Source organism: Acipenser ruthenus, unplaced genomic scaffold (genome assembly GCF_902713425.1).
Source record: "Acipenser ruthenus unplaced genomic scaffold, fAciRut3.2 maternal haplotype, whole genome shotgun sequence".
NCBI lineage: Eukaryota > Metazoa > Chordata > Actinopteri > Acipenseriformes > Acipenseridae > Acipenser > Acipenser ruthenus.
Window position 1 is genome coordinate 543,689 of NW_026708811.1, and position 129,317 is coordinate 673,005.

General features: G+C 43.1%; 24 non-coding genes across 24 annotated transcripts; 4 read left to right on the forward strand and 20 right to left on the reverse strand.

Annotated features, from left to right (window-relative positions):
- Window positions 1-1,646: 1,646 nt before the first annotated feature.
- Window positions 1,647-1,753, reverse strand: LOC131736166 (U6 spliceosomal RNA). The gene has a single exon (XR_009327969.1). It is a non-coding gene; the product is annotated as a U6 spliceosomal RNA (small nuclear RNA).
- A 3,562-nt stretch (window positions 1,754-5,315) lies between these two features.
- On the reverse strand, window positions 5,316-5,422 carry LOC131736167 (U6 spliceosomal RNA). Its single transcript, XR_009327970.1, has one exon. It is a non-coding gene; the product is annotated as a U6 spliceosomal RNA (small nuclear RNA).
- A 3,562-nt stretch (window positions 5,423-8,984) lies between these two features.
- LOC131736168 (U6 spliceosomal RNA) lies at window positions 8,985-9,091 on the reverse strand. Its single transcript, XR_009327971.1, has one exon. It is a non-coding gene; the product is annotated as a U6 spliceosomal RNA (small nuclear RNA).
- A 3,562-nt stretch (window positions 9,092-12,653) lies between these two features.
- Window positions 12,654-12,760, reverse strand: LOC131736169 (U6 spliceosomal RNA). Its single transcript, XR_009327972.1, has one exon. It is a non-coding gene; the product is annotated as a U6 spliceosomal RNA (small nuclear RNA).
- A 3,562-nt stretch (window positions 12,761-16,322) lies between these two features.
- On the reverse strand, window positions 16,323-16,429 carry LOC131736170 (U6 spliceosomal RNA). The gene has a single exon (XR_009327973.1). It is a non-coding gene; the product is annotated as a U6 spliceosomal RNA (small nuclear RNA).
- Window positions 16,430-19,992: 3,563 nt separating this feature from the next.
- On the reverse strand, window positions 19,993-20,099 carry LOC131736187 (U6 spliceosomal RNA). The gene has a single exon (XR_009327991.1). It is a non-coding gene; the product is annotated as a U6 spliceosomal RNA (small nuclear RNA).
- Window positions 20,100-23,661: 3,562 nt separating this feature from the next.
- Window positions 23,662-23,768, reverse strand: LOC131736171 (U6 spliceosomal RNA). Its single transcript, XR_009327974.1, has one exon. It is a non-coding gene; the product is annotated as a U6 spliceosomal RNA (small nuclear RNA).
- A 3,519-nt stretch (window positions 23,769-27,287) lies between these two features.
- Window positions 27,288-27,394, reverse strand: LOC131736172 (U6 spliceosomal RNA). The gene has a single exon (XR_009327975.1). It is a non-coding gene; the product is annotated as a U6 spliceosomal RNA (small nuclear RNA).
- Window positions 27,395-30,957: 3,563 nt separating this feature from the next.
- Window positions 30,958-31,064, reverse strand: LOC131736188 (U6 spliceosomal RNA). Its single transcript, XR_009327992.1, has one exon. It is a non-coding gene; the product is annotated as a U6 spliceosomal RNA (small nuclear RNA).
- A 3,563-nt stretch (window positions 31,065-34,627) lies between these two features.
- LOC131736115 (U6 spliceosomal RNA) lies at window positions 34,628-34,734 on the reverse strand. Its single transcript, XR_009327919.1, has one exon. It is a non-coding gene; the product is annotated as a U6 spliceosomal RNA (small nuclear RNA).
- Window positions 34,735-38,296: 3,562 nt separating this feature from the next.
- On the reverse strand, window positions 38,297-38,403 carry LOC131736174 (U6 spliceosomal RNA). Its single transcript, XR_009327977.1, has one exon. It is a non-coding gene; the product is annotated as a U6 spliceosomal RNA (small nuclear RNA).
- Window positions 38,404-41,922: 3,519 nt separating this feature from the next.
- On the reverse strand, window positions 41,923-42,029 carry LOC131736175 (U6 spliceosomal RNA). The gene has a single exon (XR_009327978.1). It is a non-coding gene; the product is annotated as a U6 spliceosomal RNA (small nuclear RNA).
- Window positions 42,030-45,591: 3,562 nt separating this feature from the next.
- Window positions 45,592-45,698, reverse strand: LOC131736176 (U6 spliceosomal RNA). Its single transcript, XR_009327979.1, has one exon. It is a non-coding gene; the product is annotated as a U6 spliceosomal RNA (small nuclear RNA).
- A 3,509-nt stretch (window positions 45,699-49,207) lies between these two features.
- Window positions 49,208-49,314, reverse strand: LOC131736177 (U6 spliceosomal RNA). The gene has a single exon (XR_009327980.1). It is a non-coding gene; the product is annotated as a U6 spliceosomal RNA (small nuclear RNA).
- A 3,508-nt stretch (window positions 49,315-52,822) lies between these two features.
- LOC131736178 (U6 spliceosomal RNA) lies at window positions 52,823-52,929 on the reverse strand. Its single transcript, XR_009327981.1, has one exon. It is a non-coding gene; the product is annotated as a U6 spliceosomal RNA (small nuclear RNA).
- Window positions 52,930-56,491: 3,562 nt separating this feature from the next.
- On the reverse strand, window positions 56,492-56,598 carry LOC131736179 (U6 spliceosomal RNA). Its single transcript, XR_009327982.1, has one exon. It is a non-coding gene; the product is annotated as a U6 spliceosomal RNA (small nuclear RNA).
- A 6,820-nt stretch (window positions 56,599-63,418) lies between these two features.
- On the forward strand, window positions 63,419-63,525 carry LOC131736116 (U6 spliceosomal RNA). Its single transcript, XR_009327920.1, has one exon. It is a non-coding gene; the product is annotated as a U6 spliceosomal RNA (small nuclear RNA).
- A 3,562-nt stretch (window positions 63,526-67,087) lies between these two features.
- On the forward strand, window positions 67,088-67,194 carry LOC131736145 (U6 spliceosomal RNA). The gene has a single exon (XR_009327947.1). It is a non-coding gene; the product is annotated as a U6 spliceosomal RNA (small nuclear RNA).
- Window positions 67,195-70,702: 3,508 nt separating this feature from the next.
- On the forward strand, window positions 70,703-70,809 carry LOC131736180 (U6 spliceosomal RNA). Its single transcript, XR_009327983.1, has one exon. It is a non-coding gene; the product is annotated as a U6 spliceosomal RNA (small nuclear RNA).
- Window positions 70,810-74,317: 3,508 nt separating this feature from the next.
- On the forward strand, window positions 74,318-74,424 carry LOC131736181 (U6 spliceosomal RNA). The gene has a single exon (XR_009327984.1). It is a non-coding gene; the product is annotated as a U6 spliceosomal RNA (small nuclear RNA).
- LOC131736124 (U6 spliceosomal RNA) lies at window positions 74,417-74,520 on the reverse strand. The gene has a single exon (XR_009327926.1). It is a non-coding gene; the product is annotated as a U6 spliceosomal RNA (small nuclear RNA).
- Window positions 74,521-78,089: 3,569 nt separating this feature from the next.
- Window positions 78,090-78,193, reverse strand: LOC131736125 (U6 spliceosomal RNA). Its single transcript, XR_009327927.1, has one exon. It is a non-coding gene; the product is annotated as a U6 spliceosomal RNA (small nuclear RNA).
- Window positions 78,194-81,762: 3,569 nt separating this feature from the next.
- LOC131736126 (U6 spliceosomal RNA) lies at window positions 81,763-81,866 on the reverse strand. The gene has a single exon (XR_009327928.1). It is a non-coding gene; the product is annotated as a U6 spliceosomal RNA (small nuclear RNA).
- A 3,563-nt stretch (window positions 81,867-85,429) lies between these two features.
- LOC131736182 (U6 spliceosomal RNA) lies at window positions 85,430-85,536 on the reverse strand. The gene has a single exon (XR_009327985.1). It is a non-coding gene; the product is annotated as a U6 spliceosomal RNA (small nuclear RNA).
- Window positions 85,537-129,317: the final 43,781 nt, after the last annotated feature.

Below are 129,317 nucleotides of genomic sequence, written 5' to 3' on the forward strand. Positions count from 1 at the left end.
TGGATTAACAACAAGGTACATTATAGTATATTATTACAAACTTAACACAAAAACATAACACTACACCCTTAAAATTCTATAATTCAATGGACATCATAATGTCTAGAGGTCTTGTTGTTCAATAGAAGGAGAAATAAACTGTACCACTTTCCCTTTTAATTAAATCAAATACTGCTTCCAGCTTTTAATCTTCTTATTAATACAGTAAAGTCATGAACAAGCAATAATACTTGTCAGTTTAAATAATATGTTTTCTTATTATAGCAAATACTTAAAACATACTATTAATCTTATGAAATCAAATAATTAGTTTTAGTTTCAAATACCATGCTGTCTAAAAAAAGGTTTTAATCATTTATTTTATTAATTTACAATACCTTTGTGTCTAATTACTAGTCTTTGACCATTATAAACTATAAACAGTGTAAATTATCACTGAACCTTTTTAACTATGAATGTGGCATTTCAAGATAAACTTAATTAATTTACTTCAGTTTAACAGTTGCTGCTAGAATTTATAATATCACTTTATTTCTTTGGTGAATCCCTCTAAGATTTAAATCCAAATACAGGCCAGTATAACTGCATTCAACTCTTATATTTTTTATAATGACTGAACTAGGCTTGACCCTGTTCTTTGTTCATACAAAATCCAGCTGAGACAGGTTTTTTCTTAAGACCTTGGCTGTTCAGTTTTAATGTTCATTTATTTGTGGTAAAGAATCTCTTTCTTATCTTGTTTGTAGGTGTGATTAACGTTCACTTTTAGCCGGAATGGTGCTTTTTTATTCCCAGATTACTAAGTACTTAATTAAAAACATGTGTAGACTGACCTATTTCATGGAGCAAGAGAGCCACCTACTGGCGGTACACGGATACTCCCTCTTTATCCTTCCTTCAAAAAACCTCTAACACTTCATTTTTATGTCAAAGTACATTCCATATGTGAAATCGCCTAGGACATGTCCAGCATATCCATACGTTCCCAGCAGGATTCAGCTTCTGTACCAGGTTTCGCTCTAGTTGTTTCCACAAGAAGTCCCTTGATCCAATGTTTCTCCAGCACAGGTGTGGATTTCCATGGTCTGACTTCATTCCTATAAGATACTTGGACACGTTTAGCTGTACATATTACTTCGATATATTTCCTTTTGTTCACACCGGGTCATTTTGCAAGGTATGCGCTCCATCCAGAATTCTAAAGGAGGTCAAAACTCACTGTGATTCATATTTTTGGGCACTCAATTACTGTTCTTTTCCACATCATCAGTAGCAAACTTAACATAAATGAATCTGAATCAGTTGATGAACCGTGCACTGTAGCTTACTGAGATCCTCCATGCAAAGGAGTCCAATGTTTTACTACATGGAATAACTAGTTCACCGTCACCTGTGACATTACTATACCAGAATCTGAATCATTAATGTAGATTAGGAATAGCAAAGGTCCTAATACTGATCCCTGTGGTACACCACTGGTTACCTCGCTCCATTTTGAGGGTGCTCCTCTAATCAAATTAGGGTTTGGGTTTGGTTTTGGGCTTGGGTTAGGATTGGGGTTCCGGTTCAGCTTCAATGTTTCGGGTTCTACCAGGGGAGTTATTCCAAGGCAGGTACAGTACTATTCCCAACGACAAAAAAAGACCAAAAATGTGGAACGCTTCACGAATTTGCGTGTCATCCTTGCGCAGGGGCCATGCTAATCTTCTCTGTATCGTTCCAATTTTAGTATATGTGCTGCCGTAGCGAACACACGGTGCTTACCTGATACGCGCCTCTATGTACAGCGAGTGGCTAAAGAGCGATTGGTCTTGTGGTGTGTCAAGCATAGTCCAATTGTGTCCAATTGCTCTGCGTATATGCATGGTTGTCCACAATCAACACGCAGAGGGTTACAAACTCTGAGGATATCACGTTTGCAGAAAGCGGCTGAATAAAGAAGTCTGCACATCTGCACCTTCAAACCGGCTGGGAAAGATATGCAAATACTGACATGTTACCTATGACGTTGACCCCTCCGGATTGGCCAGCATACCAAAAGACTTGCAGGTTGACCAGGGTCCCGTTTCGTATCACAGCGCGGAATGCAACTGACACCTCAGAGGAGGGGGCTTAATACTCGGGGCTAGGGTCAGAGTTAGGGTTTAATAATGACACTCAATGATTATTAGGAATACAGAACTACACAGTTCTTGCAATTATACCTTTAGACACGATGTAGTGGTCATCTAGTTTAAAAACAGGTACAAGAAATAACTGATGAAACTACCTCAGCTGGAGGCCATTCTTCCAGGAACAGGAGTGAAGGATGCCAGGTTATACGGTCAGAGGTAATAATAGTAATAATAATAATAATAATAGTTTAAACTCACGTTTAATAAAGAAGTGAGCACAGCTATACATCAGAGAGACAGCTGGGAGATATGCAAATTTAACAAGTTTGCTTACTGTCACAAAATCCGTAGGTTCAGATTTCTGTACGTACTCTGTTCCATTTAGCTCAGTATACACTCTTATCTCAGGGGAGACGTTAGGAGGACAGAGATGTTACTACTCCTTGTGGGGTATTTTTATTACGCTCTTGACCCGCAATATATCCAGATGACTAATATAGCACCCAAGAAATTGACAGACTTATGTATTTAAAGTTTGCAGAAGATGGACCACCTTACCCTGTCTGGGATGAGTGTGGTACTCCATTGTAATTACTTAGGAGTTATATAGGTTTTTCGTCCCATTGGAATACATGGGACGCCTCAATTAAATCCAATCATTAATCTGGTGAGACAGCTCTTATCCCTTTTACAAATAATAGTTTTCAAAAGATCCGGACTAACTTTTCAGAATGAATAGGTGTCATGTACTGAATGAATTCACAACTTCATATTTGTCCAACTCTATGATCTCATTCCTTGTTTTCCTCCGAGCCCCTCCTTTATCTGAAAAGTTAAGTGAACCAAAGTTCCCAGGATCTTGGTTTATAATATAATATAAAAACACTACTGTTTATATGTGCATGCAAAACACTATTTTTATATGTGTTATATATGAGAGATGTTCTTAATATGTGACATCATCTTCTAATTCATTATATTTTGCTAAATTAAAGGCATGTGTTTCTTTTAACCTCATATTGTTTCATCATTTTGTTAATGAGTCAGTTTTAATTCCATATACCATTGTCTAACAGAGGATTTGACAAAAGATTGTCTCGTGCAGTATTTAAGTCAATTAGTTTCACTAAGTTTAAGTGGTAATAGTTTTCATTAGAATTATTTATCCCTTAAAAGATGCACTAACCAGGCTCTGACCTGTATCTGACTTCTAAATATGCTATTCCAAGCAGTTTTCCAGAGTCTCTCGTTTTTTCAAAGCCAAAGTCTGTGCAAACACTTTTTTAGATCTATGACCTATCAATGTCTGTTAAGCCATCGTTTTTGCATATTATTTCAAGATATATTCTTATCTGTGCTAAACCACTAATTCCATAAACCCTAAATTCCAAATCTACAAGACTTGCAGCTTTGCTAGCGTAGAATGCAATAAGACCCCCTCCTTTCTCTACAGCCTGTTCATCGGGATAAGGAGAGAGGCCCCTTTTAGCAATAGAGCAGTTTCAAAGAACCACATTATAAGGACTCCATCTACCATCATTAGACAATAGTATAGTGGATTAACAACAAGGTACATTATAGTATATTATTACAAACTTAACACAAAAACATAACACTACACCCTTAAAATTCTATAATTCAATGGACATCATAATGTCTAGAGGTCTTGTTGTTCAATAGAAGGAGAAATAAACTGTACCACTTTCCCTTTTAATTAAATCAAATACTGCTTCCAGCTTTTAATCTTCTTATTAATACAGTAAAGTCATGAACAAGCAATAATACTTGTCAGTTTAAATAATATGTTTTCTTATTATAGCAAATACTTAAAACATACTATTAATCTTATGAAATCAAATAATTAGTTTTAGTTTCAAATACCATGCTGTCTAAAAAAAGGTTTTAATCATTTATTTTATTAATTTACAATACCTTTGTGTCTAATTACTAGTCTTTGACCATTATAAACTATAAACAGTGTAAATTATCACTGAACCTTTTTAACTATGAATGTGGCATTTCAAGATAAACTTAATTAATTTACTTCAGTTTAACAGTTGCTGCTAGAATTTATAATATCACTTTATTTCTTTGGTGAATCCCTCTAAGATTTAAATCCAAATACAGGCCAGTATAACTGCATTCAACTCTTATATTTTTTATAATGACTGAACTAGGCTTGACCCTGTTCTTTGTTCATACAAAATCCAGCTGAGACAGGTTTTTTCTTAAGACCTTGGCTGTTCAGTTTTAATGTTCATTTATTTGTGGTAAAGAATCTCTTTCTTATCTTGTTTGTAGGTGTGATTAACGTTCACTTTTAGCCGGAATGGTGCTTTTTTATTCCCAGATTACTAAGTACTTAATTAAAAACATGTGTAGACTGACCTATTTCATGGAGCAAGAGAGCCACCTACTGGCGGTACACGGATACTCCCTCTTTATCCTTCCTTCAAAAAACCTCTAACACTTCATTTTTATGTCAAAGTACATTCCATATGTGAAATCGCCTAGGACATGTCCAGCATATCCATACGTTCCCAGCAGGATTCAGCTTCTGTACCAGGTTTCGCTCTAGTTGTTTCCACAAGAAGTCCCTTGATCCAATGTTTCTCCAGCACAGGTGTGGATTTCCATGGTCTGACTTCATTCCTATAAGATACTTGGACACGTTTAGCTGTACATATTACTTCGATATATTTCCTTTTGTTCACACCGGGTCATTTTGCAAGGTATGCGCTCCATCCAGAATTCTAAAGGAGGTCAAAACTCACTGTGATTCATATTTTTGGGCACTCAATTACTGTTCTTTTCCACATCATCAGTAGCAAACTTAACATAAATGAATCTGAATCAGTTGATGAACCGTGCACTGTAGCTTACTGAGATCCTCCATGCAAAGGAGTCCAATGTTTTACTACATGGAATAACTAGTTCACCGTCACCTGTGACATTACTATACCAGAATCTGAATCATTAATGTAGATTAGGAATAGCAAAGGTCCTAATACTGATCCCTGTGGTACACCACTGGTTACCTCGCTCCATTTTGAGGGTGCTCCTCTAATCAAATTAGGGTTTGGGTTTGGTTTTGGGCTTGGGTTAGGATTGGGGTTCCGGTTCAGCTTCAATGTTTCGGGTTCTACCAGGGGAGTTATTCCAAGGCAGGTACAGTACTATTCCCAACGACAAAAAAAGACCAAAAATGTGGAACGCTTCACGAATTTGCGTGTCATCCTTGCGCAGGGGCCATGCTAATCTTCTCTGTATCGTTCCAATTTTAGTATATGTGCTGCCGTAGCGAACACACGGTGCTTACCTGATACGCGCCTCTATGTACAGCGAGTGGCTAAAGAGCGATTGGTCTTGTGGTGTGTCAAGCATAGTCCAATTGTGTCCAATTGCTCTGCGTATATGCATGGTTGTCCACAATCAACACGCAGAGGGTTACAAACTCTGAGGATATCACGTTTGCAGAAAGCGGCTGAATAAAGAAGTCTGCACATCTGCACCTTCAAACCGGCTGGGAAAGATATGCAAATACTGACATGTTACCTATGACGTTGACCCCTCCGGATTGGCCAGCATACCAAAAGACTTGCAGGTTGACCAGGGTCCCGTTTCGTATCACAGCGCGGAATGCAACTGACACCTCAGAGGAGGGGGCTTAATACTCGGGGCTAGGGTCAGAGTTAGGGTTTAATAATGACACTCAATGATTATTAGGAATACAGAACTACACAGTTCTTGCAATTATACCTTTAGACACGATGTAGTGGTCATCTAGTTTAAAAACAGGTACAAGAAATAACTGATGAAACTACCTCAGCTGGAGGCCATTCTTCCAGGAACAGGAGTGAAGGATGCCAGGTTATACGGTCAGAGGTAATAATAGTAATAATAATAATAATAATAGTTTAAACTCACGTTTAATAAAGAAGTGAGCACAGCTATACATCAGAGAGACAGCTGGGAGATATGCAAATTTAACAAGTTTGCTTACTGTCACAAAATCCGTAGGTTCAGATTTCTGTACGTACTCTGTTCCATTTAGCTCAGTATACACTCTTATCTCAGGGGAGACGTTAGGAGGACAGAGATGTTACTACTCCTTGTGGGGTATTTTTATTACGCTCTTGACCCGCAATATATCCAGATGACTAATATAGCACCCAAGAAATTGACAGACTTATGTATTTAAAGTTTGCAGAAGATGGACCACCTTACCCTGTCTGGGATGAGTGTGGTACTCCATTGTAATTACTTAGGAGTTATATAGGTTTTTCGTCCCATTGGAATACATGGGACGCCTCAATTAAATCCAATCATTAATCTGGTGAGACAGCTCTTATCCCTTTTACAAATAATAGTTTTCAAAAGATCCGGACTAACTTTTCAGAATGAATAGGTGTCATGTACTGAATGAATTCACAACTTCATATTTGTCCAACTCTATGATCTCATTCCTTGTTTTCCTCCGAGCCCCTCCTTTATCTGAAAAGTTAAGTGAACCAAAGTTCCCAGGATCTTGGTTTATAATATAATATAAAAACACTACTGTTTATATGTGCATGCAAAACACTATTTTTATATGTGTTATATATGAGAGATGTTCTTAATATGTGACATCATCTTCTAATTCATTATATTTTGCTAAATTAAAGGCATGTGTTTCTTTTAACCTCATATTGTTTCATCATTTTGTTAATGAGTCAGTTTTAATTCCATATACCATTGTCTAACAGAGGATTTGACAAAAGATTGTCTCGTGCAGTATTTAAGTCAATTAGTTTCACTAAGTTTAAGTGGTAATAGTTTTCATTAGAATTATTTATCCCTTAAAAGATGCACTAACCAGGCTCTGACCTGTATCTGACTTCTAAATATGCTATTCCAAGCAGTTTTCCAGAGTCTCTCGTTTTTTCAAAGCCAAAGTCTGTGCAAACACTTTTTTAGATCTATGACCTATCAATGTCTGTTAAGCCATCGTTTTTGCATATTATTTCAAGATATATTCTTATCTGTGCTAAACCACTAATTCCATAAACCCTAAATTCCAAATCTACAAGACTTGCAGCTTTGCTAGCGTAGAATGCAATAAGACCCCCTCCTTTCTCTACAGCCTGTTCATCGGGATAAGGAGAGAGGCCCCTTTTAGCAATAGAGCAGTTTCAAAGAACCACATTATAAGGACTCCATCTACCATCATTAGACAATAGTATAGTGGATTAACAACAAGGTACATTATAGTATATTATTACAAACTTAACACAAAAACATAACACTACACCCTTAAAATTCTATAATTCAATGGACATCATAATGTCTAGAGGTCTTGTTGTTCAATAGAAGGAGAAATAAACTGTACCACTTTCCCTTTTAATTAAATCAAATACTGCTTCCAGCTTTTAATCTTCTTATTAATACAGTAAAGTCATGAACAAGCAATAATACTTGTCAGTTTAAATAATATGTTTTCTTATTATAGCAAATACTTAAAACATACTATTAATCTTATGAAATCAAATAATTAGTTTTAGTTTCAAATACCATGCTGTCTAAAAAAAGGTTTTAATCATTTATTTTATTAATTTACAATACCTTTGTGTCTAATTACTAGTCTTTGACCATTATAAACTATAAACAGTGTAAATTATCACTGAACCTTTTTAACTATGAATGTGGCATTTCAAGATAAACTTAATTAATTTACTTCAGTTTAACAGTTGCTGCTAGAATTTATAATATCACTTTATTTCTTTGGTGAATCCCTCTAAGATTTAAATCCAAATACAGGCCAGTATAACTGCATTCAACTCTTATATTTTTTATAATGACTGAACTAGGCTTGACCCTGTTCTTTGTTCATACAAAATCCAGCTGAGACAGGTTTTTTCTTAAGACCTTGGCTGTTCAGTTTTAATGTTCATTTATTTGTGGTAAAGAATCTCTTTCTTATCTTGTTTGTAGGTGTGATTAACGTTCACTTTTAGCCGGAATGGTGCTTTTTTATTCCCAGATTACTAAGTACTTAATTAAAAACATGTGTAGACTGACCTATTTCATGGAGCAAGAGAGCCACCTACTGGCGGTACACGGATACTCCCTCTTTATCCTTCCTTCAAAAAACCTCTAACACTTCATTTTTATGTCAAAGTACATTCCATATGTGAAATCGCCTAGGACATGTCCAGCATATCCATATGTTCCCAGCAGGATTCAGCTTCTGTACCAGGTTTCGCTCTAGTTGTTTCCACAAGAAGTCCCTTGATCCAATGTTTCTCCAGCACAGGTGTGGATTTCCATGGTCTGACTTCATTCCTATAAGATACTTGGACACGTTTAGCTGTACATATTACTTCGATATATTTCCTTTTGTTCACACCGGGTCATTTTGCAAGGTATGCGCTCCATCCAGAATTCTAAAGGAGGTCAAAACTCACTGTGATTCATATTTTTGGGCACTCAATTACTGTTCTTTTCCACATCATCAGTAGCAAACTTAACATAAATGAATCTGAATCAGTTGATGAACCGTGCACTGTAGCTTACTGAGATCCTCCATGCAAAGGAGTCCAATGTTTTACTACATGGAATAACTAGTTCACCGTCACCTGTGACATTACTATACCAGAATCTGAATCATTAATGTAGATTAGGAATAGCAAAGGTCCTAATACTGATCCCTGTGGTACACCACTGGTTACCTCGCTCCATTTTGAGGGTGCTCCTCTAATCAAATTAGGGTTTGGGTTTGGTTTTGGGCTTGGGTTAGGATTGGGGTTCCGGTTCAGCTTCAATGTTTCGGGTTCTACCAGGGGAGTTATTCCAAGGCAGGTACAGTACTATTCCCAACGACAAAAAAAGACCAAAAATGTGGAACGCTTCACGAATTTGCGTGTCATCCTTGCGCAGGGGCCATGCTAATCTTCTCTGTATCGTTCCAATTTTAGTATATGTGCTGCCGTAGCGAACACACGGTGCTTACCTGATACGCGCCTCTATGTACAGCGAGTGGCTAAAGAGCGATTGGTCTTGTGGTGTGTCAAGCATAGTCCAATTGTGTCCAATTGCTCTGCGTATATGCATGGTTGTCCACAATCAACACGCAGAGGGTTACAAACTCTGAGGATATCACGTTTGCAGAAAGCGGCTGAATAAAGAAGTCTGCACATCTGCACCTTCAAACCGGCTGGGAAAGATATGCAAATACTGACATGTTACCTATGACGTTGACCCCTCCGGATTGGCCAGCATACCAAAAGACTTGCAGGTTGACCAGGGTCCCGTTTCGTATCACAGCGCGGAATGCAACTGACACCTCAGAGGAGGGGGCTTAATACTCGGGGCTAGGGTCAGAGTTAGGGTTTAATAATGACACTCAATGATTATTAGGAATACAGAACTACACAGTTCTTGCAATTATACCTTTAGACACGATGTAGTGGTCATCTAGTTTAAAAACAGGTACAAGAAATAACTGATGAAACTACCTCAGCTGGAGGCCATTCTTCCAGGAACAGGAGTGAAGGATGCCAGGTTATACGGTCAGAGGTAATAATAGTAATAATAATAATAATAATAGTTTAAACTCACGTTTAATAAAGAAGTGAGCACAGCTATACATCAGAGAGACAGCTGGGAGATATGCAAATTTAACAAGTTTGCTTACTGTCACAAAATCCGTAGGTTCAGATTTCTGTACGTACTCTGTTCCATTTAGCTCAGTATACACTCTTATCTCAGGGGAGACGTTAGGAGGACAGAGATGTTACTACTCCTTGTGGGGTATTTTTATTACGCTCTTGACCCGCAATATATCCAGATGACTAATATAGCACCCAAGAAATTGACAGACTTATGTATTTAAAGTTTGCAGAAGATGGACCACCTTACCCTGTCTGGGATGAGTGTGGTACTCCATTGTAATTACTTAGGAGTTATATAGGTTTTTCGTCCCATTGGAATACATGGGACGCCTCAATTAAATCCAATCATTAATCTGGTGAGACAGCTCTTATCCCTTTTACAAATAATAGTTTTCAAAAGATCCGGACTAACTTTTCAGAATGAATAGGTGTCATGTACTGAATGAATTCACAACTTCATATTTGTCCAACTCTATGATCTCATTCCTTGTTTTCCTCCGAGCCCCTCCTTTATCTGAAAAGTTAAGTGAACCAAAGTTCCCAGGATCTTGGTTTATAATATAATATAAAAACACTACTGTTTATATGTGCATGCAAAACACTATTTTTATATGTGTTATATATGAGAGATGTTCTTAATATGTGACATCATCTTCTAATTCATTATATTTTGCTAAATTAAAGGCATGTGTTTCTTTTAACCTCATATTGTTTCATCATTTTGTTAATGAGTCAGTTTTAATTCCATATACCATTGTCTAACAGAGGATTTGACAAAAGATTGTCTCGTGCAGTATTTAAGTCAATTAGTTTCACTAAGTTTAAGTGGTAATAGTTTTCATTAGAATTATTTATCCCTTAAAAGATGCACTAACCAGGCTCTGACCTGTATCTGACTTCTAAATATGCTATTCCAAGCAGTTTTCCAGAGTCTCTCGTTTTTTCAAGGCCAAAGTCTGTGCAAACACTTTTTTAGATCTATGACCTATCAATGTCTGTTAAGCCATCGTTTTTGCATATTATTTCAAGATATATTCTTATCTGTGCTAAACCACTAATTCCATAAACCCTAAATTCCAAATCTACAAGACTTGCAGCTTTGCTAGCGTAGAATGCAATAAGACCCCCTCCTTTCTCTACAGCCTGTTCATCGGGATAAGGAGAGAGGCCCCTTTTAGCAATAGAGCAGTTTCAAAGAACCACATTATAAGGACTCCATCTACCATCATTAGACAATAGTATAGTGGATTAACAACAAGGTACATTATAGTATATTATTACAAACTTAACACAAAAACATAACACTACACCCTTAAAATTCTATAATTCAATGGACATCATAATGTCTAGAGGTCTTGTTGTTCAATAGAAGGAGAAATAAACTGTACCACTTTCCCTTTTAATTAAATCAAATACTGCTTCCAGCTTTTAATCTTCTTATTAATACAGTAAAGTCATGAACAAGCAATAATACTTGTCAGTTTAAATAATATGTTTTCTTATTATAGCAAATACTTAAAACATACTATTAATCTTATGAAATCAAATAATTAGTTTTAGTTTCAAATACCATGCTGTCTAAAAAAAGGTTTTAATCATTTATTTTATTAATTTACAATACCTTTGTGTCTAATTACTAGTCTTTGACCATTATAAACTATAAACAGTGTAAATTATCACTGAACCTTTTTAACTATGAATGTGGCATTTCAAGATAAACTTAATTAATTTACTTCAGTTTAACAGTTGCTGCTAGAATTTATAATATCACTTTATTTCTTTGGTGAATCCCTCTAAGATTTAAATCCAAATACAGGCCAGTATAACTGCATTCAACTCTTATATTTTTTATAATGACTGAACTAGGCTTGACCCTGTTCTTTGTTCATACAAAATCCAGCTGAGACAGGTTTTTTCTTAAGACCTTGGCTGTTCAGTTTTAATGTTCATTTATTTGTGGTAAAGAATCTCTTTCTTATCTTGTTTGTAGGTGTGATTAACGTTCACTTTTAGCCGGAATGGTGCTTTTTTATTCCCAGATTACTAAGTACTTAATTAAAAACATGTGTAGACTGACCTATTTCATGGAGCAAGAGAGCCACCTACTGGCGGTACACGGATACTCCCTCTTTATCCTTCCTTCAAAAAACCTCTAACACTTCATTTTTATGTCAAAGTACATTCCATATGTGAAATCGCCTAGGACATGTCCAGCATATCCATACGTTCCCAGCAGGATTCAGCTTCTGTACCAGGTTTCGCTCTAGTTGTTTCCACAAGAAGTCCCTTGATCCAATGTTTCTCCAGCACAGGTGTGGATTTCCATGGTCTGACTTCATTCCTATAAGATACTTGGACACGTTTAGCTGTACATATTACTTCGATATATTTCCTTTTGTTCACACCGGGTCATTTTGCAAGGTATGCGCTCCATCCAGAATTCTAAAGGAGGTCAAAACTCACTGTGATTCATATTTTTGGGCACTCAATTACTGTTCTTTTCCACATCATCAGTAGCAAACTTAACATAAATGAATCTGAATCAGTTGATGAACCGTGCACTGTAGCTTACTGAGATCCTCCATGCAAAGGAGTCCAATGTTTTACTACATGGAATAACTAGTTCACCGTCACCTGTGACATTACTATACCAGAATCTGAATCATTAATGTAGATTAGGAATAGCAAAGGTCCTAATACTGATCCCTGTGGTACACCACTGGTTACCTCGCTCCATTTTGAGGGTGCTCCTCTAATCAAATTAGGGTTTGGGTTTGGTTTTGGGCTTGGGTTAGGATTGGGGTTCCGGTTCAGCTTCAATGTTTCGGGTTCTACCAGGGGAGTTATTCCAAGGCAGGTACAGTACTATTCCCAACGACAAAAAAAGACCAAAAATGTGGAACGCTTCACGAATTTGCGTGTCATCCTTGCGCAGGGGCCATGCTAATCTTCTCTGTATCGTTCCAATTTTAGTATATGTGCTGCCGTAGCGAACACACGGTGCTTACCTGATACGCGCCTCTATGTACAGCGAGTGGCTAAAGAGCGATTGGTCTTGTGGTGTGTCAAGCATAGTCCAATTGTGTCCAATTGCTCTGCGTATATGCATGGTTGTCCACAATCAACACGCAGAGGGTTACAAACTCTGAGGATATCACGTTTGCAGAAAGCGGCTGAATAAAGAAGTCTGCACATCTGCACCTTCAAACCGGCTGGGAAAGATATGCAAATACTGACATGTTACCTATGACGTTGACCCCTCCGGATTGGCCAGCATACCAAAAGACTTGCAGGTTGACCAGGGTCCCGTTTCGTATCACAGCGCGGAATGCAACTGACACCTCAGAGGAGGGGGCTTAATACTCGGGGCTAGGGTCAGAGTTAGGGTTTAATAATGACACTCAATGATTATTAGGAATACAGAACTACACAGTTCTTGCAATTATACCTTTAGACACGATGTAGTGGTCATCTAGTTTAAAAACAGGTACAAGAAATAACTGATGAAACTACCTCAGCTGGAGGCCATTCTTCCAGGAACAGGAGTGAAGGATGCCAGGTTATACGGTCAGAGGTAATAATAGTAATAATAATAATAATAATAGTTTAAACTCACGTTTAATAAAGAAGTGAGCACAGCTATACATCAGAGAGACAGCTGGGAGATATGCAAATTTAACAAGTTTGCTTACTGTCACAAAATCCGTAGGTTCAGATTTCTGTACGTACTCTGTTCCATTTAGCTCAGTATACACTCTTATCTCAGGGGAGACGTTAGGAGGACAGAGATGTTACTACTCCTTGTGGGGTATTTTTATTACGCTCTTGACCCGCAATATATCCAGATGACTAATATAGCACCCAAGAAATTGACAGACTTATGTATTTAAAGTTTGCAGAAGATGGACCACCTTACCCTGTCTGGGATGAGTGTGGTACTCCATTGTAATTACTTAGGAGTTATATAGGTTTTTCGTCCCATTGGAATACATGGGACGCCTCAATTAAATCCAATCATTAATCTGGTGAGACAGCTCTTATCCCTTTTACAAATAATAGTTTTCAAAAGATCCGGACTAACTTTTCAGAATGAATAGGTGTCATGTACTGAATGAATTCACAACTTCATATTTGTCCAACTCTATGATCTCATTCCTTGTTTTCCTCCGAGCCCCTCCTTTATCTGAAAAGTTAAGTGAACCAAAGTTCCCAGGATCTTGGTTTATAATATAATATAAAAACACTACTGTTTATATGTGCATGCAAAACACTATTTTTATATGTGTTATATATGAGAGATGTTCTTAATATGTGACATCATCTTCTAATTCATTATATTTTGCTAAATTAAAGGCATGTGTTTCTTTTAACCTCATATTGTTTCATCATTTTGTTAATGAGTCAGTTTTAATTCCATATACCATTGTCTAACAGAGGATTTGACAAAAGATTGTCTCGTGCAGTATTTAAGTCAATTAGTTTCACTAAGTTTAAGTGGTAATAGTTTTCATTAGAATTATTTATCCCTTAAAAGATGCACTAACCAGGCTCTGACCTGTATCTGACTTCTAAATATGCTATTCCAAGCAGTTTTCCAGAGTCTCTCGTTTTTTCAAGGCCAAAGTCTGTGCAAACACTTTTTTAGATCTATGACCTATCAATGTCTGTTAAGCCATCGTTTTTGCATATTATTTCAAGATATATTCTTATCTGTGCTAAACCACTAATTCCATAAACCCTAAATTCCAAATCTACAAGACTTGCAGCTTTGCTAGCGTAGAATGCAATAAGACCCCCTCCTTTCTCTACAGCCTGTTCATCGGGATAAGGAGAGAGGCCCCTTTTAGCAATAGAGCAGTTTCAAAGAACCACATTATAAGGACTCCATCTACCATCATTAGACAATAGTATAGTGGATTAACAACAAGGTACATTATAGTATATTATTACAAACTTAACACAAAAACATAACACTACACCCTTAAAATTCTATAATTCAATGGACATCATAATGTCTAGAGGTCTTGTTGTTCAATAGAAGGAGAAATAAACTGTACCACTTTCCCTTTTAATTAAATCAAATACTGCTTCCAGCTTTTAATCTTCTTATTAATACAGTAAAGTCATGAACAAGCAATAATACTTGTCAGTTTAAATAATATGTTTTCTTATTATAGCAAATACTTAAAACATACTATTAATCTTATGAAATCAAATAATTAGTTTTAGTTTCAAATACCATGCTGTCTAAAAAAAGGTTTTAATCATTTATTTTATTAATTTACAATACCTTTGTGTCTAATTACTAGTCTTTGACCATTATAAACTATAAACAGTGTAAATTATCACTGAACCTTTTTAACTATGAATGTGGCATTTCAAGATAAACTTAATTAATTTACTTCAGTTTAACAGTTGCTGCTAGAATTTATAATATCACTTTATTTCTTTGGTGAATCCCTCTAAGATTTAAATCCAAATACAGGCCAGTATAACTGCATTCAACTCTTATATTTTTTATAATGACTGAACTAGGCTTGACCCTGTTCTTTGTTCATACAAAATCCAGCTGAGACAGGTTTTTTCTTAAGACCTTGGCTGTTCAGTTTTAATGTTCATTTATTTGTGGTAAAGAATCTCTTTCTTATCTTGTTTGTAGGTGTGATTAACGTTCACTTTTAGCCGGAATGGTGCTTTTTTATTCCCAGATTACTAAGTACTTAATTAAAAACATGTGTAGACTGACCTATTTCATGGAGCAAGAGAGCCACCTACTGGCGGTACACGGATACTCCCTCTTTATCCTTCCTTCAAAAAACCTCTAACACTTCATTTTTATGTCAAAGTACATTCCATATGTGAAATCGCCTAGGACATGTCCAGCATATCCATACGTTCCCAGCAGGATTCAGCTTCTGTACCAGGTTTCGCTCTAGTTGTTTCCACAAGAAGTCCCTTGATCCAATGTTTCTCCAGCACAGGTGTGGATTTCCATGGTCTGACTTCATTCCTATAAGATACTTGGACACGTTTAGCTGTACATATTACTTCGATATATTTCCTTTTGTTCACACCGGGTCATTTTGCAAGGTATGCGCTCCATCCAGAATTCTAAAGGAGGTCAAAACTCACTGTGATTCATATTTTTGGGCACTCAATTACTGTTCTTTTCCACATCATCAGTAGCAAACTTAACATAAATGAATCTGAATCAGTTGATGAACCGTGCACTGTAGCTTACTGAGATCCTCCATGCAAAGGAGTCCAATGTTTTACTACATGGAATAACTAGTTCACCGTCACCTGTGACATTACTATATCAGAATCTGAATCATTAATGTAGATTAGGAATAGCAAAGGTCCTAATACTGATCCCTGTGGTACACCACTGGTTACCTCGCTCCATTTTGAGGGTGCTCCTCTAATCAAATTAGGGTTTGGGTTTGGTTTTGGGCTTGGGTTAGGATTGGGGTTCCGGTTCAGCTTCAATGTTTCGGGTTCTACCAGGGGAGTTATTCCAAGGCAGGTACAGTACTATTCCCAACGACAAAAAAAGACCAAAAATGTGGAACGCTTCACGAATTTGCGTGTCATCCTTGCGCAGGGGCCATGCTAATCTTCTCTGTATCGTTCCAATTTTAGTATATGTGCTGCCGTAGCGAACACACGGTGCTTACCTGATACGCGCCTCTATGTACAGCGAGTGGCTAAAGAGCGATTGGTCTTGTGGTGTGTCAAGCATAGTCCAATTGTGTCCAATTGCTCTGCGTATATGCATGGTTGTCCACAATCAACACGCAGAGGGTTACAAACTCTGAGGATATCACGTTTGCAGAAAGCGGCTGAATAAAGAAGTCTGCACATCTGCACCTTCAAACCGGCTGGGAAAGATATGCAAATACTGACATGTTACCTATGACGTTGACCCCTCCGGATTGGCCAGCATACCAAAAGACTTGCAGGTTGACCAGGGTCCCGTTTCGTATCACAGCGCGGAATGCAACTGACACCTCAGAGGAGGGGGCTTAATACTCGGGGCTAGGGTCAGAGTTAGGGTTTAATAATGACACTCAATGATTATTAGGAATACAGAACTACACAGTTCTTGCAATTATACCTTTAGACACGATGTAGTGGTCATCTAGTTTAAAAACAGGTACAAGAAATAACTGATGAAACTACCTCAGCTGGAGGCCATTCTTCCAGGAACAGGAGTGAAGGATGCCAGGTTATACGGTCAGAGGTAATAATAGTAATAATAATAATAATAATAGTTTAAACTCACGTTTAATAAAGAAGTGAGCACAGCTATACATCAGAGAGACAGCTGGGAGATATGCAAATTTAACAAGTTTGCTTACTGTCACAAAATCCGTAGGTTCAGATTTCTGTACGTACTCTGTTCCATTTAGCTCAGTATACACTCTTATCTCAGGGGAGACGTTAGGAGGACAGAGATGTTACTACTCCTTGTGGGGTATTTTTATTACGCTCTTGACCCGCAATATATCCAGATGACTAATATAGCACCCAAGAAATTGACAGACTTATGTATTTAAAGTTTGCAGAAGATGGACCACCTTACCCTGTCTGGGATGAGTGTGGTACTCCATTGTAATTACTTAGGAGTTATATAGGTTTTTCGTCCCATTGGAATACATGGGACGCCTCAATTAAATCCAATCATTAATCTGGTGAGACAGCTCTTATCCCTTTTACAAATAATAGTTTTCAAAAGATCCGGACTAACTTTTCAGAATGAATAGGTGTCATGTACTGAATGAATTCACAACTTCATATTTGTCCAACTCTATGATCTCATTCCTTGTTTTCCTCCGAGCCCCTCCTTTATCTGAAAAGTTAAGTGAACCAAAGTTCCCAGGATCTTGGTTTATAATATAATATAAAAACACTACTGTTTATATGTGCATGCAAAACACTATTTTTATATGTGTTATATATGAGAGATGTTCTTAATATGTGACATCATCTTCTAATTCATTATATTTTGCTAAATTAAAGGCATGTGTTTCTTTTAACCTCATATTGTTTCATCATTTTGTTAATGAGTCAGTTTTAATTCCATATACCATTGTCTAACAGAGGATTTGACAAAAGATTGTCTCGTGCAGTATTTAAGTCAATTAGTTTCACTAAGTTTAAGTGGTAATAGTTTTCATTTGAATTATTTATCCCTTAAAAGATGCACTAACCAGGCTCTGACCTGTATCTGACTTCTAAATATGCTATTCCAAGCAGTTTTCCAGAGTCTCTTGTTTTTTCAAGGCCAAAGTCTGTGCAAACACTTTTTTAGATCTATGACCTATCAATGTCTGTTAAGCCATCGTTTTTGCATATTATTTCAAGATATATTCTTATCTGTGCTAAACCACTAATTCCATAAACCCTAAATTCCAAATCTACAAGACTTGCAGCTTTGCTAGCGTAGAATGCAATAAGACCCCCTCCTTTCTCTACAGCCTGTTCATCGGGATAAGGAGAGAGGCCCCTTTTAGCAATAGAGCAGTTTCAAAGAACCACATTATAAGGACTCCATCTACCATCATTAGACAATAGTATAGTGGATTAACAACAAGGTACATTATAGTATATTATTACAAACTTAACACAAAAACATAACACTACACCCTTAAAATTCTATAATTCAATGGACATCATAATGTCTAGAGGTCTTGTTGTTCAATAGAAGGAGAAATAAACTGTACCACTTTCCCTTTTAATTAAATCAAATACTGCTTCCAGCTTTTAATCTTCTTATTAATACAGTAAAGTCATGAACAAGCAATAATACTTGTCAGTTTAAATAATATGTTTTCTTATTATAGCAAATACTTAAAACATACTATTAATCTTATGAAATCAAATAATTAGTTTTAGTTTCAAATACCATGCTGTCTAAAAAAAGGTTTTAATCATTTATTTTATTAATTTACAATACCTTTGTGTCTAATTACTAGTCTTTGACCATTATAAACTATAAACAGTGTAAATTATCACTGAACCTTTTTAACTATGAATGTGGCATTTCAAGATAAACTTAATTAATTTACTTCAGTTTAACAGTTGCTGCTAGAATTTATAATATCACTTTATTTCTTTGGTGAATCCCTCTAAGATTTAAATCCAAATACAGGCCAGTATAACTGCATTCAACTCTTATATTTTTTATAATGACTGAACTAGGCTTGACCCTGTTCTTTGTTCATACAAAATCCAGCTGAGACAGAATTTTTCTTAAGACCTTGGCTGTTCAGTTTTAATGTTCATTTATTTGTGGTAAAGAATCTCTTTCTTATCTTGTTTGTAGGTGTGATTAACGTTCACTTTTAGCCAGAATGGTGCTTTTTTATTCCCAGATTACTAAGTACTTAATTAAAAACATGTGTAGACTGACCTATTTCATGGAGCAAGAGAGCCACCTACTGGCGGTACACGGATACTCCCTCTTTATCCTTCCTTCAAAAAACCTCTAACACTTCATTTTTATGTCAAAGTACATTCCATATGTGAAATCGCCTAGGACATGTCCAGCATATCCATACGTTCCCAGCAGGATTCAGCTTCTGTACCAGGTTTCGCTCTAGTTGTTTCCACAAGAAGTCCCTTGATCCAATGTTTCTCCAGCACAGGTGTGGATTTCCATGGTCTGACTTCATTCCTATAAGATACTTGGACACGTTTAGCTGTACATATTACTTCGATATATTTCCTTTTGTTCACACCGGGTCATTTTGCAAGGTATGCGCTCCATCCAGAATTCTAAAGGAGGTCAAAACTCACTGTGATTCATATTTTTGGGCACTCAATTACTGTTCTTTTCCACATCATCAGTAGCAAACTTAACATAAATGAATCTGAATCAGTTGATGAACCGTGCACTGTAGCTTACTGAGATCCTCCATGCAAAGGAGTCCAATGTTTTACTACATGGAATAACTAGTTCACCGTCACCTGTGACATTACTATACCAGAATCTGAATCATTAATGTAGATTAGGAATAGCAGAGGTCCTAATACTGATCCCTGTGGTACACCACTGGTTACCTCGCTCCATTTTGAGGGTGCTCCTCTAATCAAATTAGGGTTTGGGTTTGGTTTTGGGCTTGGGTTAGGATTGGGGTTCCGGTTCAGCTTCAATGTTTCGGGTTCTACCAGGGGAGTTATTCCAAGGCAGGTACAGTACTATTCCCAACGACAAAAAAATGACCAAAAATGTGGAACGCTTCACGAATTTGCATGTCATCCTTGCGCAGGGGCCATGCTAATCTTCTCTGTATCGTTCCAATTTTAGTATATGTGCTGCCGTAGCGAACACACGGTGCTTACCTGATACGCGCCTCTATGTACAGCGAGTGGCTAAAGAGCGATTGGTCTTGTGGTGTGTCAAGCATAGTCCAATTGTGTCCAATTGCTCTGCGTATATGCATGGTTGTCCACAATCAACACGCAGAGGGTTACAAACTCTGAGGATATCACGTTTGCAGAAAGCGGCTGAATAAAGAAGTCTGCACATCTGCACCTTCAAACCGGCTGGGAAAGATATGCAAATACTGACATGTTACCTATGACGTTGACCCCTCCGGATTGGCCAGCATACCAAAAGACTTGCAGGTTGACCAGGGTCCCGTTTCGTATCACAGCGCGGAATGCAACTGACACCTCAGAGGAGGGGGCTTAATACTCGGGGCTAGGGTCAGAGTTAGGGTTTAATAATGACACTCAATGATTATTAGGAATACAGAACTACACAGTTCTTGCAATTATACCTTTAGACACGATGTAGTGGTCATCTAGTTTAAAAACAGGTACAAGAAATAACTGATGAAACTACCTCAGCTGGAGGCCATTCTTCCAGGAACAGGAGTGAAGGATGCCAGGTTATACGGTCAGAGGTAATAATAGTAATAATAATAATAATAATAGTTTAAACTCACGTTTAATAAAGAAGTGAGCACAGCTATACATCAGAGAGACAGCTGGGAGATATGCAAATTTAACAAGTTTGCTTACTGTCACAAAATCCGTAGGTTCAGATTTCTGTACGTACTCTGTTCCATTTAGCTCAGTATACACTCTTATCTCAGGGGAGACGTTAGGAGGACAGAGATGTTACTACTCCTTGTGGGGTATTTTTATTACGCTCTTGACCCGCAATATATCCAGATGACTAATATAGCACCCAAGAAATTGACAGACTTATGTATTTAAAGTTTGCAGAAGATGGACCACCTTACCCTGTCTGGGATGAGTGTGGTACTCCATTGTAATTACTTAGGAGTTATATAGGTTTTTCGTCCCATTGGAATACATGGGACGCCTCAATTAAATCCAATCATTAATCTGGTGAGACAGCTCTTATCCCTTTTACAAATAATAGTTTTCAAAAGATCCGGACTAACTTTTCAGAATGAATAGGTGTCATGTACTGAATGAATTCACAACTTCATATTTGTCCAACTCTATGATCTCATTCCTTGTTTTCCTCCGAGCCCCTCCTTTATCTGAAAAGTTAAGTGAACCAAAGTTCCCAGGATCTTGGTTTATAATATAATATAAAAACACTACTGTTTATATGTGCATGCAAAACACTATTTTTATATGTGTTATATATGAGAGATGTTCTTAATATGTGACATCATCTTCTAATTCATTATATTTTGCTAAATTAAAGGCATGTGTTTCTTTTAACCTCATATTGTTTCATCATTTTGTTAATGAGTCAGTTTTAATTCCATATACCATTGTCTAACAGAGGATTTGACAAAAGATTGTCTCGTGCAGTATTTAAGTCAATTAGTTTCACTAAGTTTAAGTGGTAATAGTTTTCATTTGAATTATTTATCCCTTAAAAGATGCACTAACCAGGCTCTGACCTGTATCTGACTTCTAAATATGCTATTCCAAGCAGTTTTCCAGAGTCTCTTGTTTTTTCAAGGCCAAAGTCTGTGCAAACACTTTTTTAGATCTATGACCTATCAATGTCTGTTAAGCCATCATTTTTGCATATTATTTCAAGATATATTCTTATCTGTGCTAAACCACTAATTCCATAAACCCTAAATTCCAAATCTACAAGACTTGCAGCTTTGCTAGCGTAGAATGCAATAAGACCCCCTCCTTTCTCTACAGCCTGTTCATCGGGATAAGGAGAGAGGCCCCTTTTAGCAATAGAGCAGTTTCAAAGAACCACATTATAAGGACTCCATCTACCATCATTAGACAATAGTATAGTGGATTAACAACAAGGTACATTATAGTATATTATTACAAACTTAACACAAAAACATAACACAACACCCTTAAAATTCTATAATTCAATGGACATCATAATGTCTAGAGGTCTTGTTGTTCAATAGAAGGAGAAATAAACTGTACCACTTTCCCTTTTAATTAAATCAAATACTGCTTCCAGCTTTTAATCTTCTTATTAATACAGTAAAGTCATGAACAAGCAATAATACTTGTCAGTTTAAATAATATGTTTTCTTATTATAGCAAATACTTAAAACATACTATTAATCTTATGAAATCAAATAATTAGTTTTAGTTTCAAATACCATGCTGTCTAAAAAAAGGTTTTAATCATTTATTTTATTAATTTACAATACCTTTGTGTCTAATTACTAGTCTTTGACCATTATAAACTATAAACAGTGTAAATTATCACTGAACCTTTTTAACTATGAATGTGGCATTTCAAGATAAACTTAATTAATTTACTTCAGTTTAACAGTTGCTGCTAGAATTTATAATATCACTTTATTTCTTTGGTGAATCCCTCTAAGATTTAAATCCAAATACAGGCCAGTATAACTGCATTCAACTCTTATATTTTTTATAATGACTGAACTAGGCTTGACCCTGTTCTTTGTTCATACAAAATCCAGCTGAGACAGGTTTTTTCTTAAGACCTTGGCTGTTCAGTTTTAATGTTCATTTATTTGTGGTAAAGAATCTCTTTCTTATCTTGTTTGTAGGTGTGATTAACGTTCACTTTTAGCCGGAATGGTGCTTTTTTATTCCCAGATTACTAAGTACTTAATTAAAAACATGTGTAGACTGACCTATTTCATGGAGCAAGAGAGCCACCTACTGGCGGTACACGGATACTCCCTCTTTATCCTTCCTTCAAAAAACCTCTAACACTTCATTTTTATGTCAAAGTACATTCCATATGTGAAATCGCCTAGGACATGTCCAGCATATCCATACGTTCCCAGCAGGATTCAGCTTCTGTACCAGGTTTCGCTCTAGTTGTTTCCACAAGAAGTCCCTTGATCCAATGTTTCTCCAGCACAGGTGTGGATTTCCATGGTCTGACTTCATTCCTATAAGATACTTGGACACGTTTAGCTGTACATATTACTTCGATATATTTCCTTTTGTTCACACCGGGTCATTTTGCAAGGTATGCGCTCCATCCAGAATTCTAAAGGAGGTCAAAACTCACTGTGATTCATATTTTTGGGCACTCAATTACTGTTCTTTTCCACATCATCAGTAGCAAACTTAACATAAATGAATCTGAATCAGTTGATGAACCGTGCACTGTAGCTTACTGAGATCCTCCATGCAAAGGAGTCCAATGTTTTACTACATGGAATAACTAGTTCATCGTCACCTGTGACATTACTATACCAGAATCTGAATCATTAATGTAGATTAGGAATAGCAAAGGTCCTAATACTGATCCCTGTGGTACACCACTGGTTACCTCGCTCCATTTTGAGGGTGCTCCTCTAATCAAATTAGGGTTTGGGTTTGGTTTTGGGCTTGGGTTAGGATTGGGGTTCCGGTTCAGCTTCAATGTTTCGGGTTCTACCAGGGGAGTTATTCCAAGGCAGGTACAGTACTATTCCCAACGACAAAAAAAGACCAAAAATGTGGAACGCTTCACGAATTTGCGTGTCATCCTTGCGCAGGGGCCATGCTAATCTTCTCTGTATCGTTCCAATTTTAGTATATGTGCTGCCGTAGCGAACACACGGTGCTTACCTGATACGCGCCTCTATGTACAGCGAGTGGCTAAAGAGCGATTGGTCTTGTGGTGTGTCAAGCATAGTCCAATTGTGTCCAATTGCTCTGCGTATATGCATGGTTGTCCACAATCAACACGCAGAGGGTTACAAACTCTGAGGATATCACGTTTGCAGAAAGCGGCTGAATAAAGAAGTCTGCACATCTGCACCTTCAAACCGGCTGGGAAAGATATGCAAATACTGACATGTTACCTATGACGTTGACCCCTCCGGATTGGCCAGCATACCAAAAGACTTGCAGGTTGACCAGGGTCCCGTTTCGTATCACAGCGCGGAATGCAACTGACACCTCAGAGGAGGGGGCTTAACCCTTTGCGGTCCATTTATTAATCGCGCGTCAGGCACGCCAGGAATAATTAATTTTCACACGCGCAGTTAATTTTATACGCGCTGTTTAAAAGTATTTTTTTTCACAGTCAAACGGGTTTAAATGGCTCTGCATATCAACAAAGCACACACTAGGCATCTCCAGCCCCGCCCCAGCCTTTTGTTTGCTATAGCGTTCAGCTGTGTAAGAAATAAATAATAATAATAATAATAGTCGTACATACCGATCGATCATCTCCAGATCACTCGTTTTATCACCAAACTCCTCAATAATGCGATCAAAGTCATTATTTTATTACTATAACATCTGAAAAAAGCTCTGCAAATGTCCATGATAGTCTCAGTGCGCTGACGCACTTAGCCAGCTTGTTTATTATGGACGCCCATTATCTGATACCTGATACCATGTATGACTATTCATGAAATACGCCTTTTTTTTTTTTTTTTTTTTTTCCGACTTGTCTCGGCTCCTGTCGCTACCACTCGGCAATTGAATGGTTTTCTCGGCTTTTTCCGGAGAAAAAACGACTAAACACCCGTTTATTGCGTTGCTATAATGATGTCGGACCCAGTCCGACAAAGGACCTGTGAGGAATAATTGCAATGTCGGACCCAGTCCGACAATGGACCGCAAAGGGTTAATACTCGGGGCTAGGGTCAGAGTTAGGTGAATAGGTGTCATGTACTGAATGAATTCACAACTTCATATTTGTCCAACTCTATGATCTCATTCCTTGTTTTCCTCCGAGCCCCTCCTTTATCTGAAAAGTTAAGTGAACCAAAGTTCCCAGGATCTTGGTTTATAATATAATATAAAAACACTACTGTTTATATGTGCATGCAAAACACTATTTTTATATGTGTTATATATGAGAGATGTTCTTAATATGTGACATCATCTTCTAATTCATTATATTTTGCTAAATTAAAGGCATGTGTTTCTTTTAACCTCATATTGTTTCATCATTTTGTTAATGAGTCAGTTTTAATTCCATATACCATTGTCTAACAGAGGATTTGACAAAAGATTGTCTCGTGCAGTATTTAAGTCAATTAGTTTCACTAAGTTTAAGTGGTAATAGTTTTCATTAGAATTATTTATCCCTTAAAAGATGCACTAACCAGGCTCTGACCTGTATCTGACTTCTAAATATGCTATTCCAAGCAGTTTTCCAGAGTCTCTCGTTTTTTCAAGGCCAAAGTCTGTGCAAACACTTTTTTAGATCTATGACCTATCAATGTCTGTTAAGCCATCGTTTTTGCATATTATTTCAAGATATATTCTTATCTGTGCTAAACCACTAATTCCATAAACCCTAAATTCCAAATCTACAAGACTTGCAGCTTTGCTAGCGTAGAATGCAATAAGACCCCCTCCTTTCTCTACAGCCTGTTCATCGGGATAAGGAGAGAGGCCCCTTTTAGCAATAGAGCAGTTTCAAAGAACCACATTATAAGGACTCCATCTACCATCATTAGACAATAGTATAGTGGATTAACAACAAGGTACATTATAGTATATTATTACAAACTTAACACAAAAACATAACACTACACCCTTAAAATTCTATAATTCAATGGACATCATAATGTCTAGAGGTCTTGTTGTTCAATAGAAGGAGAAATAAACTGTACCACTTTCCCTTTTAATTAAATCAAATACTGCTTCCAGCTTTTAATCTTCTTATTAATACAGTAAAGTCATGAACAAGCAATAATACTTGTCAGTTTAAATAATATGTTTTCTTATTATAGCAAATACTTAAAACATACTATTAATCTTATGAAATCAAATAATTAGTTTTAGTTTCAAATACCATGCTGTCTAAAAAAAGGTTTTAATCATTTATTTTATTAATTTACAATACCTTTGTGTCTAATTACTAGTCTTTGACCATTATAAACTATAAACAGTGTAAATTATCACTGAACCTTTTTAACTATGAATGTGGCATTTCAAGATAAACTTAATTAATTTACTTCAGTTTAACAGTTGCTGCTAGAATTTATAATATCACTTTATTTCTTTGGTGAATCCCTCTAAGATTTAAATCCAAATACAGGCCAGTATAACTGCATTCAACTCTTATATTTTTTATAATGACTGAACTAGGCTTGACCCTGTTCTTTGTTCATACAAAATCCAGCTGAGACAGGTTTTTTCTTAAGACCTTGGCTGTTCAGTTTTAATGTTCATTTATTTGTGGTAAAGAATCTCTTTCTTATCTTGTTTGTAGGTGTGATTAACGTTCACTTTTAGCCGGAATGGTGCTTTTTTATTCCCAGATTACTAAGTACTTAATTAAAAACATGTGTAGACTGACCTATTTCATGGAGCAAGAGAGCCACCTACTGGCGGTACACGGATACTCCCTCTTTATCCTTCCTTCAAAAAACCTCTAACACTTCATTTTTATGTCAAAGTACATTCCATATGTGAAATCGCCTAGGACATGTCCAGCATATCCATACGTTCCCAGCAGGATTCAGCTTCTGTACCAGGTTTCGCTCTAGTTGTTTCCACAAGAAGTCCCTTGATCCAATGTTTCTCCAGCACAGGTGTGGATTTCCATGGTCTGACTTCATTCCTATAAGATACTTGGACACGTTTAGCTGTACATATTACTTCGATATATTTCCTTTTGTTCACACCGGGTCATTTTGCAAGGTATGCGCTCCATCCAGAATTCTAAAGGAGGTCAAAACTCACTGTGATTCATATTTTTGGGCACTCAATTACTGTTCTTTTCCACATCATCAGTAGCAAACTTAACATAAATGAATCTGAATCAGTTGATGAACCGTGCACTGTAGCTTACTGAGATCCTCCATGCAAAGGAGTCCAATGTTTTACTACATGGAATAACTAGTTCACCGTCACCTGTGACATTACTATATCAGAATCTGAATCATTAATGTAGATTAGGAATAGCAAAGGTCCTAATACTGATCCCTGTGGTACACCACTGGTTACCTCGCTCCATTTTGAGGGTGCTCCTCTAATCAAATTAGGGTTTGGGTTTGGTTTTGGGCTTGGGTTAGGATTGGGGTTCCGGTTCAGCTTCAATGTTTCGGGTTCTACCAGGGGAGTTATTCCAAGGCAGGTACAGTACTATTCCCAACGACAAAAAAAGACCAAAAATGTGGAACGCTTCACGAATTTGCGTGTCATCCTTGCGCAGGGGCCATGCTAATCTTCTCTGTATCGTTCCAATTTTAGTATATGTGCTGCCGTAGCGAACACACGGTGCTTACCTGATACGCGCCTCTATGTACAGCGAGTGGCTAAAGAGCGATTGGTCTTGTGGTGTGTCAAGCATAGTCCAATTGTGTCCAATTGCTCTGCGTATATGCATGGTTGTCCACAATCAACACGCAGAGGGTTACAAACTCTGAGGATATCACGTTTGCAGAAAGCGGCTGAATAAAGAAGTCTGCACATCTGCACCTTCAAACCGGCTGGGAAAGATATGCAAATACTGACATGTTACCTATGACGTTGACCCCTCCGGATTGGCCAGCATACCAAAAGACTTGCAGGTTGACCAGGGTCCCGTTTCGTATCACAGCGCGGAATGCAACTGACACCTCAGAGGAGGGGGCTTAATACTCGGGGCTAGGGTCAGAGTTAGGGTTTAATAATGACACTCAATGATTATTAGGAATACAGAACTACACAGTTCTTGCAATTATACCTTTAGACACGATGTAGTGGTCATCTAGTTTAAAAACAGGTACAAGAAATAACTGATGAAACTACCTCAGCTGGAGGCCATTCTTCCAGGAACAGGAGTGAAGGATGCCAGGTTATACGGTCAGAGGTAATAATAGTAATAATAATAATAATAATAGTTTAAACTCACGTTTAATAAAGAAGTGAGCACAGCTATACATCAGAGAGACAGCTGGGAGATATGCAAATTTAACAAGTTTGCTTACTGTCACAAAATCCGTAGGTTCAGATTTCTGTACGTACTCTGTTCCATTTAGCTCAGTATACACTCTTATCTCAGGGGAGACGTTAGGAGGACAGAGATGTTACTACTCCTTGTGGGGTATTTTTATTACGCTCTTGACCCGCAATATATCCAGATGACTAATATAGCACCCAAGAAATTGACAGACTTATGTATTTAAAGTTTGCAGAAGATGGACCACCTTACCCTGTCTGGGATGAGTGTGGTACTCCATTGTAATTACTTAGGAGTTATATAGGTTTTTCGTCCCATTGGAATACATGGGACGCCTCAATTAAATCCAATCATTAATCTGGTGAGACAGCTCTTATCCCTTTTACAAATAATAGTTTTCAAAAGATCCGGACTAACTTTTCAGAATGAATAGGTGTCATGTACTGAATGAATTCACAACTTCATATTTGTCCAACTCTATGATCTCATTCCTTGTTTTCCTCCGAGCCCCTCCTTTATCTGAAAAGTTAAGTGAACCAAAGTTCCCAGGATCTTGGTTTATAATATAATATAAAAACACTACTGTTTATATGTGCATGCAAAACACTATTTTTATATGTGTTATATATGAGAGATGTTCTTAATATGTGACATCATCTTCTAATTCATTATATTTTGCTAAATTAAAGGCATGTGTTTCTTTTAACCTCATATTGTTTCATCATTTTGTTAATGAGTCAGTTTTAATTCCATATACCATTGTCTAACAGAGGATTTGACAAAAGATTGTCTCGTGCAGTATTTAAGTCAATTAGTTTCACTAAGTTTAAGTGGTAATAGTTTTCATTAGAATTATTTATCCCTTAAAAGATGCACTAACCAGGCTCTGACCTGTATCTGACTTCTAAATATGCTATTCCAAGCAGTTTTCCAGAGTCTCTTGTTTTTTCAAGGCCAAAGTCTGTGCAAACACTTTTTTAGATCTATGACCTATCAATGTCTGTTAAGCCATCGTTTTTGCATATTATTTCAAGATATATTCTTATCTGTGCTAAACCACTAATTCCATAAACCCTAAATTCCAAATCTACAAGACTTGCAGCTTTGCTAGCGTAGAATGCAATAAGACCCCCTCCTTTCTCTACAGCCTGTTCATCGGGATAAGGAGAGAGGCCCCTTTTAGCAATAGAGCAGTTTCAAAGAACCACATTATAAGGACTCCATCTACCATCATTAGACAATAGTATAGTGGATTAACAACAAGGTACATTATAGTATATTATTACAAACTTAACACAAAAACATAACACAACACCCTTAAAATTCTATAATTCAATGGACATCATAATGTCTAGAGGTCTTGTTGTTCAATAGAAGGAGAAATAAACTGTACCACTTTCCCTTTTAATTAAATCAAATACTGCTTCCAGCTTTTAATCTTCTTATTAATACAGTAAAGTCATGAACAAGCAATAATACTTGTCAGTTTAAATAATATGTTTTCTTATTATAGCAAATACTTAAAACATACTATTAATCTTATGAAATCAAATAATTAGTTTTAGTTTCAAATACCATGCTGTCTAAAAAAAGGTTTTAATCATTTATTTTATTAATTTACAATACCTTTGTGTCTAATTACTAGTCTTTGACCATTATAAACTATAAACAGTGTAAATTATCACTGAACCTTTTTAACTATGAATGTGGCATTTCAAGATAAACTTAATTAATTTACTTCAGTTTAACAGTTGCTGCTAGAATTTATAATATCACTTTATTTCTTTGGTGAATCCCTCTAAGATTTAAATCCAAATACAGGCCAGTATAACTGCATTCAACTCTTATATTTTTTATAATGACTGAACTAGGCTTGACCCTGTTCTTTGTTCATACAAAATCCAGCTGAGACAGAATTTTTCTTAAGACCTTGGCTGTTCAGTTTTAATGTTCATTTATTTGTGGTAAAGAATCTCTTTCTTATCTTGTTTGTAGGTGTGATTAACGTTCACTTTTAGCCGGAATGGTGCTTTTTTATTCCCAGATTACTAAGTACTTAATTAAAAACATGTGTAGACTGACCTATTTCATGGAGCAAGAGAGCCACCTACTGGCGGTACACGGATACTCCCTCTTTATCCTTCCTTCAAAAAACCTCTAACACTTCATTTTTATGTCAAAGTACATTCCATATGTGAAATCGCCTAGGACATGTCCAGCATATCCATACGTTCCCAGCAGGATTCAGCTTCTGTACCAGGTTTCGCTCTAGTTGTTTCCACAAGAAGTCCCTTGATCCAATGTTTCTCCAGCACAGGTGTGGATTTCCATGGTCTGACTTCATTCCTATAAGATACTTGGACACGTTTAGCTGTACATATTACTTCGATATATTTCCTTTTGTTCACACCGGGTCATTTTGCAAGGTATGCGCTCCATCCAGAATTCTAAAGGAGGTCAAAACTCACTGTGATTCATATTTTTGGGCACTCAATTACTGTTCTTTTCCACATCATCAGTAGCAAACTTAACATAAATGAATCTGAATCAGTTGATGAACCGTGCACTGTAGCTTACTGAGATCCTCCATGCAAAGGAGTCCAATGTTTTACTACATGGAATAACTAGTTCACCGTCACCTGTGACATTACTATACCAGAATCTGAATCATTAATGTAGATTAGGAATAGCAGAGGTCCTAATACTGATCCCTGTGGTACACCACTGGTTACCTCGCTCCATTTTGAGGGTGCTCCTCTAATCAAATTAGGGTTTGGGTTTGGTTTTGGGCTTGGGTTAGGATTGGGGTTCCGGTTCAGCTTCAATGTTTCGGGTTCTACCAGGGGAGTTATTCCAAGGCAGGTACAGTACTATTCCCAACGACAAAAAAATGACCAAAAATGTGGAACGCTTCACGAATTTGCATGTCATCCTTGCGCAGGGGCCATGCTAATCTTCTCTGTATCGTTCCAATTTTAGTATATGTGCTGCCGTAGCGAACACACGGTGCTTACCTGATACGCGCCTCTATGTACAGCGAGTGGCTAAAGAGCGATTGGTCTTGTGGTGTGTCAAGCATAGTCCAATTGTGTCCAATTGCTCTGCGTATATGCATGGTTGTCCACAATCAACACGCAGAGGGTTACAAACTCTGAGGATATCACGTTTGCAGAAAGCGGCTGAATAAAGAAGTCTGCACATCTGCACCTTCAAACCGGCTGGGAAAGATATGCAAATACTGACATGTTACCTATGACGTTGACCCCTCCGGATTGGCCAGCATACCAAAAGACTTGCAGGTTGACCAGGGTCCCGTTTCGTATCACAGCGCGGAATGCAACTGACACCTCAGAGGAGGGGGCTTAATACTCGGGGCTAGGGTCAGAGTTAGGGTTTAATAATGACACTCAATGATTATTAGGAATACAGAACTACACAGTTCTTGCAATTATACCTTTAGACACGATGTAGTGGTCATCTAGTTTAAAAACAGGTACAAGAAATAACTGATGAAACTACCTCAGCTGGAGGCCATTCTTCCAGGAACAGGAGTGAAGGATGCCAGGTTATACGGTCAGAGGTAATAATAGTAATAATAATAATAATAATAGTTTAAACTCACGTTTAATAAAGAAGTGAGCACAGCTATACATCAGAGAGACAGCTGGGAGATATGCAAATTTAACAAGTTTGCTTACTGTCACAAAATCCGTAGGTTCAGATTTCTGTACGTACTCTGTTCCATTTAGCTCAGTATACACTCTTATCTCAGGGGAGACGTTAGGAGGACAGAGATGTTACTACTCCTTGTGGGGTATTTTTATTATGCTCTTGACCCGCAATATATCCAGATGACTAATATAGCACCCAAGAAATTGACAGACTTATGTATTTAAAGTTTGCAGAAGATGGACCACCTTACCCTGTCTGGGATGAGTGTGGTACTCCATTGTAATTACTTAGGAGTTATATAGGTTTTTCGTCCCATTGGAATACATGGGACGCCTCAATTAAATCCAATCATTAATCTGGTGAGACAGCTCTTATCCCTTTTACAAATAATAGTTTTCAAAAGATCCGGACTAACTTTTCAGAATGAATAGGTGTCATGTACTGAATGAATTCACAACTTCATATTTGTCCAACTCTATGATCTCATTCCTTGTTTTCCTCCGAGCCCCTCCTTTATCTGAAAAGTTAAGTGAACCAAAGTTCCCAGGATCTTGGTTTATAATATAATATAAAAACACTACTGTTTATATGTGCATGCAAAACACTATTTTTATATGTGTTATATATGAGAGATGTTCTTAATATGTGACATCATCTTCTAATTCATTATATTTTGCTAAATTAAAGGCATGTGTTTCTTTTAACCTCATATTGTTTCATCATTTTGTTAATGAGTCAGTTTTAATTCCATATACCATTGTCTAACAGAGGATTTGACAAAAGATTGTCTCGTGCAGTATTTAAGTCAATTAGTTTCACTAAGTTTAAGTGGTAATAGTTTTCATTAGAATTATTTATCCCTTAAAAGATGCACTAACCAGGCTCTGACCTGTATCTGACTTCTAAATATGCTATTCCAAGCAGTTTTCCAGAGTCTCTTGTTTTTTCAAGGCCAAAGTCTGTGCAAACACTTTTTTAGATCTATGACCTATCAATGTCTGTTAAGCCATCGTTTTTGCATATTATTTCAAGATATATTCTTATCTGTGCTAAACCACTAATTCCATAAACCCTAAATTCCAAATCTACAAGACTTGCAGCTTTGCTAGCGTAGAATGCAATAAGACCCCCTCCTTTCTCTACAGCCTGTTCATCGGGATAAGGAGAGAGGCCCCTTTTAGCAATAGAGCAGTTTCAAAGAACCACATTATAAGGACTCCATCTACCATCATTAGACAATAGTATAGTGGATTAACAACAAGGTACATTATAGTATATTATTACAAACTTAACACAAAAACATAACACAACACCCTTAAAATTCTATAATTCAATGGACATCATAATGTCTAGAGGTCTTGTTGTTCAATAGAAGGAGAAATAAACTGTACCACTTTCCCTTTTAATTAAATCAAATACTGCTTCCAGCTTTTAATCTTCTTATTAATACAGTAAAGTCATGAACAAGCAATAATACTTGTCAGTTTAAATAATATGTTTTCTTATTATAGCAAATACTTAAAACATACTATTAATCTTATGAAATCAAATAATTAGTTTTAGTTTCAAATACCATGCTGTCTAAAAAAAGGTTTTAATCATTTATTTTATTAATTTACAATACCTTTGTGTCTAATTACTAGTCTTTGACCATTATAAACTATAAACAGTGTAAATTATCACTGAACCTTTTTAACTATGAATGTGGCATTTCAAGATAAACTTAATTAATTTACTTCAGTTTAACAGTTGCTGCTAGAATTTATAATATCACTTTATTTCTTTGGTGAATCCCTCTAAGATTTAAATCCAAATACAGGCCAGTATAACTGCATTCAACTCTTATATTTTTTATAATGACTGAACTAGGCTTGACCCTGTTCTTTGTTCATACAAAATCCAGCTGAGACAGAATTTTTCTTAAGACCTTGGCTGTTCAGTTTTAATGTTCATTTATTTGTGGTAAAGAATCTCTTTCTTATCTTGTTTGTAGGTGTGATTAACGTTCACTTTTAGCCGGAATGGTGCTTTTTTATTCCCAGATTACTAAGTACTTAATTAAAAACATGTGTAGACTGACCTATTTCATGGAGCAAGAGAGCCACCTACTGGCGGTACACGGATACTCCCTCTTTATCCTTCCTTCAAAAAACCTCTAACACTTCATTTTTATGTCAAAGTACATTCCATATGTGAAATCGCCTAGGACATGTCCAGCATATCCATACGTTCCCAGCAGGATTCAGCTTCTGTACCAGGTTTCGCTCTAGTTGTTTCCACAAGAAGTCCCTTGATCCAATGTTTCTCCAGCACAGGTGTGGATTTCCATGGTCTGACTTCATTCCTATAAGATACTTGGACACGTTTAGCTGTACATATTACTTCGATATATTTCCTTTTGTTCACACCGGGTCATTTTGCAAGGTATGCGCTCCATCCAGAATTCTAAAGGAGGTCAAAACTCACTGTGATTCATATTTTTGGGCACTCAATTACTGTTCTTTTCCACATCATCAGTAGCAAACTTAACATAAATGAATCTGAATCAGTTGATGAACCGTGCACTGTAGCTTACTGAGATCCTCCATGCAAAGGAGTCCAATGTTTTACTACATGGAATAACTAGTTCACCGTCACCTGTGACATTACTATACCAGAATCTGAATCATTAATGTAGATTAGGAATAGCAGAGGTCCTAATACTGATCCCTGTGGTACACCACTGGTTACCTCGCTCCATTTTGAGGGTGCTCCTCTAATCAAATTAGGGTTTGGGTTTGGTTTTGGGCTTGGGTTAGGATTGGGGTTCCGGTTCAGCTTCAATGTTTCGGGTTCTACCAGGGGAGTTATTCCAAGGCAGGTACAGTACTATTCCCAACGACAAAAAAATGACCAAAAATGTGGAACGCTTCACGAATTTGCATGTCATCCTTGCGCAGGGGCCATGCTAATCTTCTCTGTATCGTTCCAATTTTAGTATATGTGCTGCCGTAGCGAACACACGGTGCTTACCTGATACGCGCCTCTATGTACAGCGAGTGGCTAAAGAGCGATTGGTCTTGTGGTGTGTCAAGCATAGTCCAATTGTGTCCAATTGCTCTGCGTATATGCATGGTTGTCCACAATCAACACGCAGAGGGTTACAAACTCTGAGGATATCACGTTTGCAGAAAGCGGCTGAATAAAGAAGTCTGCACATCTGCACCTTCAAACCGGCTGGGAAAGATATGCAAATACTGACATGTTACCTATGACGTTGACCCCTCCGGATTGGCCAGCATACCAAAAGACTTGCAGGTTGACCAGGGTCCCGTTTCGTATCACAGCGCGGAATGCAACTGACACCTCAGAGGAGGGGGCTTAATACTCGGGGCTAGGGTCAGAGTTAGGGTTTAATAATGACACTCAATGATTATTAGGAATACAGAACTACACAGTTCTTGCAATTATACCTTTAGACACGATGTAGTGGTCATCTAGTTTAAAAACAGGTACAAGAAATAACTGATGAAACTACCTCAGCTGGAGGCCATTCTTCCAGGAACAGGAGTGAAGGATGCCAGGTTATACGGTCAGAGGTAATAATAGTAATAATAATAATAATAATAGTTTAAACTCACGTTTAATAAAGAAGTGAGCACAGCTATACATCAGAGAGACAGCTGGGAGATATGCAAATTTAACAAGTTTGCTTACTGTCACAAAATCCGTAGGTTCAGATTTCTGTACGTACTCTGTTCCATTTAGCTCAGTATACACTCTTATCTCAGGGGAGACGTTAGGAGGACAGAGATGTTACTACTCCTTGTGGGGTATTTTTATTACGCTCTTGACCCGCAATATATCCAGATGACTAATATAGCACCCAAGAAATTGACAGACTTATGTATTTAAAGTTTGCAGAAGATGGACCACCTTACCCTGTCTGGGATGAGTGTGGTACTCCATTGTAATTACTTAGGAGTTATATAGGTTTTTCGTCCCATTGGAATACATGGGACGCCTCAATTAAATCCAATCATTAATCTGGTGAGACAGCTCTTATCCCTTTTACAAATAATAGTTTTCAAAAGATCCGGACTAACTTTTCAGAATGAATAGGTGTCATGTACTGAATGAATTCACAACTTCATATTTGTCCAACTCTATGATCTCATTCCTTGTTTTCCTCCGAGCCCCTCCTTTATCTGAAAAGTTAAGTGAACCAAAGTTCCCAGGATCTTGGTTTATAATATAATATAAAAACACTACTGTTTATATGTGCATGCAAAACACTATTTTTATATGTGTTATATATGAGAGATGTTCTTAATATGTGACATCATCTTCTAATTCATTATATTTTGCTAAATTAAAGGCATGTGTTTCTTTTAACCTCATATTGTTTCATCATTTTGTTAATGAGTCAGTTTTAATTCCATATACCATTGTCTAACAGAGGATTTGACAAAAGATTGTCTCGTGCAGTATTTAAGTCAATTAGTTTCACTAAGTTTAAGTGGTAATAGTTTTCATTTGAATTATTTATCCCTTAAAAGATGCACTAACCAGGCTCTGACCTGTATCTGACTTCTAAATATGCTATTCCAAGCAGTTTTCCAGAGTCTCTTGTTTTTTCAAGGCCAAAGTCTGTGCAAACACTTTTTTAGATCTATGACCTATCAATGTCTGTTAAGCCATCATTTTTGCATATTATTTCAAGATATATTCTTATCTGTGCTAAACCACTAATTCCATAAACCCTAAATTCCAAATCTACAAGACTTGCAGCTTTGCTAGCGTAGAATGCAATAAGACCCCCTCCTTTCTCTACAGCCTGTTCATCGGGATAAGGAGAGAGGCCCCTTTTAGCAATAGAGCAGTTTCAAAGAACCACATTATAAGGACTCCATCTACCATCATTAGACAATAGTATAGTGGATTAACAACAAGGTACATTATAGTATATTATTACAAACTTAACACAAAAACATAACACAACACCCTTAAAATTCTATAATTCAATGGACATCATAATGTCTAGAGGTCTTGTTGTTCAATAGAAGGAGAAATAAACTGTACCACTTTCCCTTTTAATTAAATCAAATACTGCTTCCAGCTTTTAATCTTCTTATTAATACAGTAAAGTCATGAACAAGCAATAATACTTGTCAGTTTAAATAATATGTTTTCTTATTATAGCAAATACTTAAAACATACTATTAATCTTATGAAATCAAATAATTAGTTTTAGTTTCAAATACCATGCTGTCTAAAAAAAGGTTTTAATCATTTATTTTATTAATTTACAATACCTTTGTGTCTAATTACTAGTCTTTGACCATTATAAACTATAAACAGTGTAAATTATCACTGAACCTTTTTAACTATGAATGTGGCATTTCAAGATAAACTTAATTAATTTACTTCAGTTTAACAGTTGCTGCTAGAATTTATAATATCACTTTATTTCTTTGGTGAATCCCTCTAAGATTTAAATCCAAATACAGGCCAGTATAACTGCATTCAACTCTTATATTTTTTATAATGACTGAACTAGGCTTGACCCTGTTCTTTGTTCATACAAAATCCAGCTGAGACAGGTTTTTTCTTAAGACCTTGGCTGTTCAGTTTTAATGTTCATTTATTTGTGGTAAAGAATCTCTTTCTTATCTTGTTTGTAGGTGTGATTAACGTTCACTTTTAGCCGGAATGGTGCTTTTTTATTCCCAGATTACTAAGTACTTAATTAAAAACATGTGTAGACTGACCTATTTCATGGAGCAAGAGAGCCACCTACTGGCGGTACACGGATACTCCCTCTTTATCCTTCCTTCAAAAAACCTCTAACACTTCATTTTTATGTCAAAGTACATTCCATATGTGAAATCGCCTAGGACATGTCCAGCATATCCATACGTTCCCAGCAGGATTCAGCTTCTGTACCAGGTTTCGCTCTAGTTGTTTCCACAAGAAGTCCCTTGATCCAATGTTTCTCCAGCACAGGTGTGGATTTCCATGGTCTGACTTCATTCCTATAAGATACTTGGACACGTTTAGCTGTACATATTACTTCGATATATTTCCTTTTGTTCACACCGGGTCATTTTGCAAGGTATGCGCTCCATCCAGAATTCTAAAGGAGGTCAAAACTCACTGTGATTCATATTTTTGGGCACTCAATTACTGTTCTTTTCCACATCATCAGTAGCAAACTTAACATAAATGAATCTGAATCAGTTGATGAACCGTGCACTGTAGCTTACTGAGATCCTCCATGCAAAGGAGTCCAATGTTTTACTACATGGAATAACTAGTTCATCGTCACCTGTGACATTACTATACCAGAATCTGAATCATTAATGTAGATTAGGAATAGCAAAGGTCCTAATACTGATCCCTGTGGTACACCACTGGTTACCTCGCTCCATTTTGAGGGTGCTCCTCTAATCAAATTAGGGTTTGGGTTTGGTTTTGGGCTTGGGTTAGGATTGGGGTTCCGGTTCAGCTTCAATGTTTCGGGTTCTACCAGGGGAGTTATTCCAAGGCAGGTACAGTACTATTCCCAACGACAAAAAAAGACCAAAAATGTGGAACGCTTCACGAATTTGCGTGTCATCCTTGCGCAGGGGCCATGCTAATCTTCTCTGTATCGTTCCAATTTTAGTATATGTGCTGCCGTAGCGAACACACGGTGCTTACCTGATACGCGCCTCTATGTACAGCGAGTGGCTAAAGAGCGATTGGTCTTGTGGTGTGTCAAGCATAGTCCAATTGTGTCCAATTGCTCTGCGTATATGCATGGTTGTCCACAATCAACACGCAGAGGGTTACAAACTCTGAGGATATCACGTTTGCAGAAAGCGGCTGAATAAAGAAGTCTGCACATCTGCACCTTCAAACCGGCTGGGAAAGATATGCAAATACTGACATGTTACCTATGACGTTGACCCCTCCGGATTGGCCAGCATACCAAAAGACTTGCAGGTTGACCAGGGTCCCGTTTCGTATCACAGCGCGGAATGCAACTGACACCTCAGAGGAGGGGGCTTAACCCTTTGCGGTCCATTTATTAATCGCGCGTCAGGCACGCCAGGAATAATTAATTTTCACACGCGCAGTTAATTTTATACGCGCTGTTTAAAAGTATTTTTTTTCACAGTCAAACGGGTTTAAATGGCTCTGCATATCAACAAAGCACACACTAGGCATCTCCAGCCCCGCCCCAGCCTTTTGTTTGCTATAGCGTTCAGCTGTGTAAGAAATAAATAATAATAATAATAATAGTCGTACATACCGATCGATCATCTCCAGATCACTCGTTTTATCACCAAACTCCTCAATAATGCGATCAAAGTCATTATTTTATTACTATAACATCTGAAAAAAGCTCTGCAAATGTCCATGATAGTCTCAGTGCGCTGACGCACTTAGCCAGCTTGTTTATTATGGACGCCCATTATCTGATACCTGATACCATGTATGACTATTCATGAAATACGCCTTTTTTTTTTTTTTTTTTTTTTCCGACTTGTCTCGGCTCCTGTCGCTACCACTCGGCAATTGAATGGTTTTCTCGGCTTTTTCCGGAGAAAAAACGACTAAACACCCGTTTATTGCGTTGCTATAATGATGTCGGACCCAGTCCGACAAAGGACCTGTGAGGAATAATTGCAATGTCGGACCCAGTCCGACAATGGACCGCAAAGGGTTAATACTCGGGGCTAGGGTCAGAGTTAGGTGAATAGGTGTCATGTACTGAATGAATTCACAACTTCATATTTGTCCAACTCTATGATCTCATTCCTTGTTTTCCTCCGAGCCCCTCCTTTATCTGAAAAGTTAAGTGAACCAAAGTTCCCAGGATCTTGGTTTATAATATAATATAAAAACACTACTGTTTATATGTGCATGCAAAACACTATTTTTATATGTGTTATATATGAGAGATGTTCTTAATATGTGACATCATCTTCTAATTCATTATATTTTGCTAAATTAAAGGCATGTGTTTCTTTTAACCTCATATTGTTTCATCATTTTGTTAATGAGTCAGTTTTAATTCCATATACCATTGTCTAACAGAGGATTTGACAAAAGATTGTCTCGTGCAGTATTTAAGTCAATTAGTTTCACTAAGTTTAAGTGGTAATAGTTTTCATTAGAATTATTTATCACTTAAAAGATGCACTAACCAGGCTCTGACCTGTATCTGACTTCTAAATATGCTATTCCAAGCAGTTTTCCAGAGTCTCTTGTTTTTTCAAGGCCAAAGTCTGTGCAAACACTTTTTTAGATCTATGACCTATCAATGTCTGTTAAGCCATCGTTTTTGCATATTATTTCAAGATATATTCTTATCTGTGCTAAACCACTAATTCCATAAACCCTAAATTCCAAATCTACAAGACTTGCAGCTTTGCTAGCGTAGAATGCAATAAGACCCCCTCCTTTCTCTACAGCCTGTTCATCGGGATAAGGAGAGAGGCCCCTTTTAGCAATAGAGCAGTTTCAAAGAACCACATTATAAGGACTCCATCTACCATCATTAGACAATAGTATAGTGGATTAACAACAAGGTACATTATAGTATATTATTACAAACTTAACACAAAAACATAACACAACACCCTTAAAATTCTATAATTCAATGGACATCATAATGTCTAGAGGTCTTGTTGTTCAATAGAAGGAGAAATAAACTGTACCACTTTCCCTTTTAATTAAATCAAATACTGCTTCCAGCTTTTAATCTTCTTATTAATACAGTAAAGTCATGAACAAGCAATAATACTTGTCAGTTTAAATAATATGTTTTCTTATTATAGCAAATACTTAAAACATACTATTAATCTTATGAAATCAAATAATTAGTTTTAGTTTCAAATACCATGCTGTCTAAAAAAAGGTTTTAATCATTTATTTTATTAATTTACAATACCTTTGTGTCTAATTACTAGTCTTTGACCATTATAAACTATAAACAGTGTAAATTATCACTGAACCTTTTTAACTATGAATGTGGCATTTCAAGATAAACTTAATTAATTTACTTCAGTTTAACAGTTGCTGCTAGAATTTATAATATCACTTTATTTCTTTGGTGAATCCCTCTAAGATTTAAATCCAAATACAGGCCAGTATAACTGCATTCAACTCTTATATTTTTTATAATGACTGAACTAGGCTTGACCCTGTTCTTTGTTCATACAAAATCCAGCTGAGACAGGTTTTTTCTTAAGACCTTGGCTGTTCAGTTTTAATGTTCATTTATTTGTGGTAAAGAATCTCTTTCTTATCTTGTTTGTAGGTGTGATTAACGTTCACTTTTAGCCGGAATGGTGCTTTTTTATTCCCAGATTACTAAGTACTTAATTAAAAACATGTGTAGACTGACCTATTTCATGGAGCAAGAGAGCCACCTACTGGCGGTACACGGATACTCCCTCTTTATCCTTCCTTCAAAAAACCTCTAACACTTCATTTTTATGTCAAAGTACATTCCATATGTGAAATCGCCTAGGACATGTCCAGCATATCCATACGTTCCCAGCAGGATTCAGCTTCTGTACCAGGTTTCGCTCTAGTTGTTTCCACAAGAAGTCCCTTGATCCAATGTTTCTCCAGCACAGGTGTGGATTTCCATGGTCTGACTTCATTCCTATAAGATACTTGGACACGTTTAGCTGTACATATTACTTCGATATATTTCCTTTTGTTCACACCGGGTCATTTTGCAAGGTATGCGCTCCATCCAGAATTCTAAAGGAGGTCAAAACTCACTGTGATTCATATTTTTGGGCACTCAATTACTGTTCTTTTCCACATCATCAGTAGCAAACTTAACATAAATGAATCTGAATCAGTTGATGAACCGTGCACTGTAGCTTACTGAGATCCTCCATGCAAAGGAGTCCAATGTTTTACTACATGGAATAACTAGTTCACCGTCACCTGTGACATTACTATACCAGAATCTGAATCATTAATGTAGATTAGGAATAGCAAAGGTCCTAATACTGATCCCTGTGGTACACCACTGGTTACCTCGCTCCATTTTGAGGGTGCTCCTCTAATCAAATTAGGGTTTGGGTTTGGTTTTGGGCTTGGGTTAGGATTGGGGTTCCGGTTCAGCTTCAATGTTTCGGGTTCTACCAGGGGAGTTATTCCAAGGCAGGTACAGTACTATTCCCAACGACAAAAAAAGACCAAAAATGTGGAACGCTTCACGAATTTGCGTGTCATCCTTGCGCAGGGGCCATGCTAATCTTCTCTGTATCGTTCCAATTTTAGTATATGTGCTGCCGTAGCGAACACACGGTGCTTACCTGATACGCGCCTCTATGTACAGCGAGTGGCTAAAGAGCAATTGGTCTTGTGGTGTGTCAAGCATAGTCCAATTGTGTCCAATTGCTCTGCGTATATGCATGGTTGTCCACAATCAACACGCAGAGGGTTACAAACTCTGAGGATATCACGTTTGCAGAAAGCGGCTGAATAAAGAAGTCTGCACATCTGCACCTTCAAACCGGCTGGGAAAGATATGCAAATACTGACATGTTACCTATGACGTTGACCCCTCCGGATTGGCCAGCATACCAAAAGACTTGCAGGTTGACCAGGGTCCCGTTTCGTATCACAGCGCGGAATGCAACTGACACCTCAGAGGAGGGGGCTTAATACTCGGGGCTAGGGTCAGAGTTAGGGTTTAATAATGACACTCAATGATTATTAGGAATACAGAACTACACAGTTCTTGCAATTATACCTTTAGACACGATGTAGTGGTCATCTAGTTTAAAAACAGGTACAAGAAATAACTGATGAAACTACCTCAGCTGGAGGCCATTCTTCCAGGAACAGGAGTGAAGGATGCCAGGTTATACGGTCAGAGGTAATAATAGTAATAATAATAATAATAATAGTTTAAACTCACGTTTAATAAAGAAGTGAGCACAGCTATACATCAGAGAGACAGCTGGGAGATATGCAAATTTAACAAGTTTGCTTACTGTCACAAAATCCGTAGGTTCAGATTTCTGTACGTACTCTGTTCCATTTAGCTCAGTATACACTCTTATCTCAGGGGAGACGTTAGGAGGACAGAGATGTTACTACTCCTTGTGGGGTATTTTTATTACGCTCTTGACCCGCAATATATCCAGATGACTAATATAGCACCCAAGAAATTGACAGACTTATGTATTTAAAGTTTGCAGAAGATGGACCACCTTACCCTGTCTGGGATGAGTGTGGTACTCCATTGTAATTACTTAGGAGTTATATAGGTTTTTCGTCCCATTGGAATACATGGGACGCCTCAATTAAATCCAATCATTAATCTGGTGAGACAGCTCTTATCCCTTTTACAAATAATAGTTTTCAAAAGATCCGGACTAACTTTTCAGAATGAATAGGTGTCATGTACTGAATGAATTCACAACTTCATATTTGTCCAACTCTATGATCTCATTCCTTGTTTTCCTCCGAGCCCCTCCTTTATCTGAAAAGTTAAGTGAACCAAAGTTCCCAGGATCTTGGTTTATAATATAATATAAAAACACTACTGTTTATATGTGCATGCAAAACACTATTTTTATATGTGTTATATATGAGAGATGTTCTTAATATGTGACATCATCTTCTAATTCATTATATTTTGCTAAATTAAAGGCATGTGTTTCTTTTAACCTCATATTGTTTCATCATTTTGTTAATGAGTCAGTTTTAATTCCATATACCATTGTCTAACAGAGGATTTGACAAAAGATTGTCTCGTGCAGTATTTAAGTCAATTAGTTTCACTAAGTTTAAGTGGTAATAGTTTTCATTTGAATTATTTATCCCTTAAAAGATGCACTAACCAGGCTCTGACCTGTATCTGACTTCTAAATATGCTATTCCAAGCAGTTTTCCAGAGTCTCTTGTTTTTTCAAGGCCAAAGTCTGTGCAAACACTTTTTTAGATCTATGACCTATCAATGTCTGTTAAGCCATCATTTTTGCATATTATTTCAAGATATATTCTTATCTGTGCTAAACCACTAATTCCATAAACCCTAAATTCCAAATCTACAAGACTTGCAGCTTTGCTAGCGTAGAATGCAATAAGACCCCCTCCTTTCTCTACAGCCTGTTCATCGGGATAAGGAGAGAGGCCCCTTTTAGCAATAGAGCAGTTTCAAAGAACCACATTATAAGGACTCCATCTACCATCATTAGACAATAGTATAGTGGATTAACAACAAGGTACATTATAGTATATTATTACAAACTTAACACAAAAACATAACACAACACCCTTAAAATTCTATAATTCAATGGACATCATAATGTCTAGAGGTCTTGTTGTTCAATAGAAGGAGAAATAAACTGTACCACTTTCCCTTTTAATTAAATCAAATACTGCTTCCAGCTTTTAATCTTCTTATTAATACAGTAAAGTCATGAACAAGCAATAATACTTGTCAGTTTAAATAATATGTTTTCTTATTATAGCAAATACTTAAAACATACTATTAATCTTATGAAATCAAATAATTAGTTTTAGTTTCAAATACCATGCTGTCTAAAAAAAGGTTTTAATCATTTATTTTATTAATTTACAATACCTTTGTGTCTAATTACTAGTCTTTGACCATTATAAACTATAAACAGTGTAAATTATCACTGAACCTTTTTAACTATGAATGTGGCATTTCAAGATAAACTTAATTAATTTACTTCAGTTTAACAGTTGCTGCTAGAATTTATAATATCACTTTATTTATTTGGTGAATCCCTCTAAGATTTAAATCCAAATACAGGCCAGTATAACTGCATTCAACTCTTATATTTTTTATAATGACTGAACTATGCTTGACCCTGTTCTTTGTTCATACAAAATCCAGCTGAGACAGGTTTTTTCTTAAGACCTTGGCTGTTCAGTTTTAATGTTCATTTATTTGTGGTAAAGAATCTCTTTCTTATCTTGTTTGTAGGTGTGATTAACGTTCACTTTTAGCTGGAATGGTGCTTTTTTATTCCCAGATTACTAAGTACTTAATTAAAAACATGTGTAGACTGACCTATTTCATGGAGCAAGAGAGCCACCTACTGGCGGTACACGGATACTCCCTCTTTATCCTTCCTTCAAAAAACCTCTAACACTTCATTTTTATGTCAAAGTACATTCCATATGTGAAATCGCCTAGGACATGTCCAGCATATCCATACGTTCCCAGCAGGATTCAGCTTCTGTACCAGGTTTCGCTCTAGTTGTTTCCACAAGAAGTCCCTTGATCCAATGTTTCTCCAGCACAGGTGTGGATTTCCATGGTCTGACTTCATTCCTATAAGATACTTGGACACGTTTAGCTGTACATATTACTTCGATATATTTCCTTTTGTTCACACCGGGTCATTTTGCAAGGTATGCGCTCCATCCAGAATTCTAAAGGAGGTCAAAACTCACTGTGATTCATATTTTTGGGCACTCAATTACTGTTCTTTTCCACATCATCAGTAGCAAACTTAACATAAATGAATCTGAATCAGTTGATGAACCGTGCACTGTAGCTTACTGAGATCCTCCATGCAAAGGAGTCCAATGTTTTACTACATGGAATAACTAGTTCACCGTCACCTGTGACATTACTATACCAGAATCTGAATCATTAATGTAGATTAGGAATAGCAGAGGTCCTAATACTGATCCCTGTGGTACACCACTGGTTACCTCGCTCCATTTTGAGGGTGCTCCTCTAATCAAATTAGGGTTTGGGTTTGGTTTTGGGCTTGGGTTAGGATTGGGGTTCCGGTTCAGCTTCAATGTTTCGGGTTCTACCAGGGGAGTTATTCCAAGGCAGGTACAGTACTATTCCCAACGACAAAAAAAGACCAAAAATGTGGAACGCTTCACGAATTTGCGTGTCATCCTTGCGCAGGGGCCATGCTAATCTTCTCTGTATCGTTCCAATTTTAGTATATGTGCTGCCGTAGCGAACACACGGTGCTTACCTGATACGCGCCTCTATGTACAGCGAGTGGCTAAAGAGCGATTGGTCTTGTGGTGTGTCAAGCATAGTCCAATTGTGTCCAATTGCTCTGCGTATATGCATGGTTGTCCACAATCAACACGCAGAGGGTTACAAACTCTGAGGATATCACGTTTGTAGAAAGCGGCTGAATAAAGAAGTCTGCACATCTGCACCTTCAAACCGGCTGGGAAAGATATGCAAATACTGACATGTTACCTATGACGTTGACCCCTCCGGATTGGCCAGCATACCAAAAGACTTGCAGGTTGACCAGGGTCCCGTTTCGTATCACAGCGCGGAATGCAACTGACACCTCAGAGGAGGGGGCTTAATACTCGGGGCTAGGGTCAGAGTTAGGGTTTAATAATGACACTCAATGATTATTAGGAATACAGAACTACACAGTTCTTGCAATTATACCTTTAGACACGATGTAGTGGTCATCTAGTTTAAAAACAGGTACAAGAAATAACTGATGAAACTACCTCAGCTGGAGGCCATTCTTCCAGGAACAGGAGTGAAGGATGCCAGGTTATACGGTCAGAGGTAATAATAGTAATAATAATAATAATAATAGTTTAAACTCACGTTTAATAAAGAAGTGAGCACAGCTATACATCAGAGAGACAGCTGGGAGATATGCAAATTTAACAAGTTTGCTTACTGTCACAAAATCCGTAGGTTCAGATTTCTGTACGTACTCTGTTCCATTTAGCTCAGTATACACTCTTATCTCAGGGGAGACGTTAGGAGGACAGAGATGTTACTACTCCTTGTGGGGTATTTTTATTACGCTCTTGACCCGCAATATATCCAGATGACTAATATAGCACCCAAGAAATTGACAGACTTATGTATTTAAAGTTTGCAGAAGATGGACCACCTGGTATTTCGTCCCATTGGAATACATGGGACGCCTCAATTAAATCCAATCATTAATCTGGTGAGACAGCTCTTATCCCTTTTACAAATAATAGTTTTCAAAAGATCCGGACTAACTTTTCAGAATGAATAGGTGTCATGTACTGAATGAATTCACAACTTCATATTTGTCCAACTCTATGATCTCATTCCTTGTTTTCCTCCGAGCCCCTCCTTTATCTGAAAAGTTAAGTGAACCAAAGTTCCCAGGATCTTGGTTTATAATATAATATAAAAACACTACTGTTTATATGTGCATGCAAAACACTATTTTTATATGTGTTATATATGAGAGATGTTCTTAATATGTGACATCATCTTCTAATTCATTATATTTTGCTAAATTAAAGGCATGTGTTTCTTTTAACCTCATATTGTTTCATCATTTTGTTAATGAGTCAGTTTTAATTCCATATACCATTGTCTAACAGAGGATTTGACAAAAGATTGTCTCGTGCAGTATTTAAGTCAATTAGTTTCACTAAGTTTAAGTGGTAATAGTTTTCATTAGAATTATTTATCCCTTAAAAGATGCACTAACCAGGCTCTGACCTGTATCTGACTTCTAAATATGCTATTCCAAGCAGTTTTCCAGAGTCTCTTGTTTTTTCAAGGCCAAAGTCTGTGCAAACACTTTTTTTAGATCTATGACCTATCAATGTCTGTTAAGCCATCGTTTTTGCATATTATTTCAAGATATATTCTTATCTGTGCTAAACCACTAATTCCATAAACCCTAAATTCCAAATCTACAAGACTTGCAGCTTTGCTAGCGTAGAATGCAATAAGACCCCCTCCTTTCTCTACAGCCTGTTCATCGGGATAAGGAGAGAGGCCCCTTTTAGCAATAGAGCAGTTTCAAAGAACCACATTATAAGGACTCCATCTACCATCATTAGACAATAGTATAGTGGATTAACAACAAGGTACATTATAGTATATTATTACAAACTTAACACAAAAACATAACACAACACCCTTAAAATTCTATAATTCAATGGACATCATAATGTCTAGAGGTCTTGTTGTTCAATAGAAGGAGAAATAAACTGTACCACTTTCCCTTTTAATTAAATCAAATACTGCTTCCAGCTTTTAATCTTCTTATTAATACAGTAAAGTCATGAACAAGCAATAATACTTGTCAGTTTAAATAATATGTTTTCTTATTATAGCAAATACTTAAAACATACTATTAATCTTATGAAATCAAATAATTAGTTTTAGTTTCAAATACCATGCTGTCTAAAAAAAGGTTTTAATCATTTATTTTATTAATTTACAATACCTTTGTGTCTAATTACTAGTCTTTGACCATTATAAACTATAAACAGTGTAAATTATCACTGAACCTTTTTAACTATGAATGTGGCATTTCAAGATAAACTTAATTAATTTACTTCAGTTTAACAGTTGCTGCTAGAATTTATAATATCACTTTATTTCTTTGGTGAATCCCTCTAAGATTTAAATCCAAATACAGGCCAGTATAACTGCATTCAACTCTTATATTTTTTATAATGACTGAACTAGGCTTGACCCTGTTCTTTGTTCATACAAAATCCAGCTGAGACAGGTTTTTTCTTAAGACCTTGGCTGTTCAGTTTTAATGTTCATTTATTTGTGGTAAAGAATCTCTTTCTTATCTTGTTTGTAGGTGTGATTAACGTTCACTTTTAGCTGGAATGGTGCTTTTTTATTCCCAGATTACTAAGTACTTAATTAAAAACATGTGTAGACTGACCTATTTCATGGAGCAAGAGAGCCACCTACTGGCGGTACACGGATACTCCCTCTTTATCCTTCCTTCAAAAAACCTCTAACACTTCATTTTTATGTCAAAGTACATTCCATATGTGAAATCGCCTAGGACATGTCCAGCATATCCATACGTTCCCAGCAGGATTCAGCTTCTGTACCAGGTTTCGCTCTAGTTGTTTCCACAAGAAGTCCCTTGATCCAATGTTTCTCCAGCACAGGTGTGGATTTCCATGGTCTGACTTCATTCCTATAAGATACTTGGACACGTTTAGCTGTACATATTACTTCGATATATTTCCTTTTGTTCACACCGGGTCATTTTGCAAGGTATGCGCTCCATCCAGAATTCTAAAGGAGGTCAAAACTCACTGTGATTCATATTTTTGGGCACTCAATTACTGTTCTTTTCCACATCATCAGTAGCAAACTTAACATAAATGAATCTGAATCAGTTGATGAACCGTGCACTGTAGCTTACTGAGATCCTCCATACAAAGGAGTCCAATGTTTTACTACATGGAATAACTAGTTCACCGTCACCTGTGACATTACTATACCAGAATCTGAATCATTAATGTAGATTAGGAATAGCAGAGGTCCTAAAACTGATCCCTGTGGTACACCACTGGTTACCTCGCTCCATTTTGAGGGTGCTCCTCTAATCAAATTAGGGTTTGGGTTTGGTTTTGGGCTTGGGTTAGGATTGGGGTTCCGGTTCAGCTTCAATGTTTCGGGTTCTACCAGGGGAGTTATTCCAAGGCAGGTACAGTACTATTCCCAACGACAAAAAAAGACCAAAAATGTGGAACGCTTCACGAATTTGCGTGTCATCCTTGCGCAGGGGCCATGCTAATCTTCTCTGTATCGTTCCAATTTTAGTATATGTGCTGCCGTAGCGAACACACGGTGCTTACCTGATACGCGCCTCTATGTACAGCGAGTGGCTAAAGAGCGATTGGTCTTGTGGTGTGTCAAGCATAGTCCAATTGTGTCCAATTGCTCTGCGTATATGCATGGTTGTCCACAATCAACACGCAGAGGGTTACAAACTCTGAGGATATCACGTTTGTAGAAAGCGGCTGAATAAAGAAGTCTGCACATCTGCACCTTCAAACCGGCTGGGAAAGATATGCAAATACTGACATGTTACCTATGACGTTGACCCCTCCGGATTGGCCAGCATACCAAAAGACTTGCAGGTTGACCAGGGTCCCGTTTCGTATCACAGCGCGGAATGCAACTGACACCTCAGAGGAGGGGGCTTAATACTCGGGGCTAGGGTCAGAGTTAGGGTTTAATAATGACACTCAATGATTATTAGGAATACAGAACTACACAGTTCTTGCAATTATACCTTTAGACACGATGTAGTGGTCATCTAGTTTAAAAACAGGTACAAGAAATAACTGATGAAACTACCTCCGCTGGAGGCCATTCTTCCAGGAACAGGAGTGAAGGATGCCAGGTTATACGGTCAGAGGTAATAATAGTAATAATAATAATAATAATAGTTTAAACTCACGTTTAATAAAGAAGTGAGCACAGCTATACATCAGAGAGACAGCTGGGAGATATGCAAATTTAACAAGTTTGCTTACTGTCACAAAATCCGTAGGTTCAGATTTCTGTACGTACTCTGTTCCATTTAGCTCAGTATACACTCTTATCTCAGGGGAGACGTTAGGAGGACAGAGATGTTACTACTCCTTGTGGGGTATTTTTATTACGCTCTTGACCCGCAATATATCCAGATGACTAATATAGCACCCAAGAAATTGACAGACTTATGTATTTAAAGTTTGCAGAAGATGGACCACCTGGTATTTCGTCCCATTGGAATACATGGGACGCCTCAATTAAATCCAATCATTAATCTGGTGAGACAGCTCTTATCCCTTTTACAAATAATAGTTTTCAAAAGATCCGGACTAACTTTTCAGAATGAATAGGTGTCATGTACTGAATGAATTCACAACTTCATATTTGTCCAACTCTATGATCTCATTCCTTGTTTTCCTCCGAGCCCCTCCTTTATCTGAAAAGTTAAGTGAACCAAAGTTCCCAGGATCTTGGTTTATAATATAATATAAAAACACTACTGTTTATATGTGCATGCAAAACACTATTTTTATATGTGTTATATATGAGAGATGTTCTTAATATGTGACATCATCTTCTAATTCATTATATTTTGCTAAATTAAAGGCATGTGTTTCTTTTAACCTCATATTGTTTCATCATTTTGTTAATGAGTCAGTTTTAATTCCATATACCATTGTCTAACAGAGGATTTGACAAAAGATTGTCTCGTGCAGTATTTAAGTCAATTAGTTTCACTAAGTTTAAGTGGTAATAGTTTTCATTAGAATTATTTATCCCTTAAAAGATGCACTAACCAGGCTCTGACCTGTATCTGACTTCTAAATATGCTATTCCAAGCAGTTTTCCAGAGTCTCTTGTTTTTTCAAGGCCAAAGTCTGTGCAAACACTTTTTTAGATCTATGACCTATCAATGTCTGTTAAGCCATCATTTTTGCATATTATTTCAAGATATATTCTTATCTGTGCTAAACCACTAATTCCATAAACCCTAAATTCCAAATCTACAAGACTTGCAGCTTTGCTAGCGTAGAATGCAATAAGACCCCCTCCTTTCTCTACAGCCTGTTCATCGGGATAAGGAGAGAGGCCCCTTTTAGCAATAGAGCAGTTTCAAAGAACCACATTATAAGGACTCCATCTACCATCATTAGACAATAGTATAGTGGATTAACAACAAGGTACATTATAGTATATTATTACAAACTTAACACAAAAACATAACACAACACCCTTAAAATTCTATAATTCAATGGACATCATAATGTCTAGAGGTCTTGTTGTTCAATAGAAGGAGAAATAAACTGTACCACTTTCCCTTTTAATTAAATCAAATACTGCTTCCAGCTTTTAATCTTCTTATTAATACAGTAAAGTCATGAACAAGCAATAATACTTGTCAGTTTAAATAATATGTTTTCTTATTATAGCAAATACTTAAAACATACTATTAATCTTATGAAATCAAATAATTAGTTTTAGTTTCAAATACCATGCTGTCTAAAAAAAGGTTTTAATCATTTATTTTATTAATTTACAATACCTTTGTGTCTAATTACTAGTCTTTGACCATTATAAACTATAAACAGTGTAAATTATCACTGAACCTTTTTAACTATGAATGTGGCATTTCAAGATAAACTTAATTAATTTACTTCAGTTTAACAGTTGCTGCTAGAATTTATAATATCACTTTATTTCTTTGGTGAATCCCTCTAAGATTTAAATCCAAATACAGGCCAGTATAACTGCATTCAACTCTTATATTTTTTATAATGACTGAACTAGGCTTGACCCTGTTCTTTGTTCATACAAAATCCAGCTGAGACAGGTTTTTTCTTAAGACCTTGGCTGTTCAGTTTTAATGTTCATTTATTTGTGGTAAAGAATCTCTTTCTTATCTTGTTTGTAGGTGTGATTAACGTTCACTTTTAGCCGGAATGGTGCTTTTTTATTCCCAGATTACTAAGTACTTAATTAAAAACATGTGTAGACTGACCTATTTCATGGAGCAAGAGAGCCACCTACTGGCGGTACACGGATACTCCCTCTTTATCCTTCCTTCAAAAAACCTCTAACACTTCATTTTTATGTCAAAGTACATTCCATATGTGAAATCGCCTAGGACATGTCCAGCATATCCATACGTTCCCAGCAGGATTCAGCTTCTGTACCAGGTTTCGCTCTAGTTGTTTCCACAAGAAGTCCCTTGATCCAATGTTTCTCCAGCACAGGTGTGGATTTCCATGGTCTGACTTCATTCCTATAAGATACTTGGACACGTTTAGCTGTACATATTACTTCGATATATTTCCTTTTGTTCACACCGGGTCATTTTGCAAGGTATGCGCTCCATCCAGAATTCTAAAGGAGGTCAAAACTCACTGTGATTCATATTTTTGGGCACTCAATTACTGTTCTTTTCCACATCATCAGTAGCAAACTTAACATAAATGAATCTGAATCAGTTGATGAACCGTGCACTGTAGCTTACTGAGATCCTCCATGCAAAGGAGTCCAATGTTTTACTACATGGAATAACTAGTTCACCGTCACCTGTGACATTACTATACCAGAATCTGAATCATTAATGTAGATTAGGAATAGCAAAGGTCCTAATACTGATCCCTGTGGTACACCACTGGTTACCTCGCTCCATTTTGAGGGTGCTCCTCTAATCAAATTAGGGTTTGGGTTTGGTTTTGGGCTTGGGTTAGGATTGGGGTTCCGGTTCAGCTTCAATGTTTCGGGTTCTACCAGGGGAGTTATTCCAAGGCAGGTACAGTACTATTCCCAACGACAAAAAATGACCAAAAATGTGGAACGCTTCACGAATTTGCGTGTCATCCTTGCGCAGGGGCCATGCTAATCTTCTCTGTATCGTTCCAATTTTAGTATATGTGCTGCCGTAGCGAACACACGGTGCTTACCTGATACGCGCCTCTATGTACAGCGAGTGGCTAAAGAGCGATTGGTCTTGTGGTGTGTCAAGCATAGTCCAATTGTGTCCAATTGCTCTGCGTATATGCATGGTTGTCCACAATCAACACGCAGAGGGTTACAAACTCTGAGGATATCACGTTTGCAGAAAGCGGCTGAATAAAGAAGTCTGCACATCTGCACCTTCAAACCGGCTGGGAAAGATATGCAAATACTGACATGTTACCTATGACGTTGACCCCTCCGGATTGGCCAGCATACCAAAAGACTTGCAGGTTGACCAGGGTCCCGTTTCGTATCACAGCGCGGAATGCAACTGACACCTCAGAGGGGGGGGCTTAATACTCGGGGCTAGGGTCAGAGTTAGGGTTTAATAATGACACTCAATGATTATTAGGAATACAGAACTACACAGTTCTTGCAATTATACCTTTAGACACGATGTAGTGGTCATCTAGTTTAAAAACAGGTACAAGAAATAACTGATGAAACTACCTCAGCTGGAGGCCATTCTTCCAGGAACAGGAGTGAAGGATGCCAGGTTATACGGTCAGAGGTAATAATAGTAATAATAATAATAATAATAGTTTAAACTCACGTTTAATAAAGAAGTGAGCACAGCTATACATCAGAGAGACAGCTGGGAGATATGCAAATTTAACAAGTTTGCTTACTGTCACAAAATCCGTAGGTTCAGATTTCTGTACGTACTCTGTTCCATTTAGCTCAGTATACACTCTTATCTCAGGGGAGACGTTAGGAGGACAGAGATGTTACTACTCCTTGTGGGGTATTTTTATTACGCTCTTGACCCGCAATATATCCAGATGACTAATATAGCACCCAAGAAATTGACAGACTTATGTATTTAAAGTTTGCAGAAGATGGACCACCTTACCCTGTCTGGGATGAGTGTGGTACTCCATTGTAATTACTTAGGAGTTATATAGGTTTTTCGTCCCATTGGAATACATGGGACGCCTCAATTAAATCCAATCATTAATCTGGTGAGACAGCTCTTATCCCTTTTACAAATAATAGTTTTCAAAAGATCCGGACTAACTTTTCAGAATGAATAGGTGTCATGTACTGAATGAATTCACAACTTCATATTTGTCCAACTCTATGATCTCATTCCTTGTTTTCCTCCGAGCCCCTCCTTTATCTGAAAAGTTAAGTGAACCAAAGTTCCCAGGATCTTGGTTTATAATATAATATAAAAACACTACTGTTTATATGTGCATGCAAAACACTATTTTTATATGTGTTATATATGAGAGATGTTCTTAATATGTGACATCATCTTCTAATTCATTATATTTTGCTAAATTAAAGGCATGTGTTTCTTTTAACCTCATATTGTTTCATCATTTTGTTAATGAGTCAGTTTTAATTCCATATACCATTGTCTAACAGAGGATTTGACAAAAGATTGTCTCGTGCAGTATTTAAGTCAATTAGTTTCACTAAGTTTAAGTGGTAATAGTTTTCATTTGAATTATTTATCCCTTAAAAGATGCACTAACCAGGCTCTGACCTGTATCTGACTTCTAAATATGCTATTCCAAGCAGTTTTCCAGAGTCTCTTGTTTTTTCAAGGCCAAAGTCTGTGCAAACACTTTTTTAGATCTATGACCTATCAATGTCTGTTAAGCCATCATTTTTGCATATTATTTCAAGATATATTCTTATCTGTGCTAAACCACTAATTCCATAAACCCTAAATTCCAAATCTACAAGACTTGCAGCTTTGCTAGCGTAGAATGCAATAAGACCCCCTCCTTTCTCTACAGCCTGTTCATCGGGATAAGGAGAGAGGCCCCTTTTAGCAATAGAGCAGTTTCAAAGAACCACATTATAAGGACTCCATCTACCATCATTAGACAATAGTATAGTGGATTAACAACAAGGTACATTATAGTATATTATTACAAACTTAACACAAAAACATAACACAACACCCTTAAAATTCTATAATTCAATGGACATCATAATGTCTAGAGGTCTTGTTGTTCAATAGAAGGAGAAATAAACTGTACCACTTTCCCTTTTAATTAAATCAAATACTGCTTCCAGCTTTTAATCTTCTTATTAATACAGTAAAGTCATGAACAAGCAATAATACTTGTCAGTTTAAATAATATGTTTTCTTATTATAGCAAATACTTAAAACATACTATTAATCTTATGAAATCAAATAATTAGTTTTAGTTTCAAATACCATGCTGTCTAAAAAAAGGTTTTAATCATTTATTTTATTAATTTACAATACCTTTGTGTCTAATTACTAGTCTTTGACCATTATAAACTATAAACAGTGTAAATTATCACTGAACCTTTTTAACTATGAATGTGGCATTTCAAGATAAACTTAATTAATTTACTTCAGTTTAACAGTTGCTGCTAGAATTTATAATATCACTTTATTTCTTTGGTGAATCCCTCTAAGATTTAAATCCAAATACAGGCCAGTATAACTGCATTCAACTCTTATATTTTTTATAATGACTGAACTAGGCTTGACCCTGTTCTTTGTTCATACAAAATCCAGCTGAGACAGGTTTTTTCTTAAGACCTTGGCTGTTCAGTTTTAATGTTCATTTATTTGTGGTAAAGAATCTCTTTCTTATCTTGTTTGTAGGTGTGATTAACGTTCACTTTTAGCTGGAATGGTGCTTTTTTATTCCCAGATTACTAAGTACTTAATTAAAAACATGTGTAGACTGACCTATTTCATGGAGCAAGAGAGCCACCTACTGGCGGTACACGGATACTCCCTCTTTATCCTTCCTTCAAAAAACCTCTAACACTTCATTTTTATGTCAAAGTACATTCCATATGTGAAATCGCCTAGGACATGTCCAGCATATCCATACGTTCCCAGCAGGATTCAGCTTCTGTACCAGGTTTCGCTCTAGTTGTTTCCACAAGAAGTCCCTTGATCCAATGTTTCTCCAGCACAGGTGTGGATTTCCATGGTCTGACTTCATTCCTATAAGATACTTGGACACGTTTAGCTGTACATATTACTTCGATATATTTCCTTTTGTTCACACCGGGTCATTTTGCAAGGTATGCGCTCCATCCAGAATTCTAAAGGAGGTCAAAACTCACTGTGATTCATATTTTTGGGCACTCAATTACTGTTCTTTTCCACATCATCAGTAGCAAACTTAACATAAATGAATCTGAATCAGTTGATGAACCGTGCACTGTAGCTTACTGAGATCCTCCATGCAAAGGAGTCCAATGTTTTACTACATGGAATAACTAGTTCACCGTCACCTGTGACATTACTATACCAGAATCTGAATCATTAATGTAGATTAGGAATAGCAGAGGTCCTAATACTGATCCCTGTGGTACACCACTGGTTACCTCGCTCCATTTTGAGGGTGCTCCTCTAATCAAATTAGGGTTTGGGTTTGGTTTTGGGCTTGGGTTAGGATTGGGGTTCCGGTTCAGCTTCAATGTTTCGGGTTCTACCAGGGGAGTTATTCCAAGGCAGGTACAGTACTATTCCCAACGACAAAAAAAGACCAAAAATGTGGAACGCTTCACGAATTTGCGTGTCATCCTTGCGCAGGGGCCATGCTAATCTTCTCTGTATCGTTCCAATTTTAGTATATGTGCTGCCGTAGCGAACACACGGTGCTTACCTGATACGCGCCTCTATGTACAGCGAGTGGCTAAAGAGCGATTGGTCTTGTGGTGTGTCAAGCATAGTCCAATTGTGTCCAATTGCTCTGCGTATATGCATGGTTGTCCACAATCAACACGCAGAGGGTTACAAACTCTGAGGATATCACGTTTGCAGAAAGCGGCTGAATAAAGAAGTCTGCACATCTGCACCTTCAAACCGGCTGGGAAAGATATGCAAATACTGACATGTTACCTATGACGTTGACCCCTCCGGATTGGCCAGCATACCAAAAGACTTGCAGGTTGACCAGGGTCCCATTTCGTATCACAGCGCGGAATGCAACTGACACCTCAGAGGAGGGGGCTTAATACTCGGGGCTAGGGTCAGAGTTAGGGTTTAATAATGACACTCAATGATTATTAGGAATACAGAACTACACAGTTCTTGCAATTATACCTTTAGACACGATGTAGTGGTCATCTAGTTTAAAAACAGGTACAAGAAATAACTGATGAAACTACCTCAGCTGGAGGCCATTCTTCCAGGAACAGGAGTGAAGGATGCCAGGTTATACGGTCAGAGGTAATAATAGTAATAATAATAATAATAATAGTTTAAACTCACGTTTAATAAAGAAGTGAGCACAGCTATACATCAGAGAGACAGCTGGGAGATATGCAAATTTAACAAGTTTGCTTACTGTCACAAAATCCGTAGGTTCAGATTTCTGTACGTACTCTGTTCCATTTAGCTCAGTATACACTCTTATCTCAGGGGAGACGTTAGGAGGACAGAGATGTTACTACTCCTTGTGGGGTATTTTTATTACGCTCTTGACCCGCAAGAGCGTAATAAATTGGGCAGCAGTGTGGAGTAGTGGTTAGGGCTCTGGACTCTTGACTGGAGGGTTGTGGGTTCAATCCCCAGTGGGGGACACTGCTGTTGTACCCTTGAGCAAGGTACTTTACCTAGATTGCTCCAGTAAAAACCCAACTGTATAAATGGGTAATTGTATGTAAAAATAATGTGATCTCTGTATAATGTGAAATAATGTATAATGTGATATCTTGTAACAATTGTAAGTCGCCCTGGATAAGGGCGTCTGCTAAGAAATGAATAATAATAAATAATAATAATAATAATATATCCAGATGATTAATATAGCACCCTAGAAATTGACAGACTTATGTATTTAAAGTTTGCAGAAGATGGACCACCTTACCCTGTCTGGGATGAGTGTGGTACTCCATTGTAATTACTTAGGAGTTATATAGGTTTTTCGTCCCATTGGAATACATGGGACGCCTCAATTAAATCCAATCATTAATCTGGTGAGACAGCTCTTATCCCTTTTACAAATAATAGTTTTCAAAAGATCCGGACTAACTTTTCAGAATGAATAGGTGTCATGTACTGAATGAATTCACAACTTCATATTTGTCCAACTCTATGATCTCATTCCTTGTTTTCCTCCGAGCCCCTCCTTTATCTGAAAAGTTAAGTGAACCAAAGTTCCCAGGATCTTGGTTTATAATATAATATAAAAACACTACTGTTTATATGTGCATGCAAAACACTATTTTTATATGTGTTATATATGAGAGATGTTCTTAATATGTGACATCATCTTCTAATTCATTATATTTTGCTAAATTAAAGGCATGTGTTTCTTTTAACCTCATATTGTTTCATCATTTTGTTAATGAGTCAGTTTTAATTCCATATACCATTGTCTAACAGAGGATTTGACAAAAGATTGTCTCGTGCAGTATTTAAGTCAATTAGTTTCACTAAGTTTAAGTGGTAATAGTTTTCATTAGAATTATTTATCCCTTAAAAGATGCACTAACCAGGCTCTGACCTGTATCTGACTTCTAAATATGCTATTCCAAGCAGTTTTCCAGAGTCTCTTGTTTTTTCAAGGCCAAAGTCTGTGCAAACACTTTTTTAGATCTATGACCTATCAATGTCTGTTAAGCCATCGTTTTTGCATATTATTTCAAGATATATTCTTATCTGTGCTAAACCACTAATTCCATAAACCCTAAATTCCAAATCTACAAGACTTGCAGCTTTGCTAGCGTAGAATGCAATAAGACCCCCTCCTTTCTCTACAGCCTGTTCATCGGGATAAGGAGAGAGGCCCCTTTTAGCAATAGAGCAGTTTCAAAGAACTACATTATAAGGACTCCATCTACCATCATTAGACAATAGTATAGTGGATTAACAACAAGGTACATTATAGTATATTATTACAAACTTAACACAAAAACATAACACAACACCCTTAAAATTCTATAATTCAATGGACATCATAATGTCTAGAGGTCTTGTTGTTCAATAGAAGGAGAAATAAACTGTACCACTTTCCCTTTTAATTAAATCAAATACTGCTTCCAGCTTTTAATCTTCTTATTAATACAGTAAAGTCATGAACAAGCAATAATACTTGTCAGTTTAAATAATATGTTTTCTTATTATAGCAAATACTTAAAACATACTATTAATCTTATGAAATCAAATAATTAGTTTTAGTTTCAAATACCATGCTGTCTAAAAAAAGGTTTTAATCATTTATTTTATTAATTTACAATACCTTTGTGTCTAATTACTAGTCTTTGACCATTATAAACTATAAACAGTGTAAATTATCACTGAACCTTTTTAACTATGAATGTGGCATTTCAAGATAAACTTAATTAATTTACTTCAGTTTAACAGTTGCTGCTAGAATTTATAATATCACTTTATTTCTTTGGTGAATCCCTCTAAGATTTAAATCCAAATACAGGCCAGTATAACTGCATTCAACTCTTATATTTTTTATAATGACTGAACTAGGCTTGACCCTGTTCTTTGTTCATACAAAATCCAGCTGAGACAGGTTTTTTCTTAAGACCTTGGCTGTTCAGTTTTAATGTTCATTTATTTGTGGTAAAGAATCTCTTTCTTATCTTGTTTGTAGGTGTGATTAACGTTCACTTTTAGCCGGAATGGTGCTTTTTTATTCCCAGATTACTAAGTACTTAATTAAAAACATGTGTAGACTGACCTATTTCATGGAGCAAGAGAGCCACCTACTGGCGGTACACGGATACTCCCTCTTTATCCTTCCTTCAAAAAACCTCTAACACTTCATTTTTATGTCAAAGTACATTCCATATGTGAAATCTCCTAGGACATGTCCAGCATATCCATACGTTCCCAGCAGGATTCAGCTTCTGTACCAGGTTTCGCAAATTTGTGAAGCGTTCCACATTTTTGGTCTTTTTTTGTCGTTGGGAATAGTACTGTACCTGCCTTGGAATAACTCCCCTGGTAGAACCCGAAACATTGAAGCTGAACTGGAACCCCAATCCTAACCCAAGCCCAAAACCAAAGCCAAACCCTAATTTGATTAGAGGAGCACCCTCAAAATGGAGCGAGGTAACCAGTGGTGTACCACAGGGATCAGTATTAGGACCTTTGCTATTCCTAATCTACATTAATGATTCAGATTCTGGTATAGTAATGTCACAGGTGACGGTGAACTAGTTATTCCATGTAGTAAAACATTGGACTCCTTTGCATGGAGGATCTCAGTAAGCTACAGTGCACGGTTCATCAACTGATTCAGATTCATTTATGTTAAGTTTGCTACTGATGATGTGGAAAAGAACAGTAATTGAGTGCCCAAAAATATGAATCACAGTGAGTTTTGACCTGCTTTAGAATTCTGGATGGAGCGCATACCTTGCAAAATGACCCGGTGTGAACAAAAGGAAATATATCGAAGTAATATGTACAGCTAAACGTGTCCAAGTATCTTATAGGAATGAAGTCAGACCATGGAAATCCACACCTGTGCTGGAGAAACATTGGATCAAGGGACTTCTTGTGGAAACAACTAGAGCGAAACCTGGTACAGAAGCTGAATCCTGCTGGGAACGTATGGATATGCTGGACATGTCCTAGGCGATTTCACATATGGAATGTACTTTGACATAAAAATGAAGTGTTAGAGGTTTTTTGAAGGAAGGATAAAGAGGGAGTATCCGTGTACCGCCAGTAGGTGGCTCTCTTGCTCCATGAAATAGGTCAGTCTACACATGTTTTTAATTAAGTACTTAGTAATCTGGGAATAAAAAAGCACCATTCCGGCTAAAAGTGAACGTTAATCACACCTACAAACAAGATAAGAAAGAGATTCTTTACCACAAATAAATGAACATTAAAACTGAACAGCCAAGGTCTTAAGAAAAAACCTGTCTCAGCTGGATTTTGTATGAACAAAGAACAGGGTCAAGCCTAGTTCAGTCATTATAAAAAATATAAGAGTTGAATGCAGTTATACTGGCCTGTATTTGGATTTAAATCTTAGAGGGATTCACCAAAGAAATAAAGTGATATTATAAATTCTAGCAGCAACTGTTAAACTGAAGTAAATTAATTAAGTTTATCTTGAAATGCCACATTCATAGTTAAAAAGGTTCAGTGATAATTTACACTGTTTATAGTTTATAATGGTCAAAGACTAGTAATTAGACACAAAGGTATTGTAAATTAATAAAATAAATGATTAAAACCTTTTTTTAGACAGCATGGTATTTGAAACTAAAACTAATTATTTGATTTCATAAGATTAATAGTATGTTTTAAGTATTTGCTATAATAAGAAAACATATTATTTAAACTGACAAGTATTATTGCTTGTTCATGACTTTACTGTATTAATAAGAAGATTAAAAGCTGGAAGCAGTATTTGATTTAATTAAAAGGGAAAGTGGTACAGTTTATTTCTCCTTCTATTGAACAACAAGACCTCTAGACATTATGATGTCCATTGAATTATAGAATTTTAAGGGTGTTGTGTTATGTTTTTGTGTTAAGTTTGTAATAATATACTATAATGTACCTTGTTGTTAATCCACTATACTATTGTCTAATGATGGTAGATGGAGTCCTTATAATGTGGTTCTTTGAAACTGCTCTATTGCTAAAAGGGGCCTCTCTCCTTATCCCGATGAACAGGCTGTAGAGAAAGGAGGGGGTCTTATTGCATTCTACGCTAGCAAAGCTGCAAGTCTTGTAGATTTGGAATTTAGGGTTTATGGAATTAGTGGTTTAGCACAGATAAGAATATATCTTGAAATAATATGCAAAAACGATGGCTTAACAGACATTGATAGGTCATAGATCTAAAAAAGTGTTTGCACAGACTTTGGCCTTGAAAAAACAAGAGACTCTGGAAAACTGCTTGGAATAGCATATTTAGAAGTCAGATACAGGTCAGAGCCTGGTTAGTGCATCTTTTAAGGGATAAATAATTCTAATGAAAACTATTACCACTTAAACTTAGTGAAACTAATTGACTTAAATACTGCACGAGACAATCTTTTGTCAAATCCTCTGTTAGACAATGGTATATGGAATTAAAACTGACTCATTAACAAAATGATGAAACAATATGAGGTTAAAAGAAACACATGCCTTTAATTTAGCAAAATATAATGAATTAGAAGATGATGTCACATATTAAGAACATCTCTCATATATAACACATATAAAAATAGTGTTTTGCATGCACATATAAACAGTAGTGTTTTTATATTATATTATAAACCAAGATCCTGGGAACTTTGGTTCACTTAACTTTTCAGATAAAGGAGGGGCTCGGAGGAAAACAAGGAATGAGATCATAGAGTTGGACAAATATGAAGTTGTGAATTCATTCAGTACATGACACCTATTCATTCTGAAAAGTTAGTCCGGATCTTTTGAAAACTATTATTTGTAAAAGGGATAAGAGCTGTCTCACCAGATTAATGATTGGATTTAATTGAGGCGTCCCATGTATTCCAATGGGACGAAAAACCTATATAACTCCTAAGTAATTACAATGGAGTACCACACTCATCCCAGACAGGGTAAGGTGGTCCATCTTCTGCAAACTTTAAATACATAAGTCTGTCAATTTCTTGGGTGCTATATTAGTCATCTGGATATATTGCGGGTCAAGAGCGTAATAAAAATACCCCACAAGGAGTAGTAACATCTCTGTCCTCCTAACGTCTCCCCTGAGATAAGAGTGTATACTGAGCTAAATGGAACAGAGTACGTACAGAAATCTGAACCTACGGATTTTGTGACAGTAAGCAAACTTGTTAAATTTGCATATCTCCCAGCTGTCTCTCTGATGTATAGCTGTGCTCACTTCTTTATTAAACGTGAGTTTAAACTATTATTATTATTATTATTACTATTATTACCTCTGACCGTATAACCTGGCATCCTTCACTCCTGTTCCTGGAAGAATGGCCTCCAGCTGAGGTAGTTTCATCAGTTATTTCTTGTACCTGTTTTTAAACTAGATGACCACTACATCGTTTCTAAAGGTATAATTGCAAGAACTGTGTAGTTCTGTATTCCTAATAATCATTGAGTGTCATTATTAAACCCTAACTCTGACCCTAGCCCCGAGTATTAAGCCCCCTCCTCTGAGGTGTCAGTTGCATTCCGCGCTGTGATACGAAACGGGACCCTGGTCAACCTGCAAGTCTTTTGGTATGCTGGCCAATCCGGAGGGGTCAACGTCATAGGTAACATGTCAGTATTTGCATATCTTTCCCAGCCGGTTTGAAGGTGCAGATGTGCAGACTTCTTTATTCAGCCGCTTTCTGCAAACGTGATATCCTCAGAGTTTGTAACCCTCTGCGTGTTGATTGTGGACAACCATGCATATACGCAGAGCAATTGGACACAATTGGACTATGCTTGACACACCACAAGACCAATCGCTCTTTAGCCACTCGCTGTACATAGAGGCGCGTATCAGGTAAGCACCGTGTGTTCGCTATGGCAGCACATATACTAAAATTGGAATGATACAGAGAAGATTAGCATGGCCCCTGCGCAAGGATGACACGCAAATTCGTGAAGCGTTCCACATTTTTGGTCTTTTTTTGTCGTTGGGAATAGTACTGTACCTGCCTTGGAATAACTCCCCTGGTAGAACCCGAAACATTGAAGCTGAACCGGAACCCCAATCCTAACCCAAGCCCAAAACCAAACCCAAACCCTAATTTGATTAGAGGAGCACCCTCAAAATGGAGCGAGGTAACCAGTGGTGTACCACAGGGATCAGTATTAGGACCTTTGCTATTCCTAATCTACATTAATGATTCAGATTCTGGTATAGTAATGTCACAGGTGACAGTGAACTAGTTATTCCATGTAGTAAAACATTGGACTCCTTTTCATGGAGGATCTCAGTAAGCTACAGTGCACGGTTCATCAACTGATTCAGATTCATTTATGTTAAGTTTGCTACTGATGATGTGGAAAAGAACAGTAATTGAGTGCCCAAAAATATGAATCACAGTGAGTTTTGACCTCCTTTAGAATTCTGGATGGAGCGCATACCTTGCAAAATGACCCGGTGTGAACAAAAGGAAATATATCGAAGTAATATGTACAGCTAAACGTGTCCAAGTATCTTATAGGAATGAAGTCAGACCATGGAAATCCACACCTGTGCTGGAGAAACATTGGATCAAGGGACTTCTTGTGGAAACAACTAGAGCAAAACCTGGTACAGAAGCTGAATCCTGCTGGGAACGTATGGATATGCTGGACATGTCCTAGGCGATTTCACATATGGAATGTACTTTGACATAAAAATGAAGTGTTAGAGGTTTTTTGAAGGAAGGATAAAGAGGGAGTATCCGTGTACCGCCAGTAGGTGGCTCTCTTGCTCCATGAAATAGGTCAGTCTACACATGTTTTTAATTAAGTACTTAGTAATCTGGGAATAAAAAAGCACCATTCCGGCTAAAAGTGAACGTTAATCACACCTACAAACAAGATAAGAAAGAGATTCTTTACCACAAATAAATGAACATTAAAACTGAACAGCCAAGGTCTTAAGAAAAAACCTGTCTCAGCTGGATTTTGTATGAACAAAGAACAGGGTCAAGCCTAGTTCAGTCATTATAAAAAATATAAGAGTTGAATGCAGTTATACTGGCCTGTATTTGGATTTAAATCTTAGAGGGATTCACCAAAGAAATAAAGTGATATTATAAATTCTAGCAGCAACTGTTAAACTGAAGTAAATTAATTAAGTTTATCTTGAAATGCCACATTCATAGTTAAAAAGGTTCAGTGATAATTTACACTGTTTATAGTTTATAATGGTCAAAGACTAGTAATTAGACACAAAGGTATTGTAAATTAATAAAATAAATGATTAAAACCTTTTTTTAGACAGCATGGTATTTGAAACTAAAACTAATTATTTGATTTCATAAGATTAATAGTATGTTTTAAGTATTTGCTATAATAAGAAAACATATTATTTAAACTGACAAGTATTATTGCTTGTTCATGACTTTACTGTATTAATAAGAAGATTAAAAGCTGGAAGCAGTATTTGATTTAATTAAAAGGGAAAGTGGTACAGTTTATTTCTCCTTCTATTGAACAACAAGACCTCTAGACATTATGATGTCCATTGAATTATAGAATTTTAAGGGTGTTGTGTTATGTTTTTGTGTTAAGTTTGTAATAATATACTATAATGTACCTTGTTGTTAATCCACTATACTATTGTCTAATGATGGTAGATGGAGTCCTTATAATGTGGTTCTTTGAAACTGCTCTATTGCTAAAAGGGGCCTCTCTCCTTATCCCGATGAACAGGCTGTAGAGAAAGGAGGGGGTCTTATTGCATTCTACGCTAGCAAAGCTGCAAGTCTTGTAGATTTGGAATTTAGGGTTTATGGAATTAGTGGTTTAGCACAGATAAGAATATATCTTGAAATAATATGCAAAAACGATGGCTTAACAGACATTGATAGGTCATAGATCTAAAAAAGTGTTTGCACAGACTTTGGCCTTGAAAAAACAAGAGACTCTGGAAAACTGCTTGGAATAGCATATTTAGAAGTCAGATACAGGTCAGAGCCTGGTTAGTGCATCTTTTAAGGGATAAATAATTCTAATGAAAACTATTACCACTTAAACTTAGTGAAACTAATTGACTTAAATACTGCACGAGACAATCTTTTGTCAAATCCTCTGTTAGACAATGGTATATGGAATTAAAACTGACTCATTAACAAAATGATGAAACAATATGAGGTTAAAAGAAACACATGCCTTTAATTTAGCAAAATATAATGAATTAGAAGATGATGTCACATATTAAGAACATCTCTCATATATAACACATATAAAAATAGTGTTTTGCATGCACATATAAACAGTAGTGTTTTTATATTATATTATAAACCAAGATCCTGGGAACTTTGGTTCACTTAACTTTTCAGATAAAGGAGGGGCTCGGAGGAAAACAAGGAATGAGATCATAGAGTTGGACAAATATGAAGTTGTGAATTCATTCAGTACATGACACCTATTCATTCTGAAAAGTTTGTCCGGATCTTTTGAAAACTATTATTTGTAAAAGGGATAAGAGCTGTCTCACCAGATTAATGATTGGATTTAATTGAGGCGTCCCATGTATTCCAATGGGACGAAAAACCTATATAACTCCTAAGTAATTACAATGGAGTACCACACTCATCCCAGACAGGGTAAGGTGGTCCATCTTCTGCAAACTTTAAATACATAAGTCTGTCAATTTCTTGGGTGCTATATTAGTCATCTGGATATATTGCGGGTCAAGAGCGTAATAAAAATACCCCACAAGGAGTAGTAACATCTCTGTCCTCCTAACGTCTCCCCTGAGATAAGAGTGTATACTGAGCTAAATGGAACAGAGTACGTACAGAAATCTGAACCTACGGATTTTGTGACAGTAAGCAAACTTGTTAAATTTGCATATCTCCCAGCTGTCTCTCTGATGTATAGCTGTGCTCACTTCTTTATTAAACGTGAGTTTAAACTATTATTATTATTATTATTACTATTATTACCTCTGACCGTATAACCTGGCATCCTTCACTCCTGTTCCTGGAAGAATGGCCTCCAGCTGAGGTAGTTTCATCAGTTATTTCTTGTACCTGTTTTTAAACTAGATGACCACTACATCGTGTCTAAAGGTATAATTGCAAGAACTGTGTAGTTCTGTATTCCTAATAATCATTGAGTGTCATTATTAAACCCTAACTCTGACCCTAGCCCCGAGTATTAAGCCCCCTCCTCTGAGGTGTCAGTTGCATTCCGCGCTGTGATACGAAACGGGACCCTGGTCAACCTGCAAGTCTTTTGGTATGCTGGCCAATCCGGAGGGGTCAACGTCATAGGTAACATGTCAGTATTTGCATATCTTTCCCAGCCGGTTTGAAGGTGCAGATGTGCAGACTTCTTTATTCAGCCGCTTTCTGCAAACGTGATATCCTCAGAGTTTGTAACCCTCTGCGTGTTGATTGTGGACAACCATGCATATACGCAGAGCAATTGGACACAATTGGACTATGCTTGACACACCACAAGACCAATCGCTCTTTAGCCACTCGCTGTACATAGAGGCGCGTATCAGGTAAGCACCGTGTGTTCGCTACGGCAGCACATATACTAAAATTGGAACGATACAGAGAAGATTAGCATGGCCCCTGCGCAAGGATGACACGCAAATTCGTGAAGCGTTCCATATTTTTGGTCTTTTTTTGTCGTTGGGAATAGTACTGTACCTGCCTTGGAATAACTCCCCTGGTAGAACCCGAAACATTGAAGCTGAACCGGAACCCCAATCCTAACCCAAGCCCAAAACCAAACCCAAACCCTAATTTGATTAGAGGAGCACCCTCAAAATGGAGCGAGGTAACCAGTGGTGTACCACAGGGATCAGTATTAGGACCTTTGCTATTCCTAATCTACATTAATGATTCAGATTCTGGTATAGTAATGTCACAGGTGACGGTGAACTAGTTATTCCATGTAGTAAAACATTGGACTCCTTTGCATGGAGGATCTCAGTAAGCTACAGTGCACGGTTCATCAACTGATTCAGATTCATTTATGTTAAGTTTGCTACTGATGATGTGGAAAAGAACAGTAATTGAGTGCCCAAAAATATGAATCACAGTGAGTTTTGACCTCCTTTAGAATTCTGGATGGAGCGCATACCTTGCAAAATGACCCGGTGTGAACAAAAGGAAATATATCGAAGTAATATGTACAGCTAAACGTGTCCAAGTATCTTATAGGAATGAAGTCAGACCATGGAAATCCACACCTGTGCTGGAGAAACATTGGATCAAGGGACTTCTTGTGGAAACAACTAGAGCGAAACCTGGTACAGAAGCTGAATCCTGCTGGGAACGTATGGATATGCTGGACATGTCCTAGGCGATTTCACATATGGAATGTACTTTGACATAAAAATGAAGTGTTAGAGGTTTTTTGAAGGAAGGATAAAGAGGGAGTATCCGTGTACCGCCAGTAGGTGGCTCTCTTGCTCCATGAAATAGGTCAGTCTACACATGTTTTTAATTAAGTACTTAGTAATCTGGGAATAAAAAAGCACCATTCCGGCTAAAAGTGAACGTTAATCACACCTACAAACAAGATAAGAAAGAGATTCTTTACCACAAATAAATGAACATTAAAACTGAACAGCCAAGGTCTTAAGAAAAAACCTGTCTCAGCTGGATTTTGTATGAACAAAGAACAGGGTCAAGCCTAGTTCAGTCATTATAAAAAATATAAGAGTTGAATGCAGTTATACTGGCCTGTATTTGGATTTAAATCTTAGAGGGATTCACCAAAGAAATAAAGTGATATTATAAATTCTAGCAGCAACTGTTAAACTGAAGTAAATTAATTAAGTTTATCTTGAAATGCCACATTCATAGTTAAAAAGGTTCAGTGATAATTTACACTGTTTATAGTTTATAATGGTCAAAGACTAGTAATTAGACACAAAGGTATTGTAAATTAATAAAATAAATGATTAAAACCTTTTTTTAGACAGCATGGTATTTGAAACTAAAACTAATTATTTGATTTCATAAGATTAATAGTATGTTTTAAGTATTTGCTATAATAAGAAAACATATTATTTAAACTGACAAGTATTATTGCTTGTTCATGACTTTACTGTATTAATAAGAAGATTTAAAGCTGGAAGCAGTATTTGATTTAATTAAAAGGGAAAGTGGTACAGTTTATTTCTCCTTCTATTGAACAACAAGACCTCTAGACATTATGATGTCCATTGAATTATAGAATTTTAAGGGTGTTGTGTTATGTTTTTGTGTTAAGTTTGTAATAATATACTATAATGTACCTTGTTGTTAATCCACTATACTATTGTCTAATGATGGTAGATGGAGTCCTTATAATGTGGTTCTTTGAAACTGCTCTATTGCTAAAAGGGGCCTCTCTCCTTATCCCGATGAACAGGCTGTAGAGAAAGGAGGGGGTCTTATTGCATTCTACGCTAGCAAAGCTGCAAGCCTTGTAGATTTGGAATTTAGGGTTTATGGAATTAGTGGTTTAGCACAGATAAGAATATATCTTGAAATAATATGCAAAAATGATGGCTTAACAGACATTGATAGGTCATAGATCTAAAAAAGTGTTTGCACAGACTTTGGCCTTGAAAAAACAAGAGACTCTGGAAAACTGCTTGGAATAGCATATTTAGAAGTCAGATACAGGTCAGAGCCTGGTTAGTGCATCTTTTAAGGGATAAATAATTCTAATGAAAACTATTACCACTTAAACTTAGTGAAACTAATTGACTTAAATACTGCACGAGACAATCTTTTGTCAAATCCTCTGTTAGACAATGGTATATGGAATTAAAACTGACTCATTAACAAAATGATGAAACAATATGAGGTTAAAAGAAACACATGCCTTTAATTTAGCAAAATATAATGAATTAGAAGATGATGTCACATATTAAGAACATCTCTCATATATAACACATATAAAAATAGTGTTTTGCATGCACATATAAACAGTAGTGTTTTTATATTATATTATAAACCAAGATCCTGGGAACTTTGGTTCACTTAACTTTTCAGATAAAGGAGGGGCTCGGAGGAAAACAAGGAATGAGATCATAGAGTTGGACAAATATGAAGTTGTGAATTCATTCAGTACATGACACCTATTCATTCTGAAAAGTTAGTCCGGATCTTTTGAAAACTATTATTTGTAAAAGGGATAAGAGCTGTCTCACCAGATTAATGATTGGATTTAATTGAGGCGTCCCATGTATTCCAATGGGACGAAATACCAGGTGGTCCATCTTCTGCAAACTTTAAATACATAAGTCTGTCAATTTCTTGGGTGCTATATTAGTCATCTGGATATATTGCGGGTCAAGAGCGTAATAAAAATACCCCACAAGGAGTAGTAACATCTCTGTCCTCCTAACGTCTCCCCTGAGATAAGAGTGTATACTGAGCTAAATGGAACAGAGTACGTACAGAAATCTGAACCTACGGATTTTGTGACAGTAAGCAAACTTGTTAAATTTGCATATCTCCCAGCTGTCTCTCTGATGTATAGCTGTGCTCACTTCTTTATTAAACGTGAGTTTAAACTATTATTATTATTATTATTACTATTATTACCTCTGACCGTATAACCTGGCATCCTTCACTCCTGTTCCTGGAAGAATGGCCTCCAGCTGAGGTAGTTTCATCAGTTATTTCTTGTACCTGTTTTTAAACTAGATGACCACTACATCGTGTCTAAAGGTATAATTGCAAGAACTGTGTAGTTCTGTATTCCTAATAATCATTGAGTGTCATTATTAAACCCTAACTCTGACCCTAGCCCCGAGTATTAAGCCCCCTCCTCTGAGGTGTCAGTTGCATTCCGCGCTGTGATACGAAACGGGACCCTGGTCAACCTGCAAGTCTTTTGGTATGCTGGCCAATCCGGAGGGGTCAACGTCATAGGTAACATGTCAGTATTTGCATATCTTTCCCAGCCGGTTTGAAGGTGCAGATGTGCAGACTTCTTTATTCAGCCGCTTTCTACAAACGTGATATCCTCAGAGTTTGTAACCCTCTGCGTGTTGATTGTGGACAACCATGCATATACGCAGAGCAATTGGACACAATTGGACTATGCTTGACACACCACAAGACCAATCGCTCTTTAGCCACTCGCTGTACATAGAGGCGCGTATCAGGTAAGCACCGTGTGTTCGCTACGGCAGCACATATACTAAAATTGGAACGATACAGAGAAGATTAGCATGGCCCCTGCGCAAGGATGACACGCAAATTCGTGAAGCGTTCCACATTTTTGGTCTTTTTTTGTCGTTGGGAATAGTACTGTACCTGCCTTGGAATAACTCCCCTGGTAGAACCCGAAACATTGAAGCTGAACCGGAACCCCAATCCTAACCCAAGCCCAAAACCAAACCCAAACCCTAATTTGATTAGAGGAGCACCCTCAAAATGGAGCGAGGTAACCAGTGGTGTACCACAGGGATCAGTTTTAGGACCTCTGCTATTCCTAATCTACATTAATGATTCAGATTCTGGTATAGTAATGTCACAGGTGACGGTGAACTAGTTATTCCATGTAGTAAAACATTGGACTCCTTTGTATGGAGGATCTCAGTAAGCTACAGTGCACGGTTCATCAACTGATTCAGATTCATTTATGTTAAGTTTGCTACTGATGATGTGGAAAAGAACAGTAATTGAGTGCCCAAAAATATGAATCACAGTGAGTTTTGACCTCCTTTAGAATTCTGGATGGAGCGCATACCTTGCAAAATGACCCGGTGTGAACAAAAGGAAATATATCGAAGTAATATGTACAGCTAAACGTGTCCAAGTATCTTATAGGAATGAAGTCAGACCATGGAAATCCACACCTGTGCTGGAGAAACATTGGATCAAGGGACTTCTTGTGGAAACAACTAGAGCGAAACCTGGTACAGAAGCTGAATCCTGCTGGGAACGTATGGATATGCTGGACATGTCCTAGGCGATTTCACATATGGAATGTACTTTGACATAAAAATGAAGTGTTAGAGGTTTTTTGAAGGAAGGATAAAGAGGGAGTATCCGTGTACCGCCAGTAGGTGGCTCTCTTGCTCCATGAAATAGGTCAGTCTACACATGTTTTTAATTAAGTACTTAGTAATCTGGGAATAAAAAAGCACCATTCCAGCTAAAAGTGAACGTTAATCACACCTACAAACAAGATAAGAAAGAGATTCTTTACCACAAATAAATGAACATTAAAACTGAACAGCCAAGGTCTTAAGAAAAAACCTGTCTCAGCTGGATTTTGTATGAACAAAGAACAGGGTCAAGCCTAGTTCAGTCATTATAAAAAATATAAGAGTTGAATGCAGTTATACTGGCCTGTATTTGGATTTAAATCTTAGAGGGATTCACCAAAGAAATAAAGTGATATTATAAATTCTAGCAGCAACTGTTAAACTGAAGTAAATTAATTAAGTTTATCTTGAAATGCCACATTCATAGTTAAAAAGGTTCAGTGATAATTTACACTGTTTATAGTTTATAATGGTCAAAGACTAGTAATTAGACACAAAGGTATTGTAAATTAATAAAATAAATGATTAAAACCTTTTTTTAGACAGCATGGTATTTGAAACTAAAACTAATTATTTGATTTCATAAGATTAATAGTATGTTTTAAGTATTTGCTATAATAAGAAAACATATTATTTAAACTGACAAGTATTATTGCTTGTTCATGACTTTACTGTATTAATAAGAAGATTAAAAGCTGGAAGCAGTATTTGATTTAATTAAAAGGGAAAGTGGTACAGTTTATTTCTCCTTCTATTGAACAACAAGACCTCTAGACATTATGATGTCCATTGAATTATAGAATTTTAAGGGTGTTGTGTTATGTTTTTGTGTTAAGTTTGTAATAATATACTATAATGTACCTTGTTGTTAATCCACTATACTATTGTCTAATGATGGTAGATGGAGTCCTTATAATGTGGTTCTTTGAAACTGCTCTATTGCTAAAAGGGGCCTCTCTCCTTATCCCGATGAACAGGCTGTAGAGAAAGGAGGGGGTCTTATTGCATTCTACGCTAGCAAAGCTGCAAGTCTTGTAGATTTGGAATTTAGGGTTTATGGAATTAGTGGTTTAGCACAGATAAGAATATATCTTGAAATAATATGCAAAAACGATGGCTTAACAGACATTGATAGGTCATAGATCTAAAAAAGTGTTTGCACAGACTTTGGCCTTGAAAAAACAAGAGACTCTGGAAAACTGCTTGGAATAGCATATTTAGAAGTCAGATACAGGTCAGAGCCTGGTTAGTGCATCTTTTAAGGGATAAATAATTCTAATGAAAACTATTACCACTTAAACTTAGTGAAACTAATTGACTTAAATACTGCACGAGACAATCTTTTGTCAAATCCTCTGTTAGACAATGGTATATGGAATTAAAACTGACTCATTAACAAAATGATGAAACAATATGAGGTTAAAAGAAACACATGCCTTTAATTTAGCAAAATATAATGAATTAGAAGATGATGTCACATATTAAGAACATCTCTCATATATAACACATATAAAAATAGTGTTTTGCATGCACATATAAACAGTAGTGTTTTTATATTATATTATAAACCAAGATCCTGGGAACTTTGGTTCACTTAACTTTTCAGATAAAGGAGGGGCTCGGAGGAAAACAAGGAATGAGATCATAGAGTTGGACAAATATGAAGTTGTGAATTCATTCAGTACATGACACCTATTCATTCTGAAAAGTTAGTCCGGATCTTTTGAAAACTATTATTTGTAAAAGGGATAAGAGCTGTCTCACCAGATTAATGATTGGATTTAATTGAGGCGTCCCATGTATTCCAATGGGACGAAATACCAGGTGGTCCATCTTCTGCAAACTTTAAATACATAAGTCTGTCAATTTCTTGGGTGCTATATTAGTCATCTGGATATATTGCGGGTCAAGAGCGTAATAAAAATACCCCACAAGGAGTAGTAACATCTCTGTCCTCCTAACGTCTCCCCTGAGATAAGAGTGTATACTGAGCTAAATGGAACAGAGTACGTACAGAAATCTGAACCTACGGATTTTGTGACAGTAAGCAAACTTGTTAAATTTGCATATCTCCCAGCTGTCTCTCTGATGTATAGCTGTGCTCACTTCTTTATTAAACGTGAGTTTAAACTATTATTATTATTATTATTACTATTATTACCTCTGACCGTATAACCTGGCATCCTTCACTCCTGTTCCTGGAAGAATGGCCTCCAGCTGAGGTAGTTTCATCAGTTATTTCTTGTACCTGTTTTTAAACTAGATGACCACTACATCGTGTCTAAAGGTATAATTGCAAGAACTGTGTAGTTCTGTATTCCTAATAATCATTGAGTGTCATTATTAAACCCTAACTCTGACCCTAGCCCCGAGTATTAAGCCCCCTCCTCTGAGGTGTCAGTTGCATTCCGCGCTGTGATACGAAACGGGACCCTGGTCAACCTGCAAGTCTTTTGGTATGCTGGCCAATCCGGAGGGGTCAACGTCATAGGTAACATGTCAGTATTTGCATATCTTTCCCAGCCGGTTTGAAGGTGCAGATGTGCAGACTTCTTTATTCAGCCGCTTTCTACAAACGTGATATCCTCAGAGTTTGTAACCCTCTGCGTGTTGATTGTGGACAACCATGCATATACGCAGAGCAATTGGACACAATTGGACTATGCTTGACACACCACAAGACCAATCGCTCTTTAGCCACTCGCTGTACATAGAGGCGCGTATCAGGTAAGCACCGTGTGTTCGCTACGGCAGCACATATACTAAAATTGGAACGATACAGAGAAGATTAGCATGGCCCCTGCGCAAGGATGACACGCAAATTCGTGAAGCGTTCCACATTTTTGGTCTTTTTTTGTCGTTGGGAATAGTAGATTCAGGGGCCATGCTAATCTTCTCTGTATCGTTCCAATTTTAGTATATGTGCTGCCGTAGCGAACACACGGTGCTTACCTGATACGCGCCTCTATGTACAGCGAGTGGCTAAAGAGCGATTGGTCTTGTGGTGTGTCAAGCATAGTCCAATTGTGTCCAATTGCTCTGCGTATATGCATGGTTGTCCACAATCAACACGCAGAGGGTTACAAACTCTGAGGATATCACGTTTGCAGAAAGCGGCTGAATAAAGAAGTCGGCACATCTGCACCTTCAAACCGGCTGGGAAAGATATGCAAATACTGACATGTTACCTATGACGTTGACCCCTCCGGATTGGCCAGCATACCAAAAGACTTGCAGGTTGACCAGGGTCCCGTTTCGTATCACAGCGCGGAATGCAACTGACACCTCAGAGGAGGGGGCTTAATACTCGGGGCTAGGGTCAGAGTTAGGGTTTAATAATGACACTCAATGATTATTAGGAATACAGAACTACACAGTTCTTGCAATTATACCTTTAGACACGATGTAGTGGTCATCTAGTTTAAAAACAGGTACAAGAAATAACTGATGAAACTACCTCAGCTGGAGGCCATTCTTCCAGGAACAGGAGTGAAGGATGCCAGGTTATACGGTCAGAGGTAATAATAGTAATAATAATAATAATAATAGTTTAAACTCACGTTTAATAAAGAAGTGAGCACAGCTATACATCAGAGAGACAGCTGGGAGATATGCAAATTTAACAAGTTTGCTTACTGTCACAAAATCCGTAGGTTCAGATTTCTGTACGTACTCTGTTCCATTTAGCTCAGTATACACTCTTATCTCAGGGGAGACGTTAGGAGGACAGAGATGTTACTACTCCTTGTGGGGTATTTTTATTACGCTCTTGACCCGCAATATATCCAGATGACTAATATAGCACCCAAGAAATTGACAGACTTATGTATTTAAAGTTTGCAGAAGATGGACCACCTGGTATTTCGTCCCATTGGAATACATGGGACGCCTCAATTAAATCCAATCATTAATCTGGTGAGACAGCTCTTATCCCTTTTACAAATAATAGTTTTCAAAAGATCCGGACTAACTTTTCAGAATGAATAGGTGTCATGTACTGAATGAATTCACAACTTCATATTTGTCCAACTCTATGATCTCATTCCTTGTTTTCCTCCGAGCCCCTCCTTTATCTGAAAAGTTAAGTGAACCAAAGTTCCCAGGATCTTGGTTTATAATATAATATAAAAACACTACTGTTTATATGTGCATGCAAAACACTATTTTTATATGTGTTATATATGAGAGATGTTCTTAATATGTGACATCATCTTCTAATTCATTATATTTTGCTAAATTAAAGGCATGTGTTTCTTTTAACCTCATATTGTTTCATCATTTTGTTAATGAGTCAGTTTTAATTCCATATACCATTGTCTAACAGAGGATTTGACAAAAGATTGTCTCGTGCAGTATTTAAGTCAATTAGTTTCACTAAGTTTAAGTGGTAATAGTTTTCATTTGAATTATTTATCCCTTAAAAGATGCACTAACCAGGCTCTGACCTGTATCTGACTTCTAAATATGCTATTCCAAGCAGTTTTCCAGAGTCTCTTGTTTTTTCAAGGCCAAAGTCTGTGCAAACACTTTTTTAGATCTATGACCTATCAATGTCTGTTAAGCCATCATTTTTGCATATTATTTCAAGATATATTCTTATCTGTGCTAAACCACTAATTCCATAAACCCTAAATTCCAAATCTGCAAGACTTGCAGCTTTGCTAGCGTAGAATGCAATAAGACCCCCTCCTTTCTCTACAGCCTGTTCATCGGGATAAGGAGAGAGGCCCCTTTTAGCAATAGAGCAGTTTCAAAGAACCACATTATAAGGACTCCATCTACCATCATTAGACAATAGTATAGTGGATTAACAACAAGGTACATTATAGTATATTATTACAAACTTAACACAAAAACATAACACAACACCCTTAAAATTCTATAATTCAATGGACATCATAATGTCTAGAGGTCTTGTTGTTCAATAGAAGGAGAAATAAACTGTACCACTTTCCCTTTTAATTAAATCAAATACTGCTTCCAGCTTTTAATCTTCTTATTAATACAGTAAAGTCATGAACAAGCAATAATACTTGTCAGTTTAAATAATATGTTTTCTTATTATAGCAAATACTTAAAACATACTATTAATCTTATGAAATCAAATAATTAGTTTTAGTTTCAAATACCATGCTGTCTAAAAAAAGGTTTTAATCATTTATTTTATTAATTTACAATACCTTTGTGTCTAATTACTAGTCTTTGACCATTATAAACTATAAACAGTGTAAATTATCACTGAACCTTTTTAACTATGAATGTGGCATTTCAAGATAAACTTAATTAATTTACTTCAGTTTAACAGTTGCTGCTAGAATTTATAATATCACTTTATTTCTTTGGTGAATCCCTCTAAGATTTAAATCCAAATACAGGCCAGTATAACTGCATTCAACTCTTATATTTTTTATAATGACTGAACTAGGCTTGACCCTGTTCTTTGTTCATACAAAATCCAGCTGAGACAGGTTTTTTCTTAAGACCTTGGCTGTTCAGTTTTAATGTTCATTTATTTGTGGTAAAGAATCTCTTTCTTATCTTGTTTGTAGGTGTGATTAACGTTCACTTTTAGCCGGAATGGTGCTTTTTTATTCCCAGATTACTAAGTACTTAATTAAAAACATGTGTAGACTGACCTATTTCATGGAGCAAGAGAGCCACCTACTGGCGGTACACGGATACTCCCTCTTTATCCTTCCTTCAAAAAACCTCTAACACTTCATTTTTATGTCAAAGTACATTCCATATGTGAAATCGCCTAGGACATGTCCAGCATATCCATACGTTCCCAGCAGGATTCAGCTTCTGTACCAGGTTTCGCTCTAGTTGTTTCCACAAGAAGTCCCTTGATCCAATGTTTCTCCAGCACAGGTGTGGATTTCCATGGTCTGACTTCATTCCTATAAGATACTTGGACACGTTTAGCTGTACATATTACTTCGATATATTTCCTTTTGTTCACACCGGGTCATTTTGCAAGGTATGCGCTCCATCCAGAATTCTAAAGGAGGTCAAAACTCACTGTGATTCATATTTTTGGGCACTCAATTACTGTTCTTTTCCACATCATCAGTAGCAAACTTAACATAAATGAATCTGAATCAGTTGATGAACCGTGCACTGTAGCTTACTGAGATCCTCCATGCAAAGGAGTCCAATGTTTTACTACATGGAATAACTAGTTCACCGTCACCTGTGACATTACTATACCAGAATCTGAATCATTAATGTAGATTAGGAATAGCAGAGGTCCTAATACTGATCCCTGTGGTACACCACTGGTTACCTCGCTCCATTTTGAGGGTGCTCCTCTAATCAAATTAGGGTTTGGGTTTGGTTTTGGGCTTGGGTTAGGATTGGGGTTCCGGTTCAGCTTCAATGTTTCGGGTTCTACCAGGGGAGTTATTCCAAGGCAGGTACAGTACTATTCCCAACGACAAAAAAAGACCATAAATGTGGAACGCTTCACGAATTTGCGCAAGGATGACACGCAAATTCGTGAAGCGTTCCACATTTTTGGTCTTTTTTTGTCGTTGGGAATAGTAGATTCAGGGGCCATGCTAATCTTCTCTGTATCGTTCCAATTTTAGTATATGTGCTGCCGTAGCGAACACACGGTGCTTACCTGATACGCGCCTCTATGTACAGCGAGTGGCTAAAGAGCGATTGGTCTTGTGGTGTGCCAAGCATAGTCCAATTGTGTCCAATTGCTCTGCGTATATGCATGGTTGTCCACAATCAACACGCAGAGGGTTACAAACTCTGAGGATATCACGTTTGCAGAAAGCGGCTGAATAAAGAAGTCGGCACATCTGCACCTTCAAACCGGCTGGGAAAGATATGCAAATACTGACATGTTACCTATGACGTTGACCCCTCCGGATTGGCCAGCATACCAAAAGACTTGCAGGTTGACCAGGGTCCCGTTTCGTATCACAGCGCGGAATGCAACTGACACCTCAGAGGAGGGGGCTTAATACTCGGGGCTAGGGTCAGAGTTAGGGTTTAATAATGACACTCAATGATTATTAGGAATACAGAACTACACAGTTCTTGCAATTATACCTTTAGACACGATGTAGTGGTCATCTAGTTTAAAAACAGGTACAAGAAATAACTGATGAAACTACCTCAGCTGGAGGCCATTCTTCCAGGAACAGGAGTGAAGGATGCCAGGTTATACGGTCAGAGGTAATAATAGTAATAATAATAATAATAATAGTTTAAACTCACGTTTAATAAAGAAGTGAGCACAGCTATACATCAGAGAGACAGCTGGGAGATATGCAAATTTAACAAGTTTGCTTACTGTCACAAAATCCGTAGGTTCAGATTTCTGTACGTACTCTGTTCCATTTAGCTCAGTATACACTCTTATCTCAGGGGAGACGTTAGGAGGACAGAGATGTTACTACTCCTTGTGGGGTATTTTTATTACGCTCTTGACCCGCAATATATCCAGATGACTAATATAGCACCCAAGAAATTGACAGACTTATGTATTTAAAGTTTGCAGAAGATGGACCACCTGGTATTTCGTCCCATTGGAATACATGGGACGCCTCAATTAAATCCAATCATTAATCTGGTGAGACAGCTCTTATCCCTTTTACAAATAATAGTTTTCAAAAGATCCGGACTAACTTTTCAGAATGAATAGGTGTCATGTACTGAATGAATTCACAACTTCATATTTGTCCAACTCTATGATCTCATTCCTTGTTTTCCTCCGAGCCCCTCCTTTATCTGAAAAGTTAAGTGAACCAAAGTTCCCAGGATCTTGGTTTATAATATAATATAAAAACACTACTGTTTATATGTGCATGCAAAACACTATTTTTATATGTGTTATATATGAGAGATGTTCTTAATATGTGACATCATCTTCTAATTCATTATATTTTGCTAAATTAAAGGCATGTGTTTCTTTTAACCTCATATTGTTTCATCATTTTGTTAATGAGTCAGTTTTAATTCCATATACCATTGTCTAACAGAGGATTTGACAAAAGATTGTCTCGTGCAGTATTTAAGTCAATTAGTTTCACTAAGTTTAAGTGGTAATAGTTTTCATTTGAATTATTTATCCCTTAAAAGATGCACTAACCAGGCTCTGACCTGTATCTGACTTCTAAATATGCTATTCCAAGCAGTTTTCCAGAGTCTCTTGTTTTTTCAAGGCCAAAGTCTGTGCAAACACTTTTTTAGATCTATGACCTATCAATGTCTGTTAAGCCATCATTTTTGCATATTATTTCAAGATATATTCTTATCTGTGCTAAACCACTAATTCCATAAACCCTAAATTCCAAATCTGCAAGACTTGCAGCTTTGCTAGCGTAGAATGCAATAAGACCCCCTCCTTTCTCTACAGCCTGTTCATCGGGATAAGGAGAGAGGCCCCTTTTAGCAATAGAGCAGTTTCAAAGAACCACATTATAAGGACTCCATCTACCATCATTAGACAATAGTATAGTGGATTAACAACAAGGTACATTATAGTATATTATTACAAACTTAACACAAAAACATAACACAACACCCTTAAAATTCTATAATTCAATGGACATCATAATGTCTAGAGGTCTTGTTGTTCAATAGAAGGAGAAATAAACTGTACCACTTTCCCTTTTAATTAAATCAAATACTGCTTCCAGCTTTTAATCTTCTTATTAATACAGTAAAGTCATGAACAAGCAATAATACTTGTCAGTTTAAATAATATGTTTTCTTATTATAGCAAATACTTAAAACATACTATTAATCTTATGAAATCAAATAATTAGTTTTAGTTTCAAATACCATGCTGTCTAAAAAAAGGTTTTAATCATTTATTTTATTAATTTACAATACCTTTGTGTCTAATTACTAGTCTTTGACCATTATAAACTATAAACAGTGTAAATTATCACTGAACCTTTTTAACTATGAATGTGGCATTTCAAGATAAACTTAATTAATTTACTTCAGTTTAACAGTTGCTGCTAGAATTTATAATATCACTTTATTTCTTTGGTGAATCCCTCTAAGATTTAAATCCAAATACAGGCCAGTATAACTGCATTCAACTCTTATATTTTTTATAATGACTGAACTAGGCTTGACCCTGTTCTTTGTTCATACAAAATCCAGCTGAGACAGGTTTTTTCTTAAGACCTTGGCTGTTCAGTTTTAATGTTCATTTATTTGTGGTAAAGAATCTCTTTCTTATCTTGTTTGTAGGTGTGATTAACGTTCACTTTTAGCCGGAATGGTGCTTTTTTATTCCCAGATTACTAAGTACTTAATTAAAAACATGTGTAGACTGACCTATTTCATGGAGCAAGAGAGCCACCTACTGGCGGTACACGGATACTCCCTCTTTATCCTTCCTTCAAAAAACCTCTAACACTTCATTTTTATGTCAAAGTACATTCCATATGTGAAATCGCCTAGGACATGTCCAGCATATCCATACGTTCCCAGCAGGATTCAGCTTCTGTACCAGGTTTCGCTCTAGTTGTTTCCACAAGAAGTCCCTTGATCCAATGTTTCTCCAGCACAGGTGTGGATTTCCATGGTCTGACTTCATTCCTATAAGATACTTGGACACGTTTAGCTGTACATATTACTTCGATATATTTCCTTTTGTTCACACCGGGTCATTTTGCAAGGTATGCGCTCCATCCAGAATTCTAAAGGAGGTCAAAACTCACTGTGATTCATATTTTTGGGCACTCAATTACTGTTCTTTTCCACATCATCAGTAGCAAACTTAACATAAATGAATCTGAATCAGTTGATGAACCGTGCACTGTAGCTTACTGAGATCCTCCATGCAAAGGAGTCCAATGTTTTACTACATGGAATAACTAGTTCACCGTCACCTGTGACATTACTATACCAGAATCTGAATCATTAATGTAGATTAGGAATAGCAGAGGTCCTAATACTGATCCCTGTGGTACACCACTGGTTACCTCGCTCCATTTTGAGGGTGCTCCTCTAATCAAATTAGGGTTTGGGTTTGGTTTTGGGCTTGGGTTAGGATTGGGGTTCCGGTTCAGCTTCAATGTTTCGGGTTCTACCAGGGGAGTTATTCCAAGGCAGGTACAGTACTATTCCCAACGACAAAAAAAGACCATAAATGTGGAACGCTTCACGAATTTGCGCAAGGATGACACGGAAATTCGTGAAGCGTTCCACATTTTTGGTCTTTTTTTGTCGTTGGGAATAGTAGATTCAGGGGCCATGCTAATCTTCTCTGTATCGTTCCAATTTTAGTATATGTGCTGCCGTAGCGAACACACGGTGCTTACCTGATACGCGCCTCTATGTACAGCGAGTGGCTAAAGAGCGATTGGTCTTGTGGTGTGCCAAGCATAGTCCAATTGTGTCCAATTGCTCTGCGTATATGCATGGTTGTCCACAATCAACACGCAGAGGGTTACAAACTCTGAGGATATCACGTTTGCAGAAAGCGGCTGAATAAAGAAGTCGGCACATCTGCACCTTCAAACCGGCTGGGAAAGATATGCAAATACTGACATGTTACCTATGACGTTGACCCCTCCGGATTGGCCAGCATACCAAAAGACTTGCAGGTTGACCAGGGTCCCGTTTCGTATCACAGCGCGGAATGCAACTGACACCTCAGAGGAGGGGGCTTAATACTCGGGGCTAGGGTCAGAGTTAGGGTTTAATAATGACACTCAATGATTATTAGGAATACAGAACTACACAGTTCTTGCAATTATACCTTTAGACACGATGTAGTGGTCATCTAGTTTAAAAACAGGTACAAGAAATAACTGATGAAACTACCTCAGCTGGAGGCCATTCTTCCAGGAACAGGAGTGAAGGATGCCAGGTTATACGGTCAGAGGTAATAATAGTAATAATAATAATAATAATAGTTTAAACTCACGTTTAATAAAGAAGTGAGCACAGCTATACATCAGAGAGACAGCTGGGAGATATGCAAATTTAACAAGTTTGCTTACTGTCACAAAATCCGTAGGTTCAGATTTCTGTACGTACTCTGTTCCATTTAGCTCAGTATACACTCTTATCTCAGGGGAGACGTTAGGAGGACAGAGATGTTACTACTCCTTGTGGGGTATTTTTATTACGCTCTTGACCCGCAATATATCCAGATGACTAATATAGCACCCAAGAAATTGACAGACTTATGTATTTAAAGTTTGCAGAAGATGGACCACCTTACCCTGTCTGGGATGAGTGTGGTACTCCATTGTAATTACTTAGGAGTTATATAGGTTTTTCGTCCCATTGGAATACATGGGACGCCTCAATTAAATCCAATCATTAATCTGGTGAGACAGCTCTTATCCCTTTTACAAATAATAGTTTTCAAAAGATCCGGACTAACTTTTCAGAATGAATAGGTGTCATGTACTGAATGAATTCACAACTTCATATTTGTCCAACTCTATGATCTCATTCCTTGTTTTCCTCCGAGCCCCTCCTTTATCTGAAAAGTTAAGTGAACCAAAGTTCCCAGGATCTTGGTTTATAATATAATATAAAAACACTACTGTTTATATGTGCATGCAAAACACTATTTTTATATGTGTTATATATGAGAGATGTTCTTAATATGTGACATCATCTTCTAATTCATTATATTTTGCTAAATTAAAGGCATGTGTTTCTTTTAACCTCATATTGTTTCATCATTTTGTTAATGAGTCAGTTTTAATTCCATATACCATTGTCTAACAGAGGATTTGACAAAAGATTGTCTCGTGCAGTATTTAAGTCAATTAGTTTCACTAAGTTTAAGTGGTAATAGTTTTCATTTGAATTATTTATCCCTTAAAAGATGCACTAACCAGGCTCTGACCTGTATCTGACTTCTAAATATGCTATTCCAAGCAGTTTTCCAGAGTCTCTTGTTTTTTCAAGGCCAAAGTCTGTGCAAACACTTTTTTAGATCTATGACCTATCAATGTCTGTTAAGCCATCGTTTTTGCATATTATTTCAAGATATATTCTTATCTGTGCTAAACCACTAATTCCATAAACCCTAAATTCCAAATCTACAAGACTTGCAGCTTTGCTAGCGTAGAAAGCAATAAGACCCCCTCCTTTCTCTACAGCCTGTTCATCGGGATAAGGAGAGAGGCCCCTTTTAGCAATAGAGCAGTTTCAAAGAACCACATTATAAGGACTCCATCTACCATCATTAGACAATAGTATAGTGGATTAACAACAAGGTACATTATAGTATATTATTACAAACTTAACACAAAAACATAACACAACACCCTTAAAATTCTATAATTCAATGGACATCATAATGTCTAGAGGTCTTGTTGTTCAATAGAAGGAGAAATAAACTGTACCACTTTCCCTTTTAATTAAATCAAATACTGCTTCCAGCTTTTAATCTTCTTATTAATACAGTAAAGTCATGAACAAGCAATAATACTTGTCAGTTTAAATAATATGTTTTCTTATTATAGCAAATACTTAAAACATACTATTAATCTTATGAAATCAAATAATTAGTTTTAGTTTCAAATACCATGCTGTCTAAAAAAAGGTTTTAATCATTTATTTTATTAATTTACAATACCTTTGTGTCTAATTACTAGTCTTTGACCATTATAAACTATAAACAGTGTAAATTATCACTGAACCTTTTTAACTATGAATGTGGCATTTCAAGATAAACTTAATTAATTTACTTCAGTTTAACAGTTGCTGCTAGAATTTATAATATCACTTTATTTCTTTGGTGAATCCCTCTAAGATTTAAATCCAAATACAGGCCAGTATAACTGCATTCAACTCTTATATTTTTTATAATGACTGAACTAGGCTTGACCCTGTTCTTTGTTCATACAAAATCCAGCTGAGACAGGTTTTTTCTTAAGACCTTGGCTGTTCAGTTTTAATGTTCATTTATTTGTGGTAAAGAATCTCTTTCTTATCTTGTTTGTAGGTGTGATTAACGTTCACTTTTAGCCGGAATGGTGCTTTTTTATTCCCAGATTACTAAGTACTTAATTAAAAAACATGTGTAGACTGACCTATTTCATGGAGCAAGAGAGCCACCTACTGGCGGTACACGGATACTCCCTCTTTATCCTTCCTTCAAAAAACCTCTAACACTTCATTTTTATGTCAAAGTACATTCCATATGTGAAATCGCCTAGGACATGTCCAGCATATCCATACGTTCCCAGCAGGATTCAGCTTCTGTACCAGGTTTCGCTCTAGTTGTTTCCACAAGAAGTCCCTTGATCCAATGTTTCTCCAGCACAGGTGTGGATTTCCATGGTCTGACTTCATTCCTATAAGATACTTGGACACGTTTAGCTGTACATATTACTTCGATATATTTCCTTTTGTTCACACCGGGTCATTTTGCAAGGTATGCGCTCCATCCAGAATTCTAAAGGAGGTCAAAACTCACTGTGATTCATATTTTTGGGCACTCAATTAATGTTCTTTTCCACATCATCAGTAGCAAACTTAACATAAATGAATCTGAATCAGTTGATGAACCGTGCACTGTAGCTTACTGAGATCCTCCATGCAAAGGAGTCCAATTTTTTACTACATGGAATAACTAGTTCACCGTCACCTGTGACATTACTATACCAGAATCTGAATCATTAATGTAGATTAGGAATAGCAAAGGTCCTAATACTGATCCCTGTGGTACACCACTGGTTACCTCGCTCCATTTTGAGGGTGCTCCTCTAATCAAATTAGGGTTTGGGTTTGGTTTTGGGCTTGGGTTAGGATTGGGGTTCCGGTTCAGCTTCAATGTTTCGGGTTCTACCAGGGGAGTTATTCCAAGGCAGGTACAGTACTATTCCCAACGACAAAAAAAGACCAAAAATGTGGAACGCTTCACAAATTTGCGTGTCATCCTTGCGCAGGGGCCATGCTAATCTTCTCTGTATCGTTCCAATTTTAGTATATGTGCTGCCGTAGCGAACACACGGTGCTTACCTGATACGCGCCTCTATGTACAGCGAGTGGCTAAAGAGCGATTGGTCTTGTGGTGTGTCAAGCATAGTCCAATTGTGTCCAATTGCTCTGCGTATATGCATGGTTGTCCACAATCAACACGCAGAGGGTTACAAACTCTGAGGATATCACGTTTGCAGAAAGCGGCTGAATAAAGAAGTCGGCACATCTGCACCTTCAAACCGGCTGGGAAAGATATGCAAATACTGACATGTTACCTATGACGTTGACCCCTCCGGATTGGCCAGCATACCAAAAGACTTGCAGGTTGACCAGGGTCCCGTTTCGTATCACAGCGCGGAATGCAACTGACACCTCAGAGGAGGGGGCTTAATACTCGGGGCTAGGGTCAGAGTTAGGGTTTAATAATGACACTCAATGATTATTAGGAATACAGAACTACACAGTTCTTGCAATTATACCTTTAGACACGATGTAGTGGTCATCTAGTTTAAAAACAGGTACAAGAAATAACTGATGAAACTACCTCAGCTGGAGGCCATTCTTCCAGGAACAGGAGTGAAGGATGCCAGGTTATACGGTCAGAGGTAATAATAGTAATAATAATAATAATAATAGTTTAAACTCACGTTTAATAAAGAAGTGAGCACAGCTATACATCAGAGAGACAGCTGGGAGATATGCAAATTTAACAAGTTTGCTTACTGTCACAAAATCCGTAGGTTCAGATTTCTGTACGTACTCTGTTCCATTTAGCTCAGTATACACTCTTATCTCAGGGGAGACGTTAGGAGGACAGAGATGTTACTACTCCTTGTGGGGTATTTTATTACGCTCTTGACCCGCAATATATCCAGATGACTAATATAGCACCCAAGAAATTGACAGACTTATGTATTTAAAGTTTGCAGAAGATGGACCACCTTACCCTGTCTGGGATGAGTGTGGTACTCCATTGTAATTACTTAGGAGTTATATAGGTTTTTCGTCCCATTGGAATACATGGGACGCCTCAATTAAATCCAATCATTAATCTGGTGAGACAGCTCTTATCCCTTTTACAAATAATAGTTTTCAAAAGATCCAGACTAACTTTTCAGAATGAATAGGTGTCATGTACTGAATGATTTCACAACTTCATATTTGTCCAACTCTATGATCTCATTCCTTGTTTTCCTCCGAGCCCCTCCTTTATCTGAAAAGTTAAGTGAACCAAAGTTCCCAGGATCTTGGTTTATAATATAATATAAAAACACTACTGTTTATATGTGCATGCAAAACACTATTTTTATATGTGTTATTGTAACAGGGCGAGCAGCCCTGTATATTGTTTGTTTATTTATTTTTAGATCGGGGTCTCCCCCTCCGCCCCTGTGCAGATTGTTTTGTATTGTTTATTTTTAGTGTATTGTATTTATGTCGGCGAGCGCCGTATGTTTTGTTTTGATTAAATGACGGCGTAGCGCCGTGTTATTGTTTTGTTTATTTTTAAAACGTGTCCTGGCAGAGGCGAGATCGGTGCTCGTCCTCTGCCAGGTGTAATGAAAAATACTCGTGCAGAAGGTGGCCATCTCCCGAATTAATTAAGTGATTAATTTAGTTGCTAATCGGGAGATGGTCACCTGAATATAAAAAGCCTGCAGCTCTCCAGTTCAGGGTGGGTGTTTGGAGTAGAGAGACGGAGAGCGAGAGGATTAAAAACGAAACTAAAGCATAGCATACAGGAACAGTGACAGCGACTGCCCAGCCTGACCTGTATGGTTTATGGTTTATTTATTTTGGATTTTGTGTTCGTGATTTGTTTTTGTTTAACCTTTTATTTTGCTCTGTGAGCAAGTGTTCTTTTGTTTAAATATTTATTTTATTTTTGGATTCATTAAATAAAACGGCGCCCGCGCCACTGCACAATACCTTTTTGTTGTTGTGGTCCCTTCTTCTGCCGTGACGTCAGACCCTCGTCCATTCCTGTCACACGTGGTGTCAGAAGTGGGATGAGCCGCCTTGGCTGCCAGAAGGGGAGGAGCCGCCTTGGCTGCCAGAAGGGGAGGAGCCGCCTTGGCTGCCAGAAGGGGAGGAGCCCCTGCCGCCTTCGCAGCCTGAAGGGGAGGAAGCCCTGCCGCCTTCGCAGCCTGAAGGGGAGGAAGCCCTGCCGCCTTGGCCGCCTGAAGGGGAGGAAGCCCTGCCGCCTTGGCCGCCTGAAGGGGAGGAAGCCCTGCCGCCTTGGCCGCCTGAAGGAGAGGAAGCCCTGCCGCCTTCGCAGCCTGAAGGGGAGGAAGCCCTGCCGCCTTCGCAGCCTGAAGGGGAGGAAGCCCTGCCGCCTTGGCCGCCTGAAGGGGAGGAAGCCCTGCCGCCTTGGCCGCCTGAAGGGGAGGAAGCCCTGCCGCCTTGGCCGCCTGAAGGAGAGGAAGCCCTGCCGCCTTCGCAGCCTGAAGGGGAGGAAGCCCTGCCGCCTTCGCAGCCTGAAGGGGAGGAAGCCCTGCCGCCTTGGCCGCCTGAAGGGGAGGAAGCCCTGCCGCCTTGGCCGCCTGAAGGAGAGGAAGCCCTGCCGCCTTGGCCGCCTGAAGGGGAGGAAGCCCTGCCGCCTTGGCCGCCTGAAGGGGAGGAGCCGCCTTGGCTGCCAGAAGGGGAGGAGCCCCTGCCGCCTTCGCAGCCTGAAGGGGAGGAAGCCCTGCCGCCTTCGCAGCCTGAAGAGGAGGAGCCCCTGCCGCCTTGGCCGCCAGAAGAGGAGGAGCCCCTGCCGCCTTGGCCGCCAGAAGAGGAGGAGCCCCTGCCGCCTTTACTGTCAAGAGGAGAGGAGCAGGAGCTGCCTCTACCTCCACCACCACCACCATTGGGAGAAGTGGAGCTCCTGCTGCCGCCTTCATGGCCAGGGGCTCCCCTCCCGCCGTCGGCATTGCCTTGGGTCGCCTGTGTCTCCCTTGCGTCTCCTAGGGTTGCTGCCGGTCCTGCGTCGCCTCCCGAGGGTCCGCTGCCGTCGCCTGGGGTCGCCAGAGATCCGGCTTCGCCTGGGATAACTACGCTATGGTCGGAGCCCCACGGAGGGGAGCTGCCGGCCATCAAGAAAGGGGGAGAGGTCAGGAGACCAGCTCCCCCAGCCGCACTTTCGCGGCCGAAGGTCATGTGGTCGGAGCCCCACGGAGGGGAGCTGCCGGCCATCAAGAAAGGGGGAGAGGTCAGGAGACCAGCTCCCCCAGCCGCACTTTCGCGGCCGGAGATAATGTGGTCGGAGCCCCACGGAGGGGAACTGCCGGCCATGAAGAAGGGGGGGGAGGTCAGGAGACCAGCTCCCCCAGCCGCACTTTCGCGGCAGGAGTTTGTGTGGCCAGAGCCCCCCGGAGGGGAACTGCTGGCCATGAAGAGGAGGGGGAAGGTCAGGAGACCAGCTTCCCCAGCCGCAATTTCGCGGCAGGACAGAGTGTGGAGGGAGCCCCGGAAGAGGGAGCTGTCGGCCACGAAGAATTGGGGGGTGCTGGAGATTCCACCATGGCCACCCCCCAGAAGTAACTTGCTTCCCCCTCTCCCAGGACATTGAGACTGAGGGGGGAGGTGGCCGTTGGGGCCATGTGTGCTTCGCACAAGGGGGGGGATATGTAACAGGGCGAGCAGCCCTGTATATTGTTTGTTTATTTATTTTTAGATCGGGGTCTCCCCCTCCGCCCCTGTGCAGATTGTTTTGTATTGTTTATTTTTAGTGTATTGTATTTATGTCGGCGAGCGCCGTATGTTTTGTTTTGATTAAATGACGGCGTAGCGCCGTGTTATTGTTTTGTTTATTTTTAAAACGTGTCCTGGCAGAGGCGAGATCGGTGCTCGTCCTCTGCCAGGTGTAATGAAAAATACTCGTGCAGAAGGTGGCCATCTCCCGAATTAATTAAGTGATTAATTTAGTTGCTAATCGGGAGATGGTCACCTGAATATAAAAAGCCTGCAGCTCTCCAGTTCAGGGTGGGTGTTTGGAGTAGAGAGACGGAGAGCGAGAGGATTAAAAACGAAACTAAAGCATAGCATACAGGAACAGTGACAGCGACTGCCCAGCCTGACCTGTATGGTTTATGGTTTATTTATTTTGGATTTTGTGTTCGTGATTTGTTTTTGTTTAACCTTTTATTTTGCTCTGTGAGCAAGTGTTCTTTTGTTTAAATATTTATTTTATTTTTGGATTCATTAAATAAAACGGCGCCCGCGCCACTGCACAATACCTTTTTGTTGTTGTGGTCCCTTCTTCTGCCGTGACGTCAGACCCTCGTCCATTCCTGTCACAGTTATATATGAGAGATGTTCTTAATATGTGACATCATCTTCTAATTCATTATATTTTGCTAAATTAAAGGCATGTGTTTCTTTTAACCTCATATTGTTTCATCATTTTGTTAATGAGTCAGTTTTAATTCCATATACCATTGTCTAACAGAAGATTTGACAAAAGATTGTCTCGTGCAGTATTTAAGTCAATTAGTTTCACTAAGTTTAAGTGGTAATAGTTTTCATTAGAATTATTTATCCCTTAAAAGATGCACTAACCAGGCTCTGACCTGTATCTGACTTCTAAATATGCTATTCCAAGCAGTTTTCCAGAGTCTCTTGTTTTTTCAAGGCCAAAGTCTGTGCAAACACTTTTTTAGATCTATGACCTATCAATGTCTGTTAAGCCATCGTTTTTGCATATTATTTCAAGATATATTCTTATCTGTGCTAAACCACTAATTCCATAAACCCTAAATTCCAAATCTACAAGACTTGCAGCTTTGCTAGCGTAGAATGCAATAAGACCCCCTCCTTTCTCTACAGCCTGTTCATCGGGATAAGGAGAGAGGCCCCTTTTAGCAATAGAGCAGTTTCAAAGAACCACATTATAAGGACTCCATCTACCATCATTAGACAATAGTATAGTGGATTAACAACAAGGTACATTATAGTATATTATTACAAACTTAACACAAAAACATAACACAACACCCTTAAAATTCTATAATTCAATGGACATCATAATGTCTAGAGGTCTTGTTGTTCAATAGAAGGAGAAATAAACTGTACCACTTTCCCTTTTAATTAAATCAAATACTGCTTCCAGCTTTTAATCTTCTTATTAATACAGTAAAGTCATGAACAAGCAATAATACTTGTCAGTTTAAATAATATGTTTTCTTATTATAGCAAATACTTAAAACATACTATTAATCTTATGAAATCAAATAATTAGTTTTAGTTTCAAATACCATGCTGTCTAAAAAAAGGTTTTAATCATTTATTTTATTAATTTACAATACCTTTGTGTCTAATTACTAGTCTTTGACCATTATAAACTATAAACAGTGTAAATTATCACTGAACCTTTTTAACTATGAATGTGGCATTTCAAGATAAACTTAATTAATTTACTTCAGTTTAACAGTTGCTGCTAGAATTTATAATATCACTTTATTTCTTTGGTGAATCCCTCTAAGATTTAAATCCAAATACAGGCCAGTATAACTGCATTCAACTCTTATATTTTTTATAATGACTGAACTAGGCTTGACCCTGTTCTTTGTTCATACAAAATCCAGCTGAGACAGGTTTTTTCTTAAGACCTTGGCTGTTCAGTTTTAATGTTCATTTATTTGTGGTAAAGAATCTCTTTCTTATCTTGTTTGTAGGTGTGATTAACGTTCACTTTTAGCCGGAATGGTGCTTTTTTATTCCCAGATTACTAAGTACTTAATTAAAAAACATGTGTAGACTGACCTATTTCATGGAGCAAGAGAGCCACCTACTGGCGGTACACGGATACTCCCTCTTTATCCTTCCTTCAAAAAACCTCTAACACTTCATTTTTATGTCAAAGTACATTCCATATGTGAAATCGCCTAGGACATGTCCAGCATATCCATACGTTCCCAGCAGGATTCAGCTTCTGTACCAGGTTTCGCTCTAGTTGTTTCCACAAGAAGTCCCTTGATCCAATGTTTCTCCAGCACAGGTGTGGATTTCCATGGTCTGACTTCATTCCTATAAGATACTTGGACACGTTTAGCTGTACATATTACTTCGATATATTTCCTTTTGTTCACACCGGGTCATTTTGCAAGGTATGCGCTCCATCCAGAATTCTAAAGGAGGTCAAAACTCACTGTGATTCATATTTTTGGGCACTCAATTACTGTTCTTTTCCACATCATCAGTAGCAAATTTAACATAAATGAATCTGAATCAGTTGATGAACCGTGCACTGTAGCTTACTGAGATCCTCCATGCAAAGGAGTCCAATGTTTTACTACATGGAATAACTAGTTCACCGTCACCTGTGACATTACTATACCAGAATCTGAATCATTAATGTAGATTAGGAATAGCAAAGGTCCTAATACTGATCCCTGTGGTACACCACTGGTTACCTCGCTCCATTTTGAGGGTGCTCCTCTAATCAAATTAGGGTTTGGGTTTGGTTTTGGGCTTGGGTTAGGATTGGGGTTCCGGTTCAGCTTCAATGTTTCGGGTTAGGGTTAGGGTTAGGGTTAGGGTTAGGGTTAGGGTTTAGGGTTAGGGTCGTTTCCGTGCTAAAGGTCTTGTTTTGTAGCTCGCAGTAATGCCTTTCCAGGCATACCTTGATTCAATTGATACCACCTGTGGTTATTTAAAGATTAAAAAAACTCCCATCGAAACGAACGGGACGTTTTTTCGCCAAATGTAAACGAAACATATTTAAGGTCGTTATTTAGTGTAGCAGTCGAATAAAAACTCTGTCGTTTTGTAGCTTGCAATCATACCTATCAAACGATACCTCGTATGAGGTGGTAGCACCAGGGGTTATTGAAATATTAATTTTAATGTGATTCCCATTGAAACGTATAGGCGTTTTCACCCAAACCGTAAAAACAGACACAATAACACGTGCCATTTAGCGCCGGTGTGGAATTACAACCCAGGAATGGTCTCGTTGTGTAGATGACACCCTTATCTGTATAACAATGCCCTACCTGAAACGATAGCACCTGGCGTTTCGTATTTATAGGGAAAATACGAATTTTGCACCAAACCGCAACTTCAAAAAACCCCATAGGATAACATTGAAATCCACCAAACACAATTGCTTTTTTTGAATAAAAACTCTGTTTTTCAACGGATTGGTCTCAAATTTGGTACACCATTGCTACCTATTACCCTGATACAGGAACTGTTTGAATGGTATCTCTAGCCCTTACTGTTCCAGAGAAATAAAAAAAAAGAAGTGAACTTGCAATTTTCAAGGGGCCTGCAATGCACTTAGAAGTGGCATTGAAGGACAGGGGCAGCGTCGGAACCGAAAGGCCCAGCAACCTGTGCTTTTCAAGCAATTATCTGCATGTCCTACAGGTACTCTGTAGCAATTTTCAGCCACCTACCACATTCGCTGATTCTTTGAGAGCCTGCCAAAATTGTTCCAAATGCCCCATAGGCTTAAAGCAGCGGTCGCCTTGGCTGAAGGGGAAAAAAGCTGAATTTTGCAGGAATCGCTCTAAAAACACTGGGCTCAGTTACAGGCTGTTAGTCTGATACTACAGCCCTTGAAATGGTGTTTCTACCTGCTTGCATGGCTTCAAAACTCTTCCAAATGTACTTTTTCAAGGGGCCTGCAGTGCACTTAGAAGTGGCATTGAAGGACAGGGGCAGCGTCGGAACCAGGCCCAGCAACCTGTGCTTTTCCATCACTTATCTGCATGTCCTACAGGTACTCTGTAGCGATTTTCAGCCACCTACCACATTCGCTGATTCTTTGAGAGCCTGCCAAAATTGGCTTCAAAACTCTTCCAAATGTACTTTTTCAAGTATTTGAATGGTTATCGACTCCACTTCTTAGGGGCTGCTGCCATCTACTGGTGGAAAATATTTATGACACCGGGGAACCCAACGCAAATGCTGTTACTCTTATTTGAATTGCTCAAAAAAATCCGATTTCTGCGGGAATTCTTCTAAAAACACTGCAGGTGTTTTTAGAACTATCGAAAAACGCTCAAACAGGTGATGTACATTGTAATGGACACCAGGTGTGAAAGGGTTAAGGACAGGGGGGCCTCCGCAGTGGCGCTTGTGCAGGTGTTCCCCCGAGCTCGCGGAACTGCAACCCGGCCTCATAACACCCGTGCTCCCGGGGGGAACACGGGACGTGCATTTAATGAATTAATTAATCGCTGTTCCGCCGTGCAGCTCCCCGGGGTCGGGGGGGAAGAGCAAGTGTTCAGCCCGAGCTCATAACACCCGTGCACACGGGGGGGACGTGCATTTAATGAATTAATTAATTAATCGCTGTTCCGCCGTGCAGCTCCCCGGGGGCGGGGGGGGGGGGGACGAGCAAGTGTTCAGCCCGAGCTCATAACACCCGTGCACACGGGGGGGACGTGCAGGTATTTTTTTCCCCCAGCAGACGGGTCCCGGCCTTACACTCGGGCAGCTCCCCGGGGAATGTTAGAGGTCGTCGCCCCCGCTGCTGAGGCGCTAAAGTATCCGACTGCCTGGAGCGCTAAACCGGCTCCGATCGGTCAGTGGGGACCGCGGGGAGTTAGCCGTGAACGGAGCGTCCTGCTGCCTTCCTGCCGAGTTCGAAAATAGCCGAGAGTTAAGCCCCTCCCCGCTGTGTCTTCGGCAGACTTCCGCAACGTCACGTTGGACGGGCCTCTGGTCATGTGAATTGTGACATGACCAGAGTCCCGTCCGTCTTGAAGCGGCGAGATGCTGCCGAAGACACAGCGGGGAGGGGGCTTAACTCTCGGCTATTTTCGCTGGCCTCCGGGGCTGCTTCTAATGGGTCTCCGCAGCGGCGCTTGTGCAGGTGTTCAGCCGAGCTCGCGGAACTCCAGCCCGGCCTCATGACACCCGTGCTCCCGGGGGGGACGGGGGCTTAACTCTCGGCTATTTTCGCTGGCCTCTGGGGCTGCTTCTAACAGGTCTCCGCAGCGGCGCTTGTGCAGGTGTTCAGCAAAGCTCGCGGAACTCCAGCCCGGCCTCATGACACCCGTGCTCCCGGGGGGGACGGGGGCTTAACTCTCGGCTATTATTGCTGGCCTCCGGGGCTGCTTCTAACGGGTCTCCGCAGCGGCGCTTGTGCAGGTGTTCAGCCCGAGCTCGCGGAACTCCAGCCCGGCCTCATGACACCCGTGCTCACGGGGGGGAACGGGGGCTTAACTCTCGGCTATTTTCACTGGCCTCCGGGGCTGCTTCTAACGGGTCTCCGCAGCGGCGCTTGTGCAGGTGTTTAGCCGAGCTCGCGGAACTCTAGCCCGGCCTCATGACACCCGTGCTCCCGGGGGGGACAGGGGCTTAACTCTCGGCTATTTTCGCTGGCCTCAGGGGCTGCTTCTAACGGGTCTCCGCAGCGGCGCTTGTGCAGGTGTTTAGCCGAGCTCGCGGAACTCCAGCCCGGCCTCATGACACCCGTGCTCCCGGGGGGGACGGGGGCTTAACTCTCGGCTATTTTCGCTGGCCTCCGGGGCTGCTTCTAACGGGTCTCCGCAGCGGCGCTTGTGCAGGTGTTCAGCCGAGCTCGCGGAACTCCAGCCCGGCCTCATGACACCCGTGCTCCCGGGGGGGACGGGGGCTTAACTCTCGGCTATTTTCGCTGGCCTCCGGGGCTGCTTCTAACGTGTCTCCGCAGCGGCGCTTGTGCAGGTGTTCAGCCGAGCTCGCGGAACTCCAGCCCGGCCTCATGACACCCGTGCTCCCGGGGGGGACGGGGGTTTAACTCTCGGCTATTTTTGCTGGCCTCCGGGGCTGCTTCTAACGGGTCTCCGCAGCGGCGCTTGTGCAGGTGTTCAGCCGAGCTCGCGGAACTCCAGCCCGGCCTCATGACACCCGTGCTCCCGGGGGGGACGAGCAGGTGTTCAGCCCGAGCTCGCGGAACTGCAGCCCGGCCTCTGCTCCCACTTGCCCGGGCAGGGTTCCACGGCCCCGGGGACAGCTCCAGCCTCCCCGGGCTGGCTCCCACTTGCCCGGGCAGGGTTCCAGGGCCCCGGGGACAGCTCCAGCCTCCCCGGGCTGGCTCCCACTGCCCCAGCTTGAGTTCCAGGGACAGCTCCAGCCTCCCCGGGCTGGCTCCCACTTGCCCGGGCAGGGTTCCACGGCCCCGGGGACAGCTCCAGCCTCCCTGGGCTGGCTCCCACTGCCCCAGCTTGAGTTCCAGGGACAGCTCCAGCCTCCCCGGGCTGGCTCCCACTTGCCCGGGCAGGGTTCCACTGCCCTGGGGACAGCTCCATCCTCCCTGGGCTGGCTCCCACTGCCCCAGCTTGAGTTCCAGGGACAGCTCCAGCCTCCCCGGGCTGGCTCCCACTTGCCCAGGCAGGGTTCCACGGCCCCGGGGACAGCTCCCGTCGCCCCGGACCCATAACGCCCGTGCTCCCGGGGGGAACACGGGACGTGCATTTAATTAATTAATCGCTGTTCCGCCGTGCAGCTCCACCGGGGGGGACGAGCAAGTGTTCAGCCCGAGCTCGCGGAACTGCAACCCGGCCTCAGAACACTCGTGCACCCGGGGGGGGGACGGGGGGACGGGGACGGGGGACGTGCATTTAATTAATTAATTAATGAATGCCCTACCTGAAACGATAGCACCTGGCGTTTCGTATTAATCGCTGTTCACCCGGGACGCAGGGCCCCGGCAAACCGCCGTGCAGCTCCCCGCACTGGGCTTGTGTCCCAGGCATCCATCCCCCTGCCCTGGCCGCATCCATGGCTGGTGAAAAGGATGGAGCGTCCCAAAGCCCAGCATCCGACTGGGATGCAAGTGCAGTCCCACTCCCAAGCTCTCCCACTCTCCAGCTCTCCCACTCTCCATTGCAGGCACGCAGCTCCAGCTGTGGCCCATCAAAAGTGTGACTCGGGGTTTAGGGTTAGGGTTAGGGTTAGGGTTAGGGTTAGGGTTTAGGTTTAGGGTTAGGGTTAGGGTTAGGGTTAGGGTTAGGGTTAGGGTTTAGGGTTAGGGTTAGGGTTAGGGTTAGGGTTTAGGGTTAGGGTTAGGGTTAGGGTTAGGGTTAGGGTTTAGGGTTAGGGTCACACTCGTTTCCGTGCTAAAGGTCTTGTTTTGTAGCTCGCAGTAATACCTTTCCAGGCATACCTTGATCCTGTGGTTATTTAAATATTAATTCAAAAAAATAAAAAAAACCTGAACGGGACGTTTTTTCGCCAAATGTAAACGAAACCTATTTAAGGTCGTTATTTAGTGTCGAATAAAAACTCGAGTGCGGTGTTGTTTTGTAGCTTGCAATCATACCTATCCAACGATACCTCGTATGAGGTGGTAGCTCCAGGGGTTATTGAAATATTAATTTTAATGTGATTCCCATTGAAACGTATAGGCGTTTTCACCAAAAACGTAAGAAACAGACACAATTGAATAAAAACTCTGTTTTTCAACGGATTGGCCTCAAATTTGGTACACAATTGCTACCTACTACCCTGATACAGGAACTGTTTGAATGGTTTCTCTAGCCCTTACTGTTCCAGAGAAATAAAAAAAAAAAAAAAGAAGTGAATTTGCATCTGCCAGTAATCTTTTTATTTTTTTTCTTATCAATCAGTTTTTGCAGGATTCATTACAAGGCCACTGAATCCTGTTAGAGACTAATTCTCTGATACTACAGCCATTTAAATGGAGCTTCTATCTGGTCGCACAGCCGAGAAACACTTAAAAAGGTTCTGATCAAATGTGCTGCAATCTCTCGGTATGAGTCCATCTAAGGCAAGCTTCTGCATTTCAACCAAAAGCCCCATAAACCTGTTCTTCTACATTTATTATCTGCATATAATACAGGTACTCTGTAGCAATTTTCAGCCACCTACCACATTCGCTGATTCTTTGAGAGCCTGCCAAAATTGTTACAAATGCCCCATAGGCTTAAAGCAGCGGTCGCCTTAGTTGAATGGGAAAAAAGCTGAATTTTGTAGGAATCGCTCTAAAAACCCTGGGCTCAGTTACAGGCTGTTAGTCTGATACTACAGCCCTTGGAATGGTGTTTCTACCTGCTTGCATGGCTTCAAAACCCTTCCAAATGTACTTTTTCAAGGGGCCTGCAGTGCACTTAGAAGTGGCATTTAAGGACAGGGGCAGCGTCGGAACCGAAAGGCCCAGCAACCTGTGCTTTTCCACCACTTATCTGCATGTCCTACAGGTACTCTGTAGCAATTTTCAGCCCCCTACCACATTCGCTGATTCTTTGAGAGCCTGCCAAAATTGGCTTAAAAACTCTTCCAAATGTACTTTTTCAAGTATTTGAATGGTTGCCGACTCCAATTCTAGGGGCTGCTGCCATCTACTGGTGGAAAATATTTATGACACCGGGGAAGCAAATGATGTTACTCTTATTTGAATTGCTCAAAAAAATCCGATTTCTGCGGGAATTCTTCTAAAAACACTGCAGGGGACGAGCAAGTGTTCAGCCGAGCTCGCGGAACGATAGCCCGGCCTCATAACACTCGTGCACCCGGGGGGGGGGCGTGCATTTAATGAATTCATTCATCGCTGTAGACCCGGGACGCGGGACCAGGGCTAATCGCCGTGCAGGTCCCCCGGGGGACGAGCAGGTGTTCAGCCGAGCTCGCGGAACTCCAGCCCGGCCTCATGACACCCGTGCTCCCGGGGGGGACGGGGGCTTAACTCTCGGCTATTTTCGCTGGCCTCCGGGGCTGCTTCTAACGGGTCTCCGCAGCGGCGCTTGTGCAGGTGTTCAGCAAAGCTCGCGGAACTCCAGCCCGGCCTCATGACACCCGTGCTCCCGGGGGGGACGGGGGCTTAACTCTCGGCTATTATTGCTGGCCTCCGGGGCTGCTTCTAACGGGTCTCCGCAGCGGCGCTTGTGCAGGTGTTCAGCCCGAGCTCGCGGAACTCCAGCCCGGCCTCATGACACCCGTGCTCACGGGGGGGAACGGGGGCTTAACTCTCGGCTATTTTCACTGGCCTCCGGGGCTGCTTCTAACGGGTCTCCGCAGCGGCGCTTGTGCAGGTGTTCAGCCGAGCTCGCGGAACTCTAGCCCGGCCTCATGACACCCGTGCTCCCGGGGGGGACAGGGGCTTAACTCTCGGCTATTTTCGCTGGCCTCAGGGGCTGCTTCTAACGGGTCTCCGCAGCGGCGCTTGTGCAGGTGTTTAGCCGAGCTCGCTGAACTCCAGCCCGGCCTCATGACACCCGTGCTCCCGGGGGGGACGGGGGCTTAACTCTCGGCTATTTTCGCTGGCCTCCGGGGCTGCTTCTAACGGGTCTCCGCAGCGGCGCTTGTGCAGGTGTTCAGCCGAGCTCGCGGAACTCCAGCCCGGCCTCATGACACCCGTGCTCCCGGGGGGGACGGGGGCTTAACTCTCGGCTATTTTCGCTGGCCTCCGGGGCTGCTTCTAACGTGTCTCCGCAGCGGCGCTTGTGCAGGTGTTCAGCCGAGCTCGCGGAACTCCAGCCCGGCCTCATGACACCCGTGCTCCCGGGGGGGACGGGGGTTTAACTCTCGGCTATTTTTGCTGGCCTCCGGGGCTGCTTCTAACGGGTCTCCGCAGCGGCGCTTGTGCAGGTGTTCAGCCGAGCTCGCGGAACTCCAGCCCGGCCTCATGACACCCGTGCTCCCGGGGGGGACGAGCAGGTGTTCAGCCCGAGCTCGCGGAACTGCAGCCCGGCCTCTGCTCCCACTTGCCCGGGCAGGGTTCCACGGCCCCGGGGACAGCTCCAGCCTCCCCGGGCTGGCTCCCACTTGCCCGGGCAGGGTTCCAGGGCCCCGGGGACAGCTCCAGCCTCCCCGGGCTGGCTCCCACTGCCCCAGCTTGAGTTCCAGGGACAGCTCCAGCCTCCCCGGGCTGGCTCCCACTTGCCCGGGCAGGGTTCCACGGCCCCGGGGACAGCTCCAGCCTCCCTGGGCTGGCTCCCACTGCCCCAGCTTGAGTTCCAGGGACAGCTCCAGCCTCCCCGGGCTGGCTCCCACTTGCCCGGGCAGGGTTCCACTGCCCTGGGGACAGCTCCATCCTCCCTGGGCTGGCTCCCACTGCCCCAGCTTGAGTTCCAGGGACAGCTCCAGCCTCCCCGGGCTGGCTCCCACTTGCCCAGGCAGGGTTCCACGGCCCCGGGGACAGCTCCCGTCGCCCCGGACCCATAACGCCCGTGCTCCCGGGGGGAACACGGGACGTGCATTTAATTAATTAATCGCTGTTCCGCCGTGCAGCTCCACCGGGGGGGACGAGCAAGTGTTCAGCCCGAGCTCGCGGAACTGCAACCCGGCCTCAGAACACTCGTGCACCCGGGGGGGGGACGGGGGGACGGGGACGGGGGACGTGCATTTAATTAATTAATTAATGAATGCCCTACCTGAAACGATAGCACCTGGCGTTTCGTATTAATCGCTGTTCACCCGGGACGCGGGGCCCCGGCGAACCGCCGTGCAGCTCCCCGCACTGGGCTTGTGTCCCAGGCATCCATCCCCCTGCCCTGGCCGCATCCATGGCTGGTGAAAAGGATGGAGCGTCCCAAAGCCCAGCATCCGACTGGGATGCAAGTGCAGTCCCACTCCCAAGCTCTCCCACTCTCCAGCTCTCCCACTCTCCGTTGCAGGCACGCAGCTCCAGCTGTGGCCCATCAAAAGTGTGACTCGGGGTTTAGGGTTAGGGTTAGGGTTAGGGTTAGGGTTAGGGTTAGGGTTTAGGTTTAGGGTTAGGGTTAGGGTTAGGGTTAGGGTTAGGGTTAGGGTTTAGGGTTAGGGTTAGGGTTAGGGTTAGGGTTAGGGTTAGGGTTTAGGGTTAGGGTTAGGGTTAGGGTTAGGGTTAGGGTTTAGGGTTAGGGTCACACTCGTTTCCGTGCTAAAGGTCTTGTTTTGTAGCTCGCAGTAATACCTTTCCAGGCATACCTTGATCCTGTGGTTATTTAAATATTAATTCAAAAAAAAAAAAAAAACCTGAACGGGACGTTTTTTCGCCAAATGTAAACGAAACCTATTTAAGGTCGTTATTTAGTGTCGAATAAAAACTCGAGTGCGGTGTTGTTTTGTAGCTTGCAATCATACCTATCCAACGATACCTCGTATGAGGTGGTAGCTCCAGGGGTTATTGAAATATTAATTTTAATGTGATTCCCATTGAAACGTATAGGCGTTTTCACCAAAAACGTAAGAAACAGACACAATTGAATAAAAACTCTGTTTTTCAACGGATTGGCCTCAAATTTGGTACACAATTGCTACCTACTACCCTGATACAGGAACTGTTTGAATGGTTTCTCTAGCCCTTACTGTTCCAGAGAAATAAAAAAAAAAAAAAAAAAGAAGTGAATTTGCATCTGCCAGTAATCTTTTTATTTTTTTTCTTATCAATCAGTTTTTGCAGGATTCATTACAAGGCCACTGAATCCTGTTAGAGACTAATTCTCTGATACTACAGCCATTTAAATGGAGCTTCTATCTGGTCGCACAGCCGAGAAACACTTAAAAAGGTTCTGATCAAATGTGCTGCAATCTCTCGGTATGAGTCCATCTAAGGCAAGCTTCTGCATTTCAACCAAAAGCCCCATAAACCTGTGCTTCTACATTTATTATCTGCATATAATACAGGTACTCTGTAGCAATTTTCAGCCACCTACCACATTCGCTGATTCTTTGAGAGCCTGCCAAAATTGTTACAAATGCCCCATAGGCTTAAAGCAGCGGTCGCCTTAGTTGAATGGGAAAAAAGCTGAATTTTGTAGGAATCGCTCTAAAAACCCTGGGCTCAGTTACAGGCTGTTAGTCTGATACTACAGCCCTTGGAATGGTGTTTCTACCTGCTTGCATGGCTTCAAAACCCTTCCAAATGTACTTTTTCAAGGGGCCTGCAGTGCACTTAGAAGTGGCATTTAAGGACAGGGGCAGCGTCGGAACCGAAAGGCCCAGCAACCTGTGCTTTTCCACCACTTATCTGCATGTCCTACAGGTACTCTGTAGCAATTTTCAGCCCCCTACCACATTCGCTGATTCTTTGAGAGCCTGCCAAAATTGGCTTAAAAACTCTTCCAAATGTACTTTTTCAAGTATTTGAATGGTTGCCGACTCCAATTCTAGGGGCTGCTGCCATCTACTGGTGGAAAATATTTATGACACCGGGGAAGCAAATGATGTTACTCTTATTTGAATTGCTCAAAAAAATCCGATTTCTGCGGGAATTCTTCTAAAAACACTGCAGGGGACGAGCAAGTGTTCAGCCGAGCTCGCGGAACGATAGCCCGGCCTCATAACACTCGTGCACCCGGGGGGGGGGCGTGCATTTAATGAATTCATTCATCGCTGTAGACCCGGGAAGCGGGACCAGGGCTAATCGCCGTGCAGGTCCCCCGGGGGACGAGCAGGTGTTCAGCCGAGCTCGCGGAACTCCAGCCCGGCCTCATGACACCCGTGCTCCCGGGGGGGACGGGGGCTTAACTCTCGGCTATTTTCGCTGGCCTCCGGGGCTGCTTCTAACGGGTCTCCGCAGCGGCGCTTGTGCAGGTGTTCAGCAAAGCTCGCGGAACTCCAGCCCGGCCTCATGACACCCGTGCTCCCGGGGGGGACGGGGGCTTAACTCTCGGCTATTATTGCTGGCCTCCGGGGCTGCTTCTAACGGGTCTCCGCAGCGGCGCTTGTGCAGGTGTTCAGCCCGAGCTCGCGGAACTCCAGCCCGGCCTCATGACACCCGTGCTCACGGGGGGGAACGGGGGCTTAACTCTCGGCTATTTTCACTGGCCTCTGGGGCTGCTTCTAACGGGTCTCCGCAGCGGCGCTTGTGCAGGTGTTCAGCCGAGCTCGCGGAACTCTAGCCCGGCCTCATGACACCCGTGCTCCCGGGGGGGACAGGGGCTTAACTCTCGGCTATTTTCGCTGGCCTCAGGGGCTGCTTCTAACGGGTCTCCGCAGCGGCGCTTGTGCAGGTGTTTAGCCGAGCTCGCGGAACTCCAGCCCGGCCTCATGACACCCGTGCTCCCGGGGGGGACGGGGGCTTAACTCTCGGCTATTTTCGCTGGCCTCCGGGGCTGCTTCTAACGGGTCTCCGCAGCGGCGCTTGTGCAGGTGTTCAGCCGAGCTCGCGGAACTCCAGCCCGGCCTCATGACACCCGTGCTCCCGGGGGGGACGGGGGCTTAACTCTCGGCTATTTTCGCTGGCCTCCGGGGCTGCTTCTAACGTGTTTCCGCAGCGGCGCTTGTGCAGGTGTTCAGCCGAGCTCGCGGAACTCCAGCCCGGCCTCATGACACCCGTGCTCCCGGGGGGGACGGGGGTTTAACTCTCGGCTATTTTTGCTGGCCTCCGGGGCTGCTTCTAACGGGTCTCCGCAGCGGCGCTTGTGCAGGTGTTCAGCCGAGCTCGCGGAACTCCAGCCCGGCCTCATGACACCCGTGCTCCCGGGGGGGACGAGCAGGTGTTCAGCCCGAGCTCGCGGAACTGCAGCCCGGCCTCTGCTCCCACTTGCCCGGGCAGGGTTCCACGGCCCCGGGGACAGCTCCAGCCTCCCCGGGCTGGCTCCCACTTGCCCGGGCAGGGTTCCAGGGCCCCGGGGACAGCTCCAGCCTCCCCGGGCTGGCTCCCACTGCCCCAGCTTGAGTTCCAGGGACAGCTCCAGCCTCCCCGGGCTGGCTCCCACTTGCCCGGGCAGGGTTCCACGGCCCCGGGGACAGCTCCAGCCTCCCTGGGCTGGCTCCCACTGCCCCAGCTTGAGTTCCAGGGACAGCTCCAGCCTCCCCGGGCTGGCTCCCACTTGCCCGGGCAGGGTTCCACTGCCCTGGGGACAGCTCCATCCTCCCTGGGCTGGCTCCCACTGCCCCAGCTTGAGTTCCAGGGACAGCTCCAGCCTCCCCGGGCTGGCTCCCACTTGCCCAGGCAGGGTTCCACGGCCCCGGGGACAGCTCCCGTCGCCCCGGACCCATAACGCCCGTGCTCCCGGGGGGAACACGGGACGTGCATTTAATTAATTAATCGCTGTTCCGCCGTGCAGCTCCACCGGGGGGGACGAGCAAGTGTTCAGCCCGAGCTCGCGGAACTGCAACCCGGCCTCGGAACACTCGTGCACCCGGGGGGGGGACGGGGGGACGGGGGGACGGGGGACGTGCATTTAATTAATTAATTAATGAATGCCCTACCTGAAACGATAGCACCTGGCGTTTCGTATTAATCGCTGTTCACCCGGGACGCGGTGCCCCGGCGAACCGCCGTGCAGCTCCCCGCACTGGGCTTGTGTCCCAGGCATCCATCCCCCTGCCCTGGCCGCATCCATGGCTGGTGAAAAGGATGGAGCGTCCCAAAGCCCAGCATCCGACTGGGATGCAAGTGCAGTCCCACTCCCAAGCTCTCCCACTCTCCAGCTCTCCCACTCTCCGTTGCAGGCACGCAGCTCCAGCTGTGGCCCATCAAAAGTGTGACTCGGGGTTTAGGGTTAGGGTTAGGGTTAGGGTTAGGGTTAGGGTTTAGGTTTAGGGTTAGGGTTAGGGTTAGGGTTAGGGTTTAGGGTTAGGGTTAGGGTTAGGGTTAGGGTTAGGGTTTAGGGTTAGGGTTAGGGTTAGGGTTAGGGTTAGGGTTTAGGGTTAGGGTCACACTCGTTTCCGTGCTAAAGGTCTTGTTTTGTAGCTCGCAGTAATACCTTTCCAGGCATACCTTGATCCTGTGGTTATTTAAATATTAATTCAAAAAAAAAAAAAAAACCTGAACGGGACGTTTTTTCGCCAAATGTAAACGAAACCTATTTAAGGTCGTTATTTAGTGTCGAATAAAAACTCGAGTGCGGTGTTGTTTTGTAGCTTGCAATCATACCTATCCAACGATACCTCGTATGAGGTGGTAGCTCCAGGGGTTATTGAAATATTAATTTTAATGTGATTCCCATTGAAACGTATAGGCGTTTTCACCAAAAACGTAAGAAACAGACACAATTGAATAAAAACTCTGTTTTTCAACGGATTGGCCTCAAATTTGGTACACAATTGCTACCTACTACCCTGATACAGGAACTGTTTGAATGGTTTCTCTAGCCCTTACTGTTCCAGAGAAATAAAAAAAAAAAAAAAAAAGAAGTGAATTTGCATCTGCCAGTAATCTTTTTATTTTTTTTCTTATCAATCAGTTTTTGCAGGATTCATTACAAGGCCACTGAATCCTGTTAGAGACTAATTCTCTGATACTACAGCCATTTAAATGGAGCTTCTATCTGGTCGCACAGCCGAGAAACACTTAAAAAGGTTCTGATCAAATGTGCTGCAATCTCTCGGTATGAGTCCATCTAAGGCAAGCTTCTGCATTTCAACCAAAAGCCCCATAAACCTGTGCTTCTACATTTATTATCTGCATATAATACAGGTACTCTGTAGCAATTTTCAGCCACCTACCACATTCGCTGATTCTTTGAGAGCCTGCCAAAATTGTTACAAATGCCCCATAGGCTTAAAGCAGCGGTCGCCTTAGTTGAATGGGAAAAAAGCTGAATTTTGTAGGAATCGCTCTAAAAACCCTGGGCTCAGTTACAGGCTGTTAGTCTGATACTACAGCCCTTGGAATGGTGTTTCTACCTGCTTGCATGGCTTCAAAACCCTTCCAAATGTACTTTTTCAAGGGGCCTGCAGTGCACTTAGAAGTGGCATTTAAGGACAGGGGCAGCGTCGGAACCGAAAGGCCCAGCAACCTGTGCTTTTCCACCACTTATCTGCATGTCCTACAGGTACTCTGTAGCAATTTTCAGCCCCCTACCACATTCGCTGATTCTTTGAGAGCCTGCCAAAATTGGCTTAAAAACTCTTCCAAATGTACTTTTTCAAGTATTTGAATGGTTGCCGACTCCAATTCTAGGGGCTGCTGCCATCTACTGGTGGAAAATATTTATGACACCGGGGAAGCAAATGATGTTACTCTTATTTGAATTGCTCAAAAAAATCCGATTTCTGCGGGAATTCTTCTAAAAACACTGCAGGGGACGAGCAAGTGTTCAGCCGAGCTCGCGGAACGATAGCCCGGCCTCATAACACTCGTGCACCCGGGGGGGGGCGTGCATTTAATGAATTCATTCATCGCTGTAGACCCGGGACGCGGGACCAGGGCTAACCGCCGTGCAGGTCCTCCGGGGGACGAGCAGGTGTTCAGCCGAGCTCGCGGAACGATAGCTTGGCCTCATAACACTCGTGCACCCGGGGGGGGGCGTGCATTGAATGAATTCATTCATCGCTGTTCACCCGGGACGCGGGACCAGGGCTAACCGCCGTGCAGGTCCCCCGGGGGACGAGCAGGTGTTCAGCCGAGCTCGCGGAACGATAGCCCGGCCTCATAACACTCGTGCACCCGGGGGGAAGTGCATTTAATGAATTCATTAATCGCTGTTCCGCCGTGCAGCTCCCCGGGGGCGGGGGGGACGAGCAAGTGTTCAGCCCGAGCTCATAACACCCGTGCACACGGGGGGGACGTGCAGGTATTTTTTTCCCCCAGCAGACGGGGGTCCCGGCCTTACACTCGGGCAGCTCCCCGGGAATGTTAGAGGTCGTCGCCCCCGCTGCTGAGGCGCTAAAGTATCCGACTGCCTGGAGCGCTAAACCGGCTCCGATCGGTCAGAGGGGACCGCGGGGAGTTAGCCGTGAATGGAGCGTCCTGCTGCCTTCTCGCCGAGTTCGAAAATAGCCGAGAGTTAAGCCCCTCCCCGCTGTGTCTTCGGCAAACTTCCGCAACGTCAGGTTGGACGGGCCTCTGGTCATGTGATTTATGACATGACCAGAGGCCCGTCCCTCTTGAAGCGGCGAGTGGCTGACGAAGCCACGGCGGGGAGGGGCTTAACTCTCGGCTATTTTCGCTGGCCTCCGGGGCTGCTTCTAATGGGTCTCCGCAGCGGCGCTTGTGCAGGTGTTCAGCCGAGCTCGCGGAACTCCAGCCCGGCCTCATGACACCCGTGCTCCCGGGGGGGACGGGGGCTTAACTCTCGGCTATTTTCGCTGGCCTCCGGGGCTGCTTCTAACGGGTCTCCGCAGCGGCGCTTGTGCAGGTGTTCAGACGAGCTCGCGGAACTCCAGCCCGGCCTCATGACACCCGTGCTCCCGGGGGGGACGGGGGCTTAACTCTCGGCTATTATTGCTGGCCTCCGGGGCTGCTTCTAACGGGTCTCCGCAGCGGCGCTTGTGCAGGTGTTCAGCCCGAGCTCGCGGAACTCCAGCCCGGCCTCATGACACCGTGCTCACGGGGGAGACGGGGGCTTAACTCTCGGCTATTTTCACTGGCTTCCGGGGCTGCTTCTAACGGGTCTCCGCAGCGGCGCTTGTGCAGGTGTTCAGCTGAGCTCGCGGAACTCCAGCCCGGCCTCATGACACCCGTGCTCCCGGGGGGGACAGGGGCTTAACTCTCGGCTATTTTCGCTGGCCTCAGGGGCTGCTTCTAACGGGTCTCCGCAGCGGCGCTTGTGCAGGTGTTTAGCCGAGCTCGCGGAACTCCAGCCCGGCCTCATGACACCCGTGCTCCCGGGGGGGACGGGGGCTTAACTCTCGGCTATTTTCGCTGGCCTCCGGGGCTGCTTCTAACGGGTCTCCGCAGCGGCGCTTGTGCAGGTGTTCAGCCGAGCTCGCGGAACTCCAGCCCGGCCTCATGACACCCGTGCTCCCGGGGGGGACGGGGGCTTAACTCTCGGCTATTTTCGCTGGCCTCCGGGGCTGCTTCTAACGTGTCTCCGCAGCGGCGCTTGTGCAGGTGTTCAGCCGAGCTCGCGGAACTCCAGCCCGGCCTCATGACACCCGTGCTCCCGGGGGGGACGGGGGTTTAACTCTCGGCTATTTTTGCTGGCCTCCGGGGCTGCTTCTAACGGGTCTCCGCAGCGGCGCTTGTGCAGGTGTTCAGCCGAGCTCGCGGAACTCCAGCCCGGCCTCATGACACCCGTGCTCACGGGGGGGACGGGGGCTTAACTCTCGGCTATTTTCGCTGGCCTCCGGGGCTGCTTCTAACGGGTCTCCGCAGCGGCGCTTGTGCAGGTGTTCAGCCCGAGCTCGCGGAACTCCAGCCCGGCCTCATGACACCCGTGCTCACGGGGGGGAAGGGGGCTTAACTCTCGGCTATTTTCGCTGGCCTCCGGGGCTGCTTCTAACGGGTCTCCGCAGCGGCGCTTGTGCAGGTGTTCAGCCCGAGCTCGCGGAACTCCAGCCCGGCCTCATGACACCCGTGCTCACGGGGGGGACGGGGGCTTAACTCTCGGCTATTTTCGCTGGCCTCAGGGGCTGCTTCTAACGGGTCTCCGCAGCGGCGCTTGTGCAGGTGTTCAGCCGAGCTCGCGGAACTCCAGCCTGGCCTCATGACACCCGTGCTCCCGGGGAGGACGAGCAAGTGTTCAGCCCGAGCTCGCGGAACTGCAGCCCGGCCTCTGCTCCCACTTGCCCGGGCAGGGCTCCCCGACCCCGGGGACAGCTCCAGCCTCCCTGGGCTGGCTCCCACTTGCCCGGGCAGAGTTCCAGGGCCCCGGGGACAGCTCCAGCCTCCCCGGGCTGGCTCCCACTTGCCCGGACAGGGTTCCACGGCCCCGGGGACAGCTCCAGCCTCCCTGGGCTGGCTCCCACTGCCCCAGCTTGAGTTCCAGGGACAGCTCCAGCCTCCCCGGGCTGGCTCCCACTTGCCCGGGCAGGGTTCCACTGCCCCGGGGACAGCTCCATCCTCCCTGGGCTGGCTCCCACTGCCCCAGCTTGAGTTCCAGGGACAGCTCCAGCCTCCCCGGGCTGGCTCCCACTTGCCCGGGCAGGGTTCCACGGCCCCGGGGACAGCTCCCATCGCCCCGGTCCCATAACGCCCGTGCTCCCGGGGGGAACACGGGACGTGCATTTAATTAATTAATCGCTGTTCCGCCGTGCAGCTCCACCGGGGGGGACGAGCAAGTGTTCAGCCCGAGCTCGCGGAACTGCAACCCGGCCTCAGAACACTCGTGCACCCGGGGGGGGACGGGGGGACGGGGGACGTGCATTTAATTAATTAATTAATGAATGCCCTACCTGAAACGATAGCACCTGGCGTTTCGTATTAATCGCTGTTCACCCGGGACGCGGGGCCCCGGCGAACCGCCGTGCAGCTCCCCGCACTGGGCTTGTGTCCCAGGCATCCATCCCCCTGCCCTGGCCGCATCCATGGCTGGTGAAAAGGATGGAGCGTCCCAAAGCCCAGCATCCGACTGGGATGCAAGTGCAGTCCCACTCCCAAGCTCTCCCACTCTCCAGCTCTCCCACTCTTTGTTGCAGGCACGCAGCTCCAGCTGTGGCCCATCAAAAGTGTGACTCTGGGTTAGGGTTAGGGTTAGGGTTAGGGTTAGGGTTAGGGTTAGGGTTAGGGTTAGGTTGAGGTAGGAACTTTGTTTCCCTGAGAACTCCACACTTGGTTGGTTTTTCAGGGAAAGAAAGATGCACTGGCCATCTGGCTCTTTTTGGATTTCTTTCTTTGTTTTTTTTGTTTTGGAGCTCCTTTTCTAGTGTAGGTCTATCGTGGAGATTCTAATGTTCAGGCCTAGCGGGAAAGTTGTTTGTAGTTTGTTGATCCAGTCTTTTTCTCTCCATTTCCTTTCTCCGATTGTCCAGTTCTGGTTCCTCTCCAGCCCTGTAATTTTTAGAGATTCCAAGTTGTGTTGTAGAAAGTGTGCTACTAGAGGTGTTTGTGATTCTTTTTTGTGTTTGATATTATAGATGTGTTGTGTTAGTCTTACTCGGATAGTGTTGCCTGTTTCTCCAATGTAAATGGTTTTGCATGTATCGCATTGTATTGCGTAGATGCAGTTCCTGCTGTTTTGTGTAAAGGTTTGTGGAATGTTGTATGTGATGCCTGTGGATTGGCTCCGGAGGGAGGAAAGTTGCTTGAAGTGTCGTGATGCTTTTGTTGGTTTGCGATTAAGTGAAGGCAGTTTACTGGACACTAAATAGTTGGTCAAGTTTTTGTTTTTTCTGTAGGCTGAGATGATCTTGTGTCCTGTAAGAAGGTTGGTGTCTTGTAATTTGTTGGTTAGGTTTTGTTTTAGCTGTGAATTAGCTGCCACACTAAAATGTGAGTAGGTAATTATGAGTGGAATAATCTTTTTGTTGTCTCTAGGCTTTTGTTCTAAGAAGGTTTTCCTTATTCCTCTGAGGAAGGAACGGGAGTACCCCCTTTGTCTGAGTGCTGTGAATAAAACTTTGGTAGCTGCCTGGAAGTCAGTATGTTGTGTGCAAATTCTGTGGAATCTGAGTAGTTGTGATTTTATTAAACCTCTAAACGTGTGTTTAGGGTGATAGCTGGTTTTGTGTAGTAGAGTGTGTGTGTCAGTTTCTTTAAAATATACTTTTGTGTCTAGTTGGTGTGTTTGTGAAAAATGTGGTCCTTTGTAAGTGGTGGTGTCTAAAAAGTTTACTTTGCTGTTATGTGTGGTGTATTTTACCTTGATGGACTGGTGGTGTGTGTTAAGTAACGAGATGAAATGTGTAAATTCCTCCATGCTATGTGTCCAAGTGCCCCAAATGTCATCTAGGTACCTGAAATAGTGAGTTGGTCTGTGTGGGCATCTGGGGAGGATTGTTTCTTCCCAATCGGCCATGTAGATGTTAGCATATGATGGAGCAAAGCGTTTCCCCATCGCTGTTCCTTTGGTTTGGAGGTAGAATTGGTTGTCAAATTCAAAGTCGTTTTTCCTTAAGCTGATTTCCAGGAGTTTGATCAGTTCCTCGTCTGGTCTGGTTGGATCCGGATTTAGATTTAGACATTTCCTGATAGCTGCAATGCCTGCGTTGGTCTCTATGTTTGTGTACAAGCTGTCTATATCTATTGTGAAGAGAAAAGCTGTTTCTGGTAGTTTGAGTGTTTTAATTTTGTCTATGAAGTCATATGTGTCTTTAAGGTAGCTAGTGTGTTTGGTGGATAGGGGGTTTAAAAAGTGGTCTATGTATTCTGCAATTCTATATGATTCACTGTTGCAATCCGATACTATCGGTCTGCCTGGTGGTATGGTGTGTGGGATAGTCCATGTGTCTGGTGATTTGTGTATTTTTGGTAGCATGTAAAAAATGCGTGCTCTGGGTGTGTCTGCCCCCTTGAGATAGTGTGCCTGTTTTCTACTAATTATTTTGTGGTCTGTTAGTGTTTGTATTATTGTGTTAATTTCCTGAGCAGAATCAAGATAAATTGGTGCGTCTAATTTCCTGTAGTGTTCTTGATTATTTAGTTGTCTGTTGGCTTCAAAGATGTAGTCTTCTCTATCCATTATTACTATTGAACTTCCCTTGTCTGCTGGTTTGAAAATGATGTCGGTATGTTTTTGTAATTCCTTAAGTGCAATCCTTTCTGGTGCTGTTAGGTTGTCTTCTGTTCTGTAGTTACCTGGGTTCAGGCTGTGTATTGTTTTTAGATCTTCAAGAATAATCTCTGTGATTTCCTGTGGAACTTGGTTGTTATTTGGTTCCCAGTTGGATTTGGGTAGGAAGGGTATGTGATTTGAGTCTCCTTCCTCTTCAAAGAAGGTTGCGATTTTTAGCCTCCTATGGTAGTCTTGTGTTTCTGCTCGCAGTGTCTGCTTCTGTTTTGCTTCAGTTTGCGGTGTGGGTATGAAGGAGAGGCCTTTGCTCAAAAGGCTGTTTTGACTCTCTGTTGGTGTGAAGTATTTACATAGATTGACTATGTTGGATGCCCCCTCCCTGGAGATATTTGGGCTTGTGGGGTCTCCTAGTTTAAATGCTGGCACCAGTGCTGGAGCATATCTTTGGCTGTGTTGGTTGTCCAGTGGATGTTGTCTCCGCCAGCTTGAAATTTCTCAGTTGGTAATAGCGGTATGTGTGGTAGGTTGGCTGAGATGAATCCGTTTAGTTCTTCCAAGTTTCGTTGGGCCTGCATGTCTAGTGCTCGTGAGAAGTTCACCAGTGGCACTTTGATTTCTGCAGTTGGGAAGGTTGTCTTTGCTGACCTGTACATCCTTTGTAGGTTTTTGATAGCTGTCTCTTTGACTTTCTGGTCCTTGTTGTTGATTCCGAATGATAGGATCACTTTGGTCACTCCTCTATCTGTTTTGGCTTTGTCCAGAAGGTTGGCTGCATGTAGGAATTTTGCTCCGGGGTAGCTTTCAATCTGTATTTGGCTCTGGGTGTGGTCCGGGATTCTGTGGAGATTGGAGTCCCCAATGATGAGAATGTTCTTGTTAGTTTGCAGGCTCCAGTCTATGTTCTTTTTGTCCGTGTTGATGTGTCTGTGAACCTGGTAGGTTCTCCTGGGCAGTGTTGCTGGACTGTTGCTGAGTCGTCGGTTCTCTGGTAGTCTCTGGGTCGGGGTGTGGTGTGGGTTAGGGTTAGAGGTGGGGGTGCAGCGGGGGTAGGGGTTGGGGATGGACGTGCGGTTAGGGTTGCGGTTAGATTTGGGGTTAGGGTTAGGGTTAGGTTTAGGATTAGGGTTAGGGTTAGGGTTAGGGTTAGGGTTGGGGTTGGGGTTAGGGTCGGGGTTAGGGTTAGGGTTAGGGTTAGGGTTAGGGTTAGGGTTAGGGTTAGGGTTAGGGTTAGAGTCAGGGTTAGGGTTAGGGTTAGGGTTGGGAGGAGGAGTCTGGTTGGAGTCGGAGGTTGGTTCAGAGGGTCCAGTAGGTGTGTTGAGCTGGGCAGCATATGTAAGGGCTTTGACGTTCAGCCAGTCTTCATCTGTTTCTGTTGGTTGGTCTAAGGTGCTCCTCTGTCTGGTGTTGTTGTTTGGTTGCGATTGGTTGGTTGAGATCCTGGTTATGTCCTCTGAAATGTAGGTGGCCACATTGCTGGTGTGTGGTTTGTTGGGCCTCTTGGGTAGAGGTCTCTGGGGCAGAGGTTCATTGTCTGCCAGCACTGCGAAGGAGTTGTTGCTAAGGCTCGGCTGGGGTTGCTGGGTTGCTTGCAGTGGCTCCAGATTTTCTTGTGCTATTAGAAAGGCTGTCTGGAAGGTTGTCTGCTTGATCTTCTTCCTAAAATTCCTGTAGGCCCAAGTTTTTGCCTTCTGAAATGGTTCCTGCCAGTTCCTGGTTGGTATTTTGTGCAGGTCTGTTTGTATTCTGGAGAGTGTATCTTCGTAATGTATTTGCAGGATTTGAAGATTTGTGTGCATCCAATTTTTAGCATTGGCTGCTAAGAGTTCTGCCGTGGCTGGAGTTGGCAGGGCTGGTTTGATGTAGAATTGTAAGTGGTTAGGGTTAGGGTTAGGGTTAGGGTTAGGGTTAGGGTTAGGGTTAGGGTTAGGGTTAGGGTTAGGGTTAGGGTCACACTCGTTTCCGTGCTAAAGGTCTTGTTTTGTAGCTCGCAGTAATACCTTTACAGGCATACCTTGATTCAATTGATACCACCTGTGGTTATTTAAATATTTTTCGCCAAATGTAAACGAAACCTATTTAAGGTCGTTATTTAGTGTAGCAGTCGAATAAAAACTCGAGTGCGGTGTTGTTTTGTAGCTTGCAATCATACCTATCCAACGATACCTCGTATGAGGTGGTAGCTCCAGGGGTTATTGAAATATTAATTTTAATGTGATTCCCATTGAAACGTATAGGCGTTTTCACCAGAAAACGTAAAAAACAGAAACGGAAAAAAGCTGAATTTTGTAGGAATCGCTCTAAAAACCCTGGGCTCAGTTACAGGCTGTTAGTCTGATACTACAGCCCTTGGAATGGTGTTTCTACCTGCTTGCATGGCTTCAAAATCCTTCCAAATGTACTTTTTCAAGGGGCCTGCAGTGCACTTAGAAGTGGCATTTAAGGACAGGGGCAGCGTCGGAACCGAAAGGCCCAGCAACCTGTGCTTTTCCACCACTTATCTGCATGTCCTACAGGTACTCTGTAGCAATTTTCAGCCACCTACCACATTCGCTGATTCTTTGAGAGCCTGCCAAAATTGTTACAAATGACCCATAGGCTTAAAGCAGCGGTCGCCTTAGTTGAATGGGAAAAAAGCTGAATTTTGTAGGAATCGCTCTAAAAACCCTGGGCTCAGTTACAGGCTGTTAGTCTGATACTACAGCCCTTGGAATGGTGTTTCTACCTGCTTGCATGGCTTCAAAATCCTTCCAAATGTACTTTTTCAAGGGGCCTGCAGTGCACTTAGAAGTGGCATTTAAGGACAGGGGCAGCGTCGGAACCGAAAGGCCCAGCAACCTGTGCTTTTCCACCACTTATCTGCATGTCCTACAGGTACTCTGTAGCAATTTTCAGCCCCCTACCACATTCGCTGATTCTTTGAGAGCCTGCCAAAATTGGCTTAAAAACTCATTAAAATGTACTTTTTCAAGAATTTGAATGGTTGCCGACTCCAATTCTAGGGGCTGCTGCCATCTACTGGTGGAAAATATTTATGACACCGGGGATGCAAATGCTGTTACTCTTATTTGAATTGCTCAAAAAAATCCGATTTCTGCGGGAATTCTTGTAAAAACACTGCAGGGGACGAGCAAGTGTTCAGCCCGAGCTCGCGGATCTCCAGCCGGGACCCATAACACTCGTGCACCCGGGGGGGAAAGTGCATTGAATGAATTCATTCATCGCTGTTCACACGGGACGCGGGACCAGGGCTAACCGCCGTGCAGGTCCCCCGGGGGACGCCGCAAGTGTTCAGCCGAGCTCGGGGAACGATAGCCCGGCTTCATAACACTCGTGCACCCGGGGGGGAAAGTGCATTGAATGAATTCATTCATCGCTGTTCACACGGGACGCGGGACCAGGGCTAACCGCCGTGCAGGTCCCCCGGGGGACGCCGCAAGTGTTCAGCCGAGCTCGGGGAACGATAGCCCGGCTTCATAACACTCGTGCACCCGGGGGGGGGGCGTGCATTGAATGAATTCATTCATCGCTGTTCACACGGGACGCGGGACCAGGGCTAACCGCCGTGCAGGTCCCCCGGGGGACGCCGCAAGTGTTCAGCCGAGCTCGCGGATCTCCAGCCGGGACCCATAACACTCGTGCACCCGGGGGGAAAGTGCATTTAATGAATTCATTCATCGCTGTTCCGCCGTGCAGCTCCCCGGGGGCGGGGGGGACGAGCAAGTGTTCAGCCCGAGCTCATAACACCCGTGCACACGGGGGGGACGTGCAGGTATTTTTTTCCCCCAGCAGACGGGGGTCCCGGCCTTACACTCGGGCAGCTCCCCGGGGAATGTTAGAGGTCGTCGCCCCCGCTGCTGAGGCGCTAAAGTATCCGACTGCCTGGAGCGCTAAACCGGCTCCGATCGGTCAGAGGGGACCGCGGGGAGTTAGCCGTGAATAGAGCGTCCTGCTGCCTTCTCGCCGAGTCCGAAAATAGCCGAGAGTTAAGCCTCTCCCCGCTGTGTCTTCGGCAAACTTCCGCAACGTCAGGTTGGGCGGGCCTCTGGTCATGTGATTTATGACATGACATGACCAGAGGCCCGTCCCTCTTGAAGCGGCGAGTGGCTGACGAAGCCACGGCGGGGAGGGGCTTAACTCTCGGCTATTTTCGCTGGCCTTCGGGGCTGCTTCTAACGGGTCTCCGCAGCGGCGCTTGTGCAGGTGTTCAGCCGAGCTCGCGGATCTCCAGCCGGGACCCATAACACTCGTGCACCCGGGGGGGAAAGTGCATTGAATGAATTCATTCATCGCTGTTCACACGGGACGCGGGACCAGGGCTAACCGCCGTGCAGGTCCCCCGGGGGACGCCGCAAGTGTTCAGCCGAGCTCGGGGAACGATAGCCCGGCTTCATAACACTCGTGCACCCGGGGGAGGGGCGTGCATTGAATGAATTCATTCATCGCTGTTCACACGGGACGCGGGACCAGGGCTAACCGCCGCAAGTGTTCAGCCGAGCTCGGGGAACGATAGCCCGGCTTCATAACACTCGTGCACCCGGGGGGGAAAGTGCATTGAATGAATTCATTCATCGCTGTTCACACGGGACGCGGGACCAGGGCTAACCGCCGTGCAGGTCCCCCGGGGGACGCCGCAAGTGTTCAGCCGAGCTCGGGGAACGATAGCCCGGCTTCATAACACTCGTGCACCCGGGGGGGAAAGTGCATTGAATGAATTCATTCATCGCTGTTCACACGGGACGCGGGACCAGGGTTAGGGTTAGGGTTAGGGTTAGGGTTAGGGTTAGGGTTAGGGTTAGGGTTAGGGTTAGGGTTAGGGTCACACTCGTTTCCGTGCTAAAGGTCTTGTTTTGTAGCTCGCAGTAATACCTTTACAGGCATACCTTGATTCAATTGATACCACCTGTGGTTATTTAAATATTAAAAAAAAAAAAAAAAAAAAAAAACCTGAACGGGACGTTTTTTCGCCAAATGTAAACGAAACCTATTTAAGGTCGTTATTTAGTGTAGCAGTCGAATAAAAACTCGAGTGCGGTGTTGTTTTGTAGCTTGCAATCATACCTATCCAACGATACCTCGTATGAGGTGGTAGCTCCAGGGGTTATTGAAATATTAATTTTAATGTGATTCCCATTGAAACGTATAGGCGTTTTCACCAGAAAACGTAAAAAACAGAAACGGAAAAAAGCTGAATTTTGTAGGAATCGCTCTAAAAACCCTGGGCTCAGTTACAGGCTGTTAGTCTGATACTACAGCCCTTGGAATGGTGTTTCTACCTGCTTGCATGGCTTCAAAATCCTTCCAAATGTACTTTTTCAAGGGGCCTGCAGTGCACTTAGAAGTGGCATTTAAGGACAGGGGCAGCGTCGGAACCGAAAGGCCCAGCAACCTGTGCTTTTCCACCACTTATCTGCATGTCCTACAGGTACTCTGTAGCAATTTTCAGCCACCTACCACATTCGCTGATTCTTTGAGAGCCTGCCAAAATTGTTACAAATGACCCATAGGCTTAAAGCAGCGGTCGCCTTAGTTGAATGGGAAAAAAGCTGAATTTTGTAGGAATCGCTCTAAAAACCCTGGGCTCAGTTACAGGCTGTTAGTCTGATACTACAGCCCTTGGAATGGTGTTTCTACCTGCTTGCATGGCTTCAAAATCCTTCCAAATGTACTTTTTCAAGGGGCCTGCAGTGCACTTAGAAGTGGCATTTAAGGACAGGGGCAGCGTCGGAACCGAAAGGCCCAGCAACCTGTGCTTTTCCACCACTTATCTGCATGTCCTACAGGTACTCTGTAGCAATTTTCAGCCCCCTACCACATTCGCTGATTCTTTGAGAGCCTGCCAAAATTGGCTTAAAAACTCATTAAAATGTACTTTTTCAAGTATTTGAATGGTTGCCGACTCCAATTCTAGGGGCTGCTGCCATCTACTGGTGGAAAATATTTATGACACCGGGGATGCAAATGCTGTTACTCTTATTTGAATTGCTCAAAAAAATCCGATTTCTGCGGGAATTCTTCTAAAAACACTGCAGGGGACGAGCAAGTGTTCAGCCCGAGCTCGCGGATCTCCAGCCGGGACCCATAACACTCGTGCACCCGGGGGGGAAAGTGCATTGAATGAATTCATTCATCGCTGTTCACACGGGACGCGGGACCAGGGCTAACCGCCGTGCAGGTCCCCCGGGGGACGCCGCAAGTGTTCAGCCGAGCTCGGGGAACGATAGCCGGGACCCATAACACTCGTGCACCCGGGGGGGGGCGTGCATTGAATGAATTCATTCATCGCTGTTCACACGGGACGCGGGACCAGGGCTAACCGCCGTGCAGGTCCCCCGGGGGACGCCGCAAGTGTTCAGCCGAGCTCGGGGAACGATAGCCCGGCTTCATAACACTCGTGCACCCGGGGGGGGGGGCGTGCATTGAATGAATTCATTCATCGCTGTTCACACGGGACGCGGGACCAGGGCTAACCGCCGTGCAGGTCCCCCGGGGGACGCCGCAAGTGTTCAGCCGAGCTCGGGGAACGATAGCCGGGACCCATAACACTCGTGCACCTGGGGGGGGGCGTGCATTGAATGAATTCATTCATCGCTGTTCACACGGGACGCGGGACCAGGGCTAACCGCCGTGCAGGTCCCCCGGGGGACGCCGCAAGTGTTCAGCCGAGCTCGGGGAACGATAGCCCGGCTTCATAACACTCGTGCACCCGGGGGGGAAAGTGCATTGAATGAATTCATTCATCGCTGTTCACACGGGACGCGGGACCAGGGCTAACCGCCGTGCAGGTCCCCCGGGGGACGCCGCAAGTGTTCAGCCGAGCTCGGGGAACGATAGCCGGGACCCATAACACTCGTGCACCCGGGGGGGGGCGTGCATTGAATGAATTCATTCATCGCTGTTCACACGGGACGCGGGACCAGGGCTAACCGCCGTGCAGGTCCCCCGGGGGACGCCGCAAGTGTTCAGCCGAGCTCGGGGAACGATAGCCCGGCTTCATAACACTCGTGCACCCGGGGGGGGGGGGCGTGCATTGAATGAATTCATTCATCGCTGTTCACACGGGACGCGGGACCAGGGCTAACCGCCGTGCAGGTCCCCCGGGGGACGCCGCAAGTGTTCAGCCGAGCTCGGGGAACGATAGCCGGGACCCATAACACTCGTGCACCCGGGGGGGGGCGTGCATTGAATGAATTCATTCATCGCTGTTCACACGGGACGCGGGACCAGGGCTAACCGCCGTGCAGGTCCCCCGGGGGACGCCGCAAGTGTTCAGCCGAGCTCGGGGAACGATAGCCCGGCTTCATAACACTCGTGCACCCGGGGGGGGGGGCGTGCATTGAATGAATTCATTCATCGCTGTTCACACGGGACGCGGGACCAGGGCTAACCGCCGTGCAGGTCCCCCGGGGGACGCCGCAAGTGTTCAGCCGAGCTCGGGGAACGATAGCCGGGACCCATAACACTCGTGCACCCGGGGGGGGGCGTGCATTGAATGAATTCATTCATCGCTGTTCACACGGGACGCGGGACCAGGGCTAACCGCCGTGCAGGTCCCCCGGGGGACGCCGCAAGTGTTCAGCCGAGCTCGGGGAACGATAGCCCGGCTTCATAACACTCGTGCACCCGGGGGGGAAAGTGCATTGAATGAATTCATTCATCGCTGTTCACACGGGACGCGGGACCAGGGCTAACCGCCGTGCAGGTCCCCCGGGGGACGCCGCAAGTGTTCAGCCGAGCTCGCGGATCTCCAGCCGGGACCCATAACACTCGTGCACCCGGGGGGAAAGTGCATTTAATGAATTCATTCATCGCTGTTCCGCCGTGCAGCTCCCCGGGGGCGGGGGGGACGAGCAAGTGTTCAGCCCGAGCTCATAACACCCGTGCACACGGGGGGGGACGTGCAGGTATTTTTTTCCCCCAGCAGACGGGGGTCCCGGCCTTACACTCGGGCAGCTCCCCGGGGAATGTTAGAGGTCGTCGCCCCCGCTGCTGAGGCGCTAAAGTATCCGACTGCCTGGAGCGCTAAACCGGCTCCGATCGGTCAGAGGGGACCGCGGGGAGTTAGCCGTGAATAGAGCGTCCTGCTGCCTTCTCGCCGGGTCCGAAAATAGCCGAGAGTTAAGCCTCTCCCCGCTGTGTCTTCGGCAAACTTCCGCAACGTCAGGATGGGCGGGCCTCTGGTCATGTGATTTATGACATGACATGACCAGAGGCCCGTCCCTCTTGAAGCGGCGAGTGGCTGACGAAGCCACGGCGGGGAGGGGCTTAACTCTCGGCTATTTTCGCTGGCCTTCGGGGCTGCTTCTAACGGGTCTCCGCAGCGGCGCTTGCGCAGGTGTTCAGCCGAGCTCGCGGATCTCCAGCCGGGACCCATAACACTCGTGCACCCGGGGGGGGGGCGTGCATTGAATGAATTCATTCATCGCTGTTCACACGGGACGCGGGACCAGGGCTAACCGCCGTGCAGGTCCCCCGGGGGACGCCGCAAGTGTTCAGCCGAGCTCGGGGAACGATAGCCGGGACCCATAACACTCGTGCACCCGGGGGGGGGCGTGCATTGAATGAATTCATTCATCGCTGTTCACACGGGACGCGGGACCAGGGCTAACCGCCGTGCAGGTCCCCCGGGGGACGCCGCAAGTGTTCAGCCGAGCTCGGGGAACGATAGCCCGGCTTCATAACACTCGTGCACCCGGGGGGGGGGCGTGCATTGAATGAATTCATTCATCGCTGTTCACACGGGACGCGGGACCAGGGCTAACCGCCGTGCAGGTCCCCCGGGGGACGCCGCAAGTGTTCAGCCGAGCTCGGGGAACGATAGCCGGGACCCATAACACTCGTGCACCCGGGGGGGGGGCGTGCATTGAATGAATTCATTCATCGCTGTTCACACGGGACGCGGGACCAGGGCTAACCGCCGTGCAGGTCCCCCGGGGGACGCCGCAAGTGTTCAGCCGAGCTCGGGGAACGATAGCCCGGCTTCATAACACTCGTGCACCCGGGGGGGGGGGCGTGCATTGAATGAATTCATTCATCGCTGTTCACACGGGACGCGGGACCAGGGCTAACCGCCGTGCAGGTCCCCCGGGGGACGCCGCAAGTGTTCAGCCGAGCTCGGGGAACGATAGCCGGGACCCATAACACTCGTGCACCCGGGGGGGGGGCGTGCATTGAATGAATTCATTCATCGCTGTTCACACGGGACGCGGGACCAGGGCTAACCGCCGTGCAGGTCCCCCGGGGGACGCCGCAAGTGTTCAGCCGAGCTCGGGGAACGATAGCCCGGCTTCATAACACTCGTGCACCCGGGGGGGGGGGCGTGCATTGAATGAATTCATTCATCGCTGTTCACACGGGACGCGGGACCAGGGCTAACCGCCGTGCAGGTCCCCCGGGGGACGCCGCAAGTGTTCAGCCGAGCTCGGGGAACGATAGCCGGGACCCATAACACTCGTGCACCCGGGGGGGGGCGTGCATTGAATGAATTCATTCATCGCTGTTCACACGGGACGCGGGACCAGGGCTAACCGCCGTGCAGGTCCCCCGGGGGACGCCGCAAGTGTTCAGCCGAGCTCGGGGAACGATAGCCCGGCTTCATAACACTCGTGCACCCGGGGGGGAAAGTGCATTGAATGAATTCATTCATCGCTGTTCACACGGGACGCGGGACCAGGGCTAACCGCCGTGCAGGTCCCCCGGGGGACGCCGCAAGTGTTCAGCCGAGCTCGCGGATCTCCAGCCGGGACCCATAACACTCGTGCACCCGGGGGGAAAGTGCATTTAATGAATTCATTCATCGCTGTTCCGCCGTGCAGCTCCCCGGGGGCGGGGGGGACGAGCAAGTGTTCAGCCCGAGCTCATAACACCCGTGCACACGGGGGGGGACGTGCAGGTATTTTTTTCCCCCAGCAGACGGGGGTCCCGGCCTTACACTCGGGCAGCTCCCCGGGGAATGTTAGAGGTCGTCGCCCCCGCTGCTGAGGCGCTAAAGTATCCGACTGCCTGGAGCGCTAAACCGGCTCCGATCGGTCAGAGGGGACCGCGGGGAGTTAGCCGTGAATAGAGCGTCCTGCTGCCTTCTCGCCGGGTCCGAAAATAGCCGAGAGTTAAGCCTCTCCCCGCTGTGTCTTCGGCAAACTTCCGCAACGTCAGGATGGGCGGGCCTCTGGTCATGTGATTTATGACATGACATGACCAGAGGCCCGTCCCTCTTGAAGCGGCGAGTGGCTGACGAAGCCACGGCGGGGAGGGGCTTAACTCTCGGCTATTTTCGCTGGCCTTCGGGGCTGCTTCTAACGGGTCTCCGCAGCGGCGCTTGCGCAGGTGTTCAGCCGAGCTCGCGGATCTCCAGCCGGGACCCATAACACTCGTGCACCCGGGGGGGGGGCGTGCATTGAATGAATTCATTCATCGCTGTTCACACGGGACGCGGGACCAGGGCTAACCGCCGTGCAGGTCCCCCGGGGGACGCCGCAAGTGTTCAGCCGAGCTCGGGGAACGATAGCCGGGACCCATAACACTCGTGCACCCGGGGGGGGGCGTGCATTGAATGAATTCATTCATCGCTGTTCACACGGGACGCGGGACCAGGGCTAACCGCCGTGCAGGTCCCCCGGGGGACGCCGCAAGTGTTCAGCCGAGCTCGGGGAACGATAGCCCGGCTTCATAACACTCGTGCACCCGGGGGGGGGGCGTGCATTGAATGAATTCATTCATCGCTGTTCACACGGGACGCGGGACCAGGGCTAACCGCCGTGCAGGTCCCCCGGGGGACGCCGCAAGTGTTCAGCCGAGCTCGGGGAACGATAGCCGGGACCTATAACACTCGTGCACCCGGGGGGGGGGCGTGCATTGAATGAATTCATTCATCGCTGTTCACACGGGACGCGGGACCAGGGCTAACCGCCGTGCAGGTCCCCCGGGGGACGCCGCAAGTGTTCAGCCGAGCTCGGGGAACGATAGCCCGGCTTCATAACACTCGTGCACCCGGGGGGGGGGGCGTGCATTGAATGAATTCATTCATCGCTGTTCACACGGGACGCGGGACCAGGGCTAACCGCCGTGCAGGTCCCCCGGGGGACGCCGCAAGTGTTCAGCCGAGCTCGGGGAACGATAGCCGGGACCCATAACACTCGTGCACCCGGGGGGGGGCGTGCATTGAATGAATTCATTCATCGCTGTTCACACGGGACGCGGGACCAGGGCTAACCGCCGTGCAGGTCCCCCGGGGGACGCCGCAAGTGTTCAGCCGAGCTCGGGGAACGATAGCCCGGCTTCATAACACTCGTGCACCCGGGGGGGAAAGTGCATTGAATGAATTCATTCATCGCTGTTCACACGGGACGCGGGACCAGGGCTAACCGCCGTGCAGGTCCCCCGGGGGACGCCGCAAGTGTTCAGCCGAGCTCGCGGATCTCCAGCCGGGACCCATAACACTCGTGCACCCGGGGGGGAAAGTGCATTTAATGAATTCATTCATCGCTGTTCCGCCGTGCAGCTCCCCGGGGGCGGGGGGGACGAGCAAGTGTTCAGCCCGAGCTCATAACACCCGTGCACACGGGGGGGGACGTGCAGGTATTTTTTTCCCCCAGCAGACGGGGGTCCCGGCCTTACACTCGGGCAGCTCCCCGGGGAATGTTAGAGGTCGTCGCCCCCGCTGCTGAGGCGCTAAAGTATCCGACTGCCTGGAGCGCTAAACCGGCTCCGATCGGTCAGAGGGGACCGCGGGGAGTTAGCCGTGAATAGAGCGTCCTGCTGCCTTCTCGCCGGGTCCGAAAATAGCCGAGAGTTAAGCCTCTCCCCGCTGTGTCTTCGGCAAACTTCCGCAACGTCAGGATGGGCGGGCCTCTGGTCATGTGATTTATGACATGACATGACCAGAGGCCCGTCCCTCTTGAAGCGGCGAGTGGCTGACGAAGCCACGGCGGGGAGGGGCTTAACTCTCGGCTATTTTCGCTGGCCTTCGGGGCTGCTTCTAACGGGTCTCCGCAGCGGCGCTTGCGCAGGTGTTCAGCCGAGCTCGCGGATCTCCAGCCGGGACCCATAACACTCGTGCACCCGGGGGGGGGGCGTGCATTGAATGAATTCATTCATCGCTGTTCACACGGGACGCGGGACCAGGGCTAACCGCCGTGCAGGTCCCCCGGGGGACGCCGCAAGTGTTCAGCCGAGCTCGGGGAACGATAGCCCGGCTTCATAACACTCGTGCACCCGGGGGGGGGGCGTGCATTGAATGAATTCATTCATCGCTGTTCACACGGGACGCGGGACCAGGGCTAACCGCAGTGCAGGTCCCCGCACTGGGCTTGTGTCCCAGGCATCCATCCCCCTGCCCTGGCCGCATCCATGGCCGGTGAAAAGGATGGAGCGTCCCAAAGCCCAGCATCCGACTGGGATGCAAGTGCCGTCCCACGCCCGAGCTCGCGGAACTGCAACCCGGCCTCAGAACACTCGTGCACCCGGGGGGGACGTGCATTTAATTAATTCATTAATCGCTGTTCACCTGGGACGCGGGGCACCGGCGAACCGCCGTGCAGCTCCCCGCACTGGGCTTGTGTCCCAGGCATCCATCCCCCTGCCCTGGCCGCATCCATGGCCGGTGAAAAGGATGGAGCGTCCCAAAGCCCAGCATCCGACTGGGATGCAAGTGCCGTCCCACGCCCGAGCTCGCGGAACTGCAACCCGGCCTCAGAACACTCGTGCACCCGGGGGGGACGTGCATTTAATTAATTCATTAATCGCTGTTCACCTGGGACGCGGGGCACCGGCGAACCGCCGTGCAGCTCCCCGCACTGGGCTTGTGTCCCAGGCATCCATCCCCCTGCCCTGGCCGCATCCATGGCCGGTGAAAAGGATGGAGCGTCCCAAAGCCCAGCATCCGACTGGGATGCAAGTGCCGTCCCACGCCCGAGCTCGCGGAACTGCAACCCGGCCTCAGAACACTCGTGCACCCGGGGGGGACGTGCATTTAATTAATTCATTAATCGCTGTTCACCTGGGACGCGGGGCACCGGCGAACCGCCGTGCAGCTCCCCGCACTGGGCTTGTGTCCCAGGCATCCATCCCCCTGCCCTGGCCGCATCCATGGCCGGTGAAAAGGATGGAGCGTCCCAAAGCCCAGCATCCGACTGGGATGCAAGTGCCGTCCCACGCCCGAGCTCGCGGAACTGCAACCCGGCCTCAGAACACTCGTGCACCCGGGGGGGACGTGCATTTAATTAATTCATTAATCGCTGTTCACCTGGGACGCGGGGCACCGGCGAACCGCCGTGCAGCTCCCCGCACTGGGCTTGTGTCCCAGGCATCCATCCCCCTGCCCTGGCCGCATCCATGGCCGGTGAAAAGGATGGAGCGTCCCAAAGCCCAGCATCCGACTGGGATGCAAGTGCCGTTCCACTCCCAAGCTCTCCCACTCTCCAGCTCTCCCACTCTCCAGCTCTCCCACTCTCCGTTGCAGGCACGCAGCTCCATCTGTGGCCCATCAAAACTAGTGTGACTCAGGGTTAGGGTTAGGGTCACACTCGTTTCCGTGCTAAAGGTCTTGTTTTGTAGCTCGCAGTAATACCTTTACAGGCATACCTTGATTCAATTGATACCACCTGTGGTTATTTAAATATTAAAAAAAAAAAAAAAAAAAAAAAACCTGAACGGGACGTTTTTTCGCCAAATGTAAACGAAACCTATTTAAGGTCGTTATTTAGTGTAGCAGTCGAATAAAAACTCGAGTGCGGTGTTGTTTTGTAGCTTGCAATCATACCTATCCAACGATACCTCGTATGAGGTGGTAGCTCCAGGGGTTATTGAAATATTAATTTTAATGTGATTCCCATTGAAACGTATAGGCGTTTTCACCAGAAAACGTAAAAAACAGAAACGGAAAAAAGCTGAATTTTGTAGGAATCGCTCTAAAAACCCTGGGCTCAGTTACAGGCTGTTAGTCTGATACTACAGCCCTTGGAATGGTGTTTCTACCTGCTTGCATGGCTTCAAAATCCTTCCAAATGTACTTTTTCAAGGGGCCTGCAGTGCACTTAGAAGTGGCATTTAAGGACAGGGGCAGCGTCGGAACCGAAAGGCCCAGCAACCTGTGCTTTTCCACCACTTATCTGCATGTCCTACAGGTACTCTGTAGCAATTTTCAGCCACCTACCACATTCGCTGATTCTTTGAGAGCCTGCCAAAATTGTTACAAATGACCCATAGGCTTAAAGCAGCGGTCGCCTTAGTTGAATGGGAAAAAAGCTGAATTTTGTAGGAATCGCTCTAAAAACCCTGGGCTCAGTTACAGGCTGTTAGTCTGATACTACAGCCCTTGGAATGGTGTTTCTACCTGCTTGCATGGCTTCAAAATCCTTCCAAATGTACTTTTTCAAGGGGCCTGCAGTGCACTTAGAAGTGGCATTTAAGGACAGGGGCAGCGTCGGAACCGAAAGGCCCAGCAACCTGTGCTTTTCCACCACTTATCTGCATGTCCTACAGGTACTCTGTAGCAATTTTCAGCCCCCTACCACATTCGCTGATTCTTTGAGAGCCTGCCAAAATTGGCTTAAAAACTCATTAAAATGTACTTTTTCAAGTATTTGAATGGTTGCCGACTCCAATTCTAGGGGCTGCTGCCATCTACTGGTGGAAAATATTTATGACACCGGGGATGCAAATGCTGTTACTCTTATTTGAATTGCTCAAAAAAATCCGATTTCTGCGGGAATTCTTCTAAAAACACTGCAGGGGACGAGCAAGTGTTCAGCCCGAGCTCGCGGATCTCCAGCCGGGACCCATAACACTCGTGCACCCGGGGGGGAAAGTGCATTGAATGAATTCATTCATCGCTGTTCACACGGGACGCGGGACCAGGGCTAACCGCCGTGCAGGTCCCCCGGGGGACGCCGCAAGTGTTCAGCCGAGCTCGGGGAACGATAGCCGGGACCCATAACACTCGTGCACCCGGGGGGGGGCGTGCATTGAATGAATTCATTCATCGCTGTTCACACGGGACGCGGGACCAGGGCTAACCGCCGTGCAGGTCCCCCGGGGGACGCCGCAAGTGTTCAGCCGAGCTCGGGGAACGATAGCCCGGCTTCATAACACTCGTGCACCCGGGGGGGGGGGGCGTGCATTGAATGAATTCATTCATCGCTGTTCACACGGGACGCGGGACCAGGGCTAACCGCCGTGCAGGTCCCCCGGGGGACGCCGCAAGTGTTCAGCCGAGCTCGGGGAACGATAGCCGGGACCCATAACACTCGTGCACCCGGGGGGGGGGCGTGCATTGAATGAATTCATTCATCGCTGTTCACACGGGACGCGGGACCAGGGCTAACCGCCGTGCAGGTCCCCCGGGGGACGCCGCAAGTGTTCAGCCGAGCTCGGGGAACGATAGCCCGGCTTCATAACACTCGTGCACCCGGGGGGGAAAGTGCATTGAATGAATTCATTCATCGCTGTTCACACGGGACGCGGGACCAGGGCTAACCGCCGTGCAGGTCCCCCGGGGGACGCCGCAAGTGTTCAGCCGAGCTCGGGGAACGATAGCCGGGACCCATAACACTCGTGCACCCGGGGGGGGGCGTGCATTGAATGAATTCATTCATCGCTGTTCACCACGGGACGCGGGACCAGGGCTAACCGCCGTGCAGGTCCCCCGGGGGACGCCGCAAGTGTTCAGCCGAGCTCGGGGAACGATAGCCCGGCTTCATAACACTCGTGCACCCGGGGGGGGGGGGCGTGCATTGAATGAATTCATTCATCGCTGTTCACACGGGACGCGGGACCAGGGCTAACCGCCGTGCATGTCCCCCGGGGGACGCCGCAAGTGTTCAGCCGAGCTCGGGGAACGATAGCCGGGACCCATAACACTCGTGCACCCGGGGGGGGGGCGTGCATTGAATGAATTCATTCATCGCTGTTCACACGGGACGCGGGACCAGGGCTAACCGCCGTGCAGGTCCCCCGGGGGACGCCGCAAGTGTTCAGCCGAGCTCGGGGAACGATAGCCCGGCTTCATAACACTCGTGCACCCGGGGGGGGGGCGTGCATTGAATGAATTCATTCATCGCTGTTCACACGGGACGCGGGACCAGGGCTAACCGCCGTGCAGGTCCCCCGGGGGACGCCGCAAGTGTTCAGCCGAGCTCGGGGAACGATAGCCGGGACCCATAACACTCGTGCACCCCGGGGGGGGCGTGCATTGAATGAATTCATTCATCGCTGTTCACACGGGACGCGGGACCAGGGCTAACCGCCGTGCAGGTCCCCCGGGGGACGCCGCAAGTGTTCAGCCGAGCTCGGGGAACGATAGCCCGCTTCATAACACTCGTGCACCCGGGGGGGAAAGTGCATTGAATGAATTCATTCATCGCTGTTCACACGGGACGCGGGACCAGGGCTAACCGCCGTGCAGGTCCCCCGGGGGACGCCGCAAGTGTTCAGCCGAGCTCGCGGATCTCCAGCCGGGACCCATAACACTCGTGCACCCGGGGGAAAGTGCATTTAATGAATTCATTCATCGCTGTTCCGCCGTGCAGCTCCCCGGGGGCGGGGGGGGACGAGCAAGTGTTCAGCCCCGAGCTCATAACACCCGTGCACACGGGGGGGGGACGTGCAGGTATTTTTTTCCCCCAGCAGACGGGGGTCCCGGCCTTACACTCGGGCAGCTCCCCGGGGAATGTTAGAGGTCGTCGCCCCCGCTGCTGAGGCGCTAAAGTATCCGACTGCCTGGAGCGCTAAAACCGGCTCCGATCGGTCAGAGGGGACCGCGGGGAGTTAGCCGTGAATAGAGCGTCCTGCTGCCTTCTCGCCGGGTCCGAAAATAGCCGAGAGTTAAGCCTCTCCCCGCTGTGTCTTCGGCAAACTTCCGCAACGTCAGGATGGGCGGGCCTCTGGTCATGTGATTTATGACATGACATGACCAGAGGCCCGTCCCTCTTGAAGCGGCGAGTGGCTGACGAAGCCACGGCGGGGAGGGGCTTAACTCTCGGCTATTTTCGCTGGCCTTCGGGGCTGCTTCTAACGGTCTCCGCAGCGGCGCTTGCGCAGGTGTTCAGCCGAGCTCGCGGACCTCCAGCCGGGACCCATAACACTCGTGCACCCGGGGGGGGGGCGTGCATTGAATGAATTCATTCATCGCTGTTCACACGGGACGCGGGACCAGGGCTAACCGCCGTGCAGGTCCCCCGGGGGACGCCGCAAGTGTTCAGCCGAGCTCGGGGAACGATAGCCGGGACCCATAACACTCGTGCACCCGGGGGGGGGCGTGCATTGAATGAATTCATTCATCGCTGTTCACACGGGACGCGGGACCAGGGCTAACCGCCGTGCAGGTCCCCCGGGGGACGCCGCAAGTGTTTCAGCCGAGCTCGGGGAACGATAGCCCGGCTTCATAACACTCGTGCACCCGGGGGGGGGGCGTGCATTGAATGAATTCATTCATCGCTGTTCACACGGGACGCGGGACCAGGGCTAACCGCCGTGCAGGTCCCCCGGGGGACGCCGCAAGTGTTCAGCCGAGCTCGGGGAACGATAGCCGGGACCCATAACACTCGTGCACCCGGGGGGGGGGCGTGCATTGAATGAATTCATTCATCGCTGTTCACACGGGACGCGGGACCAGGGCTAACCGCCGTGCAGGTCCCCCGGGGGACGCCGCAAGTGTTCAGCCGAGCTCGGGGAACGATAGCCCGGCTTCATAACACTCGTGCACCCGGGGGGGGGGCGTGCATTGAATGAATTCATTCATCGCTGTTCACACGGGACGCGGACCAGGGCTAACCGCCGTGCAGGTCCCCCGGGGGACGCCGCAAGTGTTCAGCCGAGCTCGGGGAACGATAGCCGGGACCCATAACACTCGTGCACCCGGGGGGGGGCGTGCATTGAATGAATTCATTCATCGCTGTTCACACGGGACGCGGGACCAGGGCTAACCGCCGTGCAGGTCCCCCGGGGGACGCCGCAAGTGTTCAGCCGAGCTCGGGGAACGATAGCCCGGCTTCATAACACTCGTGCACCCGGGGGGGGGGGCGTGCATTGAATGAATTCATTCATCGCTGTTCACACGGGAGCGGGACCAGGGCTAACCGCCGTGCAGGTCCCCCGGGGGACGCCGCAAGTGTTCAGCCGAGCTCGGGGAACGATAGCCGGGACCCATAACACTCGTGCACCCGGGGGGGGGCGTGCATTGAATGAATTCATTCATCGCTGTTCACACGGGACGCGGGACCAGGGCTAACCGCCGTGCAGGTCCCCCGGGGACGCCGCAAGTGTTCAGCCGAGCTCGGGGAACGATAGCCCGGCTTCATAACACTCGTGCACCCGGGGGGGAAAGTGCATTGAATGAATTCATTCATCGCTGTTCACACGGGACGCGGGACCAGGGCTAACCGCCGTGCAGGTCCCCCGGGGACGCCGCAAGTGTTCAGCCGAGCTCGCGGATCTCCAGCCGGGACCCATAACACTCGTGCACCCGGGGGGAAAGTGCATTTAATGAATTCATTCATCGCTGTTCCGCCGTGCAGCTCCCCGGGGGCGGGGGGGACGAGCAAGTGTTCAGCCCGAGCTCATAACACCCGTGCACACGGGGGGGGACGTGCAGGTATTTTTTTCCCCCAGCAGACGGGGT